At 37.4% G+C, this 136,455-nt stretch overlaps 22 protein-coding genes and 2 long non-coding RNA genes across 35 annotated transcripts in view; 14 read left to right on the forward strand and 10 right to left on the reverse strand.

Moving 5' to 3' along the window:
• Positions 1–881: 881 nt before the first annotated feature.
• LOC149733043 (uncharacterized) lies at positions 882–5,133 on the reverse strand. Its single transcript, XM_089883199.1, has 3 exons — positions 4,116–5,133; positions 1,565–1,752; positions 882–1,290 (listed from the first exon to the last, which is right to left on the reverse strand). The coding sequence occupies exons 1-3, from the start codon at positions 5,062–5,064 to the stop codon at positions 1,051–1,053; spliced, it is 1,377 nt and encodes a 458-aa protein (XP_089739325.1). The 5' UTR covers positions 5,065–5,133; the 3' UTR covers positions 882–1,050.
• Positions 5,134–11,481: 6,348 nt separating this feature from the next.
• LOC149733044 (signal recognition particle subunit SRP72-like) lies at positions 11,482–19,944 on the forward strand. Its single transcript, XM_089883197.1, has 16 exons — positions 11,482–11,690; positions 11,923–12,046; positions 12,513–12,633; positions 12,870–13,010; positions 13,377–13,564; positions 14,088–14,226; positions 14,519–14,650; positions 15,134–15,262; positions 15,476–15,574; positions 16,080–16,238; positions 16,818–16,921; positions 17,307–17,384; positions 18,552–18,713; positions 18,998–19,114; positions 19,300–19,392; positions 19,685–19,944. The coding sequence occupies exons 1-16, from the start codon at positions 11,588–11,590 to the stop codon at positions 19,866–19,868; spliced, it is 2,073 nt and encodes a 690-aa protein (XP_089739323.1). The 5' UTR covers positions 11,482–11,587; the 3' UTR covers positions 19,869–19,944.
• Positions 19,945–21,151: 1,207 nt separating this feature from the next.
• LOC149733045 (uncharacterized) lies at positions 21,152–23,947 on the forward strand. Its single transcript, XM_089883209.1, has 4 exons — positions 21,152–21,388; positions 21,729–21,818; positions 22,689–22,798; positions 23,438–23,947. The coding sequence occupies exons 1-4, from the start codon at positions 21,334–21,336 to the stop codon at positions 23,633–23,635; spliced, it is 453 nt and encodes a 150-aa protein (XP_089739335.1). The 5' UTR covers positions 21,152–21,333; the 3' UTR covers positions 23,636–23,947.
• A 1-nt stretch (position 23,948) lies between these two features.
• On the reverse strand, positions 23,949–26,029 carry LOC149733046 (uncharacterized). Its single transcript, XM_089883202.1, has 4 exons — positions 25,913–26,029; positions 25,470–25,556; positions 25,153–25,271; positions 23,949–24,744 (listed from the first exon to the last, which is right to left on the reverse strand). Exons 1-4 carry the CDS (start codon positions 25,965–25,967, stop codon positions 24,547–24,549), a joined length of 459 nt encoding a protein of 152 aa, XP_089739328.1. The 5' UTR covers positions 25,968–26,029; the 3' UTR covers positions 23,949–24,546.
• Positions 26,030–26,510: 481 nt separating this feature from the next.
• Positions 26,511–28,342, reverse strand: LOC149733047 (uncharacterized). Its single transcript, XM_089883204.1, has 4 exons — positions 28,202–28,342; positions 27,618–27,704; positions 27,201–27,319; positions 26,511–26,870 (listed from the first exon to the last, which is right to left on the reverse strand). Exons 1-4 carry the CDS (start codon positions 28,254–28,256, stop codon positions 26,673–26,675), a joined length of 459 nt encoding a protein of 152 aa, XP_089739330.1. The 5' UTR covers positions 28,257–28,342; the 3' UTR covers positions 26,511–26,672.
• A 210-nt stretch (positions 28,343–28,552) lies between these two features.
• On the forward strand, positions 28,553–42,052 carry LOC149733048 (ADP-ribosylation factor-like protein 9). The gene is made up of 6 exons (XM_089883201.1): positions 28,553–28,714; positions 29,160–29,263; positions 29,633–30,005; positions 30,299–30,477; positions 30,736–34,339; positions 41,083–42,052. Exons 1-5 carry the CDS (start codon positions 28,654–28,656, stop codon positions 30,922–30,924), a joined length of 906 nt encoding a protein of 301 aa, XP_089739327.1. The 5' UTR covers positions 28,553–28,653; the 3' UTR covers positions 30,925–34,339; positions 41,083–42,052.
• Positions 31,577–34,245, reverse strand: LOC149733049 (uncharacterized). Of its 2 annotated transcripts, none has more exons than XM_089883208.1 (4): positions 34,106–34,245; positions 33,253–33,342; positions 32,848–32,957; positions 31,577–32,419 (listed from the first exon to the last, which is right to left on the reverse strand). In XM_089883208.1, the coding sequence occupies exons 1-4, from the start codon at positions 34,158–34,160 to the stop codon at positions 32,222–32,224; spliced, it is 453 nt and encodes a 150-aa protein (XP_089739334.1). In that variant the 5' UTR covers positions 34,161–34,245; the 3' UTR covers positions 31,577–32,221. The 2 variants fall into 2 exon arrangements, with proteins under 2 accessions (XP_089739334.1, XP_089739333.1); XM_089883207.1 differs by having other exon boundaries at positions 32,848–32,960.
• Positions 34,280–40,630, forward strand: LOC149733050 (uncharacterized). Of its 2 annotated transcripts, XM_089883205.1 has the most exons (5): positions 34,280–34,339; positions 38,595–38,703; positions 38,901–38,990; positions 39,393–39,505; positions 39,642–40,630. In XM_089883205.1, the coding sequence occupies exons 2-5, from the start codon at positions 38,649–38,651 to the stop codon at positions 39,837–39,839; spliced, it is 456 nt and encodes a 151-aa protein (XP_089739331.1). In that variant the 5' UTR covers positions 34,280–34,339; positions 38,595–38,648; the 3' UTR covers positions 39,840–40,630. The 2 variants fall into 2 exon arrangements, with proteins under 2 accessions (XP_089739331.1, XP_089739332.1); XM_089883206.1 differs by lacking the exon at positions 34,280–34,339 and having other exon boundaries at positions 38,589–38,703; positions 39,396–39,505.
• Positions 36,378–38,283, reverse strand: LOC149733051 (uncharacterized). The gene is made up of 4 exons (XM_089883210.1): positions 37,948–38,283; positions 37,653–37,742; positions 37,346–37,449; positions 36,378–37,222 (listed from the first exon to the last, which is right to left on the reverse strand). The coding sequence occupies exons 1-4, from the start codon at positions 38,000–38,002 to the stop codon at positions 37,031–37,033; spliced, it is 441 nt and encodes a 146-aa protein (XP_089739336.1). The 5' UTR covers positions 38,003–38,283; the 3' UTR covers positions 36,378–37,030.
• LOC149733052 (uncharacterized) lies at positions 41,033–41,683 on the reverse strand. The gene is made up of 2 exons (XR_016385570.1): positions 41,477–41,683; positions 41,033–41,287 (listed from the first exon to the last, which is right to left on the reverse strand). It is a non-coding gene; the product is annotated as an uncharacterized LOC149733052 (long non-coding RNA).
• Positions 42,053–43,011: 959 nt separating the features above from the next.
• Positions 43,012–48,860, reverse strand: LOC149733053 (mini-chromosome maintenance complex-binding protein-like). Its single transcript, XM_089883198.1, has 16 exons — positions 48,700–48,860; positions 48,385–48,470; positions 48,137–48,277; positions 47,892–47,933; positions 47,484–47,585; positions 47,142–47,235; positions 46,704–46,748; positions 46,546–46,649; positions 46,107–46,188; positions 45,737–45,871; positions 45,416–45,524; positions 44,974–45,094; positions 44,538–44,720; positions 44,176–44,304; positions 43,720–43,869; positions 43,012–43,395 (listed from the first exon to the last, which is right to left on the reverse strand). Exons 1-16 carry the CDS (start codon positions 48,755–48,757, stop codon positions 43,207–43,209), a joined length of 1,770 nt encoding a protein of 589 aa, XP_089739324.1. The 5' UTR covers positions 48,758–48,860; the 3' UTR covers positions 43,012–43,206.
• An 18-nt stretch (positions 48,861–48,878) lies between these two features.
• LOC149733054 (protein FMC1 homolog) lies at positions 48,879–49,554 on the forward strand. Its single transcript, XM_089883212.1, has 2 exons — positions 48,879–49,054; positions 49,282–49,554. Exons 1-2 carry the CDS (start codon positions 48,932–48,934, stop codon positions 49,480–49,482), a joined length of 324 nt encoding a protein of 107 aa, XP_089739338.1. The 5' UTR covers positions 48,879–48,931; the 3' UTR covers positions 49,483–49,554.
• Positions 49,555–49,769: 215 nt separating this feature from the next.
• Positions 49,770–50,845, reverse strand: LOC149733055 (uncharacterized). Its single transcript, XM_089883211.1, has 2 exons — positions 50,434–50,845; positions 49,770–50,183 (listed from the first exon to the last, which is right to left on the reverse strand). Exons 1-2 carry the CDS (start codon positions 50,683–50,685, stop codon positions 50,022–50,024), a joined length of 414 nt encoding a protein of 137 aa, XP_089739337.1. The 5' UTR covers positions 50,686–50,845; the 3' UTR covers positions 49,770–50,021.
• Positions 50,846–51,134: 289 nt separating this feature from the next.
• LOC149733056 (methylmalonic aciduria type A protein, mitochondrial-like) lies at positions 51,135–53,073 on the forward strand. The gene has a single exon (XM_089883200.1). It carries the CDS (start codon positions 51,410–51,412, stop codon positions 52,613–52,615), a length of 1,206 nt encoding a protein of 401 aa, XP_089739326.1. The 5' UTR covers positions 51,135–51,409; the 3' UTR covers positions 52,616–53,073.
• A 568-nt stretch (positions 53,074–53,641) lies between these two features.
• On the forward strand, positions 53,642–70,072 carry LOC149733057 (transient receptor potential cation channel subfamily A member 1 homolog). 6 transcript variants are annotated; one of them, XM_089883185.1, is made up of 29 exons: positions 53,642–53,802; positions 55,293–55,348; positions 55,852–55,946; positions 56,042–56,089; positions 56,744–56,834; positions 57,119–57,290; positions 57,688–57,779; positions 57,984–58,184; positions 58,697–58,855; positions 59,236–59,398; positions 59,544–59,745; positions 59,989–60,172; positions 60,336–60,443; positions 60,671–60,906; positions 61,285–61,458; positions 61,773–61,924; positions 62,226–62,344; positions 63,775–63,885; positions 64,170–64,220; positions 66,180–66,272; positions 66,384–66,555; positions 66,716–66,867; positions 67,224–67,358; positions 67,695–67,895; positions 68,161–68,259; positions 68,544–68,690; positions 68,882–69,061; positions 69,465–69,649; positions 69,897–70,072. In XM_089883185.1, the coding sequence occupies exons 1-28, from the start codon at positions 53,718–53,720 to the stop codon at positions 69,633–69,635; spliced, it is 3,849 nt and encodes a 1,282-aa protein (XP_089739311.1). In that variant the 5' UTR covers positions 53,642–53,717; the 3' UTR covers positions 69,636–69,649; positions 69,897–70,072. The 6 variants fall into 6 exon arrangements, with proteins under 6 accessions (XP_089739311.1, XP_089739309.1, XP_089739310.1 ...); XM_089883183.1 differs by having other exon boundaries at positions 69,465–69,643; XM_089883184.1 differs by having other exon boundaries at positions 69,465–69,635.
• Positions 70,073–71,412: 1,340 nt separating this feature from the next.
• Positions 71,413–84,043, reverse strand: LOC149733058 (uncharacterized). Its single transcript, XM_089883189.1, has 20 exons — positions 83,684–84,043; positions 83,236–83,429; positions 82,854–83,037; positions 81,782–82,024; positions 81,188–81,505; positions 80,985–81,098; positions 80,423–80,553; positions 79,929–80,132; positions 76,806–76,994; positions 76,223–76,444; positions 75,801–75,890; positions 75,371–75,505; positions 74,772–74,881; positions 74,233–74,427; positions 73,869–74,032; positions 73,396–73,547; positions 72,834–73,007; positions 72,312–72,447; positions 71,936–72,061; positions 71,413–71,625 (listed from the first exon to the last, which is right to left on the reverse strand). Exons 1-20 carry the CDS (start codon positions 83,937–83,939, stop codon positions 71,606–71,608), a joined length of 3,357 nt encoding a protein of 1,118 aa, XP_089739315.1. The 5' UTR covers positions 83,940–84,043; the 3' UTR covers positions 71,413–71,605.
• Positions 76,993–79,923, forward strand: LOC149733059 (uncharacterized). The gene is made up of 4 exons (XR_016385572.1): positions 76,993–78,202; positions 78,271–78,329; positions 78,384–78,421; positions 78,526–79,923. It is a non-coding gene; the product is annotated as an uncharacterized LOC149733059 (long non-coding RNA).
• Positions 84,044–92,165: 8,122 nt separating the features above from the next.
• On the forward strand, positions 92,166–100,082 carry LOC149733060 (uncharacterized). 4 transcript variants are annotated; one of them, XM_089883193.1, is made up of 15 exons: positions 92,166–92,478; positions 94,193–94,251; positions 94,427–94,519; positions 94,736–94,837; positions 95,073–95,137; positions 95,423–97,053; positions 97,220–97,321; positions 97,575–97,689; positions 97,872–98,113; positions 98,245–98,397; positions 98,630–98,738; positions 98,966–99,099; positions 99,395–99,456; positions 99,727–99,816; positions 100,034–100,082. In XM_089883193.1, the coding sequence occupies exons 1-13, from the start codon at positions 92,412–92,414 to the stop codon at positions 99,439–99,441; spliced, it is 2,919 nt and encodes a 972-aa protein (XP_089739319.1). In that variant the 5' UTR covers positions 92,166–92,411; the 3' UTR covers positions 99,442–99,456; positions 99,727–99,816; positions 100,034–100,082. The 4 variants fall into 4 exon arrangements, with proteins under 4 accessions (XP_089739319.1, XP_089739316.1, XP_089739318.1 ...); XM_089883190.1 differs by having other exon boundaries at positions 92,168–92,478; positions 94,733–94,837; XM_089883192.1 differs by having other exon boundaries at positions 92,168–92,478; positions 94,733–94,837; positions 100,031–100,049.
• LOC149733061 (lysine-specific demethylase 3A-like) lies at positions 99,443–103,638 on the forward strand. The gene is made up of 11 exons (XM_089883122.1): positions 99,443–99,456; positions 99,727–99,816; positions 100,034–100,098; positions 100,317–100,432; positions 100,710–100,887; positions 101,190–101,290; positions 101,700–101,823; positions 101,988–102,121; positions 102,448–102,570; positions 102,956–103,132; positions 103,426–103,638. The coding sequence occupies exons 1-11, from the start codon at positions 99,443–99,445 to the stop codon at positions 103,636–103,638; spliced, it is 1,335 nt and encodes a 444-aa protein (XP_089739248.1).
• Positions 103,636–113,421, forward strand: LOC149733062 (uncharacterized). Of its 2 annotated transcripts, XM_089883195.1 has the most exons (22): positions 103,636–104,231; positions 104,336–104,446; positions 104,884–104,958; positions 105,271–105,443; positions 105,797–105,917; positions 106,206–106,338; positions 106,749–106,918; positions 107,434–107,503; positions 107,563–107,726; positions 108,075–108,318; positions 108,678–108,943; positions 109,350–109,425; positions 109,605–109,705; positions 109,999–110,180; positions 110,444–110,541; positions 110,768–110,838; positions 111,087–111,253; positions 111,591–111,664; positions 111,917–112,002; positions 112,318–112,429; positions 112,826–112,978; positions 113,120–113,421. In XM_089883195.1, exons 1-22 carry the CDS (start codon positions 104,171–104,173, stop codon positions 113,301–113,303), a joined length of 2,892 nt encoding a protein of 963 aa, XP_089739321.1. In that variant the 5' UTR covers positions 103,636–104,170; the 3' UTR covers positions 113,304–113,421. The 2 variants fall into 2 exon arrangements, 1 of the variants encoding a protein (XP_089739321.1); XR_016385569.1 differs by lacking the exons at positions 111,591–111,664; positions 111,917–112,002; positions 112,318–112,429 and having other exon boundaries at positions 113,120–113,281.
• Positions 113,422–113,677: 256 nt separating this feature from the next.
• On the reverse strand, positions 113,678–119,547 carry LOC149733063 (uncharacterized). The gene is made up of 9 exons (XM_089883196.1): positions 119,322–119,547; positions 118,887–119,073; positions 118,339–118,532; positions 117,889–118,060; positions 116,070–117,458; positions 115,463–115,603; positions 114,944–115,002; positions 114,662–114,745; positions 113,678–114,490 (listed from the first exon to the last, which is right to left on the reverse strand). The coding sequence occupies exons 2-9, from the start codon at positions 119,066–119,068 to the stop codon at positions 114,354–114,356; spliced, it is 2,358 nt and encodes a 785-aa protein (XP_089739322.1). The 5' UTR covers positions 119,069–119,073; positions 119,322–119,547; the 3' UTR covers positions 113,678–114,353.
• Positions 119,548–124,205: 4,658 nt separating this feature from the next.
• Positions 124,206–125,035, forward strand: LOC149733064 (neo-calmodulin-like). The gene is made up of 2 exons (XM_089882729.1): positions 124,206–124,537; positions 124,742–125,035. Exons 1-2 carry the CDS (start codon positions 124,286–124,288, stop codon positions 124,898–124,900), a joined length of 411 nt encoding a protein of 136 aa, XP_089738855.1. The 5' UTR covers positions 124,206–124,285; the 3' UTR covers positions 124,901–125,035.
• An 816-nt stretch (positions 125,036–125,851) lies between these two features.
• On the forward strand, positions 125,852–133,670 carry LOC149733065 (solute carrier organic anion transporter family member 5A1-like). Its single transcript, XM_089882702.1, has 16 exons — positions 125,852–126,009; positions 126,550–126,718; positions 127,050–127,195; positions 127,700–127,833; positions 128,324–128,459; positions 129,026–129,152; positions 129,296–129,388; positions 129,634–129,755; positions 129,960–130,124; positions 130,361–130,571; positions 130,868–131,012; positions 131,346–131,477; positions 131,798–131,906; positions 132,116–132,219; positions 132,531–132,774; positions 133,025–133,670. The coding sequence occupies exons 1-16, from the start codon at positions 125,934–125,936 to the stop codon at positions 133,240–133,242; spliced, it is 2,331 nt and encodes a 776-aa protein (XP_089738828.1). The 5' UTR covers positions 125,852–125,933; the 3' UTR covers positions 133,243–133,670.
• Positions 133,671–134,984: 1,314 nt separating this feature from the next.
• Positions 134,985–136,455, forward strand: part of LOC149733066 (cytoplasmic polyadenylation element-binding protein 3-like) — a 10,216-nt gene continuing 8,745 nt past the window's right edge. Inside the window, exons 1-2 of the mRNA XM_089882705.1 lie at positions 134,985–135,947; positions 136,132–136,261. Of these exons, the coding sequence (XP_089738831.1) occupies positions 135,062–135,947; positions 136,132–136,261 (1,016 nt within the window). The 5' untranslated portion in view covers positions 134,985–135,061. The remainder of the gene's footprint in view (positions 135,948–136,131; positions 136,262–136,455) is intronic.

The raw sequence follows: 136,455 nt of genomic DNA on the forward strand, positions 1-136,455 counted from the left end.
ATTGTTCCAAAACTGTCTTTCCCACGAAATTAAACACTTGAGCACATTATATAGGTTGTCTATGTTGGTAAGCATTATTTGAATGTTTGAAAATATTTTTCAATTGTTTTGTATTATGACGTGACAAACAACTGGTGATGTAATAATTGGCAGACAAATGATATTGTTCTGTAATAGCTGCTTTAATATTTAATGTGAAAACGAAGCGATTATTTGCATTTCAAATGTGAAATAATAGACTATTATTACGTAATATATGCAATACTATTCCATCTTAAAACCAATTGTTGTCTCATAATGCAATACGATATCTCAATTGTTCACTTTAATTCTAGAAGCTGCTGTTCTAGAAATAAATTCAAGAATATAAAACAAATGAAAAATGTTTGACACGCTATAGCATGCGCTGAACAACGCTGGGTGTAGATATTTCTTTGTTTGTTCTTTTTACACCGAGACGAGCTACGCTGTAGTGTAAACTTCGCTTAAAATATCGAAGAAATATTGGACAGTGTGAAAGAGCATAAACAAAGAAATATCTACACCCAGCGTTGTTCAGTGCAGGTCAGCGTAGATATTTCTTTGTTTGTTCTTTTAAGCTGCGTTTACACCACAGCGTAGATATATATTACACCTAAGAAACAAATATAATTCATGACATTTCTAAACCCACACTTTCCCATAATAAACATATTAATCTGCCATGGAAATCCCCCCACGATTGCTAATTATTCCACATATAAAGTACAATTACCACTTCGCGTCCAACCGCGAATCGCGTCCAGGTCTTTTAACAGAAATAGCACTGTGACGTCACAGTGCCATCTATTAATCGCAATGGTGAATTTCTTTCTATTTCCAGAATAATTAATTAAAGAAACTTTTATAGAAATCTTATTTTTATTCAAATCTCGAAACAAAAGTTACGACAATGACGTCATTGTTTGTGACGTCATACAACGACGCATTTCGCAGTTTATGACGTAACGATGACGTATGGAACGAACTACTACAGCAACATGCATCTCGATACAAACAATGATCGTATTATTACGTCATAGACGCTTGCGTTACGTCACAATCGTTCGACGCTTTAAACCCGGGTTCCTGAATGTCATTTTGATTGATTGACGCTTGATTGACAGGTGGATACGTCACTTCCTCTTCGTCGTCGAATTCTTCGTCCTCGGATATGACGTAATCCTGGGGGACTTCCCCTTTCCCGCTACCTTTCTCTTCGATTCGTTGTCGCTTGAACTTCGTTCGACGATTCTGGAACCAAACTTTCACCTGTAAAAGCAAAGTAAGGGGTTAACTTTTATAAAGAGCACGGTGGGGTACAATGGATGCCGTTAGCACATAATATCCGATATTTTCCAGTTGAGGCGATAAAGTCAATTTGGTAACTTTTGTATGATTGTATAAATGTAACTTATTTATCCTCGCAGAACAAGGCAACGACAATCGTTATAACAGAAGTGTTCTGTTCCATACACCTCGTACTTGCTTATAAGCACATAAAAACATTCTAAACCACCACAAACATAGAAATCGCATAAATTACCTGAGTTTCCGTCAACTTGAGGTTATTTGCAAGTTGTTTACGTTCAGCTCCAACCACGTAATGGTTTTTATCAAACTCGTGTTCAAGTCTTAACAGTTGACCCGGTGTAAACGCGGTTCGAATCCGCTTCGGTTTTCGTTGAAATGGATTCGCCATCAATAAGCCGAACCTCGCGCGTAGTAGAGGGTCTGTGAGACAATGGGGTTAGTTTAGGTCGTTTATGACGTAACATAGGGTGTTAGAATTTACATTTTAAATATGTTTAAATTTTCAAAAAATGATCGTAGTTTGGTGTAAAATGGATGCGGTTATATATCCCTATAAATAATCTTTGTTTGCTACCAAATGGGATGAAAAATGTTATGAAAACATGTCCCATCTTGCCCCACCCGATTATACATACGTAATAATGGTAGAAACCAACGTCACAATGCTAGCATTGATAAACTTGTTTCATTGTTAATTTACCCAACAATTAAACAGTTTTAATTAATTAATTAAACATATGGAACATGGTGTCGTGTATTGTAGAACATTTCCTTTGTGTCGGAAACCATGGGTATTGTGACGTCACATACGCGATTTGTTCTCTCACACCGGACAGCCTAAGGGTTTGTTGATTGTCGCCGCAACAAATGTGTTTATGACGCGATAATGCGTTTTGTGACGCAATAATATAGATAGAGGAAATGATATTTTCTCCCGGTGTTAATCTTCAAACGATCGCGATTTTAACCTTGAACGTTTGCGGAATTAAAATGATTCATTGTGACGTCACATCCGCTTTGAAACGGCGCTTCACGCTTTTTTCGCAGTTTACTTCTTTATTTATTGTAAATATTATTTGCAAAGAAATATCTCCATCGTTACACTCTAACATAGAAACATTATAAAACGAACAAAATATAACGTTTTTATTGTTAAGAAAACAAAATTATTTATTTTAACGTTTTATAAATTATGATCAATTACTGTAATTTATGGGCGGGCGTTATGTCGGTTGTGATTCTTATCAGCAGTTCGTATTACCAAGGATTCGGTGCCGTGTTATAGGGCAGGGGGTGATTAATGGATCGTTACATACGAGGTTATGTTTGTTTTTAAGTTTATCTCAGGGTCGATTATCGTTAATTTGCAGACGAAGATCAAAGGGTTAGATCTGTGTTTAGAAGTTAACGGTTGCGGCATTTAGTTGAAGTGTTTTGCCACGGACATTATAATACTGTGCATACTGTTACTTTGTTAGAACATAATATCCCATATTCTGATCCCGTGCTTGTTTTGTTTTTTGAACATTTCGAACTGGTGATTTTAAAGTAAATGCTTCTAAAAAGATTAAAGTTATGAAATATCACAATACACAGTGTATGTATACATAACTCACTATTAAAATAAAGTACTTTGCGGTAAAGTGTACAGATAGACCGGTACCAACGTTCTTTTAAGTTCGCGAGGATACGGTTTATAAAGAGGACGATAAAATAAAATGAAAACCTGGACCATCTTATCCTGATAAGATATTTATATACCAAGTCGCGCTACAATTATATACATCAAGCTTTAGAAACATTTGTCTTTATGTATATTTAACCGCGCTGATCGACATTGAAGATTTTGAAACGCTGACCAACGACCGAAGTTGGTGGGAACCGAACTTCAACTGGCCGTTTATCAACCATTTTCACCATAATTCTAAAGAAGTTTCCGTCGTACGGCAGACGAAATGTTGGTTTTAATGAAATCTAGTTCAAGTTTTTTATCGAAAGATAAATTCTTGTAAATATTTAGGTGAAATATATCTATTATAGGAAAATATTTGTTGGGCTTGACTTTTGTTTGCTAAGTATTTCGTAGCGCTTGATTCTAACTTTAACTGGTTACGGGAATCGTCCAACTTCATTAACATTATAGATCAGGGCCTAATTCACCGGATTTATTACAGTTTAAAGCCTGCTTTGCAACGTTAGATAATAGTTTAACGTTTTATCGTAATGTAGTTTTAGCACTCATGTCATGGTACATAAAACTTGTATTTATTTCATTCATGGATTAACAGTCACTATAGCGAGTTAATGTGGCGTTTCAAGTTCCCTGGTTCGTGGGAATGAAGTTTAGAATAGTTGAACTATACCTACTTATTAACAAGTGCATTAAATACGTGGATCCTGGGCTGTCAGACATTGGGGGAAATTAGAAACCCAACGCGGGGGCTGAGGCGTTTAATTCCCGCCGATTTTCCCGATGTAAATTTAAAAATGGCGGCTGATGTTTTGACAAAAACATCGGAAACTTTTAGGCGAAACATTTTAGCAGCGATATTATAAAAACGGTTAATGTAGATTTAGGTTTCAAAAAAAATATATTTTAAACAAGATATTAAAGGTTAAAAGGTATGTTTTGGCAGTTTTCGTGAATGTGATTTCGAGCGGCCAAAAACCACACGAAGAAATCTTCAGCAACAGCATGTTTAAGGAGTATATAAACAAATGTTATGATCTAAGTTTAATAAAGTTTGCGCCAAAATTAATATTGTTACGTCACAATCACTCACCAGCGAAGTGTGGCGGGAACGGTCTTGATGACGTAGCAGATGCGTGACGTAATAACCACGGGTTGTAGGGGGCCGTGGGGGGCAAAGGAGGGTGGGGGGCTCCGAACGCCCCACGTAGAGCTAACCCAGCAACTTGGTCGAATTGGTGGTTTGGGGGCGAACCAGGGTATCTCTGAAGACAAGTTTGTTGGAATCCTGGTGGGATCGAAAATGGCGGAGGGTTGAGGGATGACGCGGCAGCTTGGATGAAAGCTTGGCGGGAAATTCGTTCAAGCGTGACGGGGTCGGTGGGCGGGGAGGGTAGGGGATTAGGGGGGTGGGGTTTCGGGGTTGTCTGTCGAGTCGGGGTAGGGGAGGTGTGGTAGGGTGGGGTAACGGTTGGTGATGGGGGGACTGTAGTTGGAGGTAGTTGCCCCCCGAATGGGGTAAGAGGGAATGGGAGCACCCCTGCCGCCATTGCAGCTGCAAACGGGGTGTTATGCATGTAAGATGGAAGGTTAGACCCGCTGAAGGGACGGTAGGGGTCCCTTGGGGATTTGCGTTCATTATGCGGCGAAGTTGGGGCATCGGGGGTTAATCGCTCGTTCCTAGTGGTTGTGGGGTCTTGGGTGGAATCCGGGGACCTTGGGTTCGAATCCCGGTGTCGCCGATACTTTTTATGCCTGTGGTAATCGTCGGAACCGCTGTCGGGGCTTGATGAAGTCAGGTTCGCTCTTGACATCGACTTCTGGGGTGATGTACTGTACGGGTGGAACCTACCAGAGTTGAAATTCCCGCTTTTATAAAGTTTTTCCAAAATCTCGCTGTGGGATGACGTCACAGATAGCTTTGGTGACGTCTTTGGGTCCGATGACACCAGTGACGCGATGTCGAATCCGGTTTTATGCTGGGTGAGATACGAACCGCGGTCACCCACTTGATTAGGGGGGTGGGATTGGTTAAGAATCATTCTGTTCTGTTTGATCAGAAACGCGAAACGGCTATTCAGATTCTAAAAATAAGTAAATGTTAGAATATTTTATATAATTGTTTAATTCAATTCGTATATACGCTAAACTGCCGTATCTGTTTTAAGTCTATAAAAACAGCGACTCGTTGTGTTTTTGGTAAAATAGCTAAAAATAGTTTTTAAAACTGAAATAGCATTGATCTAACAATTGTAACGACTGAATCCGCAACGAAATATCCTTGTTTCTACTATTACGACTGATGATATAAAAATGCAAACAATTGTCGAAAAAAATATTCAAATCTATTTTTAAAAACTAAAATATCTCGAACGCAACAGCAACTTTTGTAATTAGTAAATTAGTTAAACTGCAAACAATATTCTTAACTACTGCGAATGTAATACTCGAGTTATGCGACCTGTTCGCTTCACACCGACCAAGTGTTATAGAATACAACACCTGTGTCTCAACGATATCTTTCGCCTTCTTCCTTTTTTCCGCCGGCGAGAAATGTCTTAAATTACCACTTTCAGTTATTCCATAAATTGAAATGCATTACAGCTTATTAGAATGGTAAGTATGAACACGTGGTATTATTGCTAAACGTATATTTTAAAAACACTTAAGATTTTCTAATGTCTTAGTTTGGAATATATTCGTTTTAGTTCAATATTGAAATATGTGGATAGAACGCGTTCTAACGTCGGTTTTAAAGCATTTTATTTTTTAAAATGTCCGTTTTGCATGTGTAACCTGTAGTTAAGTATCCGGACAGTAACTTGGTCCACCATCAGTGTAAAAGAGGTTACTATCCACCAAGTTACCGTCCGAAACATCTGCTGATCATGAATTTAAATCAGCCAAAAATTCTAAAATCACCCTTACTATGACGTCATAACAGCATTACAAACGTGTAATGTCCCGTCATACAAGGCCTTTGTTTACGTCATTAACCTCATAGTACGGATACTGCGTAGCATGTTTGTAATTATGTCATATCATGGGGTAGGGGGCTGTGTAAAGATTAATAAACGCCAAGATGCCTAAGCACAACATGTATGGTGTGATACTGTATATGCATGTCACCTCTACATAACTACATGGCGTTTATATCGGCGGGGAATCGTTTATTTGACACCGAAAGAGAGATATGTCATATGCTACAACATATAGTGCACATTAGTTATTCTGCGCATGCGCATTGTGCACAACGATAGTGCGCCTGCGCAGAAATATGCATGTTAGGTGCATGTTGTCAAATTAATTAAAACAATGAAGAGAAAGGAATAAGTAGCAAAACCACAGTCGTTAAAACACGCTATGGGTAAAAATTAAGTAAAGGCGTCAAATAAAAGCGTGGCTGCTAAATAACACTTAATACCTGCGCAGAACCACACTACACATGCGCAGTAGCAGTCATGCGCAGTAGCACGCCTTGGGTGGCAGACAGCAGACATAATTACAGATTGATGCTCGGCTTAAGTTAAGAGCTGAAGCTCTGCTGTCTCCTACGCTTGTTTATTACCAAGCTAAGATATTTTAATCCACTCGAAAACTCGCAATAAATTATCCCAGTCAGCCATTTTGTAACAAATCGTGTAATTTTAAAATGAATCAGAAAAATGCGGTTTCTATTTTAGTTTAAATGTACTGTTGAGTAAGATGACTACCGTTAGCATACAAGATCCCTTGTTTCCTAATCGCGTTTTTAACAATTACCAATGCTTTTTTAGAGTTGTGAGGATATATAGTTTTATAATTCTGTAAATATTTTCTGTTTACTACCAATTTGAATGGAAAAAGTGAATGAAACATAAACCATCTTACCCCACCAGTAATATATTTTTTAACAAATTTTTGCTTTTTTTAAAAACATTTTTTTCGGTTTTCCGGTTTGCTCTTTACCGCTCCCGTGTGTTCGGTCACGTGGGCCATAAATATATTTTACAACTCGAAATGGCGTCGGTCGCGTTGTGTTTATTACGTCACACGTGGAAGGGTCATCGAAAAGTGAACAATTAGCACCTTTCAGCCCTACATTATGACGTAACAAACGCGTTTCAAGACCGCGCTTCTCGCGGTTTTGCGTTTTAATTGTCCGTCGTAAATTTCGCGAAACTAATTGACCAATAAGCGACGCTCATTTTACAACTTTCCCGAAATCGCTGCGAACTATTGTTGCAACAGTGTTCATTGTTACGTCATCATGATATAATCGAAAGTAGCAATCGTCTGTTCGCATTGTGACGTCACAATAGGAACGCCATTCACACTCTTGTAACCATTATTTGCAAACAAGTGAAACAATGCATGATTGTTATCTTACATAGCAAACAATTAGAACAACATTGAGCAAACAAATAGCACTGTGACGTAACTATAATTATTATCAAAATATTTTCGTTGTTTTCGCGACAGATACAAACTAACTCTTAGTTGCTGGTCGTGTATGTGAAAACGCATTATATTACTGGGTGCATAGCATAGTATATCCCATTCTTCCTAGTATGGTGTTTTTAACAATCAACAACGCTGTTTTACAGTCGTGAGCATACGGGTTATATAATTCTGTAAATATTCTTTGTTTAATACCATATGGGGCGATAGAAGATAATGAAAGTATGTCCCATCTTACCCCACCTACTACAATGTACGTCTAACTTTATTTTTCGGAGCCGCATTTGAAACATTACTTTTACATTAATATTACTTGGTTATTCTTAACCTGTTACACCACTCAATATAACGTTAATCTAATTCAACAAAAGTTTTCAGCCGATTATCAAACGTTATTCATAGTTATAGTGCGATGTTCATTCATTCACGTCTCAATATTTTACATAAAGTCGTAATACACAGAGATGTGTTGTGTTGTTATCAAAATAATAGCTTTGGTTTACCTACAACATATTGTACGTTGATTAAAATTTTATTCAAACTTAACAGTTTAACTACAGTTACAAACATTAACATCCCAGCTCTCTTGTTACCAAAATATTTTTGTCGCAAATTTCCCTTACGTCATCACCCGATGACGTCATTAAGTGACCGCCTAACGATAATGGGTCGAATTTGAAAAGATATTTATAAATTGACGCCCATGAGTTACGATTTGGCTTTTCCCGATTCAACGGGGGCAAGATGGGCGTTATACAAACACAATAATGTCAAGATAAAATCGCGGCGTTCGCGTTAACGCTCTTTTTGCTTCGGTAATGGTTGGTGTCACTTGTTTGATGAGGGGACGTAATAATGGTAATTGTTAAAACGCGCTTTCGGGCGTTATAAAAACTTTCGAATGTAAGATGAGACGGCACCGCGTTTAGAATAACTGGGATTGTTACGTCACAGAACGATTGACAATTTAAATTGCATCAATTTAAAGTTACAACAATAGAGATGCAGAATCATTTATTTTCGTTGATTTGAAAAGTTTTATTTGATCGCCGGAATTCGTTGGATAATTTGTGAAGTGTCTTTAACAGCCCCGAAGTAATAAAAGCTACAAAAATCTCGTTCGTTTTGTCGCAACCGTTAAATTGTTCCACAATTAGTATGACATAGATTGTGCTTATATCTCTTCGAGTACGATAGCGAAGATCGAATTAATTAAAACAACGAAGAGAATGAAATTAGCAGCAAAAAGAATAATTAATTGCGGTTTTCACTCACTTTTTGTAAAATTTAAACAATTTATTTCTATTTCATATAAAATATAATTTAAAATCTACAAAACTTTTAAAAAATTCGTTAAATCTCATTTCACGGTGACGTCATAATCATAGAAATCCAATAGGCATCTCGCGTTGCGTTCTAATCCGGGTTTCGAGTGATTGTTGGATAATTGTGACGTTTCATTTGTAATCCTGTGTATTACATTCTACATCGGGGATTAACAAATCGAGATTTAAAATTTTCGAGTTTATAAGATTTCTATCCGACCGCAGTGTCATTGCACTTCAGCTCATGGGTTTTAGTCGCAAAAATCAAACGCAGATAAAACGTCGTGGATTAAATGGAATTAATAAGTTTTAGTGATGTCGCCTACTGGTCCACTGTTTGTCGTTTATCCCACAAACAGGTACACTGTTTCTGGTTCGCCCAATACAAAACAACGAAAAGAATGGAATTAGCGGCGAAACGATAATCGTTAAAACTCGCTACGAATAAAACTACTTGCGTAAAAGTGGGAAATAAAAACGTAGCTGCTAAAATAAACTCACAGTGCGAGTTGTAGTTATTTAAAACAAATCCAGATATAATTCGAAAATTTTTCGCAAGTTACGTCATTTTGTAATCTTTGCGTTTTTACACCAAAGTATGCTGAAGTGACTTCATTATGCTATGATTGCACGCCATGGTACAAATGCCAGAGACATTTCTGGTTGGTGTCTTTAGCAAAATTCCCTGCAATGCAAACATGGCTAAGATTGATAAGCCAAGTTATGATCTACATTGGACAACATATTAAGAAGGTTTCGGGCTTGGAACCGGATAAGTTGTGTGTTGGTTTCAACTAATATTGTTTCTCAGAACTAAAGTATTTGCTGCGGTCAAGAATATCCAAGTTTAACTTGAACCTCATTGTTGGTTATCATTTGGCATTAGATAAATATTTTAATCGCCATGTTTTGTATGTGTTGCTTTTCTAACATAACACTTTCAATCTTCGCTGCCATATTCGAAGCGACAAACAAAAGTTCGGGGTGTTAGTTAGGTGTATAACATTGTGGGGTAAGAGGGACGGCGTAAGCATATTCCTGGAAAAAAAATACTTAAAATTGTCAAATAAAAGCTTGGCTGCTAAACCCAACATACAAAACTCTCAGTGACTTGTAGTTGATTAATTAACAAGCGAATTGCGATGTATAGAATGTTAATTTTTGCGATGTTATGTTACGTCACACCGTATTGTATATTTTCGTGACGTATCCGCATGTGACGTCATCACTATAATTTTTTGTGGAAAATGTTAGAATGAGATTCCAACAATCTTCCCTTGTATTAAGTCAAGTAAACGTTCTGTTAGAAGTTGCGCTGTTATAATAATCAACTACTTAGTCGGTAATTACCGCGTTCGTTGTTTCCATTTTCCCCCAACCAACAACAAACACCCGACTGTAATGTTTTGATAAATTATTACCACTCTGTCGCTGGGTCCCGACATTACTTCACTAATTGCAGGCAAAATAAATGAGCAGAGCTAATGTTTCAAACAGGGAGAAACATGATACGGGACGATTGCAAATCCGAGATAATACGCGAAACTAAATCTTTAATTTGTTTACAAACATAGGGATTAGCTTTAGTCGCACCAACGTCGGCTCGTGTCGTTTCTAAGCGAAGCAAATCGAATTAAAACCCCGAATAAATCACCGATCAAACGGGGTGTTATGAATGTATTATACCCACGGTGAATTAAACTCGTTGTAACGTAGATGTACAGTCGGATTACAACACAGTTGTCGTTTGGATGGCTTTCTAAAAATAAGATTACGTTTGTTACTCGGTGGATGAAATAACATAATGTCAAAACATTAGTAAATACATGTCTTCTTATACTGTTGATTGGGGTAAGATGGCCCATATTTTCATTCACTTTTATCGTCCCATTTACAGTAAACAAAGAAGAGATATTATATGCTAACGGTATCCGTTTTACCCCATAGTTGTATACCGCATACATTCATACTCACTGTTAAAGCATAACATGCACCACACGCTCAAAACACGCGATTTATTTGCTTGTATGCGCACTCTTGTGGAAGCAACATATTCTTACATCGTGCCACTTTTGGCGTACGTGAGCTATTTGTTTTTTGGTCACGTAAGTGTTCATGTTTTTTTTTATTGAAGTGTAAGCGCAAGGTGTCGCTACCGAGCATGTAGATCGTTACAAAGGGAGGACTTAACTTAAGTCGTTTAATATTGAGTGATTATAATAAAGAAACGAAAAGGCATTAGATTAAATTTAAAACTGGTTGACCGAAATCGTAAAAAATATCCAGGCCTAATCGACCGATTAAATTTAACGCTAGATTATACAAATTTGTTGAAATAATGACAACAAAGTCTAAACCGACTGATCCCCAAATGATTTTATATCAGCCACCACAATGCGTCATCTATCGGATTGTAAAATAGTTTAGTAAAGCGTCAGATGCCGTTAGCGAGCATGTAGTTTGCTACAGAATGGGGAGTAAACACCGGTGTATTCCAGCAATAAGTCGCGTTATAAAAACTGTTTATAGCAAAGACACACACAGAAAAAAAACATTGGTTTTAAAGTTTATTGACAGAAATCATAAAAAAATAATATTGAAATTTTTACAACATTTTATGCGAAACCAATCATGCGTGTTAACAGTCACGTGTCATCGGCTTGTGCAGATTTTGCAAAAAGCTGGAAAATTAACAAATTTAATTAAGAAACAATTAATTACTTCGTAAATATTGTGTTATCTAGTAAATTATAGGTATATAAAGCTTACAATACTACGTTTGTAGCAGAATATCGTTAACATGGCAAACGCCAACCCAACCAACTTGGTTCAGCTCTACACGGAGTTAAATAAGTTTATTAATATCTCTGATTATAAGCAAGCGTTGAAAGCTGCGAATAAAAGTAAGTGGAAAATTACAACTTGTTTAAAATATATTTTTTGTATTCGGTTTTGTTTTTGCTGTTATGCTGTTTGTTCTTAGCATGGCGGGGCAACTACAGTCATCATAACACGGGTGTTCTGTTTCATGCACCTCGTGCCCGCTTACAAGTCACCACCAATGTAAGTTTGTGGGTGGATTGTTGTGTAGTGGGCAGGTATGCTAGTGTATAATTAATGTTCATTTGTCCCCAGTCATCCACAGCAAGGAAGGGAAAGAAGATGTTGAAGCCATGCATTGCAAAGTGGTTTGTATGATGCAAATGAACCAGTTCAGTGAAGCTACTAAGTTCATTGACGCAACTGCCGAGATTAAAGAGTAAGTGGGGGTTGGAAAAGCAGGCACGCCATGGTAGCCTTGATTTGGACCAGAGTTGGCCCATTACCCCAACGTTGTATATGCACATTCTATTCTATATGGGTGGGGTCCTACAGTGAGGCACGCCATGGGGCCTGGGATTTAGACCAGAGTTGGCCCATTACCCCAACATTGTATATGGACATTCTATTCTATATGGGTGAGGTCCTAGAGTAAGGCACGCCATGGAACCTGAGATTTAGGCTAGAGTTGGTTTATTACCCCCAACATTGTATAAGTACATTCTATTCTATATGGGTGTGGTTCTACAAGAAGGCACGCCATGAGATCTAGGATTTTAGGTCCAATTTGCCCGTTACTGTAACACCAGACTGCTTATGTATATCTAAATGTAACATGCTCCATATGCGGCGAGACCCATGGTTGCCACTCCCATGCCCGATATTAACTTCATATTCACCCACAGTGTGCTCGTATTTGAGAAAGCATATTGCCAGTATCGGTTGCTACATACAGAAGAAGCTTTGGAAACAATCAGTCAAGTGAAAGATCCAGACCCGAGGCTGTTGGAACTCAAAGCACAAGTTGTAAGTGGAAAATATTATTTATGATTGTTTTAAATAAGATGTAAATATAGGCACGGAGATATATACATGGGAAGCAGGGGTAGTTGAAATACATTCCTATAAAATACGCCTTGCGGGGTATATGTATCTCGAGCAAGACACTTAACACTAACCTACAACAATCCCAATCATTGTATATTTTGTATTCTGCTACCAAGCACAATATTGTTTTTAATTTTTACCCCCATACATTCAAGTTGTACAAGCTGGGTCAGTACAGCGAAGCGTTGATTGTTTACAAGAACTTGATCAAGGAATGTTCGGACGATTATGAAGAGGAACGGATGACGAATATATCGGCCGTGCATGCTGCGCTGTCCGCGTTTGATGGAGTGAAGGTGGGGGTGGGTGGGGTGTGTCATGGGGTGTAGTGGGGGTCATATGTGTACGTGTGGTTTAGATAGGGAATGTTGTATTTGAGTGGTATAGAGTGTGGGATTTAGTATTGGTGGTTAAAGCATAGGCAGCGTACTTATAACCATAGGGGAGGCAGGGATAGTTGGAAACACAATCCTGTGAAACAAATCCAACTTATTGGTTGTAATGTTTGGTCATTAATGTAGTGTAGAATCCCAGACCTGCATAGCTTGCAACCCCAAAAACCACAGTAAAACCTCATACCATTCATAAAAATAAATATATTAGAACATACAGTAGATATTTCATTTGAGAATGTAACCTTAATAACATTAATTGACCAACAGACAGAGATGGGCTTCCCGATCGAAACGTACGAACAGCTTTACAACAAGGGTTGTTGGTTATTGGGGCAAGATAGAGTGGAAGAAGCGAGGGTTACGTTGGTTGAAGCCGAGAGGGTTTGTCGAGAGATGTTCGAAGATGATCCGGATGTGGCTGAAGATGAGGTCGATGCCGAGGTGTCTGTTATAAGGTGGGGGTTTGTATTGTGTGGGGGTGTGGTGTGCAGGGGTGCAGACTTTAGGGGTTGTCCCCTATTCTATAACTTTAATTTTTTGAATTTTTTTTCTTACTTTAATTTCTGTCTGCGTCACAAGTGTAAAGGGCACAGTGGTTTAGCTCGTAACTTGGAATGTTCAACGCAACGTGTTGGGAGCTTGGTGTGGCATGACAACTCAACTTTAAAACTTTGCATATTTTAGCCCAGTTTTAATGTTAAAGTTGTTTACCCTGCTGTTAGGTGTCTATACAAACAAGCAGATCCAAAGTATATTGCATTCACCACATTAATCAATGAGGTTCCCTATGTTTGACAACCATAAGTGTAACTGTATTTTGACAATGTCATCCCAGATTTTAGGTGTCTATACAAAAAAGCAGAGCCAAAGTATATTAATATTGCATTCACCACATTAATCAATGTGGTTCACTGTGTTTGACAACTATGAGTGCATTTTTACAACGTCACCAGAAATTGATTTCTTCTGCCCTTACAGAGTACAACTCGCATACGCGTTACAACTCCAGGGAAAAACGGACGAAGCGTTGACGATTTACAACCAAGTGATTCGGTTACGACCAACTGACATCGCATTGGTTGCTGTTGCATCAAACAATATCATCAGCATTAATAGGGTAAGTCACTACCGTAGGTGGTCGGTAGCTGGTGGATATTGTCACCAAATGTAGTCTTATCTGAATGTACGAAACGACGGAAATCGAATTTATATTTTTATCCCAGTGGGAACGAAATGTTTCTATATGTTGTTTTTTCTTGCATTTAATTTCCACAAACTTAACTTTTTATAAATAACGATACTTTTGTAAAAATGTTCCTCTTCAACTTTGTTCTTTCTATTGAACGAGCCAAAGTAGGTCAATTACCCCAACATTATATTCTTGATAAAAATTCCCATTTTCACTCCAGGAACAAAATGTTTTTGACTCTCGCAAGAAAATGAAAGCAACCGTTGCTCCGGGGCTCGATAACAAGTTGGTTCCGTTCCAGAAGAAGAAAATCAATTTCAACCGAGCATTGCTGTTTATGTATTCAAACCAGGTTCGTTGGACCTAGATATTCACGGTGGCGTTTGGCAAATGCCACAGTGCTGGCAATAATGCTACCAAGTTTATAAACTGTTTTGGTCGGTGGCATTTGCCACGGGCCTCTTTAAAGATAAGCAAATGCAACCCATATAAAACTGTGGGGTAAGATAGATATCATATAATATTTCTAATCGTGTTTTTAACGATTGTTTACTCTTTTTAGTAACGTGAGGATACGGTTTTATAATTCTGTGAATGTTCTTTATTTATTATCGAGACGATTAAAGAAAATAAAACATGTCCCATCTTGCCCCAGCCTACTATACATGAACCACCATATATGCTACACGCAGTAACATGCATGTATTACCGTAGTGTATACAATCAAACATAGTGTATACAATCAAACATAGTGTATACAATCAAACATAGTGTATACAATCAAACATAGTGTATACATTATACCACGTAACCAACACTCTACTTGCCCCCTCAGTGGGAGGCGTGTCGCAAACTACTAAAGTCTCTCCACCGCGAACACACGGACACCAACATCCCGTGTTTGATTCAAACGGCTCAGATTGGTCGAGAGAAAGGAGCAAATAAAGCTGTGGATTATTTAAAGGTATGATGTCATAACAAGTAGCATGATGTCATAATAACTATTGTGATGTCACCACCCATGATTGGGTTAGACACAAATATGCAACATGAGAATTGTTGAGAAAGTTTTTTAAAAGATTTTTTTTGTAAAAAATAACGACTAATTTATTGAAATGTATCTTCTGCTGTTTGTGACCAACCAAGTCACAATTATAATATTTCTATGTTATATTAGACATACATCAGCGAACACAGTGACCCTGACCTTTCACCCGAAGTTGACCTCACCGATGTAAAGTTGTGTCTTGTACAACTGCTGATGGGGTCGGGAAATGTAAGTGTATGGCTGATAATATAAAGGATTGCATTGTAACCAACGGGTACAGGGTTCGAGGCTTGACACCGACACTGTGTGTGTTCTTGTACAACTTATGGGGTTAGGAAGGTTCTGAAGGTCCCATGGCCTCACTGTAGGACCTCACCCATATAGAATAGAATGTGCATATACAATGTTGGGGTAATGGGCCAAATCTGGTCCAAATCCCAGGTCCCATGACATGTCTCACTGTAGGACCTCATCCATATAGAATAGAATGTGCATATACAATGTTGGGGTAATGGGCCAACTCTGGCCTAAATCCCAGGTCCCATGGCATGCCTCACTGTAGGACCTCACCCATATAGAATAGAATGTGCATATACAATGTTGGGGTAATGGGCCAACTCTGGCCTAAATCCCAGGTCCCATGGCGTGCCTCACTGTAGGACCTCACACATATAGAATATAAATGATTGTTGGAAATTATATTATTTTTAACATTTGCTTTTATTCCCTACAGTTAAGTGAAGCATGCAAGGTCCTTGAAAGTTTGGGTTCGTTAAGTTACACGCCAGCATTAGTGTCGTGCCTGGTTTCATTGTATGGTGCCCAACATGAAGGGGAGGGGAAAGCGACGAAGCTGATGCAACGTGCCATGCAGTGGCATAAGAAGAATAAGGTGAAATATATTGTGTTACATTTAGGATGCACATTACAGAATAATTAGGTATTCTAGGATATCCTAGAATACTTTATTTCGAATCTAGAATTCCGAATGTAGAATTTCGAATCTTTTTATGTTTATAGGAAAAAATAATTTTACCCGCATAAGCCAGTTTATTGACTCTTTCATAGCAGCCTTGTTGGTTCATGCCGTGGATTCAATGTATTATCCCATGTGGATATTCTGGCCATACATAAATTACAAAATAACAGATTAATTATTAAAAATTCTCCAACTAATAGCAACAACATGAGGTATAATCTGAATTTCCCCATATTTCCATAAAAGTGTTGACCTACCTACCACAGATTTGCTGCCTATTAATGTACATATATATTACTGACTTGTAAAACCCATGGTTTAAATAAAAACAAGTAACCTCTAATCTAAAGTAATTTTAAACGAAAACATGTTTACAAATTTAAAAAAAATTATATTGTAGAAAAAATGTGGTATTTTTATACTGTAATGTAAAATGTAATTTTAATTTGAAACAAAAAATGAATCCCCAAATTCCCCCCCCCCCACTTTTAGAGCCCGCCATCGATTATGACATCACTGATGTGGGAGGCATCGGAATATTCGCTCAAGCATAACGATCCGAAATCAGCAGCGAGCGTTCTGGAGGAACTTCTAAGGTTTGTTGGTTCAACTGAACGTTAATTTGCGCTTTAATCAATTTAACAAATTCAAGAAATCACTAATTATTATCATTCTAGTATTTGACAGTAAAAATAGCGCATATTTATTGGAATTTTAATATTCAAACATTAGAGTGACAGAATAATTGGTAAAAATGTTGTAAAACCAAAAGTTAAATTTTGTCTAATTGTTAACATTGGACTATATTCTGTTTAACACGCTACAGGTAAAAACTACGAAAAATGTCAAATAAAAACGTGGCTGCTAAACCCACAATTGACTAACTCTGATCTGAATCCCAGGTCCCATCACCCCACACTTCACCCATATAGAATTATTATTGAAGTTTGTTGTTTTTTTAACTCTTGTTATTTTATACAGTTTGGATCCAAAGAACGTGAAAGTTTTGGCGAAACTAATTTTCGCATATTCGCGATTCAACCCAAGCAAGGCTCATCAGTATCCTTTATGTTTGTGGTTGGGGTTGTGTAGGGGGGGGGGCAATGATGTAGTGAATGAATGTAAGTTTATTTATCGTATGTTGGGGCAACGTTAGCGGTTATAAATGGGGTTCGAGGAATTGCTGTTAAGTGTCTTGCCCAAAGACTCATACGCCCACAATGGTGGCAGCGACAAGCTTTGAACCCGTAACCTCTGGGCTATATGCGAACACTAACCAGGATCGCAGTTTAATCACCGAGGATAGTTAAAGTTGATTAACTAAAACTGCATCCATATAGAATTAAACATTTTGAGATTTAATCATTTTTTGGGTTTTCTTTTGTAAAATATTAATTTAGTTGGTTATAAGGCTAGAAATACCCACAAGTTCCAGCGTATCCACTAAAAAAATCAAAAACACGCCCATTCTCCATCATCCTCAGTGTTAGATGAGACAAGAGTGGGTGTTACAAGTACCAAGCTGGTCTTTATATAACACTTACTCGTGTCTCATCTAACACTGAGGATGGTTAAAGTTGATTAACTGAAACTGCACCATCCTCAGTGTTAGATGAGACAAGAGTGAGTGTTATATAAAGACCAGCTTGGTACTTGTAATATTCACATAAACAACTTCCAAACATCCTGTTTCACACAGTATGGTTGATTAACATATGCTGGGGATTGAATAATGATACGACATGTGCTTCAGTATCGCATGCAATATTGATTATAATTTATATTTATATACGGAGAATATTGGAAAACTTGGTGAAACATCTGATATTGAATATTAATATTTAACTTTTTATAGTGGCCAAAGTAATATCGTAGTTTAACAACAACGTAGCTTTTGTTTTTGCTGCATGGATAACTAACAGCAGGAGAAATTAGGCTAAAGTCGAAATATATGTTATTCAAAAGTTGTTGTGCCAACTGCCTAGTATATTACTATGATAAAAACATCGGCTACAATATAACTTATGCGTTCCCATGTTGCTGCCATTTCTCCACAAAAAAACTAAATGTTCAAAAAAACTGCAGAACATAATTGAATCTCAAAATGTGTAGCCCGGAACGTTTTAACCACGGTTTATATCAAATACACAAACAACCATTTCGCCCCATAACCATTTCGCCCCATAACCATTTCGCCCCATATCTTCCTTAACCGCACACCACTAGAGCAAGCGAGGATCTCCCATCGTTGTCCGATCTGTCCGTGCATGTTGACGTTGATGACCTGGAACGAAACGCGTCGCGTATTACACCTCGGTACGTGAAGAAACAGAAAGAGAAAGATGTTGTTGAGGTTAATGTGGCGACCTCGCTTGTTTCGGAAGGAACGTGAGTTATTGTTTGGTTAATTTGAGTGCCTTGTATTTTTCCTCTGATTTAAAAGTAATGTTGGATAGATAAAAATTGTTTATTTCGCATGGCAGGGCAATGACAGTCAATATACCTCAGGTGTTCTGTTTCCTAAACCTTCTGTAACTTTAAGACCGCTAACGAGTTACCACATTTGTAACTTTAAGGGTGAACTTTTTTTGAATTACCTAATTTTCAGATAAATACGCTAAACTGTTCAGGGTTTCTCAAAAAAACAACCTGTCAATCAAATTTTGTTGCAGATCAAACATAGAAATAATAAAAACAAAGAAAAGAAAGAAGAAGAAGAATCCGAAGCCACAGAATTTTCGTGAGAATTACACCCCAGATGACGAGAGATGGTTGCCCCTTCGTGAAAGGTGGGGGGGGGGTATTTGGGTTCAACGACAGTTCATATAAATGCCAATATACCAGTTACTATTTTTTATCGTTTAGTAAAACACTCCAGACTGAACGTTTTAAGATTCAATTGTTTTGCAGTTTTTTTTGTAAAATATTTATCTAATACAAAACCCCTATTATGATGTATTAAACCCATTGTTAGATCATACTACAAGGGACGAAGGAAAGATCGCAAGAAAGGAGGGGTGGGTAAAGGAACACAAGGTGGCGCCAACACGGGGGTCGCGGATGTTTAGTAAGTATTTATTATAATATAAAGAACAAACAAAGAAACAATATAGACATATATATATGTGTGGGATTAAAACAGTAATGTTTGCATGGTTTAGGTCAATGTTAAAATAAAGTATAAATGGAACAATCATTGTTTCTTGTTAAATAAAACTATGGTATAAAAATAATGTACAGCTACTGAAACCACTTCTTTTATTTAATAATTTTACTTAGAAAAACATTTAAACCGTTATTAAAATTCTAAAATCTAAAAATGTATGAATTTATTTTTTACAAATATTTCGTTTTTCCAGCGATATGTCGCACAAGACTTCAGCAGCCGTTGCCCCAAACTCACCCAAACCTGGGTCTACTGGGTCCGGTAGTCACGGCAACACCCCTATAAATTCCCCCAAGCCCACCCAGGTTAAAGGGGTGAAGGGCAAGAAATCCGGGGGCGGGGGTAAGAAGAAGAAGAAGGGTAAAGGGGGCTGGTAGTTCCCCCTGAGCAGAAATCATATTTGACGTTTTATTTGCAATGGAAATAAGGAATAAATATTTGCGGAGATTCGGATTCGGTTGAGTGATTACTGATTGTGACGTCATAGTGGTCATGACGTTATAATAACATTTGTTTTTAAAACATTCATGAGCGACCGCGAACTCGTTGAACAAAAAGTTAATCATGAAACGTCATAATGAGCTGTCACGTTGACAATTGAAGTTGATTGTTAGCGAACAATCAAGATTGTGACGTCACACACGGGAATTGTGAAAAAGTCCCACGAGTTTGGTTTATTGGAATCGCCGCGCGTCGGCGTGACTTCATTATTGGGCGCGTGGTTCGTATTGATCGGGGTTGGTTTATAAAGTTGCTACGTGTAGTTGGTTGGCAGTTAGTTGGAAGGAGTCTGTATAGCGTGTAGTATGGCTGATGTTGAATGCATGTAGTTGTTTAGTTTAGGTTCAAGATGGAGGATATGAGTGAGTGATCGTGTGTATAAGGTTTATATGAAGTTAATGTAGGGTGTGTAGGCACGTATGTACAAGTATACAATATTGCTAGGTTTGTATATTAGGTATTCGCACACTTAGACTACGTGTGTGAATGTTTAGTGCAGTAGAAGGACAAAGTGCAAAATATTACGTGTTGCAGTTTTAGAATATTGAAATAAATTTAGGTAAATACGTTTATATAAAATTGCATTAGCTGTGCATGTAGTGTTCACTATAGTTTGTATATTGCAACTCGTGCAGTTATTTATATTGGGAGTTGAATTACACGCCTTGTTCCCAGGGAAATATGAGGCGCCGGTTTCGTAAATCTAATTTAATCTAATTTAAGCAAGAATGTTAGTTGGGGTAGTTAGCGTAGGGCTGTGTAGATGAATTTACACCGTTTGTTGGTGTTTAGGGGATGTTTAAGTTAATGTACAAACTATTTCGTCATTGAGATTATTAACTTGCAGTTAAAGAATAAACGCCGCGACGAAAGTAGTTATGTTTGAAAAATGGTGTTTTTGGTAAAATACATTAATTTTATTTTATGAACGTTTCTTATGCTTTCCCGGCGGGAAGACGTCATCAGGGTAGAATGCGACAAACCAAACATTTAGGTAACGGTTTAAAAATTGGCGATTAATAGGATTTATTGCCTTTTAAATACGATAGCGAAGATCAGATTAACTAAAACAACGAAGAGAAGCGAATTAGCAGCAAAAACGAAAGTCGTTATAAATAAGCATCCTAATATATAAACTACCTAGTAACAAGTGACAGGGCGGTTGGTTGGATGTCCATGTATTGGTCGTATCTATGTTAAAACTGACTTACAAGAGGTGACCCCATGTAACAGTAGCCTGGATACCAATGTCTTGTATTTAGTAAATTATTGATGGCTTTCCTTCTATGACTTTGGTTAGTGGTTAGGGGTTGTGTTTCATATCTCTTGTATTCGCACGCCATGAAGGTCCTTATTGCCGTTGACGAAAGCGACATCGCGGAAAAGACGTTTGAATGTAAGTGCATTGTTCAACTGTTGTGACGTAGGAATACGGTTTTGAAATAACTATTGTGTCTTTAAATTAAAACAAAGTGTTTTTATTTTAATTTAAGAAAAAAAGTTTTTTTTTAATTGATAATTCGCTTTGTTATTTTAAGCGGCGTTTACACTACAGCGTAACTCGCCTCGGTGTAAAAAGAACAAACAAAGAAATATCTGCACTCAGCGTTGTTCAGCGCAGGCCAGTGTATATACTTCTTTGTTTATTCTTTTTCACAATAGCTGTTATGTACAAACTATCTGAGACCTAAATTATTTTCATGAAATATTAATATCTTGTTGTTATCCTTATTCAGGGTATTTGAACCAAATCCATAAACCTGACAATGATATAGTGGTCAGCCATGCTGGGGAACCTCCGCATTTGCCTACACTTAAGTTTATGAGTAAGTATAATATATAGTAGGGTGGGGTAAGATGGGACACTTTTAGCACATAACATCCAAATATCCTGATCGTGTTTTAAACAATTAACAACGGTTTATAGAAGTCGTGAGAATACGGTTTTATAATTCTTGGATGTTCTTTTTATACTATCAAATCAGACAAAAAATGGAATGAAAAGGTGTCTCATCTTCCCCCATCCTAATATAAATGTTTTCATCTTTTCGAATTCGATAACGAAGACCAAATTAATTAAAACAACAAAGAGAAGGAAATTAGCACAGTCGTTATAACACGGCTGTTCTGTTTCATACACCTCGTGCTTGCTTACAAGTTACCCCGTATGTAACTTTGTGGTTATATTTACTCGGTAACAAAGCTTTGCATTGCTGGGAAACCTGTGTTTCATAGAAACTCTTTATCAGCGGTTTAATGTTTCTATGTACACGTCATGTAAACACGTCACAATGGTGTGTGTGTGCGCATATAATGAACTAAAGTTCTAGTTTTATTTAAAATAATAAATATTGAAATAATTGCTATAAATCATATGAAGTATTTTGATAATGTTATTCGTGTTTAGTTTTCAACGCTTATTTACAGAATACGAATTAATTATGTATATCGTAGGTTACACGATAGGATTGTTTATTATTTTATTTTATCAACCATATTTACAAAATCATATAACCGTATCCTCACTAAAAGAACTATGTTAAAAATATGATCGAAAAGATGAGATATTATGCGCCAACGGTATCCATCTTACCCCACAGTTTTACATTTATTTATTAAAATTTAGTTTAAAATATTTATTTCAATCTTTCGCAATTCCATCTTCGATTTTAACGATTTAAATTATGACGTCACAGGCGAAGGTGCGGTTTTCCCCAGTGACGAAATAAAGAACATTATGACGCAGAGCAACAAAAAGTTGGAGGAATTCAAAAATGAATATTCCTTAAAATGCGCCGAAAAAAAAGTAAGTCAATTGTTGCATTATTACTAAATAAATATAAAATGACGTCACAATCGGTACGCTGAGCGACACTAAATTAATTTTAGAATTCCGAATAATAATAATAATGTCGCTATCTTTTAGACAGAGTGTTTATATACGGAGTCATCTGCTTTTAGAATGGTCGTTGTGGGTATTTTGTCGACAATAAGTTTCTAATTATTTAAAGCAAACGAATTGATTGATTTTGGTTGATTATTGATACGACAACTTTATTAATTAACCTTCGACCTGTTGTATGGAGTTCACAGTGTGTGGTCATAAGGGGTTGTTCAGGAGGGAATTAGGGGGTGTGTAATATCGGAGCTTTTTAATTAAAATAACAAAGCAACTCAACTTATTACAACGTTGGTTTAAAGTGTCTTTGTATTGAAACTATTGGTACGCCGTAAAAATAGTTGCATCCTTATATGGATAAGATTTTAATTCGAACGAGCTAACTTGGTTATGACAAACTGTTCCGGGTTATGGGCCAACTCTGGCTTAAATCCCAGGTCCCATGGTATGTTTTGGCGCTGAAGTATATAACTCATTCATATATAAAATAAAAAATCGTGCAACTTAAAAAACAACAATGAACTTATAAAACCATTTTCATCGCAGATAAAATGCAAACTGGTGTTCCAGCTTAGCGATAAATCGCCCGGCGAAACAATTGTTAAAATCGCAAATGAGGAGGCGTGTGACGTAATAGTGATGGGCACGCGGGGACTCGGCGCAGTTCGCCGAACAATCCTCGGTTCGGTCAGCGATTACGTCATCCATCATGCCAGGATTCCCGTCATCATTTGCCCGAAGTAAAAATATGGGGAACATTGTTTATTTAGTGTTTTAGAGTAAAATTTGTTCTAAAGGTTTAATTTAAATTAGTATTTGTTGCTTTAAAGTAATGTGTGTGTTTTGGTCAAGTATATAAAAAACGTAACAAACAAAATCAAGTCCAACCAGCAGGAAGTTATTCGCCTAAAATAACATCGGTTTCTTACACAAATATTATCCAGCGTGTTTTAAATTTTTCGTTTAAATTGGTTGTTGTTGTTTTGAAACTGTATATTTGGTTTATAATGTAACAAATAACAAATTAATAAACTTCCAACATAAGAAAACACAAAAGTTTGATTTCAATTTTATTGACATAATATCTAATATTTCCTAATTTACTTTGAACAATTAACAACGCTCTTAAAGAGTCGTGTAAATACGGTTATAAAGTTCTGTGAATATTCTTTGTTTACTACTAAATGGAATGACGAAAAAAAATGAAAACTTAAACCATTTTACCACAACGTGAGATAAATTGAATTAACATTTGGCGTACAGTCGTTATATTATACATACGCTAATAAATGCCAGTGGAGCTATTTCAGAAACATTTTTATGGTGGAAACATGAACTAGTTGATCCCAACATATGCTTATACTATAAATTAAACTGGGTTTACACGTATATGATGCACGATGTACATTGTATAGTAGGTTGGTATACATTATATGTACAGTGATGTGGGGGAATACGGGACATCTTTAGCGCATAATATCCAAATATCCTGATCGTGTTTTAAACAATTAACAACGGTCTATGGGAGTCGTGAGGATACGCTTGTTATAATTCTTTGAATATTCTTTGTTTACTACCAAAATGGTCGAAAAAATAGAATATAAAGGTGTCCCATCTCCCCCCACCCTACTATACAATGAATTATACATGGTTATTTACTTATGGCACACCAGCACAGGAACACGAGCATGGTGTACAATGTATCCGCTCACTGATCCTAATATTGTACGTCGTACAACACCAAGACCACGTGACCCTGTGATTATGATGTCACACTTCTCTTTATCGGCCAATCGAACCAACGCCTCGCCTGTTGCGTCATTGATGACGTCAAACACGAACCGGTGGTGCACCTAAACCGAAAATAATTTTACCCGGTTGATAAAATCTAATACACGTTCGTCTCCGTTTATAATCAATTAAATCGCTCGGCTGTTGGTTCAAGGTCCGATGCTGCCTTTAATTAAGATGGAAGACATAAAACAGCAATTGCTCCAAACCAGTGGTCATTTATGGGTTGACCGAACAGCCATACATAACACTGAAGGATCTCATTAAGAACCCCGTATATAGGCCACACAATAAACCAGATGCCACGCCAAGCACACCACCTACACGCCACACACCACACACACGCCACACCACGTGCACACACGCCACACCACACACACACACGCCACACCACACACACACGCCACACCACACACACACGCCACACCACGCACACACGCCACACCACACACACACGCCACACCACCCACCTTTCCTTCCATCTGATGCAACTTCGTTTCAAACTTCGTCATCAACTGGTGAACTTCACGTTTAGTTTTGCGAATCATTTCCTCCAGTTCATTAACAGGAAACGGGGCAACCACGCCACCTAGGGATGATTTAGTACTTTGATGACGTCATTATTCATATGACGTCACTGGTTCATATTACGTTTAAAATAAAGTGCTACAAATATGGTCCAACTAATAGTTTACTAAAGGGATATTTCACCAACAACTAGCATAACCAGTCTCTTGTTTAAATAGGGTATATGACGTCATTAGTTATTATGACGTCATCAACTCACCGAAATATGGCTGGTAAATAGAAGGTTGCTCAGCAACATGGCCGATTATGACCTCATTTTCGTCTTTGTGGATATTCTCGAAATACCCTGAATATAGATAGTTACGTCATGAATAAGGATAGTTACGTCATGAACATTTAAGAATCATATGTTTATGACGTCATATAAAGCTTTATGAAACCGTAAGCGATAATCAAACCCAAGAGTATAAAAATATTGAGCAATAACAAGCAGAATATATTGGTGTTGACGCCATCAGGCATAAAGTGGAATTTGAAATTGAATTTCGAGTAAAAACGATTGTATTTCGCCAACGTTTCATCTGCCATAAAAAGTGTAGCTGTAAAACAAAATTTACGTTTTTACCAAAACAGCAATTTCAAGTTAAGTATTGTAATATGCAATAACGGTATGATATATAATAACAATATATATGAACTTACAATTAAACGCATGCTCAGCGATGTCGCTTCCATCAACTGCTATTAATACTCGCATCTTGGTCTTACATTAAGTCCTGTCGCGCAACTATACTGCGTTGAGTGGAAGTAAAATCCATAATACAGTAAGCACTCATGCGTGAGGAGGAACTGTGCGCATAATAAAGAAACAAAGGAGGAAATGGAGTTGAACCACCATGTTAGTGTACCATGGTTAAATATTAATATTGGAGGGTGAAGCTGATGCTGACACGGTGTATATGTGTGTTGTGGTGTAATATATGGTTTGCGTGTGAGATCATATACCTTTGTGTAGGGTTAGGGTTAATTGTACTGTTGGATAATGGATACCGTTAGCAAATTATATCCCATATTTCCAGATCGTGTTTGATGTATATTATGGTGGGGCAAGATGGGTCTCTTTAACTCACAATATTCCATGTTTCCACATCTTTTCTACGGCCCAATGGACCGATAAATAAAGAATGAAAACATGGCCCATTTTACCCCCAACCTATTGGACCATCTTACCCCAACCTTCAATATCTTGGCTGTAAAGGCACGCGCGTAATCTACCCGGATGTTAAAAGACTAAGGGACTCATTACCCGCGCTCATTAAAACACAAAGTATTTATTACTCAAAACAATTGCAAATAATTAAAAGTTAAAACGGCAAAACGCGTTTAGTAAGCGAAACACTTTGTTGACGGTAATTTTACTCAAAAATTATTTTATGCAATTTACACATGAACAAGTATATCATTAAGCATGGTATATAAGCACTGGCACTTTCGAATTATGCATTACATAATCACTAACAGATCCGAGGATTGCTCTCTTGATCATTCCCATACCACGTGACCCGGTCACTATTGCGCCACAATGCTCTTTGTCCACCATTTTAACAATGGCTTCACCAAGTTTATCTTGTGTTGCTTCGAACACGAGCTTGTATTTTATCTTTAAAGCAAAATATGGGTTCATTTTTAATGAATTACTGCAATATTGCATTGATTAAATGAATTGGGCACGCGAGGCCAAATTTAATAACCCACAACTAAAGCGTAACAGAGCGATTTGATTGGCTATGAACGGGAATGACTGCGTGCCAGCTTTAGATATTGTCCGAAATAACCGTTATACCTTTGCGGGTGATTGTTTTTAATGTATGGCTGACAGTCTAGACAACCCATTAGTGACCACTGGTTTGAAGCAATTGCCGTTAAAAAAGTCTTGCCCAAGGATACATACGACCGCAATGTTAGCAGCGGCGAGATTTGAACCACCTACCGCTCGGTTCTTTAACTTTGCGTCATATTTTTTCTTCAACAATTCGAATTCTCGTTGAATTTCCTCAGGAATTTCTTCTGCCAAGTAATCTTTGGGGATTGACGAGACTGCCCCGCCGGCTGTAATAATGTGGTATTGGTTGCAGTACAATAATATATTGGTATCATATCCACACACTGCAATAGCTTCAGCAACTCGACTGTGAACATGGGAGTGGCAACCATGGATGAGTCACTCAAGTTTCCACCCATGAGAATATAAATGACCAAACCAACCAAAAGTCATGCCTGCTTATCCACACACTGCAATAGCTTTAGTAACTCGACTGTGGGCATGGGAGTGGCAACCATGGATAAACCACAAACATACACCTATAGTCAATAATATGCATTAGATACAACTACAAAAGCTACAAACCAAAATGCGCGTGATACGCCGATGGTTTCTCAACCACGTGACCAACAACGATCTCGTTTTGTGACTTGTGAAAGTTTTCCAAATACCCTGAAACGACACACCGTTATACAGTAAGGTGGGGGAAGATGGAACACCTTTTCCATCTATTTTCTCGTCCAATTCGGTGGGAAGCATTCAAGCATATAAAATTTAAAGAATTATGAAACCTTATCCCCACGACTCCCTTATACCGATGTTTATTATATAAAACACGATCAGGATGTTTGGATATCATGTGCTAAAGGTGTCCCATCTCCCCCCACCCTACTGCATATAGTTACTAGAAATACAATAACGGTTTAAAAAGGCTAGTTATAATGTAGGGTTGGATACCGTTAGAACACAATATCTAATATTTCCTGATCGTGTTTTTAACAATTAAACAGTGCCCTTTTAGAGTTGTGAAGATACGGCTGTACAATTCTGTGTAAATATTATTAGTTTTCTAGAAAATGGGACAATAAAACAAAACGAAATGTCCCATCTTACCCCACACATGTCCCATCTTACCCCACTCTACAATATTAGAAATCCGCAATACTTACATTCGAAAGCTTTTTCTGCGATCTCGCTTCCGTCTACTGAGATTAAAACCTTCATGATTCCAAGTTGCAATGTGCTGTGTGAACTGTGAAGGACCTCCGTGAGCAACTACGATATCAAATACAAATATTTAATTTGTGCGATAATATTTGTTTGAAATATGTCGAAAGAGCCGTTAATAATTTTGACAGGCATTAATTAAAAATTTAGCTTAAAACGTTAGAACAACATTTTTGTTGGTAACAGTCTTTTTGAACTATTGCAAAAATATAGAAAATATAAAATTGAATGAGAAAAGAGTTTTAGATACTTTTATTGTATTTCTATGGGAGTCATATTTGTGACAGTATTTATTCGGCACCACTGGCATGTGATGTCACCGGCAAAGATTCTGCCAGAATGACGGTGTGTTTTATTTGAACGGATAGGAATATTGTTGTTGTTGTTGGGAAATATGCCGCTGCCAAAGTTAAAACCAACTGTGGTAGCTGCAGGAGTCGCTGGCGTGGCTATTGGTAAGTTCTTAACTTAATTCATGAATTATTTTGTGTAAGCTGTTTTAAATGAATGTTGTAAGTTACAACTTGTAACTTATTTATCCTCGCATGGCGGGGTGTGTGTTCTGTTTCATACACCTCGTGCCCTCTTACGAGTTACCATGTATGTTACTTTAGAGATAATTGTTTAGTGCATGTTTTTTCTTTGTGAATTTAAAAAAGCATGTTTTTTTTGCTTTAATTTTCACAAACCAATGGCGTCCAGTTGCTTTTACCTCCCGAATATATGCCACTGGTCCAAGCACTCCAGGTGATGTGGCCATGTCTATATTATTTAACTAAATATAAATTGTTTTTTGCTACATCCTGTATTTTTGTTTAAGCTATTATTTAATCTTCGCTACTGTAATCGAAGAGACAAATGCAAAAAAATGTAATCTATGTTTTATGATGCTAAACACAGGAGCTGCTGTCGGATATTTCTTGTTCCAGCGTCGAAAGTCGAGGATATTTGAGGAAACTGATGAAGGGATTGGGGATGTGGATTCCATTGTCTCGGAGGAGGAGGTGAGAGGAGTGGGAGCATTGGGAGGGTGCGGGCACCCTGGATAACTGAATGTAACTGGTGTTCTGTTTCATACACCTTGTACCCGCCTATGAGCAACCGCGTATGTAGCTTAGCGGCTGATTTTTTTATAGCTGATAGTTTGGACAACCCATTAGTGACCACTGGGTTGGAGCAATCGCCGTTAAAAGTGTCTTGCCCAAAAACACATTTGCTCATATTGGTAGCAGCATCAAGTCTAACCTGTGGCCATGGGTTAGAAGCAGGTCACTAGTGGCTAGCCACTGTACCATTGCCATGCCACCCTGGGTGTTGTGGTGTAAGACCTACATTTTAAATTTTTAAGGTTGATAAATAATGTTGATTTCTAGATGGAACGACAAATTCTTCCAATGCGTGAGATCACATGTTCGAAAGTAGTAAAGAATATGACATCACAACCTGTGACATCACCACCTGTGACATCACCACCTGTGGCATCACCGTCTATAACATCACCAAAAACCCCGAAACAGACAACAAACATGTTTGAATCGACGCCAAACAAGCTGGATGATGTTAAAATCACGGACGCTGAAATTAAACCTCGTTTGGCGAAGATAGTGGTGTTAGGGTTGGAGGGTTGTGGGAAGTCCACACTACTTAATGTGTTGGCTAAGAGGCCCGAGGAGGGGTATTCCCCCACACAGGGATTCAATGTGGTTCAAATACAAAGTGGGGAGTGTTCACTAAGTGTGATGGAAGGTAGGTGTTTAATCTGCTGTGTGTAATGTGTGGGTTTATAGTAAAGTTGATTTCTTGGTATTTTCTAAACATACCATTGTTGTCTATTCTATATGGGTGAGGTCCTACAGTGAGGCACGCCAGGGGACCTGGGATTCAAGCCAGAGTTGGCCCATTACCCCAACATTGTATATGCACATTTTATTCTATATGGGTGAGGTTCTACATTGAGGCATGCCATGGGACCTGGGATTTAGACCAGAGTTGGCCCATTACCCCTTAATGTTATTACATTAATATTCCTCCACCCTTAGTTGGAGGTGGTCCTTCAACGCGAAGGTATTGGTCGCACTTCACCTCTGACATGGATTTGTTGATCTACGTCGTCGATGGCTCCGATAAAAATAATTTCAACGAATCAAAGTCTGAGTTGATGAAAGTGCTCGCTGAATCGACCAATCAAGTTCCTTGCTTGTTGATTTCAAATAAACAGGTATTGAATGGGTGTATATGTGTGTTGTTAGTTTTAAGCCAACTCAACCTATCGAAAAAAGTAGTTAAGTACACTAAGTTACTACTACTAGTTTAGACTTACTTTATTACAGCGTAAGTTGGAGCTGTTAGTAAGGTTTATAATTTGCATGTAAAATGATACGTGAGTAGAAATTATTGCCATTCAATATTATGCAGAACTTTCCAGTGTAAAAGTCAAAATAACAAGATTTTTGTTCCAATTCATAAACTTTTCCAGGATTTGGAGAATGCTGAAAAATGTTCGTCGATATTTAACAGCAAAGACTTGAAGGAGATCGGTCGTAAAACAAGCGGAAACATCACAATATTGGACGCTACATGTTGTGCTAATGGTGGGGAGGGGGTATCGTTCCGTGAAACTGTGATATCTATTATATTAAGTCTGTTGAACGAACAACAAACATGAATATGCAATACTGATAACACAGGGACGTATTCAGGGGGGTTAAAGGGGGCAAGGAAACCCCTTTTGTGGTAATGGAGCACAGCATATCTATGCTTTATTACCAAACATCTGGTTTCAAGCATGTCGCAAAAAAAATTATCTTTGAGTTAGTTGGTTCCGCCCCCATCTAAAATTCCTGAGTATTGTTGTGTTAACTTTAAATTTGGTTGCAGTGAAAACCCTCATTCCCTTTCCCTGTCAACTACTTGATTCGAATATTCTTGTAATTTGATAACCGTATCAATGTAACATGAGATTAACTTTATCAGGGTAAAAGTAGCATATATATATTGTAAAAGTTGGGCAGTTTTTTTATTACAACTATTGTTGTAACACAACAACTTGAATATGATGTCATAATGTTAATTCTAGCATAAAAATGTTGTTGCGTTTTTTTTTTAAATCCGATTTTTGCTGACGATGATTCTTGATGTTTATTATATTTGCCATGAGTGTATGTGTAAAAGTGATCATTTCTCTGGAATAGTTTAAAAATTCCAATTAGTTAATGCTTTATAAAACTTTTTTGCAGTTTTTTTTGTAAAACATAATATATCCAAGTATTTCAAAAGAACCCCCCCTATTAAAAACTCGTGTTTTCAAACACAACACATTATGAGTACAAAGTGTATTGCAATACAGATGTCTTACAATTATATTCCAGTAACACACAAAGCATAAACATAAGTAACTAAAGCACAATTAATCTTGGATTGGAAACACCGCTAAGTTCAGTGTACAAGTCATATGGTGTAATTAATAAGTGTACAATATATTATCATTATGTGATAAATGATATTACACTTTTATTTCTAGAACAACACTTCTGGCATATCTGGCTTATATACCAATGTTTCATCGTCCGATACAGGTTGTTCAACAGCGTGAATATTTTGCGCTGTTGAGTTTCATTCACTCAGACGAATATGACCGATATAGGACGTTTAAGCTTTGGTATGAAAATAAATGCAGGAAGAGCTGTTTTAGAAACAATTCTATATGAATTTAAATGTAGACCATGTTACCCCAAACTACAATTCAATGGAATGAATTAACACGGTGTCCTTACATTTTACATCATTGGGTAAAACACAAATTTACCCCAACCTATTATATTTTAACATTGGTGTAAAATCCTTGCATATACATTGTATAATATGTTAATTAATATGGGGTTTACAATATAGTTGCATCTTACAATATACATTGTATAGTAGTATGCTATATATTGTATACACAATGAATTATACATGGTTATTTACTTATGGCACACCAGCACAGGAACACGAGCATGATGTACAATGTATCCGCTCACTGACCCTAATATTGTACGTCGTACAACACCAAGACCACGTGACCCTGTGATTATGATGTCACACTTCTCTTTATCGGCCATCTTTACAACGGCTTCACCGGGTGAAAGGTCGTTAACGTGGAAGTCAAGTTTGTAGGAAACCTGGGAATTGTTTTAAAATAACTTACATAGCATAATTTTGTAAAATGGCTTACATAGCATAGTTTTGTATTTATCTCTCTAAATAAAATAGCGAAGATCAAACTGATTATATTATGTAGCTTAATTATTAATTAAAAAATTGTTTTTAACAAGAGCAGTCTTATTACAATTCATTCAAAGGTATTTATAAATGTGAGATTGATAGAGTTTAACTTGTTTATCCTCTCATGGCGGGGCAACTACAGTCGTTATACCAAGTGTGTTTTGTTTCATACACCTCGTGCCCGCTTACAAGTTACCGTTACCATGTAACTTTCTAGGTGATTATTTACTCTGGGTTTGAGCAATTGGCACCATTCGGTGTCTTGCCCGAGGACACCAAATGCAAATTTTGCACCCTCTGTTATCTAAACATTAAATGTTCTTACATCTTTATGGTTTGCCATCATGTTCGTATACTTTTTTTTAAGTTCGTGAATCTTTGCTTTAGCTTTCGCCGCTTCAGCTTTCATTTCTTCAACTGGGTACGCCACCTCTCCTGCTGCAAGGGTTGGGGGTTAAGTTGTATAGATGTAACTTATTTATCTATCGCATGGCAGGGCAATGATAGTTGTTAAAACAAGGGTGTTCTGTTTCATACACCTCGTGCTCGCTTACAGGTTACCAAGTATGTCATTTATTTATCCTCGCATGGTGGAATATGACAGTTGTTATAACACGACTGTTCTGTTCGACACACCTTCTGTCTGGTTGGCAAAACTTAACTATTGGTTTATAATTAATGTTAAGGTTGCAGTAAAAATATTGTGAAGCACTGATAAGCTGAAACTTACCCAAGAAAACATAGGTTGGTAAATGTGGGGGTTCCGCTGCGTGCCCGATGATCACTTCATTCCCTTCTTTGTGTATGTTGGTGAAATACCCTGCGTGTATGGGGTGTTAAATAAACATTTAGCCTATTATGTATAATACCATGTGTGTATGTATTATAGCAGGGTAGGACGCATTAGGTGTTTGTAATTATAGGTAAGCGCCATGCATGTACAACTATGTTAATTCCTGCATCTCATTCTGCAGAATATAGCGATTCCTAACGACGTCTCGCGGGGCAAGACGTTAATTTTCGCGTGCTTATTAACCGACTTAATACAGATTTGGTTCTTATTTTAATTAATTAGCGTGCATGGGCAAAATAGTGACTTGCATAACCAAAATTTGTGAACAAAATCGCGCGTGCACATGCCTCTTTGCAGAGTGTGCAATGGTACGCGTGTTGCGGTTAATGTTTAACTTGGGTGGTGGCCCGTTAATGTCGTAATGTCGTTAAGTTCGATTTTGTGCTGACTGTGCATACGTGGCATAACGATTTTGTGATGACCATGCATTCGTGTCATAACAGTGGCGTTTACACTAAAGCGTAGCACGCCTCGGTGTAAAAAGAACAAACAAAGTAATATCTACACCCAGCGTTGTTCAGCGCAGGTTAGCGTAGATATTTCTTTGTTTGTTCTTTTAAGCGACGTTTACGCGTTCCGGGGTTCAATGTACTACATTTATTATTACTAATTAGTAATAATGATTAGATAATGACATCATGAATTAGAGACAATCGACACAATAAATACTAGAATACGACCCAACATAGGTCAATTGACAATTCGAACACACACACGTCACAATACTTACATTCGAAAGCTTTTTCTGCAATCGTGCTGTTGTCTACTGCAATAAAGACCTTCATTGTTACGTATGAATATGCTGGCTGACGAAATAAATATGTTTGCAACGAATTCTAGAAGCTCTCTTTTATCGCGTCTGTCGCGGTCGGAAGGGAAAAAATAAATTTGCGGTTTGTGTTCCTGGTCACGTAGTCTGGTATAGTATGACGTCATATACCGGTTGAAATCAACATGTTATGAGGTTAGTGGTGTGACATAATATAATGCATTCCATTGGGTTTAAACACCTTAAATTACCCAATGTGTTACACGGCCTACTAGAGATACGGCCTGATAATTCACATTTTACGTTTGAAATTAGAAGGCCTATTGTATGTCACAAACACCATTATTTTCAATTGTTACGTCATGTATTTTGCTTAAAAAAGGTACCAGTAATGGGAAAAACGCATTGAAAAACATACGAATTTAGCAATGAGGTCAATTATTTACACAAGTATAGCTACATGCAGCGTTAGAAGCGACCGGACAGCAACATAATGTTATAAATAAACACTTGTAAACATAATAAAGGCGTAAACAAAGTTTACAGCACCAAAACGGGATTAAACAAGAAAGAAATAAAGCTTTCATTGAGAAACTCAAACCAATGCTGCTTGTGAGGGCAGGGTTATCCTCAAAAGGCATTGGATGTTTGATTTGGCAAAACATATAAGTGTCCAACCAACCAGCAAATAACGTTAAATTATTCACCTAATCATCATTTATATAAAAATGGCTGAATCAAGTGGATTTGAATAGAATCTTGTTTTTGGATTGACCACTGTCCACCAAAGCATGTATTGAAAAGTTAAACTACAAAAGTTGGGGTTACCAGAATACATGGTTGTAAGCAAATTGGCTTTAACGGAATAGTTGGAACTAGATTCAGTTTTAAGGGTTTTTCGCTTTCCATGCTTTACCAAGTGAGCTTCATAATCATTCTCGTAAATTCCACCGTGTGGACCAAGCTGCCAGTTGGTCGTATATAAGCAACTTTGCCGTCAAGTCCGTTTGTCCAGGAGCCAAATAACGAAGGTTTCTTCGGACAGGACTGATAACAAGACCAATTTAAACATGCAGCGCACTTGTAGACCATGGTAAACTGTAGTTGAATGTATATAATATAATTTGAATGAACTGTATCAGTACCAAGTAAGTTCAGACCCGCAAGTGGTTCACGTTAAAAATAAAACATCTATACACTGACACAAATAATCATTGAACCTGCAAACCAAACGACAATTACTAAAACTGTCTTGTTTACTAACTTAATGTGCGCTAGTTTAGTTTAGACACAATCACTGGTTTAGAAACAAATGTTGTTTCAGTAGCGAAATGGATATAGAGAGCTATACTGAATATACTGTCTCGTAATTTTCTTCGACTGAGTGCGAACGGGACTACGTAATCTGTTCTAACCTAAAAGACTACCTGTAGATTATCTTACAGTTAATTTTAAACACTTTATTAATACAAAACAACCCTAATACTCTCTTTGCAACTAGCATACACCTTCTATTTTAAATGAAAATTTGAATTAAACTGTATACTATGCTGATATGTTTACACCCAAACAATGAATAACAATGGGATAATAATGTTGGTTGTGACGTACAATAGGCCTTCTAATTTCAAACGTAAAATGTGAATTATCAGGCCGTATCTCTAGTAGGCCGTGTGTGTTACTGTAATACACTCACAGTTTTTGTAATACACTCACAAGTTTTTGCTGTTTTTTAAAAAAATTTATTATTAGTTTTAACTGTAATAAATTCCGCGAATCTGACCCTGATCTGGTGCTCATAAAGTTAAACGATTCTTGCGTAAAAAATATAGTACGAATGTGCTTTGAAAACAGGACAAAAATTAAGTCCAGCCAATTGTACAATAAAATATATATATTTTCCCCATAAATAGTTTTGTTGGTATATAAATACTATAAAATGTTGTGTTTAGAGCAGAGCTTTTTGTGATAACACAACTTTAAACATCTTTAGTAATAGAAAATGTTTTTTGTGAAATCATGTGACGTAGACATTATCAGATAAATATAACTATTTGTATGTTTTTGATAACTAACAAAGAATTGTTCTTCATCGGGCGATTGGGGTAATGGGCCTACTCTGGCTTAAATCCCAGGTTCCATGGCATGCCTCACTGTAGAACCTCACCCATATAAAATTAAGATTTGCGATAGCTTTAGTTTCTAGGTACCCTAAATTTTTACTCGACAAAAATTAACAAATCCAAGTTTATTGCATCCTTCACACACACTCACGCATGAATGTACATAGCACCAATAAGTTCGTATCAACAGTTGTGAAATTTAAGACACTTGGCTTTTTTATCAGATTATGCAATTAACAACAGGTGAATATAGGTTGAAATTAACGAAAATGTTAGGATGATATTTCCATGTTATAATCAATCAGCTACATACTACTACAACGAATAAAACACAAACAGGGAATTTAAAATTTGCAATAGATACAACAAAAACGAAGTGAAATTTAGAAAATTTTGTTGAAAAACAAAAGTTGTTTTCCCACAACATCAAAGTTTAACAACTGAAACGAGAAACAAGTTTCACAAAAACGAAAAGGTTTATGGCAACTGCACTAATCAATTATTATTTTTTTCCTAATCAAACTGATACAAAACAACTTTTTTAATAAAAAACATTTGAAACTTTCGAACATCTGGTTGTTATTAAATGAATATCATTTTTAATTAAGTTCTACCTATTCATAAAATGTTATTCTTGTTTATTTTTGGAAACATGCAAAATTTAACGTACGTATCCAGTAATACAGAATGAAAACTTTACGAATGTGTGGCTTTTTTAGTGAGATATATTTATGACCCAAAGTTACCAACGACGGGGTAATGTTTATTTATGGAACACCATAACGGGCACCTTAGCATGATGCATCACATAATCACTGATGGAACCTAGTATCGTACGACGGACTGCCCCAAGACCCCTCGACCCGATAACTATGAAGTCACAATGAGACTTTTCGGCCATCTTAACGAGGCCCTCTGCTGGCTTTTCATGAACTTCGAAAAAGATTTTCGCAGACTGTAGAAAAACAATTTTTTAAATCATTTTAAAAAATTATATTTTTAAAATAAAAATATATCATAACTTTTTAGCGGGTTCTTGTAAACTAACATGTTTTGTATTTAACACAATTGTAATCACCTGTTGGTCTTCTATTTTCTTGAGATATTTTTCTTTCAAAGCTTCGTATTTCCTGGTAGCTTCAGCGCTAGCTGCATGAATTTCTTCGACTGGCAGTTGGCCCCCTGTGGGTATATGGGTGAATTGAGTAAAGTGGGGTAATAGGGGGGTATGGTGGGGTAAAGGGCAAACTCCTAAATTACTGGGTGTTGGGGTAATCGGCCAACTCTGGCCTTAACCCCAGGTCCCATGGCATGACACGCTGTAGGACCTCACCCATATACAATATTGGTTAATAGTTTATACCATTGTTAGCATTACAGCATACCCAAGAACGCATAGCTCCCAATGTGCGGATATTCAGCAGAATGAGCAACAAGAACGTCATTTCCATCTTTGTGCAATTCACGATAATACCCTGGAATAAATGGGAACAAAGTTTTATATGAAATATATATGTATATTAATCATTTTTATTTATCATTTAAAATACGATAGCGAAGATAAAACTTATTAAAACGTAGAAGAGAAGGGAATTAGCAGCAAAACTACAGTCATTAAAAAAATAAAATAAATTACCAAATATTTCATAAATTTATTGCTAGATTTACGGTAAAACTTACAGTCAAAAGCTTTTTCCGCTAGTTCACTGTTATCAACTGCTATAAAGACCTTCATGTTTGCTCAGAATTGTTCCCTACGTCTTGTATTACTGTACTTATATGTGTGGACCGTTAAATGGGAAAGCGCAACGAATAGGAAACGTGAGAAAAACGCTGAGCCAGCCAGTCACGTAGGCACCGGTTGTTTTGCAAGCAAAGTTCGTCTAGGTTCGCTGTTGTTTTATTGCTCGATAAGAATTGAAGGAATGCCTGTTAACAAACGATGGCGGCCATATAACCCATACTATTGCTAACTATAATTGCATTTTGTGTTTTAGAAGTTTTTACGCGAATTTTGCTGCAAAACGAAATTTATTTTTCAATTTCATATTGTCGGCCACATTGTTGTAGCAGCTTTGAAATCAAGATACTTTGTAATGTGTTTTATTTGTGCCAATATAATTTGTTTTTACAAATCAACAACACAAGCGACCACGAGTAAAACCGCACGTCCGCAGTCTATTGTTGACAATTGTTTTGAACAATCACGTGTTCGTCTAGAACACTCGTTTTATTATGACACGTGATATGCCTACGTGATGTCATAAACGTGTTTGTCGGCGGTTCTTTTTTCGCGCGTTCTCACATATTTAACATCGATCGCACAGAACCTAAGCTGACCAGACAAGTTAGAAACGATCGAGGTTTACTTGAAGTTTAAAATGAAGGTCTTAATTTCTGTGGACGCCAGTGAAAACGCAAGCAGGGCATTTGAATGTAAGTAATAAATATGCAACCTAAACAATCACCCATAAAGTTACATACGTGGTAACTTGTAAGCGGGCACGAGGTGTATGAAACAGAACACCCGTGTTATAACGACTGTCGTTGCCCCGCCATGTGAGGATAAATAAGTTGCATTTAATTATTCAACTTAATGTATTGTGATAATAAAGATTAATTTGTTGTTCCAGGGTACTTTGAGCACATCCACAAGCCGGAAAATGAGATTTTGCTTTGCCATGTAGCTGAACAACCTCTTATTCCAACCTATATATTTCTTGGTAAACACATGTTTTATGTTTATATATTATTGATTATCACATCGATTGTGAAGTTAAATGTTTAAAAACTATTTAGTCTCCAATAATTTATGTTTTTCTATTATTGTGGTATATTTTGTATGGCTGATAATTTAGACAACTCATTAGTGGCCACTGGGTTGGAGTAATTGTCGTTAAGTGTCTTTCCCAAGGATACATACGTCCATAAAGGTAAATGGTAGCAGCGATGAGTCTTGAACCTGTTTCCTCTGGCCTATAACGAAGTGCTATTATTACTGCCATGGCACCAGACTATAATAGGCTTATGGTAAACACATTATAATAAACTAATACAATAGTAGTAAAGGCTCTGGTTTACCAATAACAGTGATCACTGGGTTGGATAATTTTATTTCTTGACAGAAGATGAAGTATTGGTGAGTTACACTGAGGATATTGAGAAACTGCGGCAAGAAACAACCAAGAAACTGAATGAATTGAAAAAGAAATACGAGACAAAACTGGAGGGACATAATGTAAGTATGAGGGATCCTGGGTTCGAATCCAGGCCATGGTTGAAGAACCAGGGGTCCTGGGTTATTTTTACTATATATATAGTAAATTGCTTTGTATATTTAGTAAATTCATATAATAATGATTTCATTATCACAGGCCAAAGCGCAAATGTTGTTCAAGTATTGCGAATGTCCTGTGGGTGAGGCTATTGTACAAATATCAACCAAAGAGAATTGTGATGCGATAGTCACAGGTTCACGTGGTATGGGGGCTTTCAGACGTACGATCCTGGGCTCCGTGAGCGATTATGTGATGCATCATTCCAAAGCAACTGTCATGGTTTGCCATCAGTGAACATGTGTATAATATATAGTACGGTGGGGGTAGATGGGACACCTTTTCATTCCATTTTCTCATCTTATTTACTAGTAAACAAAGAACATTAAAAGAATTATAAAACCGTATCCTCACAACTCCTATAGACCGTCGTTAATTGTTTAAAACACGATTTAAGATGCTTTGATATTATGTGCTAGAGGTGTTCCATCTTTACCCACCCTGCTATATACACGGTTGCTTGGTTGGCATATTAAGCTTGTTTTCAAAACAGGTCTTAAACCAATTATAGCATGTATATTGTATATATTAGTATTGTGCTACTGATGTTGCCGGACATTGTAACTTTACTTTAATTGTAATGTCAGAAAATCGGTTGTTAAAATAATATTATGTTTTAAATAGATGTTTTAGTTCAGGCATATTAATCTGTGACAAATTAATCAATAAAGTTTCCTATGTTTCTTGCTTTAATGTCATCTCAGATTTTGTGCAAAATTAAAAAGTGACACCGATAGTTAAGTGTATGATGTTTGATGTTTATATTGTAGCCACCAGGAATGATTATAAGAGCCCACCTTCTGGCTGATTATATATTTGCAAAAATAATAAAACATTGACTTCGGTAAATTTGTTGTCAATATTATGCCAGGATGTCCGTTGTTAAAACCATGTTGTAAGTAGCCATGTTGTAATTATTAGGTTCATGGGGTGCCGGTTCAAATCTCACTGCAGTAGTAGTAATGAAGCTTTGTATATATTTATAGTGCAATGTTATTCTGTCGCATGGAATAAAAGTTCACATATGATTGCTGAAGTTTAAATTAAAGCAAGTTAAGTTGAGATATTATATTCAATATATCTTATGTTAAACTATTTATAGGACTTTATTTTTTCGGTTACGTATTTCATAGCATTTAAGCCTGATGTTATTTGGTTATGAGAATCGTTCAAGTACATAAGCACTAGATCAGGGGCAATTTTACGGAATTCATAACAGTTACAATTACACATTGTCCATTAGTTTTAACATGTTTCCTAATCGTGTTTTTAACAATTCACAACGCTCTTTTTGAGTTGTGAGGATACTATTTGGTAAATATTCTTCGTTTACTACCGAATAGTATAATAAAAACACCGAACTCACTATATTTTTGTAATTGTTACTTGACTACCTAGCTTGTGAAATTACAACTATTAAAACAAACAAATTATTACTTCATATTTTATTCTGTATATTTAAATAATATTCCATCAACAGATTCAAATCTAGGAGGTTGCAGGTTCAAGTCCCAGCTAAGGTAGGAAGATTGTTGCGGTATTTTAAATATTCACATTGAAAAATATTTTTTAACAAATATTACGATATTGTAAAATATGTCAAACAATTATTCTGATGTTTAAAATTGTGCTTTTTTAAAATTCCGCACATTTTCCATCTTCTCAATTCAATGATGCCAGTTGTTCTGTTAGAATATTTTAATAAATGAAAAAAATGTTTTCAATTAGGAAAAAATAGCTAAAAATTGACATTTGACGCCTTGACGGCAAAACTTATAAAAAAATTGTAATTATTATTTAAAAAAAATAAATTTAATTATGATAAAAATTTTAATTATTATTTTTTACATTCAGTTTTATAAAATATTACTTACATGTCCATGACCTCCGTGACCCCATTTTCCATGACCTCCGTGACCCCAGTAACCTTTGCCACCCCAATGGCCATGACCCCCATGTCCATCGCCATGACCTCTCTCATTCCCATGCCCCCAATGGTTGTTGTTGTTTTTGGCTTGCACTGTAGCTTCCACGTGCATAACAAACAGCGCCACCAGCAGAAGGATCGCAATACAACGCATAATGAAGTGTTTAAGCAATTAATCAGCTGAAAAATCTGGTAAAAAAAATTTAAGCATTATCTTCAGTGTAAAAAAATATCTACACCCAGGACCCAGCATTGTTAAGCACAGATATTTCTTTGTTTGTTCTTTTTACGCCACAGCGAGCTACGTTGCAGTGTAAACACCGCTTAAAAAACAAACAAAGAAATATCCACTCCCAGCGTTGTTAAGCGCAGATATTTCTTCGATTGTTCTTCTTGACAAATCTTCACTGCTTCACTTGCTTACTTGATCCCCTGTTGTGACTTCCATGGTTTAGGTTGTGATATTTATACCTTAGTTTGCAATCCATCATGTATATAACACAATACAAACATGTTTAACACTAATAGGAAGTTTGTTTCAAGTTAGAAACAAACGCCAACAATTAATAGTTGTTGATCAACGTTGTGTTCGAGGGAATGAACAATTGAATAGATATGAACAATGTATATTGTGGTGATAGTGGGGGAAGCGTTAGTTATTATTGTATTGTTGTTAAACAATGGAAACTAAGGATAAAGGGGAAAGTGTGATAATGATGTATAGCACTGTTATATAGCAGGTTATTCATTATAATGTACTTGAAACATGTTTATTGTATTAGGTTTACATTAATATTATAGTTTGTAATAGTTTCATATTGTAATGGATGATGTATAACACTATTATACACGTGGGGTATAATTATCAAGTTGTAATTAATTAAGATATTGTTCTATTATGATTTAGTTCTTGTTAAAACAACTTCATTATCATAACTTAGTAATAGTTCCACGGTAACAATGTATGATAAGGTCATTAATTAAATATGGTTGGTACATTGTATTATAAACACAATGATACCTTCAATCATCATTTGAAAGCCAGGGAAGTAGGAATATAGATGGGTTTATTCGCCAAAATTGTTTTAACAATGTATTGGTTGTTGTGGGTCTTGAAATTGGATAATTCTTGGTTGCATTTTTAATTATCGAACCTAATGAACATTGTTTCCTTTATACGCTAAAACATGTCCCATCTTCCCCCAACCTATTATATTATCTCTACTGCGAATAAAACTATAAAAATAGTACTGTGGGGTGAAATGGAATGAAAGAAAACATGGACCATCTTTGGTGGTTTAAATGAATTTACTTATCTCAGTGAATACGATAGCGAAGATCAGATTAACCAAAACAACGAAGAGAAAGAAATTAGCACCAACACACACATGGACCATCTTACCCCACCCTACTATGGTACAAATCCACACTATACTTTTTATAATTAATTAACCTGTGACTTTTATGACAAACAAAGTTCCATTGTTAACACACAAAGAAAATTTATTAACAACAACAAACATTATAAGATGTCCATGATTCACTAAATTTAACGACGTCGAAATGTCGGTTTTTAAACATAAACTGAACAGTTTTATAATAGCAGTGGTAGCATATTAATCATTTTCTGCCTGTTGGTCCTCAATTTAATATTGTTTTAATCTTTCAAGATAGAAATCATATTTTCATTCTTTCTTTTCTTTTTTCATCAAACTTTTTCACGACCCCCCAATCCCCCGACGAACATTTACTCCTCCCCATACTTGCGCACTGAACCCTCGCTAACACTAGGAGGCGATGGAGATCGTCAGCGCTCACGTTATCGCGGTCGTCTCGTCTCCATGAAACAAAATCATTTTCAATTTCCTGAAATATAAAATTTAAAAATAACTTATTGTTAAAAATGTTTAAAACATTTTTTTTGTTTTTGAAAAGATTTTATTTTAATTTGTATTCGATTTTGTGAAAACAAGTTGTTTAAATAAAACTTGCATGTTTTTAAAGTTTGATATTTCTTAAAGGTTTCCAAAACATTGATTTTGTTATAAATTGTGTATTTGCTCTACAACAAATATATTTCATTCCAGGTCAAACACTGAGGAACATCATAAGACATTAAAAACTAGAGTATTTCCTTTATTTACAATAAAATAAATTATATAAACAGATTCCTATTATGACATCACAAACCTGCATTACGTGAGATTCCATGTCATAATTGACCATTCTTCCTCTCGTTAAATAAATACGGAACTTGTTCAAAACTTCCACCGGGGGCAGGAAAGAGGAGAAATATTCGACGAGGTTCTCGGGTACGGGGAATCCCGGGGTAAGCTTGATCTGTTTATGATGTCATAATAATAATACACAACTGGATTGTTTAATATGTGGTGTAATAATGGGTGTTGTTATTAATGCTACCATTGTGTTCGTATGTGTCCTAATGGGTTGTCTAAATTATCGGACATGCAGAAAACCAATCACCCACAAAGTTACATATGTGGTAACTTGTAAGTGGACACGAGGTGTATGAAACAGAACACCCGTGTTATAACGACTGTAGTTGCCCCGCCATGCACAACAAATCACACAAAATGATATTAAGGCAACTGGAGTAAAATGTAAACTTAATAATACGACACTCACATGTAGATCACAAGGAAGCATGGATTTGGCTTCCGATAAAACGACACAATTCACATCGTGGTAAAATGGTGTTTGGTAAAACTGGAAATCGTAATCAACCTTCTGGGTGGTGACCAAAGTGGATATCGCCTGCATGGTGAAGTGATTAAAATACGGTGGGCAGATTATTGGTATTTTCATGTATCATAAACATGAGAAAAAATGGAAAAATCTTGCGCATCCAGATACACGATAAGAAATGAAAACTCTTGTGTAAACGTATACATAAGAACATTGGAATTCATGTTAAATATATATATTTTATGAGGGTTTCACTTATAAGCGCCCATCTCAATATATACGGTTACATTATTTCAATTTACCCGAATATTTTTGACACCGTTTGAATCCAAACTCCCAGGTTTTAAACTTGTTTCATCAAGTAGCAAGTAACTTCCATCGGACAATTGTAGAACACCGGGCTCCAGTTTGTTCTTCGTGTAATTCTTGTTTGGAACGAAACGTAACTTGTTCATGTTGTCGAGTGTCATCGGTAGGTAACAACACTGTGGGGGTGGGTATGTAACTTATTTATCCTCGCATAGCGGGACAACAATAATCATTAAAACATGGGTGTTCTGTATCATACACCTCGTGCCCGCTTACAAGTTACCACGTATGTAACTTTGTGGGTGATTGTATTTTTGTATAGCTGTTAATTTAGCCAACCCATTAGTGACCACTGGGTTACGCAATTGCTGGTATCCTCTAGTTCTGACGATTTTTATATATTTCCGCAAAGGTATTTTGCTGACTTACCTTCGTCACAAGTTGTTTGATGACATCAGCAAAAAGTTTCGGATACGAAGAGTTTGGTGGAATGCCAGAAATATTAAGGGTAAGTTTTCCGACTGCCATGGTCCCACTGCGCGTGTATACTCTGTTGGATAACTTATTATTAAACATACTTTGAAATAAAATACATCTCTAGCTATTTTGTTCAAGATTCGGCAATGAGAATTATTTTAATGAATCTCTCGTTCAATGTTTGGCTTTAACTTTGCAAAGTTTACCAAATTTTGAGTAAAGAATTTACCAAAAAATTTAAAAACATATGAAAATAGATCTAATAAGGTGTGAGCCAACTCTGTCCTAAATCCCAGGTCCCATGTCAACCTCACTGTAGGACCTCACCCATACCCATATAAACATAGCACACCCAGTAAACCCCCCCCCCTCAATTACAAAACAAACCACTAACCTCGATAAAAGATGAAACAAAATACTTTGAGCAGCGAGTTGATCACCAAAAGTTACTTTCCGTAAAAAATCAAGAATTTCATCGTTGGTTGTTGATGGGGGGTCTGGAACTGTAGGGGGGTTGGGGTTGTAATGTACAAACGACAATGTTTGAGGTGCTACCATTAATATGTATGTGTTCTTGGACAAGACAATTAACGAAAATTGTTCTAACCCAGTGGTTACTAATGGGTTGTCTAAATTGTCGTAACTCAAAAGCAGGCACGAATGAAACAGAACACGCGTCTTATAACGAGTGCCGTTGCCCGCCACCCAAACCCACCCGATGAAACATTGTTTGGCAACAATGGATTATTATGTGACAACTTTTCCATAGAAATAACATGAATCCTCGGAACCAATGACGCTGGTGGTGATCGGCTCTTTAGCTCCTCCATGTGGCCACAATCCCCGTTAACTGAAAATTAGAAGAAAAAAATTTGTTAATCTGGTTTGGACAGTTTTAAAACAGTTTTAAAAATAAGAGGTAAAAAAATCTTTAAAGTTGTGTTGGGGAGTTAGAAAGGATAATATCAAACTTTAAAAAAGTAGAGCTGTATTGGAATTTTTCTGCAACTTTTTCAAATTGGGAATAATTTGATTTAAATTCAGTAAGAACGCACTGAGCAGATAAACAACATTGAAGTTCTTACCTTGGTCACTGTTTGTATCATGGATGGCTGACAATGATGGATCCACCGAAAGTATTCCGATGAATTCATAAACTTCGTTTACCTTGTAAGGGGGTTAAAAAGTGGTGAGTAAGTATACAAGTTGCCTGAAAGTGGGGGGGGGGAAACCTGTAAGTGCTGTTCATGTAATTAAGGGGTGATTAAAAAGGCCCAATTAGTCAACATATAAACCAATATCTAAAATAAGTTTTACTTAAAGACTTTTACGCAGCCCTCCCTGTTAACCAATCAAATCACTCTGTTACGCTTCGGTGACAACGTGTATCGCTTAACCGAAGCATAAAAGAGCGATTTGATTAGTTACAAAATAGCTGTGTACCAGTCTGAATTTCCCAGACGCGCTAACTGTACATCATATCCTACCTTTTAAATAAAAATTGCTACAATTGAAACAAAATACCTTAAAGTCCATTGTTTCATCATAAACTTTAACAATGGCTGCTTGTCCTTTCTCCCAAGGTAATGGATGGCTGACCTCGAGGTTTGGAGAAGTCACACAAGGTTCTGGAAGAACCAAACTTTACGAATTGATAATTTAAACAAACAAAGATATTTTACCTCGTTCCGACAACTTGCGCCGTTTGTTCGAGTCGTCTTCTGTTTCTAAAGTGGAGGGTGTTTGTTAGAATAGGTGGATTGTGACGGCGCAATGACAACACGGGTGTTCTGTATTAAACACTTCATGCCTGCTTATAAGTTACCACATATGTAACTCATTTCTGTTTCATACACCTCGTGGCCGCTTACGAGTCACCGCGTATGTAACTTATTTATCCTTTCATGGCGGGGCAACAACAGTCGTTTTAACACGAGGGTTCTGTTTCATACTTCCTGTGCACGCTTAGGGGTCACCACGTATGTAACATGGGTGGTTGTTTTTGTGTATGGCTGACAATTTAGACATAATTTGAACAACTCATTAGTGTTCACTGGGTTGGAGCAATTGCCGTTAAGTGTCTTATCGTGATAATAAATTAAACAAGAAAGGTTGTAAACCTTCTGTGGCTTCCATAGGTTCGTCATGGTGACTTCTCTTGGTTGACAAGTTAGAAGTTACGACTCCTTGCACCGGGGGTGAGGGTGAGGTGAACTGGAACAAAAAGTTGGAATTCAAAAGTTCACCCTGGTTGGTTATTGATGGTTTAAATGAATTTACTTATCTCAGTGAATACGATAGCGAAGATCAAATTAACCAAAACAACGAAGAGAAAGAAATTAGCAGCAACATGAAAGTCTTTGAAACACAGTAGAGATAAAATTACGTGGTTGCTAAAACCATATTTCTTTTCAGTAAAACATAGAAATAACAAATATATTTCACATAGAAATCAAATAAACCTGTTTGACCCATTCCGTTTCCCCGGGTATCGAGACACAAAATAAAACTTGTCGACACCCTGTTTCGTTTTGACGGGATTCCGTTATGACATCATAACCATCCTGTGAATAAACAATTAACATTATTTTAAGGAAACCTGTTTTTCAAAGTTTTTTTTTAATCGATTTTACATAGAATATAAGTTTGGTGAAAAACTTACATTAAACCAAATCAGTGAAGGAAATCCTGGTTAAGAGGAATAAATATTTATTTTACACAAAAACTTTGTACTCGAGTAAAAGTGATTGCGCAATACAGCATGTGGAATTGAATGTAACAATGGTGTCTGTGGTGTTAACAACAACAAAAATACCATGGTTATTTTCGTCTAATTATGACATCACATATACAAACAATGGTCAACTCACAGGAGAATCGATGACGTCTTTGTAACAACTCGTTCCAACAACCTGCGTTAAAACATAATGATAAAGATAGATGTGCGTTAATGTATATATATTACAAACTCAACAAAAACTAACAAAACATATATGAAACATATATCTTTACTTTTAAAAACTGAGTAACCAGGGTTGATTTCTCTCTGGGTATCGGGGTCACTGAACCCCTGGCCCCATAACGAGCCGTGCAACATCGGCCGTATAGCACAAACCTTTTCTCCTGTCGTCTTGTTGACAACTTCGTAAGTTTCTAGGAAATATTCGGGTTCGAAGGAATCCTGGATCATGCAGCGAAACCTCACGAGGGAGGTAGAGGGCACCAAGTGAAGGGGAGTGGAGTTTAATGACGGGATCTATAAAAAAATGAAATAATTGAAATAAAAAAACAAATATATATGCTTATAATAAATTATTGAAAATGCTTAATTTATGTTACAAGAAGGAGTACAAACTAAATTACCAACGAACAAAGCTTTTCATCAGAAATTTTGTTTTTGAAAAATTCCTCGATTTTTTGTTTCCATTCCTTGGAGTTTTGGCGATTTTCTAAAAATAATGAAATATTTTGAGTTAAAATAATTTTTGTGGTAAAATTAACCAAAAAAGTTATGATTTTGCATAAAATTTATGTTGTTTTGGTTAATTTATAAAATGTGGGTAGTTTTACAAATAATGTACAAGTTTTAATTTAATTATGAAGCAAGCCAAATAGTAACGTCATAAAAGTTCATTCATAAAAATACGAGTCACGTGCGTAACCATACCAACCACTCACCGAAAGCTTCGGCCACAATATCGAGTGGATTGCTCAACCAATCTTCTATACTGGGCATTCTATATGATATCTAACTTTCGCGAAATATCGTATTTTCTTTGATAAATAACTACGAGTTTGTTTACTAGATTTGGCGCGAAGTGTTGGATTTAGCGGGAAAAACTGCGCCACTTTGCGGCAAGGTATTTAGTCATAGAAATCCTAATGATCGCATTGAGTTTGAAGTTCTGTGATGGCTTCTGTTGGAAAATTAAATCGTTTGTCGACTTTACGTGGAATATTAAAAGAATTGAAAACAACTGGAAGCAAAAATGAAGCAACGACGTTTCTTTTGAATAAATATAAATCAAATCAGGTATGACGTCATGTAATAAGTTACTTTGTTTTGTAATAATATTTGGTTTTGTATTTTTAAACTTTATATATTCATTATAAAAATTACTTAACATTTGCCTAAAATTTATTTTGTGACTTCTGCATGTTTCAACAACTGTAGTTTTTCTGCCCTTTCCCTTTGATATTTTAATTAATTTGATCTTCGCTATCGTATTTGATAAGAAAACTAAAATTGATTACCTGCAGATAACAGATGGAAAACATTGTCGCGAGGCTGATGCACTGAACCACGACGCATCAAGTTATTATTGTTTATTACGAAGTACACGAGAATACAAGGAATTGTGCGATAGATATCATAGTGGGGAGGGAAGTACTGAAGGGGCTGCTAAGAGGGTTGGGTTAAAGTTGCCCAACTTGTATAAAGAAGAAGGTGCTAAAGAATGATCCTTTGGGAATATTGTTTATTTAACTGATGAGACGAATAAAAATATTTGAATGAATAACCTTCGTTATTTATCCTTGCGTGGTGGGACATTCGTAATTTTAGACAACCCATTAGTGACTATTGGGTCGGAGAGAATACTGTTAATTGTCTTGCCCAAGGTACAGACGCCCACAAGGGTGGCAACGTCGAGCCTTGAACCGGTAACCTCTGTGTTATGCAGGTGTGCTAACAATATTGCCAAACAAAATCCATTTGTGAAAAACCCTGCTAGCAAATAAAAACGCTGTTTTTGCACATTAATTGTATTAAAAGCAATTTAAAAGACGAGCGTAGTATAAATTCCATTGTTACAAAACAATAAAATGAAAATGCAATTCGAGTCCGACAAACACAGTCATATTTCTTTGTTCCATACAGTGAGTACATTATGTGTAACCGTGTCTTAACAATGTCACCCCAAGACAAATGTGTTGCCTAAGGTCCCCTGCCACCGCAGGATTGACTCTTATTAACTGGGAGTCTTTTTGGTTTTTATTCGTCATCTTTTTGATTTCTTTTTAGATTTTTTCGAACGTTTCTTTTTCTTCTTCCCTTCCTCCTTACTTTCATCCGACGATTGGATAAATCTTCCCGATATTAAGTCTTCGGGGTAAAGTTCGTTGAACCCTGAGTGACCCCAGCGCTCCGTGGGTTGAGGGGGCTGTATGACATCATAAACAATATAAGATTACTAAACCATGGTCATTAAACATCTACAAAAAATATCTAAATCTATATTTTACATAAGAAACTGCAAAACATGATTATAATCGCAATGTACAGTGTTTAACTATGATGTACTTTATGCAGTTAGTCAGTTACTATGTCTGGGTGTACCTACATTATTCACAGGGGGGATCATAATAGATTTCAATACCTGCCCATGTTAGACACATACAAACATAACATACCGTTTTGCTTTCATCTTTTTTCGACTTTTTTCTTTCTTTTGACTTCTTCCTTTTTTTCTTCTTTGGCTCCCCCGGTGATCTGCTTCTCTTCCTCGGGTGTTGATCCTTGCTCCTCTTCAACCACATCTCCTGCTCCTCCTGCATCCTGTTGTGAACCTCCACATGCTGAACCACGTTAATGAATGCTACTTTATTTATTCGACTTTTTTTTGGTGGATTCGAGGAACCGTCCATCCCTGTGTGTAAAAACATTAAATATTTTCGGCACTAAATAATGAAGAATCCTCCGGTTTGTTACAGATTAGGCTGGTGGAAAGTGTTAGAGGTTGGTGGTTAGCACTTAACGTAGGAGGGTTCTTTACTAGCAACTTTGCTTTTATTGACTGTGGCCTCCTGGCGAGTTAATTAAATTTATTAAAAAAATAAACAAAGAAGCGGGAAATTCCCCGTTTTAGAAATATAAATTAGTTATAACACTATAGAAATCAAACACGCAATTTGATCGAAATTCCAATTTTTGATCGGTGTTCCTGTCGGAATTTTTTAATACATTTTGGTCGCGACTTTTTGACAAATAAAATTAAAAACTAATATTTTTAGCATCTAAGTATGATTTCTATGATCGCCCGGCAACCGTTACGTCATTAAGCGGGGATTCCCCACCAAAGTTTCGATTTCTTGTTTGTTTATTTTATCTTAGATTAGTTTTTCAGGCATAATTACAAATACAGTATATATGGAAAATACATCAACGTAATTATGTCTCTAATATGTGCTAAGGGTTAGAGTGGGTGTAAGTTTATAAATAAAAGCTGTAATAATTAAATAATATTCTCATTAATATCTGGGTTATTTGTCCTGTTACGTGGTTTACGGTTGTTACTATAATAAACAAACAAAATCGTTACATCACCAGGAACATGTGATTGGTTTGGAAAATTTTAATCCCAATTTTAATGTTTATCATTAGGTTAGAATGTTAAAAGTGACGTCATTTAGATATTTGTCTGTTATTCATACCAGGCATTGTTATTCATTGTTACTTAACAATGGATTTAATTTGCAACAAATGAATAATTCTTCGAGTTTTAAAACCGAACAATTTTCGGAGTATTTGAAAAATAGTTTTGAAACTAGTTCCTACGAAAATAGAACCATTGAAAAACTTTTCAACGGAATTTGTTCGAAGCAAAGATCATCGCTTGCGGAAGCGATCACCCTCGTCGAATCAAACCATGAAGTTAAGAAGAAAATGAGCCAAGTTTTGCTGCAGTTGGTGCTGCAGAAGGTAAAGACCGATGGAAGTAATGAGAAATTAAAACGTTTGGTTCCAAGTTGTGTTTCAAGCTCACTAAGGATTGGTATAACTGGCCCCCCGGGTGCTGGGAAGTCGATGTTTATAGAGAAGTTTGGGATGTACCTCACGCGCGACGTCGGGCTGAAAGTTGCCGTGCTTGCCGTTGACCCTTCGTCGAAACGGACAGGGGGTTCGCTACTTGGGGATAAAACTAGGATGTCTATGTTGTCCGTGGAGCGGAACGCTTACGTGCGTCCTTCACCCTCTAGTGGTGAACTTGGTGGAGTAGCGAGGAACACAATGGAAGCGATCCAGCTTTGCGAGGGGGCTGGTTATGATGTCATAATCGTGGAAACTGTCGGTGTCGGGCAAAGTGAGGTTGCCGTCGGCGACATGACCGATATATTTACTCTGATAATCCCACCAGCGGGTGGCGACGAGTTGCAGGGTTTAAAACGAGGAATAATCGAAAATTGTGACATCATAATGGTGAATAAGTCAGATGGTGACCTCATAATACCTGCAAGAAAGATACAAACAGAATACACGAGCGCGCTTAAGTTTATACCAAGGAAACATAAAGTGTGGCGACCACGAGTCACCAGAATATCAGCGCTCACAAACACAGGAATAGCTGAGTCATGGAAAACGATGATGTCATTATTTGAGGTTCTAAACTCTTCCGGAATTTTCCTTCAGCAAAGACGAGATCAAACTCGCGCGTGGATGTGGAGTCACTTGCGTAACTCACTCGAAGAAAGGTTTAAAAATAACCCGCTTGTACAAACGAACCTTCCCGATATAATGGACGGTATCGAAAAGGGGGAAATCCCACCTGGGCTGGCTTCCGATATTTTGGTCGATTTAACTTTTAATAAAGATTAGTGTGATGTCATAAATAGGCGTCTAACCTGGGTATGCAGAGATGCATGGAACCCACCATGATACCGATGTGAATCTGGGCACACATAGTAGCATGTCCTTAATAATGCACCAACTAAAGGTAACATGGGATATCGCCTAAATAACACCCTTCGTATTCCTAAAAATAGGTGCCCGTTGCCATAAACCTCATTGTGTGCAATAATTGAGTTGTTTTTATTATTTTAAATATATTAGGAAAATATTTATTGTCCCGTGTAAGTTGTCGATGAGAAACAAAAATTTACTTAAACTTACTTGCCACAAATATTTCAATCAAAATATTTACAATCCGTGTTATTAACTGGTAAATGGGATTTGGGGTTTGTTTATTAAAGTTGCAAAAGTAATACAGTAAGATTGTTGGAATATCATAACTATTGGAAAGCTTATTTTATTTTATTCTTAACTTTATCTTGCAGGGGTAAGTGTTTAAGCTAATATATAGACATTAGTTTCAACGTATGTAACTTTGCCTGTGATTGTTTTTCTGTATATGGCTGATAATCTAAAGAACACATCGGTGGCCACTGGGTTGGAGCAATTGTTGTTAGTTGCCCAAGAACTCATACACCCACGTTGGTAGCAGCGTGTGGCTACAAACAGACTAACCACTGAGGCAAGACTCCAGACAAGTTAAAGGAATATCTTTTGTTATTCCTAATAATAGTCGTCAAACATTGCTTTAATACCATGTTTACCGACCCACCCCATGTATGTGTTTGTATAAGCCAATGCACAATCAGTTCAACCAAACACCTTATGTTTGCTTTAACAATCTTCATTGTTAGTTTGTGCAAATATAAACCACCCATAATTGAGTTACCATGGGGAAAAATAATATTTTATTTATTCAGTTGATAGCTAGGTTAGAAAACGACTTTTTAAATGCTATTTAAAAAACACATTTAGGTGTTTTTTTGTTTTAAATGATGTATTATAATGAAGTTAATTTTAACTATATATGGCTTAACTATTTTAGAAGCTAATAAATATATTTTTTTGGTAAATATATTTTTATGTTGAGTTAGTGTTATTGTTCCACCCAGCCTAGCCAAGCCATGTGATGTCTTCGTCATCATCGAGCCATTCCCGTTCATCCAGTGGGGTTCTACTCCCTGGGAAAGTGGATGAAACGACCAACGTTACTGGTGGGTGTAGTTGTGTAAAAGATGTTGTGTTCGTGTTGACTAACCATTTTTGAACTTTTGTTTTCTAATTTTAGATTTTGATTTAAAATTTGCCCTTTTTTATTTTTGCAAAAATAGTTGCCAATACTTTGTTGGTATTTAGCTGTTAGCAGCACATTGTGGCAATTTAGGGCTGCATTCGAAAGTTTAAGTTTTGCCAATTTTTGGTTTTCCCCCAATTTTTTGGCATTACTTCTAACCAGTAATTGTTGAAGTAAATTCTGCCGCCGTTGTCACCATAGTTAAATACACGGGTGGTTGGGTGGCTTTTAACTCATGTGTAAAACATTGAACACTCAGCGGAACACTCAGTGCAAAGCTATTAACCTAATGCTCTTGCTACCAAGCTGAGTTTAACGTATAATAAGAATTGTCTACAACTCAGTATCATGTTTAACTCCTGCCTCAGGGCAAATGAAATGTTAAAATAAAGCTTTAATGAAGGTGCAATTTTATAAATTAAATTTAAATTATTTGAATCACATATAAACACATAACTGCTGATAATTAAAAGTGAGTTTTGGGTTAAAACTTTTTTTTAAATACTTTATGAAAATAATTTTATTTAAAATTTTTCAATATTTAATTTATCCCACATTATATTGTGGTGTCTTGGCCAAACATTGCCATTGTTTCTTTACAATTTGTGTGATTGTTTAAGGTTCGTTGATGTAACAGTAACCCATTGTTTGCTTTGATGATTCATTAAATCCTTTGTTTGGTCATAGTTACTTCATTGTAAGTTGTGGTGGTTGGATTTATGTGTTTCGTTTCGATTTAAGATTTTTGGACAGTAACTTGGTCCACCATCAGTGTAAAAGAGGTTACTATCCACCAAGTTACTGTCCGAAACATCTGCTGATCATGAGTTTAGTATCCAGACAGTAACTTGGTCCACCATCAGTGTAAAAGACGTTACTATCCACCAAGTTACTGTCCGAAACATCTGCTGATCATGAGTTTAGTATCCAGACAGTAACTTGGTCCATCATCAGTGTAAAAGAGGTTACTATCCACCAAGTTACAGACTACAATATTGATTGAATTAAATTAACTCCACTTCTCCCCTAGGATTGAAACTCGATAGGAAATCCATGAGATTAGTCATCCAGAAACATTCCACCACTTTGTTGATAGTTAATATACTTCCCAATAGTAACACAGCGAATTGTTGTACATGAACAGGCAGTGCACGCTGTTTCAGTATTGTATCACAGAAATAAGTTTGAATGTATTTTAAAAACTTTGTAATTGTAAAGGTGAAGTTGTATTTAACCAACATAGTATTTTTGACAGCTAGTTTTTCAAATTGTCAACAAAACAATAACCTTGAATTGGTTGCACCACTTTTCGCAGGTGTTTATATAAGTTAAGTTGTATTTAACAAGACTTTAATATTTTTCAGAGATGTTTCTAAAACTTATATTAAACATTCACCCCATGCTTTGTAGAACAAATGACAAAGGTCGTTCCTTCTGATGCAAACGGACATAATAATCAATTCAAGGTAAATATATTAGTTAATTAAACTAATTAACAATTACATGTAATTAATCTGATTTATGACATCATAATATGTTTGTTTTGTCACACTTTCGATGTGAAAATTGTCATTTAATTAATATTTGATGAAACAGAATTATAATTTGTTTATATGTAAGCTGCACGAGATGTATGAAACAGAACACTCGTGTTATAACGACTGTCGTTGCCCCGCCATGCGAGGATAAATTACATTCATTATGTCTAGATACTGTTACATCTTATATTGATGAATGTTAATTGCACGTAACGTCTTATTTGTTTACATTAGTATATTGTGGCTACCATATTAATGTACACTGTATGTCATTTCTACAACACACTACATTTTGTGTGTGAAGATTTTGATACCTTTTCCTCAAGAAGTCATCCGAGCATGTTTTTAACCACCGTCTTTTGTTTTAAATTTATTTATTTAAATATTTTTTCACCAAACCTAAACAAATTTATTACCTTCCTTCCCCCCAGGAGAGAATGGAACAAACCTCGTTTTCGCACATCAACGAGTCCCACGTCAACCCCATGTTACAAGGGGATGCGCCAGATAACCCCAAACTCCATGGGTAAGTCAATAAAAAAACGTCCGTCTTTTCTTATGCTTTCAAATGTTTTTGTTTAATTTTTTATCTACTAACTTACAATTATTGTATTAATACAGAGAGCTTAATCCACAAAAAGCTAGAGAGGTGTTAGATTCATTTAAAAAGTAATTTTCTAATATATTATGACATTATTATTTGTTAAAAACGCTAAATAAATAAATTGAAACATTTGATCAATTAAAAATATTTGTGAAATTTTGTTTTAAAATTTGTTTTAAAAATTTAAAATAAAAACATGAGACATATACCACTGAGTTACAATTACAGCTAGAGCCGCATGTATGTTTCATGCCCACCCATACACAATGTACATAACACCCCTATTGTACTTGCCCACCCAACCATGAACAACCTATTTATCTTCGTCCCAAATATTTCATGAAAATATCAGTTAAGTTACGTGGTGTCGGTTTCTATGGAGAGAATAAGAAGGGCTTTGGGTTCAATTCAGGAGTTAGTTTTGATATGTTTTCAAATTAACACATAAAGTTGAAACAGGATTGTTTTGAGTTGTATGTAACTTATTTATCCTCGCATGGCGGGCAACGACAGTTGTTATAACAGGAGTGTTCTGTTTCATACACCTCATGCCCGCTTACAAGTTACCACGTATGTAACTTTGTGGTTCATTGTTTTATATATGGCTGATAATTTGGACAACCCATTAGTGACCACTGGGTTGTGGCAATTGCCGTTAGTTGTTTTGGGCGGGGATAAATAAATTGCAATAACACTTACACATCAACCCCCCCCCACAGCCTCCACCATGGTCCAACTCGTGTGGATTCGTTGCAACAACCTTTAGAACGACTCGAAAACGTTGATCCCGATGAACATAGTTTGCACCAGGTTAATATGATATCTATGTTTATTTATATGATATCTATGTTGTTTATATGATATCTATGTTGTTTTAATATGAAGTCTATGTTGTTTATATGATATCTGTGTTATATTCTGCTTGTTGTCGGGAATATAATGTTATTTTTCATCCAAACTTTATTTTGTTTTTTTTGTGTAAGGTTATTTTTTGTTGTATATAGTTTCTATAATTTTATATATTGTCTATGTTAAATAATATGATATCTATGTTGTATTAATATGATATCTATGTTAAATAATGATATCTATAGATTGCGCGGGACGGGGACGTTGACTTGATGGTAAAGTTGTTGGACCGTCTTACCCCGTCGCGTGCCGCTAAAAGATTGAACAAGAAAGATGGGGATCGGTTCACCCCCCTCCATTACGCTGCGCGATACAACCATCTGCAAATGTGTCGCTTGTTGGTGTCCCGAGGAGCAGGTGAGTTGGGGGTTATGCATCTTCTGGAATATTGTTTTTATACTAAAACTGTATCATTAGTATTTAAAAGACTGAGTAGACTTGGTAAAATATCTACTGTAGTGTAATTTGGGGTTTTTGTGCTTTTTTATTTAAAATTCTTGCTGTAATGTCACTTTTGTGCCAATTGAGTGTATACTTGATAATTGTAACTTTATATTCATAATTAAATGCAACTAAATACACAACATAAATATCTCAAGTTATTGCAATTAACTTTATGAGAACTAGATCAGGATACCATCATCATAATTAATTATATTTAAAATTAAGATTTCTATGTTTATTGCAATAATTAATATGATTTTCATGTTTATTATACCATTTAATATGATTTCTATGTCCCTTATTCTCACAGACATCCACGCACCGGGAGAGGACGACGTCACAGCACTCCACCTTGTGGCCAAATATAAACCAAAGAAAGAAAGAATTGACGCCCCTGATTATGTAAGATTTCTATGTTTTCTAAGATAAGGTTGGGTCAAATTCGAGGTTCTTGACGAAGACCTCGCCCATGTACGATATCATGTATTTTAACAATCTTATTTAAAGAAAAGATTTCAGTTAAAAATTTTTGTTTAAAAATGAAAAAGTGATTTTTGTTAAAAAGCCTAAAAAGAGATTTCTATTCTTCTGTTCATTCTTAAACAGGATTCATCGGATGGGTCGAGCGAAGACGACGGACGTGAGGCTCAAGAAGCGAATCTTAAAGTGCTCGACTTCCTAATAGCGGCAGGTGTTCGGGTTAATGGTAAAGATTTCTATGGTTTAACGGCGTTACACCACGCGTCGGTGAGAGGGAACTTATGTTGTGTGAAGAAGTTGATGGGTTGTAAGGGGATCGCTATTGAGGTGGGTTGGTTCATGTATATGTATGTAACTTATTTATCGACGCATGGCCGGAAAACGACAGTGGTTATAACACGGGTGTTCTGTTTCATACACCTCATGCCTACTTACAAGTTACCATGTATGTAACTTATTTATCCTTGCATGACGTGGCAACAACAGTCGTTATAACACGGGTGTTCTGTTCCATACACCTTATGCTCACTTACAAGTTACCATGTATGTAACTTTGTTAGTGATTATTATTTATTTTTTTTTTTAGGGTGCGGAACCCTTGCATGTGACACAATATAATACTTATTTTCCTAATTATATATTATTTATATTTCATTAATGCATAAAGTCAACAAGATTATCAGTCACAAACGGTAGTATAATTTACTCTTCACATTTATAACATTGTTTAAATCTAAATTGAAAGTAATTTAAGATGAATTCCACGTTAAAACACTCCGAATACATATGTCTCCCATGTTATTGGCTAAACTGCAATATAATTTAATCCCCCCCCCCAGGCAACGGACAAACAACAGATGACACCCCTCCACATCGCGGCCATATATGGGCATGTAGACATCGCTCGATCGCTTATAGATAGTGGGGCGAACATTCGTTGTCGTGACGGAGATGATGGGACGCCACTACAGTTCGCGGCAGCTGAGGGGAATCTACAGGTTGGTATAGAGATCTTATACACGTGATATATCCTAACATAGAAACCCCTTATGTCCATATAGTCCGCAAAATATGGCACTTTCTGATGAGATCTTGTGGGTGTTTTTTTTTCAGTTGCGCGTGTAATACCCTGGTTTGTAGCAAACCAAATATTACAGATAGGTTGCACTGAGTAAACGCTGCCTGGTGTATGTAATGTAAATGGAAAGGAAATCTTTCGAAAGTATTTGTTTTGTGGTTTAAAGTTAAGTAACTTCACTTTAACATAGTATGTTTAGATTACAAAACAAGCATTACCAGAAGATCCATTTTATGCGAGAGTTTTCCATCACCCCAACATCAACAAAACAAAGAGAAAATTTTCCACTTTTTTCCACAGATCGTGAAGTTAATACTTGAGCACGCCAAGAGTGAATCGCGAGGTAAACTGTCGGATATGTTAGATGAGAGAGATAACGACGGGAACACCGCATTGCATCTTAGCGTGGATAGTGGTCACCTACCGGTCACCGAGTATATCATAAACTGCTCATTGATTAACAGTAAGTAGAACACTGGGTGTATTTCTTAAATATTTTGTTCGTTACCCGCCAAAACTTATTTACAGCATATAAATATGCATAAAAACTCTCATTTTTTGGAGGTTTTGACTTTTTTCCAAATATATATTATCTCTTTCCTTTCCAGGGAACACAGCGGCACTAAACGCTCGTCGCAACAACCACGAGACACCCGTGCACCTCGCGGCACGGCACGGACATCTAGATATTGTTCAACTACTTATAAGGAAAGGTGCGAAGATAAACACACGTGACAACAACGGGTCGACGCCTCTGATATTAGCCGCTCAATACAATCAAGATGCGGTGGTGGAGTTCCTCATAACTTGGTGAAGATATAACTTTGGTTGATTATTTATTGTTACAATTGTTTAATATATTTGATTATAATGAAACAAGAGAGTTTGTCTTTAAGGTCACAAAATATCTCGGATTAATTAATTATCTTTTTGCTGCCAATTTCCTTCTCTTTGTTGTTTTAATTCATTTGATCTTCGCTATCGTATTCGAAGAGATAAATAATATAAAGTTAATTAACTACGACATCACTAATGTTTATTATGACATCACAGTGGGTCGAAGATAGAACTTTACGACGTCGACAAATTCACTCCGTTATTAATCGCTTGCAACTACGGGCACACGGAGACAATACGACGGTTATTACATCATAAAGCAAATATTACGGCAGTCGATAAGAACGATCGTGGTGTAATTTACCAATGTGCGGAGGAAGATCGGGTCGACGCTTTGCAGGTTACTAAATGTTTGGCTGCATACTGTGAATCATGAACTCATGGTTTGACTTATTTTGTGTTGGTAAAAAATTTACAAAAATTAAAATATTAAAATTACAAAAAAATGATTATCAGTCAGTTAATTACTAAATAACTAAGAAATTAATTAATCAACTTTCCAGGAATTGTTAAAACACAAGAAAGCAAAGACACTACTTGAAGTGACGGACCGGTACGACAATACACCCCTACATACTGCCGCGATGAAGGGGCATTTCGCTATTTTAAAGGTGGGGGTTATAATGGGGTGGGGTTGGGGGTTACCAGGTTACATACGTGGTACCTTGTAAGCGAGTTATAACGACTGTAGTTGCCCCACCATGCGAGGATAAATAAGTTACATACATGGAAACTCGTAAGCAGGCACGAGCTGTATGAAACAGAACACCCGTGTTATAACAACTGTCATTGCCCGCCATGCGAGGATATTCTTCTTCCATCCATATCTTCCTCCCAGATCCTTCTGGATGCGGGAGCTGTGGTCGACTCTAAGAACGAGGATGAGCAAACTCCTCTTCACCTCGCTGCGGATGGTGGGAAACTGAGGATCATCCAGGAGCTGGTGGGGAGGAAACGGGAGATCGTCCACGACGACGATGAAAACGGGAACACCGCGCTTCATCTCGCTGCGTTGAGTGGAAGAGTGCAGTGTGTGCGGGAGTTGGTGAGGTTGGGGGCCAGTATTGAGGCAAGGTGGGTGGTGGGGGTGGGGGGATAATATGGTAGGGTGGGGGAAGGTGGGACACCTTCGGTACATAATATATAAATATTCTGATCGTGTTTTGAACAATTAATAGCGGTCTATGGAAGTCGTCAGGATACGGTTTTATAATTCTTTAAATGTTCTTTGTTCACTACCAAATGGGACAAGGAAATAGAATAAAAACGTGTCCCATCTTTACCCCCAACATATATATGATTTTACAGTGACCTGTACACAGCATATTAAGACATCTTCAGTGATATTTGAAACTAAACATTTTATCATACAATAAAATAGGTTGCTTACTTTGGTTTAAAATAAATTATAGAAACATCAATATGTTAATATTACAAACCACACACCACCAGGAACGCCAAGCAATGGACTCCATTAGATTGTTGCGCCTCCGCTGGTATGTATAAGTCAGCCACCGTATTGTTGGAAGCTGACTCACCCGTTGACCCCAAGGACAAACGGAAGATAACTCCCCTTCATCTGGCGTGTCAACAGGGACACCAAGTGATGGTGGATGTGCTCATTAAGTAAGTGGGGGGTTATTTATAATGTATTTATATCATTCTAGGTGGGGGCTGGCATGGTATGAGTTTGAGTGGTTTCCTACAACCAGTAGCGCAGCCAGGGGGGTGTTTAGGGGTTCGTGCCCCACCTCCTTTTAAATCAAAAAAAATAATTTGAAAAATAATTTTTAAAAATAATAATAAAACAATTTTTTGATTGAAACCCCCCCCCCCCCCCCCCTTATTTTTTTTCTGGTCAGTTCTAATTTTTTCTGTTCCTTTTTTTCTAAAGTTTGTACACCACAACGGCAGTATATGTTATATTTATACCATTGCAGGTGGGGGGCGGACATGGGGCACCGATCGGTGGACGGTAGAAATGCTTTAGACTTCGCGATCGATTACGGACGACAGAATTGTGCGATGTCGATCGTTGAAAGCGATAAATGGGAAGATGCGTTGAGGAATAGAACGGGGGATTATTTAACAGGTGGGTGGGGGTTATATTTGGGTGTGGGGTTTATATTTGGGGGGTGAGGGGTATATTAGGGCTTCTTCTGTTCTGTATGGGTGATGTTTTATGGCGGGGCGCTGGGATTTAAGTTGGTGATATTCAAATACCATCGCAAAACTGTTGAAAAAATATCTAAAATATTGCTGAATTACTCTCAAATACAACTAAGTGACTTAAGGTTTGTGTTCGGTATAACGAACCCACGCTACCAAGCGTTATTGACTTAAACATTGTAAACGACATGGGAACCTAAGTATTTATATTATTCACACCGCAGACCACAAGACCCATACACCAATGCGTAAACTGATCCGACGGATGCCCGAGGTGGCTGAAGTCGTGTTTCGAAGATGTTTGGGGGATAATGGGAAACATAAAGATCATAAAAACTACCAGGTGATGGCTCTGCTTGTTTGTATAGACACCTAACAACAGGGTAAAATCTGGGGTGACATTGTTAAAATACAGTTACACTCATAGTTGTCAAACATAGGAAACCTCATTGATTAATGTGGTGAATGCAATATACTTTGGCTCTGCTTGTTTGTATAGACACCTAACAACAGGGTCAAATCTGGAGTGACATTGTTAAAATACAGTTACACTCATAGTTGTCAAACATAGGGAACCTCATTGATTAATGTGGTGAATGCAATATACTTTGGCTCTGCTTGTTTGTATAGACACCTAACAACAGGGTAAAATCTGGGGTGACATTGTTAAAATACAGTTACACTCATAGTTGTCAAACATAGGAAACCTCATTGATTAATGTGGTGAATGCAATATACTTTGGCTCTGCTTGTTTGTATAGACACCTAACAACAGGGTCAAATCTGGAGTGACATTGTTAAAATACAGTTACACTCATAGTTGTCAAACATAGGGAACCTCATTGATTAATGTGGTGAATGCAATATACTTTGGCTCTGCTTGTTTGTATAGACACCTAACAACAGGGTCAAATCTGGAGTGACATTGTTAAAATACAGTTACACTCATAGTTGTCAAACATAGGGAACCTCATTGATTAATGTGGTGAATGCAATATACTTTGGCTCTGCTTGTTTGCATAGACACCTAACAACAGGGTAAAATCTGGGGTGACGTTGTTAAAATACAGTTACACTCATAGTTGTCAAACATAGGAAACCTCATTGATTAATGTGGTGAATGCAATATACTTTGGCTCTGCTTGTTTGTATAGACACCTAACAACAGGGTCAAATCTGGAGTGACATTGTTAAAATACAGTTACACTCATAGTTGTCAAACATAGGGAACCTCATTGATTAATGTGGTGAATGCAATATACTTTGGCTCTGCTTGTTTGTATAGACACCTAACAACAGGGTCAAATCTGGAGTGACATTGTTAAAATACAGTTACACTCATAGTTGTCAAACATAGGGAACCTCATTGATTAATGTGGTGAATGCAATATACTTTGGCTCTGCTTGTTTGTATAGACACCTAACAACAGGGTCAAATCTGGAGTGACATTGTTAAAATACAGTTACATTTATAGTTGTCAAACATAGGGAACTTCATTGATTAATGTGACAAATGCAATATACTTTGGCTCTGCTTGTTTGCATAGACACCTAACAGCAGGGTAAAAACTGGGGTGACATTGTTAAAATACAGTTACACTCATAGTTGTCAAACATAGGGGACCTCATTGATTAATGCGGTAAATGCAATATACTTTGGCTCTGCTTGTTTGTACAGACACCTAACAGCAGGGTAAACTCTGGGGTGACATTGTTAAAATAAAAAAATTAAAAAAAATTATAGTTTGCAATGTAAACCATATTTAATTCCAGATCACGTTTAATTATGAATTTCTTGACGATGAGTTTACGTGCACCAACTGGTTGGAAGTTGAAGACAACGTATCGGAGTCGAGCGTTTCTATGAATGAGGGTGTACAGAGGGTAAGTTGGGGTTATAGGGGGGTTGCAGATTTGTGGTTTGGTTTAAATAAAAAATGGATTTTGTCCGAACAATTTTTGACATTGTTTTAGAAAGTTAAAATTTGTTTACATTTTTTATAAAAGTTTTTAACAAATCACCATCATTTTTTAAAAGTTAAAACAAATTAACCTAATTTTTTTCAAACAAATTAATGTGTGTATTTCACCTTTTTTGATTAATTTTTTTTGTGGTTTTCCAACTAATTAATTTTAATCGTTTGATCTCCGTTAATTACCAAACGAAGACTTGGCGCGTTGCTGCGTCGATATTCGATAAAGATGACGAAGAAATTGTGGTAGATTTGGTATTTCTATGTTGGTGCATATTGTTTCTATGTTGGGTGCATCATGTTGTCATACATAGGCGCCTAACATGGGTGTGCAGGGGTGCATGAATGCCCCGAAATCAATCATGATACTTTGTGAATAAACTGGGTCACAAAGTAACAATTAGTGATACTACAACGATTAAAGATAATAACATGAAATAAACCTAAAGATCACCCTGGTTTCCTAAGATCGGCGCCTATGTTCATATATTGGTATAATGTTTCTATGTTTCTATATTTATATCATTGCTTTGTTGTTTCTATGTCGCATGTTACGTTGGGCATGGGAATTGTTTTGTTTGTTTATTTTAAAGTTTTAAACAATCGTCATGCTTTGTTTGAAACAATGTTGATTGTTACATATTATCTTGCATTATGACATCATACTATTAATCTTATTCCATTTATATTTTATCCAATCAGAACTTGGCATTTATGTTTAATTTGGATGAAATTTAATGAAAAACATTTTAGTTAAGTTTGCACATCTAGGTAATATATAAATATATTCATATTTAAATAATGCCATCAGTTAATTTATATCTAATAGTCAACTCTGGCTTAAATCCCAGGTCCCATGGCGTGCCTCACTGTAGGACCTCACCCATATAGAATATAACGTGCATATACAATGTTGGGGTAATGGGCCAACTCTGGCTTGAATCCCAGGTCCCATGGCGTGCCTCACTGTAGGACCTCACCCATATAGAATAGAATGTGCATATACAATGTTGGGGTAATGGGTCAACTCTGGCCTAAATCCCAGGTCCCATGGCGTGCCTCACTGTAGGACCTCACCCATATAGAATAGAATCAATTCAATATTTATTTGCCAACAAAAATATGCCAGATGAAACGTTGGTTATTTATGATCACAAAATGATCTCTTTTACAACATATACCAACAATTGCCAGAAGATCTCTTTCACATTTACAACACACCTGGCAGAAACAACATATACCAACAATTGCCAGAAGATCTCTTTCACACTTGTAATACACCTGGCAGCAACAACATATACCAACAATTGCCAGAAGATCTCTTTCACACTTGTAATACACCTGGCAGCAACAACATATACCAACAATTGCCAGAAGATCTCTTTCACACTTGTAATACACCTGGCAGCAACAACATATACCAACAATTGCCAGAAGATCTCTTTCACACTTGTAATACACCTGGCAGCAACAACATATACCAACAATTGCCAGAAGATCTCTTTCACATTTACAACACACCTGGCAGAAACAACATATACCAACAATTGCCAGAAGATCTCTTTCACACTTATAATACACCTGGCACCAACAACATATACCAACAATTGCCAGAAGATCTCTTTCACACTTGTAATACACCTGGCAGCAACAACATATACCAACAATTGCCAGAAGATCTCTTTCACACTTGTAATACACCTGGCAGCAACAACATATACCAACAATTGCCAGAAGATCTCTTTCACTCTTATAATACACCTGGCACCAACAACATATACCAACAATTGCCAGAAGATCTCTTTTACACTTATAATACACCTGGCACCAACAACATATACCAACAATTGCCAGAAGATCTCTTTCACACTTGTAATACACCTGGCAGCAACAACATATACCAACAATTGCCAGAAGATCTCTTTCACACTTATAATACACCTGGCACCAACAACATATACCTACAATTGCCAGAAGATCTCTTTCACATTTACAACACACCTGGCAGAAACAACACATACCTACAATTGCCAGAAGATCTCTTTCACACTTATAATACACCTGGCACCAACAACACATACCTACAATTGCCAGAAGATCTCTTTCACACTTATAATACACCTGGCACCAACAACACATACCTACAATTGCCAGAAGATCTCTTTCACTCTTATTAAACCCACTAATTGCTTAATACCCACACAGGTATACGACCATGAGGGAAAAGTAAACAGGGATATTCAGCCTTACACCGATGACTCGGGTTTATTGATGGAGAATCATCCTCTTTATGTCATGGTGGGTGGGTTGTGTTGAACACATATGCTTATGTCTGTTGGAAAATAATTAATCTTTTCATTGAAGTATAATAATATTTTAATTTATTAACAATTAATATTCTCTTTCCAGGTCAAATCGAAGCGCGAGTCTCTCTTACGCCACCCACTGGTGATAAGTTTACTCAACCATAAATGGAAATCTTACGGCCGAACTTTCTACTACACCAACCTATCAATATATATCATCTTTATGGCTTTCCTAAACTCTTACATGCTAACCGTCCCCCCGCCATTCGTTTACAGTGAGTAGCGTCAAACATAAATTTAAATACGATGTTCGAATACGATAACGAAGATTAAATTAATTAAAACAACGAAGAGAATTGAATTGACAACAAACAACTATTATTTTAAAATAATTAATATTATTATAAATTATTAACTATTTAAATAAACCCACAGACACGACGGCAACCATACCAAACGTTTGCACCTCAATATTACCCGTCGCGCAAGATAAATGGGGGTCAACATGTCGACCAAACTACTCGGGGTGGCAACCGGTAGCTGCCGTTATTATACTTGTGCTGGCCGGGTTGAATCTCGTTAAGGAGGTAAGTACTTAAGGTTGTATAAAACAAAGTAATTGGTGATTTAGCTGTTGTTTTATCGTTTTAGCCGCAACTAAACCTTGTTAGCGTCTGTGTTTAATGTAATTAAGTAATAAATAATCACTGCAGCAATATACAGAAACCATCAATGAATAATTAGTGATTATTTATAATTAAAGGAGGATCTTTTTAATTGGTGTTAACATAATCAAAATTTTACTTTGTAGAAACAAGAGCATTTAATTAGTAATTGAGGTCGTTAGTAATTATATTTTAACATTTTCCTACTTGCAAGTTTAATTCTTGTTAGCCAGGTCTAAAGTTTTGAAAAAAAAGTAAAATGTTTTTATTTTTTTAAGGCGTTTCAATTATTCAGCCAACGGTTAAGTTACTTCCGTAGCACGACGAATATTATTGAGATGGCCCTTTATATTCTGTCTATTTTGGTTGTTATTAACGTGAACGACTTCTCGAGGGGAACTGGGATGAGAGAGGTGAGGTGTGGGTTGTATGTGTTGTCGTAACGCATGATACCGGGGTATCATGTGTTTGTCCCAAAACTCAATTGCCAAATTCAAAAAAATGCAATTTTACCCCTGTTTGTCCCAAAACTCAATTGCCAAATTCAAAAAAATGCAATTTTACCCCAACGCATGATACCGGTATAAAAACATTTTTTTTTTGAATTTCAATTCCAAACTCATGAGTTTGTTTAATAACAAGTAAATAAACTGATTATTTTTATGGGTATGCAAAACTTATTTAAACAAATTTATTTTATAGACGTATTTAACATATATACACCACAATAACAACCCCCCCCCCAACAGCCATGGCAGTGGCAGTGCGGGGCCGCCGCTCTATTTTTCTCATGGCTTGGACTTCTACTTTTCATTCAAAACTTTCCTCGATTTGGAATTTTTGTTCTCATGTTTAACGACGTATTGTGGACGTTTGCGTCGTTCTTCGCTGTGTTTGTTCTTTTCATTCTCGGGTTCGCGCTGAGTTTCTATGTCTTGCTCATGAACCAGGTACCTCGTGTGTGGATTACATATAAATATAGTGTGTTGCATGAAAAAGTTTGATTTAAACAAGCTGTGGGCGTATGTGTCCTTGGGCAAGAATATCAGCCACACATAAAAAATATGAAAAATCATTCAAAAAAAAACACCCACAAAGTAACATGCTTAACTCGTAAGCTGGCACGAGGTGAACACCCGTGTTATAACGACTGTCGTTTTCCACACGAGGATGAACAAGAAGTCAACAAATTATGATTTATATCCAAACATCCAGGTAGCATTTAGTCAATGGTGGAAATCGATAATCAAAACAAGCGTCATGATGATCGGAGAATTTGAATACGACGGAATATTTAATTCTGTTCCAACAATGGTATTTGTGATGTCATAATGTAGTCATGTTAAAATAATTTTATTTTTGCAAACTTTTTTCCAGTATTGTAATATTTTAAAACAATTAAATAGTTTGTAATAACAATTTTTTTCCTTTTAATTTAAATTTTTGGATTTAATTTAATATACATAATATACATAATTGTTCTTTAATACTAGTTTTAACTTTATAACATTGTAATGAGTATTTATTCTATTCTTTCAACTTTATTTCCTAAATATTACTTTTTCTTTAGCTTTTAAAAATGAAAAGTTATTCCTCAGGTTTCGTACCAAGCGGTGACTTACACGTTATTTGTCGTTTTCATGATTATTATGAGCATAATTATCATGAACTTGCTCGTGGGGTTGGCTGTTGATGATATTAAGGGGGTGCAAGACAACGCAGAGTTGGAAAGATTGGCTATGCAGGTTTGCGTTTATTTATTCTTGTTATAATTGTTTTTTTCTGCAGCAAAATTTTTGGGATTTTCCTCTTTTCCTGGATATCTGGATATTATGTGCTAAAGATGTCCCATTCCCCTTTCCCTACTCTATTAATTCCCATACTTTCCAGTAACCTTTTCCCACATCGTATAAAACACCCCCCCATCCCCCTTCAGGTGAAACTTGCCCTTGAAGTAGAGTTCACCCTCCCCCAAATATTCCGTCGTCGTTTCATTCGACAATCTCGTTCTTTCTTTCCGAACCTCCATCGTCGTAAACATTGGATCGTACGTTGGTTTCACAGCGAGGAACATTTGAACCATCGCACGATACACGACGCGCTTAACCCTGAGAAGGTAAAATATTTATCCTCGCAACTTATTAGTGACCACTGGGTTGGAACAATTGCTGTTACTGTCCAAGAACACATACGCCCGCAAAGCTAGCAGCATAAACACAGAGCCTGTTTTTAGTTAATGAACATAGCGTACAAGAAGCCACAGTGAGCCATGTATTCTTTATCATTATACAAGGATGACCCAGGAATGCTTATTAATACCCTCCCCCCAAACTCCCCATCCAGTTGTTTACATCTTAATACAGTTCCCAAAAGTAGTTTTTACCCGTAGCGTGTTTCAACGACTGTTGTTTTGCTGCTAATTCCTTTTCTTCGTTGTTTTAATTAATTTCGCTATCGTACTCGAAGAGATAAATGATGAATTGTGTTAATCAATAATTTCATGTTTGACCCCCCCACAGACAGACCTCCAATTAATCGACACCAAAGTAGAAACGATGGGGAGGAAACTCGGTGATCTTCGATCCATGGTTCATGATATGCAGGAAAGGAACAAAGGATTGGAATCCATGTTGAAAGCCATTGCTACGAACCTTAATGTGAAGTGGGAGGAAAACAATGACGACGATTAAGTTGGTTGGTGGGTGTAAGTTGTTTAGATTGGTTGTGTTTCATTTAATAATGTTTGTTACAAAGTGCAACAACTCTGTGTTTTTGCATTATCTGGCGAGGCATTCTCGGCTGCGACTAAACTAGTCGCCGACTAAATTCCATTTTGCTTTTTTAGTTGTCGACTAAAATTTAGTCGATGCATGTTGACTGACTAACTTCTGTATTAAGTAATGCACGGAAAATAACACAGTTTGTTTCATCTCATATTTGTTTCATCACAGATTCTCAGCATTTCTTGGTGCTCTACCTCACTCTGGTGGTTACTTTTTTACTCCCCGTTTTCTAATAGTTTCACCATAGATATCTATGATTAGTATATTGCACTAGCATGTAGCATAATCGTGGCATAAAATGTGTTTTTTATGATTTGTGTCAATACATTTTATAATTTGTTGTGTTTTGTTTGTACTGATCATATCTGAATAGTAAGTTGCAACAGTGAACATTTTGTAGCAGGGGTTAGCGTAGCTGACACGTTGTTACAGTCATACGGAAAGTTTACAAAGTAATTAATCAGTTTTTAAATAATTCGTTAATTTTCCCCCTTTACATTAAATCTGCACAAGCCGATGACACGTGACTGTTAACACGCATGATTAGTTTCCTATAAACTAGGGTCAATATGTCAAAGTTGTTTTTTTATAATTTCTGTTAATAAATTTAGAAAAGTATTGATTTTTTCTATGTGTGTTTCTTTCATAAACACTTAAAAAACGCGACTTTTTATTTGGAATAAACCGGTGTTTACTCCCCATTCTGTTGCAAACTACATGCTCGCTAGCAGCACCTGGCGCTTTTCTTAACTATTTTACAATCCAAAAGATGTCGCATTGTGATGGTTAATATAAAAATTATTTGGGGAGCAGTGAGTTAAATGCTCGGATGTCAATATTTTAGCAAATTAAATAGAAATGTTGGGTCTGTAATTTAGCGTCGAATTTAAAACGTCGATTGTTTTATGTTTTGACGCTGGTTAATAGCAAAAATTAAAAGTGTGTAATTTTAGATCTAGATATTTTTTATGGACTTTGTCAATCAATATTTAAATTAATGTTATGCCTGCTCGCTTTCCTGTCATATTTACCCAATATTGGGCAACTTTAGTTTACTCCCCACTTTGTAGCGATCTACATGCTCGGTAGCGCCACCTTCTACTTTTACTTAAATAAATAAAATTCCGCAAGTTGTCGCATAGTCGCGGTAAAATTAAAATCATTTGGGGGGGCGACATGTTTTCTTTTTTAGTTGGTAATCTTTTACCAAATATAAGAGACATAATGAACTTAAAATTCAGCATTTTACTTAATGAGTAGGTTTTACTTTATTTGTAGGTCAGTATAGATTTTACATTTTGAATATGTTTAAATTAGTGCTCTTTAGCGCACCTGCTGTAAACTTTGATAAATAACCTATCCGTTAGTTGGAGCTAGATATCTAATTTTAAATATTTTGGCAAAATCCGACGATAGACGATGTTTTGGTTGAAGCATTGCTGTGTAATTTAATGTTAAATTTGTTTTATTTTAACTGCAGAATAATTTAAACTAGAATATGCTAAAGTTTCAAAATATTATGGCTGACAATTTGGAAACCCCATTAGTGACCACTGGGTTAGAGCAATTAAGAGGGTAAGGCCCAAGGACGCATACGGTATCTCTACAATGGTAGCAGCAGAACTAGCGATCTAACTACAGCAGACAACTTCAGCAACTCGACTGCGGCCATGGGGCAACCATATTGACAAAGTAATCTCATTTATTTAATAGTCTATTTATGCTGTTTTTCATTTGCAACGATACAATTTTCAAGCAAAAGTAGTGACATATTATTAAACAAATGCAAATTGATGATTTCTTGAGATAGCATGATGATAATTAAACACAGAATAAATAATGACGTAATATACAATGAATGACTTTTGGTTGTTGTCTCACATTACTTCTTCTTCTTCTGTAAATAATTATTCCAAGTTAAATAGGAGAGAACTTTATATAAACATCTTTTCAAATATTGCAAATTTGCGTTTTTGCTACCAGACGTAACAACATAGTAATGTTGGAAATCAATTTTCTGGTAAAATCCTTAATTTTATTATTGAATAAAATGTTTCGAAATATGTATTTATGCTTATGTATATAATATACATAGATAGAGTTTTTGAGCCCATGTATAACATTAATAAATGTTATTTTATCAGAATTGAAATTTCAAGCATGACAAATATTTTCTATTTTTTGCGACCAACTGTTATATTACCGACCATTGGTTCTCTTGGGGTGAAAGGTTGACGACCTAATCCCTGTCACGTCCACCTCATGCTCGCTCGACGGAATAACCCGTTGGTCGAAACTTTTCGTGGACTCCATTTGATCGCTTCCTGCTGTACCTGCGTGGTGTGGACACATGTAATGTGGATTGGGTGAGATGCAAATAATGCGCCTTCTCTGTTGCGATACACATAGACTAATATTCCATGTTTCCAAGTTTTTAACAATTAACAACAGCGTTCTTTTTAAGTCATGAGGACTCGGTTATATAATTCTGTAAATATTCAAACATTAAAATATTTCCAGTTAAAATACTTTGGCATTTATGGTTTACTTTAAAGATGTATATTTGTGCATATTTGATCTTACTTTTCATGTTGCTACCAGTGAATATTGTTGAATCTTTAGTTTTTGAAGTTTTATTGAATAACTGTTTAATCGATCCGGTCCACAACTTAAACACGTCCTCTCTGCGTACACAGAATAGAAAGAACATACCAACCCCCTGTGTAGATTGTGATGTTTATTATGGTGGTGGCAATGGATAAATATGAAAGGTATGTTTGTTCATTAAACATAGTTTATTCTATATGGGTGAGGTTCTATACTAAGGCATGTCAGTTGACGACAATCTTAATATAACACAGGGATAGTTAGACACAGTTCTGTGAAGCAAATCTAACTTATTGGTTGTAATGTTTACTGAATAATGCAGTGTTGAGAATTCCAGGGTTGGCCTGCCCACCCTGCCACTTGTTCACAGCAATATTGTTGTGCAATTGGAGACAAGGTTTACAACCAAGCTATGTCCCACTAACTAAAAATTAGCAATATCATCTTGTTTCAACCCCGCCAACCACATATATCTAGTATAACTCATATAACACCCACCTGTGCAGTGTTAGCGATTGTAAATATCCAGCTAAACACGTTCACCACATATTGATCGGTTGATACAGTTATGGGGATCGCGAAGAACCAAGTTAGACCAAGAAGGAAAGTAATCGTAACAATTCGTATCAAATGTTGTTTCCCCTCCCTTCGTTTGCTTTGTGTGGATGCAATCTATTGTATGAGGTCATTATTGGGATATTGTGATGTCATATACAGTTGATAAAAGAATCAGAGACACAGCCCGGGTCAGTCTTTTTTTTGTAAAAATAATTTAAAATAATTGTTAATTTAAAATTCTTTGAAATAAAACCGCAATTGCACTAATCTAATTCTTTAATATAGGGAAAATTTATACTTTACCAAAGTTCATCAATCCAAGTTTAAAAACAAAGTTTTAGGCAAAAAGGGGTTTCAAAAAATATGATTTAATGCTGTTATAAATATAGTGCTTTTAATTCCTTTCATTTCTATTCTGCCAATGAATATGGTTTTGTGTTTTAGCCTCGTATGAAATTTATATTAAAAGTAATGGACTACATATTTTATGACACCCCCCCACCTTAGTTCCCCCCCACGTTATAGCTCGTGTAACGAAGAAGAATCCGATGCAATTGGTGAGGAAACAAAGCGCGATGGGGAGCATGAAACCGAACCTTAGTGCTGAACCATGAAGCCAGCATATCTGAGGGCTTATGTAGTAGGACGGGTTCTCTGTATATTGTGTGTGATTATTAATTATCTATTAATAATCATTATTATCTATTATTATCTATTAATAAAATGTAGTGATTATTAATTATCTATTCGAATATGGTGGAAAGAACTTAATTTAAATGTTATATCCAATATTACAACCAAAAGTTAGATTTGCTTCATGGAATTGTGTCTAACTTTCCCTGCCTTCAAAAAGCCACGTATGAGCTGCTCCTACAACGCCATGTATCATGTCAAACCTATTGTTAAATATTGGCTCCTAATATAAACAGATATCATTTACCCCCCCACACCCGTACCCATATACATCATACGCACCATCAAGTTTCTCAGGCAACCAACCCCCGTAGTCCTTGTTGTCAAAATAACCCCTAGTCACCCCGATAGTGACCCCGAACACCAACCCCGATGTTACGTAAACAGCCAACCCTGACTTGAGGACGTAGTTGGACCCGATGGCGTGAAACACTCGTACAAACATTCTGGGAGATTTAATATTATCACGTATAAATCTAATATAGGTATTTTTACAAAATAAATATAATTTATGGTTCTTTAAAGATCTGCCATTTTTTGTGATCTTAATTGACTAATGTTTCATCATATGACTGGTTTTATAACAATTGTACAGAGATTGCATTGATAATAACAATAATACCTACTTAAACCCCCAGCCCCTCACCTGTACATAGTAACGCATTCCACCACCATCCACCCCCAAGCGCTCAACATGAAGTAATGGATCAACCCGGCAACTACAACACAATCGAAGAAAGATCGTGGTCGTTGTACGAACGCGAGGAACACGATGTCCCCGACCATCAAACACAAGGTAAGGTTAGTGTGGATCTGAATCACTTTGTTGCGACGTAGACTCCTGGGGGAGATTAAATTTTTTGGGGGTTCAGTTTTAAAAATTCTTGGTCATTTTTAAAAAAAATGTTTTTTCTTGTAAAGTTAAAAAAATGTTTAAACAGTTTAAAATTTTTTGTATAGCCGCAAAACTCCTGTGTTGTTATATGGGGCTGCAGCTTGAGCGAATGTGTCATAATGGACACAAACGTTGGTATCGACACCTAACATCAGGTAAAAGCTGTTTTAGACCAAAAACTTGGGTATTAAAGCGCATGATATCACCACTGTTTCAAAAGCTGGGTAACCTGTCACAACCGCCCCCCTAAGTTACGCCTATGCTTGCTTTCCACCGTATATGTGACTTACTCATATTTGAGGTGTATGATGATAATCAACCCAAAACACACAATAGATATTGAGAGACAAACCTTCCCAAATATTTGCAATGAAAAGTTGGGAGGACTTGGGATCGTTTGCTGGAAAATACTTTGGTTTAAAATCATGGATTAAAGATTCAATATGAATATAAGTGATGTTGCTGAAATGGCATGTTATGCTTGTTTTGTAAACAGATCTTCTGTTCTTTATTTGCGACTGACGTTTCAATGTCCTTTAGAGTTGTCCTTATTAAAGTGAAACAACAACAGCACAAAGCCTATACATGACGTTGAAACGTCGGTTCGCAAACAAATAACAAAACATCTGTTTACATATTTGGCATAACATACGGTACATGCCCGCCAGCAACAATATATGAAAAGATTTCTCTTTTTTTCCGCAAATTAACATAATACATAACAGCCTAAACGTATATATAGGCCCTTTTTTTTATATAACTGAAATCATATACAGTATAATATTATAATCGTTTTAGAAATATTTTCAATAACATAGAATTCTTAAATAATGTAAAACAAATCTTCTATATCATCCATATTAAAAGTCATAGAAATCTTATAACTCACGACAAGAAGTCCGAAGTTGGTCATGTGATCGCACAAACACTCGGGGTCGCCGGGGGTTCCCGTTGCTTGGCAACCATCGAACATCCAATCCTGCGCTTCCACGTTCCAGTAACCACAACGATATATACGTTTCGTCTGCGAGTGAGTTTGTATTGAGAGTGGGGATAGCAATTATAGGGGTAAGTGTTGCAGTTGTTGTACAAAGTATAATTTAGTACAAAATATCCCAATATTTGATACATGGCAAAATATTTGTAGGTTATTAGTGAAGGTTTACGAATTCATGAAGTTGGTTGATGTTGCCGGGATTATTACATCTCTATTGTTCATTACACTCATATGTACATTTTGTTTTTCAGTCATTAAACAATCTTTTTATTAAATTTTTATAATTGTAGTAATTATGGCTGTTCTATTTGTTGTTGTTTACATTGATTTGTTCATCAGGGAGTGGAAGATTGTATTGGAACGGCTGTTGAAGTCGCTTCACCGATGTCAAGTTGATTTGTGCGGATAATACCTGAGGTAAGTAGACAACATTGTATTATGGTAGGTGTTGTGCTATAACTTAAAGCTGGCATCATATACGACAATTGCTCCAACCCAGTGGTCACTAATGGGTTGTTTATATTGTCAGCCATACAGAAAAACAATCACCCATAAAGTTACATACGTGGTAACTCGTAAGCGGGCACGAGGTGTATGAAACAGAACACCTCATGTTATAACGATTGTTGTTGCCCGCCATGCGAGGATAAAATAAGTTGCATTGATTCTTGTTCCAACAAGTTAGGTATAAACATAAAAACAATCATAAAGATAGAAATAGAAACATATGTTGTAACATTTCACCTGGGTAGGTTTGTACGGCACGTTACTCGACGGGGGGAAAAGAGAATTATCGCGGTGAAGAAAAAAGGCAACATTGAACACCGGGTGGGGGTCATGTGACTTGTTGGCAACCATCGCCATTGTAGCGCTCGGTACAAGCGCTCTGATTGGTTTGTTTGAATTTGAATCCACGAATACAACGTCGGCGTATTGACCATGGTTGGTTGGTACGCTGCGTTGGACCTGGGGTGGAAGGTTGTGATATTGTAATATGCAATATAACGAAAAGGTTTACAGATTACAGTTGGTGATATGCTAACAGCCACGGGTATGCATTGCAGCGAGAGGTTACCGGGTTCAAAGCTTAAAGCTGCCACCGTTGCGGGCGTATGTGTCCTTGGGCAGGATACTTAACGGCAATTCCTCCAACCCAGTGGTCACTAATGGGTTGTCCAAATTGTCAGCCATACAGATAAAAACAATCACTTTCAAAGTTACATACGTGGCAACTTGTAAGCAAGCACGAGGTGTATGAAACAGAACACCCATATTATAACGACTGTCGTTTCTCCGTCACACAAGTCCCTCCCACCCACATACTTACCATGGCTTTAATACTTGGCGTGCTGTATTCAAACTTGCCGCTTCTCCCAAGATCCAGATGAGCGGCGAACACACTTAGTGATTGTAGTAATACATCTTGTTGAGGTGGGGGGGACGATGCTGCCGGTGGTTCACTGGTGGGGAGGTTGCTTATCGATACCATCAAGCATATCATTGTGGAGGGTTTAATCTGTGGTAACATTAACAAGTTTAATCTGTAGCATTTTCTTCGTTGTTTTAATTAAAAACTAATTCGTTCGAAGAAACAAATAAAATAATTTTTCATTCAAATGTCAGTGTTGATTTTGTGAAACGTTGTCAGTTGGAAATAAAACAGATTTTGTGTGAAAAATAATTGGTCGTTATTGCAATGGGTTGTTATTTTTCTAAAAGTCAACATCAAATTAGTGTCAATATGAGGATTTATTTTCGTGTTGCAAAGCAGTAGGAATAGGTGTTACATTTGTTTGGTGTGCAAAATTAGATAAACCCCTTGCTTTCCCAGCCCGAGGATAAACATGAAAGTATCGTAACTCGGCAGTGAGCATAAGGTGCATAGCTTGCTAAGATAATGATAAAATATTGTATTACATACAATTTAACAAACGTAACTAGTTTTAATCGTAAATACGAAAACAACTTTTGGCGGGACATTCCAGAAAATTTTGATTTTCGCGCTAAATATACCACGTGACCGACGCCCCGCACCAGCTGATTATTCGTCCCCGCTTTTCGATGATTGGTTCGCTTACAATGCGTGGCATTCACACCACGTTTCAGTTTAGATGAAGTTGGTTTCACACCAGGTTACAAGTTGGAAGGTTTCAACAAGTTTTCTTGCAAGACTTGAGTTAAGTATTGTTTCATTATAACCAAATATAGCGTTGTATTACTACAGCACATCTCAATGGTATAAATAGCATACCGTATCACTAATATTGATTGTATTAAACTATATTTTATTTTGCTTTGTTTGATACATTGTTTATTCCAACAAAGTTTTGCGCCTTGTTTACTGTTATTCATTAGTGCTTTAATATTCGCAACGATTTTTTATTACGTCATAATACACTTCACTTGCGACGTTACACATAATCGCTACATTCGTTACGTCACAATCGCTTAAGATCTCGCGTAGTGTTACGTCATAATACGGTTTGTTCTATGCGTGCGTTTCGCGATTTTTTTCCATGGGGCCCCATGCGCGTTCTACGTCGACGCAAGGCACATTACTTGTATATTCTAATTATATTTGCGCTATGAGCGCGAAGCAAGAAGATCAAAGAATTGGTAAAGTATAAATCACAATTGGCATTATTACGTACATAAGCTCTTTTCTAGAAACATCGATGATGTGACGTCACGAAGTGGTGATGACGTAACAGAAGAACCCACTTCGTAAGTTTATTGTTTCGTCACAAACTTCATTAAATATAATTAACTTTTGTCATTATAATATATTTTAGAACATGGTATGTGACGTCACAGAGGATCAAGCGGACCATGGCGCAAAGATGGAATGAAGGTAATTATGACGTAATAATATACAAACCGATATTAAACGATCATATTGTTGCAGAAAAGTCAGCGAATAAAGCTGCCGAAGAAAAGCGCAAGGTATTGTATATTATCATTGTTTATTAGAAGTAACTCTGCATTCTTAAATCTCATTGTTAACTTTGAATTTGTAACAAGTGACGTAACTATTCTGTATTTTACAGACGAAGAACAAAGACGAAGACGCCAATGGATGCTGGTTTGAGGTGTTTGTAGGCTTAAGTGTGTATAGGCCTAATATAGGTGTGTACGCGCGAAGAAAGAAGATCGAAGACGCCGATAAAGGATGTCGGTTTCAGGTGGTTTAGGCTTAGTGTTTAAGTATGAATGTTTGCGTGTTTAGCTGGTGCACTCTTACAGTGTTGCCAGCTATTTTTTGCTGGGCCTAATGTTGCCAGCTATGTCCCCCAAGCACTTTTCAGTGCTTCTACATGTATTTGAAACAAATGTAAAGGAATTGTTGCAACAATCTTACTTGATAAAGATTAGCATCTACTGTAGTGTTCATTCCTTCCGAGTGTTTTATCTGTCGGGACTTGAATCTTACAGCGGTTTTGTATTGTTTCGGTTTGCTTTGCGAGAACTCTTGTCTTGGTACACATATACTCGAGTAATATCAACGCGCAGTATAATATTGACCTATTTAACTTTAAAATTCCCCACCATGTTTTAAATTAATTCCATGATAACTGATAATGTCCCACGCTGTTAAAGTTAATATATCCCAATGACGTCACGTTGCGTAATTGTGATGATGGCCACGTCACAGTTTCTCTACGTCACGTCGATACGATGGGTCAGCAACGTCATGACCCTGCGTTCGGTGCGGTTACGTCACGGTCGGCTTAGTTACGTTACAGCTGCGGGTTTGTTACGTGGACGTCGCCGCTTAGCGGTTCGTAACAGCCACAGTATGTCGTAACGGTCGATGCGGTGCGTAACAGCCGGACGATATTATATTGTGTGAAAATACGACGAGAGTATCGCGGTACCAAGATGTTTTCTCAATAAGCGGTCGGGTGATGCAGGGCCGTTGTTGGCTTTGACTCCTTGCAGGTGGGCGCTCGGTGGCGTGCGCACTGCGGGGCTTTTCTGTACGATTTTGTAACTTTTCGTTTGTTGATGTTTCAATGATCATGTTGCGCTTTTTATATGCTTGTTGGTGTGATTGTTTATTGTTGCGTTGTATTATTTTTTTCAATGGGTTTCTTTTCCTTGCTTTGGGTAAGGTCTATCCAGCAAAGGGTTTCTCACCAGAGTAGAAACCCACTACCATTGGCTGGGGGCTTGTCGTGCCGTAGTGGCTTTCCACCAACGCCAGCCACATAAACTATGAAGGTATTTTAATCTTGTTTTTATTTTTCAGATATACACAACTGCTAGACGATTAAATTGTGTTTTAAATGAAAAATAAATAGGACCCAAGTTGTTGCGCAAAACCGCCTCAATTAACACGATTGTGGAATATGGGATATTATGTGCTATAAACGTGGTGTCCATCTTACAAGAATATTTAACCGAACATTCGTAAGGATTAAAACAAGCATTGTTGGTCACAATCACTCACTGTTACGTTGTACTTTATTACGTCATCCGTTAGTTGACCAATGATAGTAGATGTGGGTTGCGATGACGCAGGTGGTGATGACGTAGGCAGTGGTGACGCAGGTTGGGATGACGTAGGTGGCCACGTTGAATTTAGCCGACTTAGTGCAGCAATGAGTTGTAACGTTTGGTCGACTCTGGTTGTCACGGCTTTCTTGCCAACCGACTGCAATTGGGGGGTTTTGTGTTTGATGTGTTTGTAATTTATTGTTGTGTTTCATACACCTCGTGCTCACTTACAAGTTACCACGTATGTAACTTGTTTATCCTCGCGGGGCAACGAGAGTCGTTATAACACGGGTGTTCTTACCATGTATGTAACTTTGTGGGTTTACACCCAAATTGTGGCAGCGTCAAGCCTCGAACCTGAAACTGCGGTATATAAAAGCAGACGCGCAAACCACATTAATTTATTGAACAGTAGGCAAGTACATGCATAACTAAACATAAACACACCTCGTTAGGGGCCATAACTGGGACCACACCCCCCTGACCGCATGGTCGTCGCATTAGTGTGTGTCGGTCAAAGTAGGGCGAATGACCAATAGTTGTTGGACGTCTGCATTGTATAAGCGCGTACCAATCCTCTGAGATAAAAATAATAATAACTTTTTATTTCCATAAATAAATGAGTTTATTTGCGGTCACGTTAACGAAGGTCGGGGTATTTGTTTTGTTGCGGATTTTCGTAATTTAAATAACATGATCGCTATCATATTTGAAGAGATAAATACATATTTATGGTATAGTGAGTGGGGTAAGATGGGACACCTTTAACACATAATATCCGAATATACTGATCGTGTTTTAAACAATGAACAACGATCTATAGAAGTCGTTGGAATACAGTTTTATAACTTTTTGAATGTTCTTGTTTACTATCAAATGGGACAAGATAATAGAAAATTCATAAATGAAAAGGTGTCCCATCTGCCCCCACCCTACTATATGTTGTATATTACACAAAAGCAAAAAGACTTATAAATAAACAAAGGTACAAACTACGTATCACACTTACCTGTGACGCACGCGCCAATATTGAATGACGTCACATCCGCTGGAGTGGCGGGAAATTCTAAAGTTCGATTTTCCCACGTAGATTTGACAAACCCTCGGTAGCAGATGGGAGGCGCTGTAAAGTAGCGTAATTTACGTCACAACTTCATGACGTCATAACGTCACAACCTTATGACGTCACTAATTGACGACGTCACGACTCACCTTGGCTGGGTAGGTCAGCATTGTATAATAGAAACAACGGCCCGTTTCTTCGTTTCGATTCTTTAAAAAACTCAAGGACTGTCGATGACGTCACACTCTTATACGTAGTATATACGTCATAGATGATTGTCGTAGAGTTCCCGGTCCTTAACATCTCGACAAGCTCAAGTCCACGAATCGATAAAATATACTTCTTTGCAGTTCGCTTTAGTGATTTTATTATATTGTGTGCGTTTGTTTTATACGTGGAGGAACTCTGGTTTGACATTAGTGGTTTGTAGATAAGTCCCTTGAGGAGTTGTTGCATTGTTATTTTGTCTGTGGGGAAGATAGCAATGTAACTGTAATGTTAATATAGGTACAAATATTAATGGTATATTATAACAAGGGTTATATGCGTGAGGGATTACACTATATAATTGACGAATAAGGTTGTACGATTGTTCGCCCATGTTCGGCTTAATGCTACTACCATTGTCGGCGTATGTGTCTTTGGGCAAGACACTTAACGGCAATTGCTCCAACCCAATGGTTAGTAATAGGTTGTTTAAATTTTCAGCCATCTACGGAAAATAAGATATATAAACAACTTACATCCGCATACAACCCCCACCAACCCAGTGGGGCAAACGCATGTGTAGCCACCCTCGTAATTTCGACAAGTTGAACGCCTATGAGAGCACGGTCGTGGTCTTGTACGGCATTCGTTGATATCCCTACAACTAGATGCTGGGGTCTTGGTGTAACCTTGATTGCACGCGCAACCAGCAGAGCCGTTCAAGTGAACCACACATCTTTGATTGACGTCACAGGCTTCGCCCATCTCGGGGTAACAATCTGAAACGAAATGTATGTAACTTATTTATCCTTGCATGGCGGGGCAAAGACAGTCGTTAGAACACGGTTGTTCCGTTTCATAAACTTTGTGCACGCTTACAAGTTACCTCGTATGTAACTTTGTGGGTGGATTGTTTTATATATGCCTGACAATTTAGACAACTCATTAGTGACCATTGGAGCAATTATAATTGATCGTCTATCCCAAAGACTCATACGCCCTCAATGGTAGCAGTGTCCAATGAACGTTGGTCTTACTTAAGGCAAGAGTCATGGCGCAGGAACATATGACGTCACAAAGTTTATGAAACACGCAGGAACATATGAATGAGCACAAATAAGACACAATACACGATTATTGCGTCACTCAGCGACTTTTATTCTCATCGATTCTAATATTGAAGATAATGGTTTCGATGTCTGTGAACATTGTCACGTGTATTGTGTATAAATAAGCTGTAAGGGTTAGTTACTGGGTTCGAGGCTCGGTGCTGCCACCATTATGTGTGTATATATGTGTCTTTGGGAAAAACCCTTAACAGCAATTGCTCCAACCAAGTCACCCATTTTACTAATGGAAAACAATCACCCAAAGTAACATACGTGGTAACTCGTAAGCGGGCACAAGGTGCATGAAACAGAACACCCGTGCTATAACGCCCCGCAATGCGAGGATATATAAGCTACATACGTGGTAACTTGTAAGCGGGCACGAGATGTATGAAACAGAACACCCGTGTTATAACGCCCCGCCATACGAGGGTATATAAGCTACATACGTGGTAACTCGTACGCTAGATTAAACATCTCTCATTCATATTAACTGTACCTGGTATTTTTCTCATGCAGAAATAAGTTGCTGTGTGGTTGCATGGCCGATAGTTAAAACCCGAAACCCACATTTCGCAAGTACCATTATTATACTGCAATGCAGTTGTGTTGTACGCCCCGCTTATGTACCAGAACGTAGGTGGCCGTGGTGGGCTTGGGGTTGGTCGAACGGATCCTTGATCCTGTGGTGCAAATAACTAACTTGTTGTAAAAAACAAACAAAGACATACCTATACGTTGAACAACGCTGGGCGAACATATTTAATTGTTTTAAAGCATTACACCCCTATATGTTTAATAGGCTACATTTTAAAAGCTATATTCGACACGTATATGAACATAAGATTTACTTTATAATAAATACAACAGCAAGCACTTACATTTGTAAATGAACTGATTGGGAGGAAGAAAGCATGCGCGTAGTTGAAGTACAAAGAACTCAGTGTAGCGTTATGCAACAACCTTGCTTGGTGGGAAATACACGAGTTTTGAGCGGCGTGGAAGGTGAGGGTTTGGTTGAACCAAAGCAATGCTATCTTCCCGAACACTTTTAACACTGGCTTCACTGTGTGAACTGCCGGCGAATAACATAGATGAATGTAATATGATAACGAAGATTAGATTATAATTACAAAAAAACGAGGAGAATGCAAATTTGTTCAGAGATAAACAGTGTGACGTTTCGTTTTGTCTTCGTGTTTTAAATAACTTGATGTTCGCCATCTTATTCGAAGAGATAAATAATATTCACGTACTTTATTTTACCCAATACTCGCTGTAGATACTCTCACAACTTTAGTTAAACTTATGCAATCTAGGATCCCTCACCTGGTGGCGCTGTGTTGCTGCCTTGTGGTGGTGTCGTGGTCGTGGGGTAAGATGGTACAGGTGTCGGAACTGTTGTTGTAAACGGTCGGTAAGCCGTAGTTCTTGTAGTAAATGTAGCTGTTGTATTTCCAGCTATCATTATGGCCGCTGCTGAAGTTGTTCCTCCTGTAGGCATAGTTGTATTGGATGCAACCCCGAAAGCGCTTTCCATCGCAAGCAAAACCAAGAACACCAAACTTGAATATTTTTCTGCCATCTCGTACAATGGCTTCTATTCTTGTGTAAACTAAAAATGAAACTGCAGTCCGAATAAAATGGATGAAACGGAAATGTCGTCACAATGCCCGTGAAGTGACTCGCCATACCAAGTCATAGGATAAGTTACAACTGCGTGTCCCAGTGATGGTCACTAATGTGTTGTCTAAATTGTCAGCTAAACATAAAAATTATCACCCATAAAGTTACATACGTGGTAACTTGTAAGCGGGCATGAGGTGTATGAAACAGAACACCCGTGTTATAACGACTGTCATTGCCCGCCATGCGAGGATAAATAAGTTACTTTCATTCACGGCATCACGTTGAACAGATTTTTTAACAACATAAACATTGTGTTTCGCTGGGAAATTTTAATGACGTAACATGTATATATTATGACGTGTCATTATTCTGCGAATATCGGGGATTTATGCTGACTCATAATTGAGGACGACGTTTATTTGGATGATATGACACAATAATCGTCATAAAGGAATAACAAATTAACGGCGGAAAGTTTTTGGAAGGCATGAATTTACTTTGAAAGATTGAGATAACCAGGTCGATTGATCACTTTTGTGTTCGGTGCCGTAACCAACCAGAGTTCTAGAAACAGCTTTCCATGACTTTGCAACCAACAAGTGTCATGCGTTACGATTGCAGTGAAAACGTGGCTACGTCACAACGATATGACGTCATCTAACCACCAAACTTCATACGTAACAACCTTTGACCTAATGTTACGTGTTACGTCATACCACCAAGTATTTCGATGGCGCATCCCAAAGTTGGCGCATCCCATCGCTGGGAAGTATCTGAATTTAGCAGCCACGCTTTATTTGACACTTTTACCAGCAGTTTTTATCTATAGCTTGTTTTACCAACTGTCGTTTTGCTGCCAATTTCCTTCTGTTTAATTTTTTTACTAATTTGATCTTCGCTGTCGTATTCGAAGAGATAAATAGCCATGAAATTTTACTTGTGCTTTGCGCTCATCCGTTTTAACCCTTATACTTTTTGCAATATAGTAATGTTGACTTGTATGTTATGAATACACCGTGTGTATGATGGATGTTATTGAACCTAGAGAAGAATTCGTTGGGAAGAGAGTAATTTCCAAGCAACATGACGTCGATATAAACGAGTGGGAATCTGGTGTAATACGATGCAGTTGTACTGACGATGGTGGTTTGATGGTATGCACTGTGTAGTCTATATTATCCGCTGTATTTGTATGACTATAGGAATATGGTCTATACATTATCAATGTGTGTATGTTATGTAGTAGACTATAGTTTCAATATGTGTACGTTATATCTTCTATTGTATATGAATGAGGTCTTTGTCAAGCACATGGGTTTTAGACCAGAGTTGGCCATTACCCCAACATTTTATATGTACATTCTATTCTATATGGGTGAGGTCTTACAGAGAGGCATGCCATGGGATCTGGGTTTTAGACCAGAGTTGGCCATTACCCCAACATTTTATATGTACATTCTATTCTATATGGGTGAGGTCTTACAGAGAGGCATGCCATGGGACCTGGGAATTAGACCAGAGTTGGCTCATTACCCCAACATTTTATATGTACATTCTATTCTATATGGGTGAGGTCTTACAGAGAGGCATGCCATGGGATCTGGGATTTAGGCCAGAGTTGGTCATTACCCCAACACCCAGGATTCTTATGTTTGTTGTTTATGTAACCAGTGTGACACCCTTTTGACTAAATCCTTTCCTCCCCCCTTGTTTGTAACAGACTTTAGATCACTTGGATCGAGTTAGTGTTTAAACATTCTCTCCTTTACTCCCAATATCGCAACTAAGTCTCGACATTCTTACAGCTTCGTTCTATCCTGCTGATAAAACTTTTCTTCTTATAGCGAGGAAGGAAACCTGAGAAACCTGATAAATATATTAAAAAACGATAATAAAATATATTGTGATTTTGTTTACAAACATTTGGTCATGCACACCCCTTTTTCCACCAACTAATTAAACAATAACTTAAATCTGTTAAATAATTGGCGTGATGCGACAAATTAGATGTCACAGTCCTTTAACATATAATAAAGAAATAGTGTCTTTAGTAAGAATAGCCTTTAAAAATATTTTTTCCTTCAATAACTTTTGCATTGTGTATATACTGTGTAAGAGTGAAAGATTTTATTACAGTGTGTGGATACGTGACTTAACAACTCCTTAATGCTATTAGTTGTCACAGTTTTTACGACCTCCAGTTAATGGGCCATAAACCATCCACCCAACATTTGTATTGAGTGGGTTGTTTATATTGTTGACACAATACAAATAAAACCTTTCACCTCATTAGTATTTTGCTCCATTTTAATAATTGTTTTCGGGCGAAATAATATTAATGTTCTAACAGAACAGAATTTGTTGGGCTTAATTTTGTGATACACAAATGTTTAAAAATCCATCATCGATCTGTATTCTATTCAAATAAAAGACATTAGTTGCATTGTTGGTTGCTGCGACATTTTTTTAAAAGGATTAAGTATAAGTTAAATTATGATCCTTGCCAAAATAATTAAACAACTAACAGTAGTCCTAGTTATTTATTTTAAACTAATTTGCATTATTGTACATGGTAGTAAAGAAGCATAAACATTTTATTGCCTATAATATATTTGTTTGTTAATACAGCAATTCCATTCCCATACATTGTAAAAACACAAACTTGGCAATTATAAATTACAAATATATTAAAGCACGCAGCATATGTTTCCTGTCTGTGCCATTACGTGCAACGGTCACGCTTATTAATTGACGTTCTTTCCTCACCTTTCCCCATATTGTTTTAACAATTGTCGTTTTGCTGCTAATTCCTTCTCTTTGTTGTTTTAATTCATTTAATCTTAGTTATCATATTTAAAGTGGAAAATAAATAGTTATGGCATGTTATGTATGCATTACAACCAATGTAATTGTAATGTGTTGCCAATTATCATGTGTTAATATGGTGGGAGTCACACAGTGTGTAAACATTCTAGATATTGTTTGTAATAAAAGATAATTTCACTTATTGTGAGTAATTATTATTTATTCAAATATATATATTATATACATGTAATGTTATATAAAATCATGATTAACGCCATGGAATTTAAGCCAAAGTTGGCCAATTATCCCAACATTGTATGAACTTAAATATATATTTTCAAATATTTTGTAAATATATTTGAATCCTTTCTTTGTTTAACGTAAGTAATTATAATACAGTCTGCGTAATTATTTAATTCTGTGTTTGTTTTTATATTAATTTATATTAGGCCATCTAATTCTTTGTTTATTTTTTAGGCTCTAATTATTTATAATCTTCGTTGATTTAATATAATTATTTACAAATTGTTTAGTTCCTGATTGAATGGGATCATTTAAATTGGGAGGAGCGAGACTGGTCGCGGTTGGATGATTATGAACAATTGTATTTGGAATGTTTTGTTTGTTTGCGTAAGTTACATCACAATGGGAAGGACAAAGTTGCCCTGGTGAGTCAAGTCATTTGTGGTTTGTGGTTTGTGGGTACAGAAGGTACTGGGTTTGAAGCTTGATGCTGCTACCATCGTGGTGTTCTTGAGCAAGACACTTAGTAGCAATTGCTTCAACCAAGTTTACACTAATGGGCTATCCAAATTGTCAGCCATACTTAAACCCAATGGTAACATATGTGGGTGGTTAAAAGTAAGATGCAATAATAGAAAATACAATTAATGTTTAATTATTTATCCCAATACCCACCCATGTTAATCCACACACCAAGTACTGCATAGACTTAAATATTAATTACCTTAAATCACTCTCAGGCATTTTCCCCGATGAAAGAAACGAACGACATGATTGTTTTACTCGAATATTTTCACAACAAGTTCAGGTACATACACGAACGCTTACTTCAGCAGATGATGAAGTTTCTCATTTGATGAATAAACATAGATTACCTTACCTACATTGATAATTACCACACTGTACCCTATGCTCTGTCTAACTGGTTATGTTGATATTAAAAAACTAAATTTTTACTACTACATGTGAGATAACTCGGAAACGTTAAAGTTTTTAATGGAAAATCGAAATATTTTACACCAACCATAAATTTTGACTTTAGTTCCCTTTTAAGTAAGAAGATATATATTGATCCATGTCATCCATATGGTAGCACTTTGGGTGTTCGGTCAACTTGAGCTAAATTCTTGGCTCCACAGCAGGCTACACTGTAGGACCTCGTTCATATAGATTAAATGTGTCTATGTATTTATTCGGTTAGAATGTTAATTTGTAATTATACAGTTGATTTGTTTTCCAGGATATTTATAGACAAAGATAAGATAACCCAAGTGAACAATGTAAGTTGTTTATATTTGGTAAACATAGATAAGTGTGGGCATGAATAGGTTTATATAATTTATGTTTCATCTATTTTATGAACCGTATCATCTTTCGATAGTTTGTAAATATCACAGATTAAACAAAACCACAACAAATATCATTAATTATAAATGTTAAATTAATAAACAAAAGAAAATATTCCTTTTAACATGTTCAGAATATTTGATAAATCTACATTTTAATTGACTGTTAATAGTTAAATATCCCATCACACAACATGGAATAGTTCTTCTGGTAAAAACATTAATTTAATTTAACTGAGTATTAGTTTGTCATAAAGCAAGACATTCAAGTTATACCTGGTGGCAACAGCAGTAGAGTATTTTAATATTCAACATTTTATTTTATTTATCTCAATAAAATTGTACATTGCCACCGCAGGTTCATGAAATCACCCAAGTTTTGGATAAAAATGAAAACAAAGAAATAATGGATTGGATAAATTTACAACGAACGCAAAAAGCATTATTACACTGTAAGTATATTAGTTTAGCAATAGCATACACAAACGAAATAAGATAAAAGCATAAACTGAATATTGGAAATTAAAAGGGGTATCCAGTCCGATAAAAATCGAATATGAGGAAATTTTTTTTATTTGAATTGTGTCTGATAAAAATCAAGTCCAAGATATTGTGTTAGAAACATTAAGTTAGTTATATATTTCGCCCCCCAGACACCCACAACCTCCCAGGGACCAGGGTGTTGGTTTATGGATCAAACACGACAATGCATTGGATTAATGGAATGGTAACCGGACAGGATAAAAAGGGGAAACTAACAATCCTAAATGAACAGGTTAGTTATCTATTCCATAAAACAACATATGTTGTATTTATTTGACAATAGAAATGTCACCCCTATGTATTTTAGAAATGTTTATATTATCTATATATTTATTTATTTCAGACGGTACATTTTAAGATTCAATCATGTTTTGCAGTTTTTTAACTGCAAAAAAAGCTGCAAAACAGGATGGATCTCAAAATGTACCATCGGGAGAAATTTCACCCCAAACCAACTCCAACTTATTATACATTTTTAAGGTTATTATTTATATGCCACCCAGCCACCCAGCCACCCAGGTATACACCCTCTAACCCAACCTTTAACCCCTAGATAATATGTTACCCCAATCTTATCTATAGCATCCCGTTCTAACCCATAACCCCCACTATATTATCCAACTTCACCCCCAATATACCGTGGTTAACCCCCAATACATTAACCCAGGTCCTCACCCCTATAACGATTGACCCCCGCACCACGCAAACCATGTTCTTGAACCCCCACAACATACTTGATGTCATCCATAATAACAAGGGAAGAAGTTGTAGATCATCCGCGTCAACTACAGTGAGTCATACTTGCTATTGTAGTGTAATACCTAGAATTGTGATGTCATAACTTTGGTATTGTAACAATATGTTTGTTATTGTGATGTCATATACTCCTATACACTTTAAAACAGGGCCCCTAAACCTTGTGGTGGAATTATTTATCTAAAACAACAATCAAAATTTTAATATAATTAAAATTTACATATTTAATAAATTATATTGAATATAACCGTGGTTCATGACCGAAGAAACTAAATAAAGTCATTCAATCGATGTTTATGACATCATATGTTATGACATCATAACCTTCTATATAGACATCAACCAATGAGAGAAGCCAACGCACTCGAAGATTAACGAAACGTAAATCATGTCCTGAGATTTCCACTTCCACATGTAAAAGTAAGCTGCATTTAGTTGTATATCTAAATAAATAAAAATATCCTTTACAAAAAAAACAAAACTTACAGTCCCAAGCGTTTAACTAAATGATGAAATGTGAATAGTTAGTAAACATCATGCCACTATCGTGCAGTTGTTAGCATGCATGTCGTAGCCCGGTGGCGGTGGGTACAGGTTCAAGGCTTAATGCCGCCACCATTGTAGTTTTTTCATGATTACAAAATAAAATATGGTTGGAAGGTTTTTTCAGGTTTATATTTATTTTGTTTCAGATAAACATGGCAAATATTCTTTGGGTGAAAACGATCAAACGAACGGGTTCGGACACCCCCAAACTACCCCAGTTTCACCCCTACAGCCCCAAACTACCCCAGTTTCACCCCTACCCCCCCAAACTACCCCAGTTTTACCCCTACACCCCCAAACTACCCCAGTTTTACCCCTACACCCCCAAACTACCCCAGTTTCACCCCTACACCCCCAAACTACCCCAGTTTCACCCCTATACCCCCAAACTACCCCAGTTTCACCCCTACACCCCAAACTACCCCAGTTTCACCCCTACACCCCCAAACCACCCCAGTTTCACCCCTACACCCCCAAACCACCCCAGTTTCACCCATACACCCCCAAACTACCCCAGTTTCACCCCTACACCCCCAAACTACCCCAGTTTCACCCCTACTACCTCATGTACCGTTATCTTCACACAACGATGATAAAAGTCACAAAACATCACGCTCGCTTACTTTTTCTTCAAACACCAAACTGTGCAATACCTCACCCATAACTCCGAACCCCCCATCACCCTCAAACAAAAGGGACTCCCCCTACATTGAGAATGGTAAGCAATATTTTATATGATATCTATCCACCACAACTAACAACAATTAATACATGAGCCTTTTACACTTTGTGTTTTTTTAACATTGTTTATCCGCAACAAGCCACCTTTTCTAACAAACTAATCTACCACACAATGTGTTACCATGGATACAATGTGGGGGGTGTTTAGAGTGGCAGGTCAACTTTTGAAACAAGGGTGACATCATATGTTTTAAATATTAATTTAGTTTTAATTACACGATTATATCTTGTATACACACTAGGAGATCACTTAATAATTTCTACACTGTATTATGAATGAACATTACAACCAATAAGTTAGATTTGTTTCATAGGATTGTGTGTCGAACTATCCCTGCCCCCCCACATTTTAAAACTGTTTTATTGTGAATATTGATTATGATGTCATAAGCCTAGTATTGTCTAGTCACAGTTGGTTTCCCACAATGCCCTCGAATAACCTTAGCTAGGATGTGACTAATATGGTAAGTCGTGCTCCTAATATATCAATAGCACGATATGTTTGTTACTGGATGTTTGGGCTGGGAGTATTATGTATGTTGTTGCAGCTTTACTATGGTTTATGATCCAATTTAAAGCAGTCAGTGTTGCTTGCTATGTTATTGTGTTGTTGATATATGCTGGAAAAAGTTGGTAGTCCGAAACATCTGCTGATCATGAGTTTAGTATCCAGACAGTAACTTGGTCCATCATCAGTGTAAAAGAGGTTACTATCCACCAAGTTACTGTCCGAAACATCTGCTGATCATGAGTTTAGTATCCAGACAGTAACTTGGTCTATCATCAGTGTAAAAGAGGTTACTATCCACCAAGTTACTGTCCGAAACATCTGCTGATCATGAGTTTAGTATCCAGGCAGTAACTTGGTCCATCATCAGTGTAAAAAAGGTTACTATCCACCAAGTTACCGTCCGAAACATCTGTTGATCATGAGTTTAGCATAGTACTGTGGGGTAAGATGGGATAGTATTGTGGGGTAAGATGGGATACTGCTGGTACCTAACTCATATTTCCTAAGCGTGTTTTTAACAATTAACAACATTCTATGGAAGTCATGAGAATACGGTTTTATAAATCTGTAAATATTTTTTGTTTACTACCAAATGGGACGATAAAAGGGAATGAAAACAAAACATGGACCATCTTACCCCAACCTACTATAATCAGTTTATTTTAAACACTGGTATTATATACGTTGTAGAATTTCTCATACCGTGTACACACCCCCACTCTTATAAGCACACCCGCGGTATCGTCTTTGTTTATTTTTCGCTACTCACTCCAAACGAAGGTGACAATTGACGTCACAAACGCTCGAAGCGCTCCCATTATGACGTCACAGTCTACACACAATGAAAGAGAGAAGGAACGATCGCTTCGATCTCTCTTTTCGTAACCACTCGTCCTGCTGCGGTGCGGAACGAAGGCGGATTTAAAATCGGTTGTTCATGGATGTTTATCGACCCGGGTTTTTACGCGAGTGTTTCTACTATATTGTGTATTTGCTACGTTTGGGTTAGTTGGTTGTATATTAATTGCAAGGTTAGGTAATGTTGGATGAAGGAATGTAGTTTATTTATTTTCGCATGGCAGGAAACGACCGTCGTTATAACACGGGTGTTCTGTTACATACATCGTGCCCGCTTACAAGTTACCACGTATGTAACTTTGTGTAGAAATAAATAAATATTCCATATTTTATTATTAGCATGCTACAAGGCGGGGCGTAGAATTTCATCGATCGTGGTTTTGGTTAATTAAAATTTATTGCAGACGTCATAAGCGTGTGTGTTCTGGTATCCAATATTCGATTGCTCGTCACAAACGTGTGTGTGACGTCACAGTGCGTCATTATGTATTCAAATTGCGTCATTGTTAATTCGTGTCAATGAAATTGGTGGCGACTGTAGGGTCGACTATGTTAAGATCATTATTGTGACTTTGGATATATTATACGTGCGATTCGTTCGGTTAATATTTCTACTTTTGATCGGGCGATGTCTGTCGTTGCCCCGGGGCGTTCAAGCTCGATCTCCCGCAGATATCCGGTCAAAACACCCGATCTATATTTACCGTGACATTTACGTGTTATCTGAATATGAACTTTAGGAATAAATAGTTCGATATGTGAGGTATAGCTGCAGATGTAGGACCTTCTTATACAACTTGTGCAGAAATAGTTGAAGTATTTATTTTTATACATTTTAAATATTTAATGTTATTTTCGCACCCTGTGTTTATTTTCATACCCTGCACTGTGGTTGTACATTAACTTTGTAAATGCAGGTTTGTGTGTATGAGGATTGCGCAATGTTAGTTACCATAGATTTAGTTATTAAACCAGTATATATGTATTAGTATTCCCCTAACTATATAATAGCTAATATTAGACATTTGAACAAATACCAGAAGTTCTGTTTTACAAAACAAGTATAATAGAACTGGTAGAAACATTATATTACAATTACATAAGTTTGTGTCAAAACATTTGTAGCAATTTATTATAGAATGTTAAACATTTGTGTTTTATGGTTTGTCAGAATAAATGTAATAGAACATATGCGTGGTAACAATAGACTATATGTTCATGTATTTGTGTTTAAACATCTATCTATATTGGATATTATTAAGTTTGTTTGATTTCATAAGTTTAGTTTATACTTGAGTTATAGCTTTTGTTGAATATTTGAAATATTTATTATAACATGCTTGGTGGTAATAACTTTATATGTTTAAATTTATATACTGGGTAATATAATCGAGTGTAGATAACAGCTACCAGTGTTGCAAGTTTGAAATGTTTGTCCCATGGTTGGACTGGTATAACGTATATTTCCCCGATGCTCTGCTGTGTGGGTTTTCCTCGTAACTTGATACTTGTCGATACGCTTCAATGCCTCTCTCTTATGCGTCTCCTGAGTAATGTCTACAACGTTGTGTTTGTGTAAACTAAGTTTGGCTGAAGGTTTTAAAGTTTCAGAAATACTAAGGTCAATAAACATTGGTGCAACTAAGTTGAAAGTTTTGTAAAATTAGCTTTTAAAGTACTGGAGCGTCGGTCAAATACATTTAACTTATCTTAGCATTTGTGGAAAGTGGTTTAACCAATTTGTTTTGTTGATATGATAAAGTTTACAGTTCTTATACGTATTGTTAATCTTTTATACACATGTTGTAACTACACAGAGTATAAGGGGTTATGTTTTCAATAAGTTAATATTTACTCCAGGCACGATGGAACCGACACCGCATTCGATAACATTGAATGCCCTTGCTGCCCAACAACAGGTGAAATATGAAATGTATGAAATACAGTATATTACTTTATTATAGCATGTGTTATAATGTAGACTTGGTGTAACATCTGCTATGTTATATTCAAACCTGGTTTTAACTTCTATTATTACAAAGCATGACATAACACAATATCTGTTGTAACTTAATTATTTCTTTTAATCCCAAGGCAATACAACAACAACATCTGAACCAACTATCCAATCCCCAACAAACCATGGCCTACCCCAACCCATATAGTTTGCAATTATATGGAAACCAGGTATTTTTACTTTAACGACTTTTTATGTTAAAATGTTGTTTATAATGTGCGTGAAACCGTATTCATGGTTAATTTAAACACAAACATAGCAGCATATAATGTGACTGTGCGACACAAATGTAACTTCCAGTTACCTTGGCTTTTACAAATATTTCAGTTTAAACATCTGTGGTACATAAGCCGTTATGAAAATTGAAACTCCTTTTACACCAGCAGGCGATGTTGAACTCCTTATACTTCGCCCACCCCTTTATAAATGGGGTTCACCCACAAGTTATATCCCCGTGGGTGACTTTGGAGAAGGGTTTGCAAGAACAGGTTTGTTATTATGTGTTTGGTGGGCGTGATCAGGTTGTAGACACGGCAGCTCTTGACAGAACCTCATTGTGCAAGACTAATATTTTTGACGTAAATGCGTACAATCCTTAAATAAAGGAAAACCAACTTAAATTAGTAGACATTTAGTTCTTTATTAATTGACGTGCATGAGACGAATCATGATGTACAGACTGCAGTGTAATGGGTGACTTATCGATATCCTTTATATTTACAGATGCGTGTCGGGTCACACATGAGACGGGGAACCCCCATATACCCCACTAACCCCACCCAACGCAGGTTAATATTGTTTCTATGTTTTGTAGAGACGCTATTACTATTACAGACATACGTGTCCTCGGGCAAGGCACTTAACAGCAATTGCTCCAACCCAGTGGTAACTAATGGGTTGTCTAAATTGTCATTCATACAAAAAAAATCACTCCCAAAGTTAAATAAGTGGAAACTCATAAAAGGGCACGAGGTGTATGAAACAGAACACCCGTGTTATAACGACTATACTTGTTACAATAATTGTTTGCAGCCAACATTGCATCAAAACCTTGTTAACAAATATAATTACAGCAAATCATCAGAAGCTAACGAGGTCGGCGAAAGTTCATCTCTAAGTGCCCAAAAACCCCATGTGCCTGGGAAATCCCCTGAATCAAGACTAAACTTGAAAGAACGAAACAAAAATCGTCGCGAAAATTTAATGATCGAAAAAAGTAAAGAAATTGCGAAAGAATCGGCCAATCAGGACGCAAAGAAAGATTGGTCATGGTTCAGCGCACATCGTGACATCAGCGACACTCGGTTACGCATGATCGACCCGGCAACGTACGTAGCAACTCACGCAGCCGAATACATCAACAACGCTACTTCTACTTTCATTGACTCCCAACTTAACCCAAACAAAGATAAACAATCCACCAAGCCAAGCAGCGTGGTTTGCATCAACTCGCTCAAGTATAGCCCGTCAACCAACCCCCATAAAACCCCCCCAACCCCTCAAAGCCCCGAACTTGGCCCCCTAATGCCAGATGGGGGCCGAGCTAAGATACTACCCCCGTCGTTACTCAACAACCTTCACCATTTCCCCTCCCCCAATAGAACCCCTAACCCCCCATCTACAAGAACCCCCAACCAAACCCCTAACCCTCAAAACCATGTTACCCCTATTATGTCCCATAACCCGCCACCCCCCAAGACCCCTAACTCCCAAAATAGTACACCCCCTAATATAACCCCCAACCCTAAAAACCTTACCCCACCCCCCAGGACCACTAACCTCCCACCCAACCCCCACAGCTCTGTGATAATCAACGGGGGTCACTACAAGGTCACCGAAGTTCGCCCCCCATGCTCCCCGCCGAGCCATGTTTACTCAAAACACCCGAGCCACCCCGAAGCAAAACACCCGAGTCATCCCGAAGAACAAAAATCGCCGAATCATCAGAACAACCCCCAAAACCATAACAGGGAGCCAACACCCCAGGAATCAACGCAACGATTTCTGGTTTCACCGCAAATAACACGAAGGGTGGCGCCCAAGGTTTCAGCGGACCCGTATGTGAATGGACTTAATGCAACAGGGTTGTTAAGTATGTCTGGTATGAATGTGGTGTGGCCGACTTCATCCGATAATTGCTACCCTGGTGCTCCTAGCAAACATGTGTTGAAGAATGCATTGCTTGGTCTGAGTAATGGGATATCCATCACTTACCCCACTAGTGGGAAATACCACAATGGTGGCATATCATCCACACAACAAGCACCCAAGCTAATCGAGTCTCCTGAAATTAAAGGTGAAGAGACAAAGGTCCCGGGTTCAGGCCCCGCTGGCAGCCCTGAGTCGGACGTGTCAAGTTTGTCGGATTTTTCGTGCGGTTCGAACAAAGTTATCGACGTGAGGAAAGTAAAGAAGGCGTGGCTACAACGTCATTCCGATGAATCCGATGACTCGGCTAAAGTTGCCATAAAACGAAAGAACGACGATAATGAGTTGCCATTGAAAGCTACAACCCCCCCGCATGCCAAGGTGGCAGAGGATGGATTGTGCCCGCCGAGTAAAAAGCCAAAGAAGAAAAATAAGAAGAAAGAAAAAAGTGACGATTTCGGGAAAAAGAAGAAAAAGTTTTTGACGAAAAGTAAAAAATATTTACTGCAAATTGAAGAGGAGAGTGTTTGTGATGTCATAATGGGAGACAATGAAGGTGAGCAATGGTGATTGTTATGTAATATAGTGTAATTGTGGTAGAACGCTGGAAGCGTAACCAGAAGATACTGGTACGAGGCTCGATGGTGCCATGTTACATACATAACTTGGTCATATAAAACCCCACCGTGTGGTTAATGTAACAGCATTATTCCAACCACCAGATGGCCTCCCAGAGTCACTGTTGACTTCCAATGTTGAAAGAGATCGATTGAAAACATCGGGAGAAGCTTTCATACAAGATGCTGCTTGCCATGAGTTGTCAAGTAAACATGTGGTTTATATTGAGGGGTGAAGCTGTATTTGTGGGTTAATTTTAAACAAGCCAAACCCAAAATTGTGGGTTTAGCAGCCAAACTTTTATTTAACGCTGTACTCAAGTTGTTTTTCACCCATAGCATGTTTCAACGACTGTTGTTTTGTTGCTAATTGCTTAGCTGTTCAAATAATCTGATTTTCGCTATCGTATTTGAAAAGATAAATTATGATATTCCATGTGTTAATGTTCTGTAACCCCAGGTTATGAAGAAGTTACTTTGTGCAACTCTCTACCTCCACCTAGATGTAGGGAATGCAAGGGAGGAAAAAAGAAGGAAAATTCTGCCGTGTTTTGTAGATTTTATGGATTCAGAAAGTGAGTAGAATAGAATCTATTATTGAGTATCTATAAACTGCTTCAGTGGGGTCTAGATGGTAGCACCCTGGGTGTTGGGGTAATATACCTACATCCCAGGGCTCAGGTGTGCCTCACTGAAGACCTCACCCTTTTAAGACAAAATCCATTATTACAACTAAATATCCATTATGACATCATAGACTTGCCTTTGTTGATGAACAATTACAAAGCGCCGGCTTCTGCAATCCTGAGGATTCTAAACCATCAGACCTTCGGCTGTGGCTTCCTGCCAACCCCGGCCCCACCTCACCCACCAAGGGGTCAACACCCCACAACAAACTATCGTTACAATCATGCGAATATATTCTATCACGTATTGGGGTTCGTTTCTGTGAGTTGGTGGAAAGTGAAAAGGAAGCCATGAAACTTGCCGAGTCATCGGGTGAGTTGGCCTGAATTAGAACCCAGGATCTCTGGTTCTCCAACCCTGGTTTGGATTCGAACCCAGGACCCCTGGTTCTCTAACCCTGGTTTAGATTTGAACCCCACACCCTCTAATCTTCTCCATTTCAGTGAATCCACATTGGAAGCGTCCAATATCTGGTGTACGTGAGATGTGTGACGCATGTGAAACCACGTTGTTCAACATACACTGGGTTTGTCACCACTGTGGGTTCGGGGTTTGCACCGATTGTTATAAAAGTCGACAATCAATGTCTAGAGAAGGTGATGTGATGTATCTTACACCGCATACATATACTTTAAACCAGCTTTCCGGTTATATTTGTTTAATCACTGTTGATCAATATAAATTGTATAAAAAGTTTCAATATTAGAAATGACTCATCCGGTAAAAATGTGCTGTTGCATTAAAGTTACCATTATTAAAAAGCTCAAGATTCAGCCCCCCATTACCCCACCATTGTAAAATTTGTAACCCCGTTATTACAATCGACAGAAATGGAGGAATGCGACGTTGACAAGCGCAACCCCACCCGGTGGTTGAAATGTACGAGGGGAAAGTCACATGACACAATGAGTCTTATTCCTACGCAGATAATACCAAGGTTTGTGATGTCATAATGTGTGATGTCATAATGGCATATAACTGTGTTGGATTTCTTGGATCTGGTCTGATCTAGTGCTCATGAAGTTGGAAGATTCTCGTAACAAAATAACATTCAGTAAAAAAATAAAATACTGATGATGCCGGTTATTTACCAAATATATCTTTTATAATTAGTTGAATATTTTTGTTTATATTCCGTTGTATTTGTTCCTTTATACATTACAGCTCCTGTTTATTCGATCTCCATGAATTATCCCACCAAGCTTCCAACAAACTTGGTTTGCCGGTTGATGGGAGTTGTTCCGTGGGTGACGTTCGTAAACCAACGTTAAACACGATGTTGATAAATAAACAACTTGGTGAGTTGGGTGTACCAACATGTAATGTGAACATAATTGTTTATTTATCTTTTGGAAAACGATGGCAAAGATTAAATTAATTAAAACAACGAAGAGAACAAAGTTAGCAGCAAAACAACAATCGATAAACATGTTATGGGAAAATACGTCATATAAAAAACGTGGTTGTTTAAACTCAATTGTCGCTCCTTAAGATCACTAAACAAACAATTTGCCAGAAGATATTTTTTCCACTTAAAATACACCTACGGCAACAACATAAATAACTGTGAACATATGAAAACTTATTTAACAGGCGATCCCAAAATGGAGGTCCATCACCCCCAACCCCCCACTTCCTAATATGGATAAAGAAAGGTGACGTCATAATTATATTTGCTGGTTATTGGCGAAATATCTCTTATAGCAAACTATCTGTTGGTCTTATATGTACATGTGTGTCATATATTACACATTTCTATATTAAAACATTGAATGTATCATACATTTAAAAATTGCATAACCATACACGACCAAATATAGAGGGCATATAGGCGTTTGTCTTAACTAAGGTGTCATATACCGACCACACAAATATTAGATATATCGCAGATTCAACAACAAATATTCACATTGATATATTTATAGATTCAAGATGTTTAATCAAGACAATCTATCTCCATTAGATGTGTTGGCCAGTGTGGCTGCTGTGAGGGGAGTGGCTGGCTGTAATACAAGGTTGGTATACATGTGTGTATACATGTGCGTGCGTGCGTGCGTGCGTGCGTGCGTGCGTGCGTGCGTGCGTGCGTGCGTGCGTGCGTGCGTGGTTGTCACTTTGTTTGTTTGTAATTTTTTTAACATTTTCTGATAGTAATGTAAAGTTGGTTTGTTTGTTATGTTTTTGTGTCGATAACTTAACCATTATTGACGTCAACAATATTTATTTTAACAGCGCTGGAAAAGTTGAAAACACGACAGAAAGTTTATGTGAACGATCACCAGGTGTGTTGGACGTTGGTGACTTATTTTGTATCTTGGGTTTAGCAGCCTTGCTTTTATTAGACACTTTCCCACTTATTGTAGTAGTACGGTGGTATGGCCCACATCTAGGTTGTGATGTTGTTTGTATAATATGACGCAGTGGTTAGCTCAATGCTGCTACCATTGTCGGCGCGAGGTGTATGAACACGAAATATTTACAATCATTACCACACAGTTACATTCCTACATTACAGCCCCCCAACCCCCACCCACCAACAAATGGTTATGCAATCGTCAATTATTACAACTCACCGATGGGAGCGACCATGTGAATGTTGAGAGCTTCCAAACGCAGTGGGGATATGGTTTGGTGAGTTTTCTTTATTTAATGGCTTTAAAAAATTCTCTCTTGTTGTTTAAATAAATTTGACTTTACCATTATATTCAAACAGATATATAAAAATTATATTATATTATGTAAAAACCAAGTGCCAACTACTAAAGTAACTGCTCTTATTTGAAAATTTTCCAGTAGTTTTGACTCTGCCTTGTTTTAACAATCGTTATTCTGCTGCTAATTCCCTGATATTTATTGTGTGATTTTGACGCATACTTGAGAATAAACAATATTAATTCATTTATTACAGCCGGTTGTAGCCTCAGGAGCCGAGAAGAAACTGACCCCGGAGTTATGGAAGCCGTCCAATATAAGTGATGAACACGGGGAGGAACCAACAGGGAACGCGCTCGTTAACTGTAGATTGGGGTCAATTATCACCAACGCTCATATCAAGGACTTCTGGAACGGATTCGAATGTATCGCAAGTATGTAGGGGGGTTTGTATGGGGCAACGACAGTTGTTATAACTCAGGTGTTCTGTTTCATACACCTCGTTCCCACTTATGAATTACCACGTATATAACTTATTTATCCTCGCATGGCGGGGCAACGACAGTCGTTATAACATGGGTGTTCTGTTTCATACACCTCGTGCCCGCTTATGAATTACCACAAATGTAACTTTGTGGCCGAACATATTTTAGGTCTTTTTTTCTATTGTTTTTGAAAATCATTGGTTACTATATCCACACACTGGTTGATGCATCATAGATATCATATATCACAGATCGAATGACGGACGACAAAACAGGGGAACGAATGATATTAAAGTTAAAAGATTGGCCGACGACGGATGATTTCCTCGATACGATGCCGCATAGGTTTAAGGTTGGTTCGGTGAAATACTAAGTGTTCGCTTCAATAACTTCGATAACACAATCAATTATACCTTGTGTACATTTTATATCAAAGTTGGTGTAGTGGGCCAATCCTGGCCTAAAATTGGGACAATGGGCCAATTCTGGCTTAAAGTTGGCATAATAGGCCATTTTTGGCCCCAAAATTGGGGTAGTGGGCCAATTCTGGCCTAAAGTTGGAATAATAGGCCATTTTTGGCCCAAAATTGGGGTAATGGGCCACACATGGACATGGGATAATGGGCCAATTCTGGCCCAAAGTTGGCATAATAGGCCATTTTTGGTCCAAATTTGGAGTAATGGGCCAATTCTGGCCTAAAATTGTGGTAGTGGCATATAGAATACAGCCCACTAACCCCACTAACCCCCTTATATCACAGGACCTGATGTCGGCCCTCCCCCTCCCCGAATATACCGCACGTGACGGCCAATACAACATCGCTGGTTATCTGCCTGATTTCTTTGTTCGACCGGACCTTGGACCTAAGATGTACATCGCATATGGTGGGTGAGCATATATATATATGTGATCATGGTGGATGTTCTATATTGGATTACCATGCATGTAACTAAGTGGGGGATTGTACATACAATCATATTATAACATCTATTACATGAAAAAACTCCAAGGTAAACATGAATTACACCCAGTATTATACAATGCACAGGTTGGGTGACTGAGAAGGATTGGAACCAAGGAACCACCAACTTGCATTTGGATATATCGGACGCTTGTAACTTGATGGTTTATGTGGGGGTTCCTACGGACCAGCCTCCTGGTTCATTAAATACGATGTTGGAGGTTGGTGGGGTTATACTTGTGTACATTGTACATGATGAAAATATATACTAGTTGTCACTTTGTAATGAATCATTAACTACCGTGTTATAGGTTGGCGTGTATAAGAAGTAATATATTTACATCTGTGGTATATCGTGTGTATATTGCCACAACATTACTCACATGCTGGAGTCAATTATTTATTATATTAGAAATCTCTTCACTCGTAATAGTCCCAGTTTAAATCATTTGAAAACGTAGAATTGTGTCACTTGGAGTAAGGCTGTTTTGTTTGTGTTGGATTATTCTTAAATCCAACTTATGACATCATAACCACCCATTATTAGATAATAAAGGAAGGAGATGTTGATGAGTTTCAGTTGGAACGTTCCAAGACGAGCAAACCTGGTGCGTTGTGGCACATATTCAAAGCTTCCGATACCGATAAGATACGACAACTTATATTAAAGGTAGGAACTTGTATGTTGGTTTTAATCAACTACAACTCACTGTGAGTTCATTGTATGTTGGGTTTAGCAGTCACACTTGTATTAAAATGGAGTAGTTTTTCAATAAATAAATAAATTGTATTTATTAATAGATAAATAAAGTTTATGTTTTGTTGGTGTTATATGATTGTTTCTATTCTATATGGGTGAGGTCTACCATGCCACGGGCGGTAACTTGTACAGAAGCCAGAGTTTGCACATTACCTCAACGGTATATATTGTATAAGTTAAAAGAGGTTCATGGTACTTCAGGATCATGCAGAAAATCTCTTTTGCAATTTCACACGGACAACACATATATACACGCATCTACTGTGTATTAAGTTAACATCCAAAGTGTTTGTAGGTGAAAGCTGAGGAGGGCGTTGAAGTTCCGCACGACCACGATCCAATACATGATCAACAAATATATCTCGATAAAACGTTAAGGAAAAGATTGAAGGACGAATATGATGTCAGCGGTTATGCCATCGTGCAATGCGAGGGTGACAGCGTGTTTATACCAGCGGGGGCTCCGCATCAGGTATTGTTGTGTTCGTATTAAAGTTGTCTATCGTTGATTTATGCCAGATATGTCCCTTACCAATAACTACTTTGTTTTTAATAAAAACCTCAGAAAATTATGTTAAAATATTGAAAAATGACTGCATTTCAAACTTGTTTCTTAAGTACAATGTTGTGTAAAGTTAGCCATAGAAAATGGGTAAATGGTTTTTATAAATATGATTAAAATCCCAGTTCTTTAACAAAGACCTCACCCATATAGAGTATGTGCTAATATTTAACTTAAACAAACTAACAATTATTCTGCCCCAGGTTTTCAACTTACACAGTTGCATCAAAGTTGCCGAAGATTTCGTTTCACCCGACCACGTTGATAAATGTTTCAAACTTACCGAGGAGTTTCGACGACTCTCATCCTCCCATTCTAACCATGAGGATAAATTACAACTTAAAAATATCGTGTACCACGCTATAAAGGAGGTCCTAACTTCCATTGCATGGCACGAGGCCAATAATTGTCAGTAAAATGTTACACCCCGCAGTTGTATTGTAACATTCCGTTTATTTTTTTACCTCCCTCCGTTTTTAACTTTTATGTTATTGTTTTCAACAAAGCAAATTCTTTCTGTGATGTTTGTATATATCAACACTGAACAACCCTGGGTTTTAAAATATACATTTTATCACCAATTTCCTTCGTGTCTCCTATCTGACCTCACTCTTATACAATCAGACAGATTAAGTTGTATTATAAATATATAGTACAATATTACATTGCATTATAATAAACTAATGTAACAAATACATTCATAAATATGTTTATAGAAATTTAGATAATGTATGTGCTGTTGAAGTGTTCGTTTGCTTAGGTCAGATAAATCGGGGATGAATTAAATGCACATGAATGAACCGGTGTGAAAATAAGCAATTGCCGCGCTTTTTAATTTCGCAGAAAATTGTTTTTAAATTAATATAAGTAATTAAACTAAATAGTTTTTAGAGTTTAAAAGCTCGACAGTAAGCATGAGGTATATATAGTTTTCTTAGATTGGAAAAAATGGAAAAGCCGAGAAAAAAGAAGCAAACAGCTGCAAGCGTTGGGGCGGGAACGGTTAAAGGTGGGAAATTAAAATTTTGGAAATAAAAAAATGTAAAAATTATTTGTATATATATATATTTTAGACTTTGTTAAATATAAATAACAAATTTTGTTTCTTTTCAGAAAAACCTAAACCCAAACCCCCACCAGGCATTAACTTGAAGAAATTGTTGGCGGTTGCTTTTATCATGTTGATTCTTTGTGGAGGGGTGGCTTGTTTGATTGTTTTCTATGGTGAGTTGTGGTGGTAGTAGCTAGTAGAGGTCAATTTAAACATTGGAAATACAGACTACTTTATACATATTTCCCCCATTTGATCTTATGGTTTTCGTCAACAGCTGATTGTATATTAGTACGTACAGACTACAGACCCAAACATTTGTGCTTGCTTACAAATTACCATGTATGTAACTTATTTATCCTCACATGGCGGGCAACGACAGTCGTTGTAACACGGGTGTTCTGTTTCATAAACCTCGTGTCCGCTTACAAGTTACTAAGTATGTAACTTATCTATCCTTGCATGGCGGAGCAACGACAATCGTTATAACACGGGTGTTCTGTTTTATACACCTCGTGCCAGCTTACAAGTTACCATGTATATAACTTTATTAGTAACCCATTATTAAGTACAACCGCAATAAACCGCCCACCATGTTTTCCCTCCCCAGTTCTCCCGATGTTCGATGATCCTTGTGCGACACCTAGTGACAGCCAATCAGAATACGATATTTTACTTTGCGAACGTGAGTATGTTGTTTGGGCCAGTGTATCTTGTTTCGTCCAAACTTCTTGTTGTTGGGATGAATGGGTCACTGTACCCCCCCGCCCCATATCACCTTATGTCAAAACGCAAGTGTTCTGTTTCATACACCTTGTGCCCGCTTACGAGTTACCACATATGTCAATTTGTGGGTGACTGTTTTTTTGTATGGTAGCATATATATACATACTGTTCACTACTCTTACTGAAAACGACAATGCTGGGGCGGGAACCACCACAACACATTCAATACACACATGTAAATAGTTTTATCAACTATATTGTTGTTACACAGGCATCCACGCAGGAGTGACATGTAGCTTTGATGTCGCCACATGTACTACACCTTGTATACTCGGGTACGAACAGGACGAGTATGAATGTCCTATTAGTTGTAAGTGTGCGGGGGATGGAACGTTTGAGACAGATGTTTCGTTTAATGAAGTCAACATTAAATCTGTGTTAACTGTAAGTGGGTGGGATTGTATCTACATTCTGTTTTTTATAAGTGAGGTTCTTGTTGAGGACATGAGATTTAGGTCAGAGTTGTCCATTACCCAAACGCCCAGGATGCTACCACTCATAGTGACCACTGGGTTGAAGCAATTGCCGTTAAGTGTCTTGTCCAAGAACACATGTGTTCACAATGGTAGCAGCATCGAGCCTCAAACCTGTACCTTCTGGTTATGAAAACAATACCTAAATAATAAGTTTACAAAATTCCATCTTTCGTATATTTCTAAAGTTACAGTGCTATTTTGTTTATTATAATCATTGAATAATACCCATAAATAAACGTATATTAAACATTTAACCCACAGTCGTACATACCTGAGGAAGATGCCTCGTTTGACACAAGTAGTTCAGTTAGTGCCCATGCCAAGTTATGGGACATTGTTGATGGGAGGGCCGTTGTACCATATGTGTTCGCTAATGACGTTTGTAAGTATTTGGTTGTTTTGGTTGTAATGTCGCAATCTGTTTTCAATAAAACACAACTTAAAATGGGTTTACTGTATGTTGGGTTTAGCAGCCACGCTTTTAACTAACACTTTTTCCTCAAGTTGTTTTTACCCATAGCGTGTTTTTAACGACTGTTGTTTTTTGCTAATTCCTTTTCTTCTTTTTTTTAATTAATTTAATCTTTGTCATCGTATTTGAAGAGATAAATAAAATCATGTTTTAATGATTTACTTCACACTAACGCTCCAAGTTCATATTCCCACCAAGACAAAAACCTGCGAGCTAAGACTGCGATCGAAGAAGCCATCGAAGGTTACGCGAACCTCACATGTATTGACTTTAGGGTAAGAAGCGATGAAGATGATTTCCTCGAGTTTGTTGCAAGGGAGAAGGGCTGTAGGTGAGTGGGTTCATTTGCTCATGAACGCTTACTCTTACGAGAATAGTTACACACATTAACACATTTCTATGAAACAAATCTTAACCCTGTGCACTGATTCATTCTACTTTATGTTTATATTTTGCTGAGAATGGTCAACAATCCATTAGTAATCACTAGGTTGGGACAATAGTAGCAGCAATGAGCCTTGATCCCAAAACCTTCGTTCTAAGAGACCGTAACCACTTTGTCACGGTACGCACATCACCCAACCCTCTTTTTAATAATGTTGTGTAGAAAATTCCAGGAATAGTTTGCCCACCTTACAACACCATAATAATAGTAACCTTAAGCGTCAAACCCTGTGGTAGAATGTGGTGACCACACCCCCACATCTCAGGTCCCATGGCTTGTCTTACTGTCTCACACAGGTCATTCATCGGTCGCATGGGCGGCAGACAAATTGTGTCGATAGGCGCAGGTTGCGCACGAGCAGGTGTCGTGCAACACGAGTTGTTACACGCATTAGGTTTCTGGCACGAACAATCGAGACCAGATCGCGATGCTTACGTCACAGTGAAGCTGGATAATGTGGCGCAAAGTTAGTGGGAACTTGTTGTATTTGAATGTTGGGTAACTGCAATCCTGGCCTAAATCCCTGGTTCCATAACTTCACCCATATAGAATAGAATGTGCATACACAATGTTGGGGTAATGGACAACTCTGGTCTAAATCCCAGGTCCCATGGCGTGCCTCACTGTAGGACCTCACCCATATAGAATAGAATGTGCATATACAATGTTGGGTTAATGGACCAACTCTGGCCTAAATCCCAGGTCCCATGGCGTGCCTCACTGTAGGACCTCACCCATATAGAATAGAATGTGCATATACAATGTTGGGTTAATGGACCAACTCTGGCCTAAATCCCAGGTCCCATGTCATGCCTCACTGTAGTACCTCACCCATATAGAATAGAATGTGCATATACAATGTTTGATGTACTGACTACTTACAGAAAACCTTGTTTTACCACAAATAAAGGTTAATGTTCTGCTGTAAAGATCTGTTGATAAAGTTATATAAAAGCTACAATCACATTGATGTTATCGCAGGTTTCGTTCATAACTTTAAAGTTCGTGGGCGCTCAAGCGTTAAGGACCTCAAATCAGAATACGACATCAAGTACGTACCACAAGTCGTCTCTCGTTGCCCCGTAATAAATAAGTTCCTTCCACACCCAGGTCGGTGATGCATTACGGGGGGTTCTCGTTCTCGAAGAACCGGCAACCCACCATTGTTGACAAGGTAACAGGGAAGGTTGTGAAGTCACAAAGGAAGGGATTGTCCTCGAAAGACATCAAGGAAGCGAGGGTGTTGTATAATTGTGCTGACGGGCCTGGGATTGGTGGGTATGGGGTCAATATTATACCTTTATATTTCCAACCATTGATTTTATGTTATCGGGTGACAACTCTTCATGTTTACCAGAATAACTTGTGTGTTCTGTAATGCCTGATAGTAACAATGTGGGTAAAATATTTTTTGTATATAAAACATGACTGCAAGACTGATTTGCTCTTCGTATTTAAGTTTTTTTTAAGCAAGCAGCCCCGTGATGTACGTGTTAAAACTGACCAGAGCAATTTACCTTCATGGAACATGAAAAACTTATTTCTAATTAAATATTTGTTTTCTCGACTAAATATACATAAAAGTTGTATTTAAAGTGTTTTAATTCCTGTTGTTTGTTCAGTTCCACAACCGGGTGACGCCTGGGGCTCGTGGGGTGATTGGGGGGTGTGTAGCGCCTCGTGTGGCAAAGGTACCAAGGTGAGGGTACGTAGTTGTCGTAGCAACAACGACACCATCGTGCACGATCGTCGATGTGGGAGGGAATATTACGAAAGCGATGATTGTGAGGGGGGCGAGTGCGGGGAGGGAAAATGGGGGGAGTGGAGTCCGTGTTCGGTTACGTGTGGTGGGGGGAGCATGCACAGGTGGGTGGTGGGATACGTATTGTTTAGCTTTGTATGGTGGTACAACGAGGTTTGTGAAACAGCACAGATGTTCTCATGTTCTGTTTCATACACCTCGTGTCAACTTGTGGGTGATTGTTTTTTCTGTATGGCTGACAATTTAGACAACCTATTATTGACCACTGGGTAGGAGCAATTATCTTATATGTCTTGCCCAAGGGCACATACGCCCACAATGGTAGCAGAGTCAAGCTTATAGCAAACCTTTGGCTGGAGGCAAGCACACTAACATCCCTGTGTAGAAAACAACCTCCGTGTAACGACTGTCGTTGGCCCGCCATGTGAAAATAAATAAGTTACATTTGCAAATGAAACCGCAGGGAATCGTGTTGCGATCGTAACTCTAAGATCGAGAAGAAAGATTGTTCACCAGCTCCATGCATATCTAATGATGGGGGTGCCATGTGGGGTGTGTGGGGGGCGTGGTCGGGGTGTTCCGCTACATGTGGGGGTGGGTGGGTACGTAGGCGTCGCCCATGCATGGGTGAGTCAAACACTACGGTACCCGTGCAAGAGTGCCCGACTCAATTACCCTCGTTCAACGAACTACAAGCGTGCGCTACTGAGGACTGTGATGGAACAACCGGTAATGTGATGTCATAATATATAATAAAACTTTAAACAACTTATCTTGTATGAAAAACCCGGTGCATTTTCGATGGGACTCCTTTTCATTCTATTTTAACATCTCATTTGATAGTAAATAAAGAACATTCAAAGAACATTCAAACTGTAGAAAGCACGATCAGGATATTTGTATATTATGTGCTAAGATAGCCCGCTTTTCCCCAACCCACCACATATATACCGTTGCTACCAGGCATATTGTACTTAATTCTCCATGCAATGGTTGCTAACTGGTGTTTTTCACCACGATAAAAACGACCTTGTATACAACGTTGAAACATCGGCACACAAATAAAAGCTTGAAGATTCCAATATAGTATTCTAATGTCATATTGTGCTGTTGTGATGTAACAATGTTTATTCAGCTTCCAACATTAAATGGGGCGTGTGGGGGGAGTGGTCCAGTTGCTCAAGGTCATGTGACAAAGGGGTCAAACAAAGGTGAAAGGTTAACATACGATGGTTGTTGTGATTTTTTTATACAAAATATTTTAAACATATTTGGTTACTTTGTTTACATGTATTAACTTTTTATAAGATATTTATAGTTTACTTCAATTTCTATGTTTATTATGACCTCTATGTTAGCATTGTCTATAAATTATTTATTTTCAACTTAGGTATCGTGATTGTGAAGGAGGCTTCCCCGGAACAGGAAGCTGCGTTGGCGAACAAGAGGGTTTCATGCGATGCGTGGTCGTTGAATGTCCGCTGGTTGAGGGTGAGTTGGGGTGATGTGGGTATTCCGTAAAAATATTGACTTAATGACTTGGTTTGAGAATTATTAGGCGTAGCATTGTATGTTCAAGCACCGCAGGTTTAGGTCTCAAACTCATTATACTGTTAAACTATATTCTAACAATGTCACCCCTGATTTTACTAAATAAATGTCACCCTGTTTCAAAAGCTGGAGTGACATCTTAAGTTATTGAATAAATAAAAAAGCGACATTATAATAAAATACACCAGTATATAACAGCCATTGGAGCGATATGTAACAAATATATGAAACAGCGCAAGATGAGGTTAACTGGGGACCTTGGTGGGCGTGGTCGCACTGTAGTGCCTCGTGTGGTAGCGCTACACGAACTCGCACGAGGGTTTGTTACTCGTTGCATTATAAAGCGGCCACTAGGTGTGTGAGTGAGCGTGGGAATTCGGAAGTAGACACACAACTTCGGAAGTGTGACAATCAGGTATTATGATGTCATAGTGGGTGAATGAGTTACTATCATGACATCATTAGTGGCATGCCACAATTGAGCGCTTGCCTTTAGACCAAAGGTTATGGGATTGACGCTGCTACCATTGTGGGCGTATGTGTCTTTGAGCAAGACATTTAACGGCAATTGCTCCAACCCAGTGGTCACTAATGGGTTGTCTAAATTGTCAGCCATACATAAAAACAATCACTGATAAAGTTATACACGTGGTAACTTGACCACATTCATTCATACAGGTTTGTGTGGGAGTTTACACTGAGGAAGTGGGCATGTGGGAGGCATGGTTGGAGTGGGGGGCGTGTACCAAGTCCTGTGGGGGTGGGGCACATACAAGGTGGGTGGTAGGCAGTGAGCATGAGGTTTAGTATTGCCACACCACAAAATATGTAGAACATCATGGCATAGTGGGTATCGGTCCAACCTAGCAGTTTTGGATGTCGCCCCATTGTAGACGTATGTGTTCATGAGCCAATGTTCACTAAGAATCACCAACATGGCACAGTATTCAGCGCCTGCCTTTAAGTTCATGATGATATAATATAAGTTAACATACATTCCAGATACCGCGTATGTATGGGCGAGGGTTGCGAGGGAAACCCCGACCAAGTTCAACCTTGCAACACCAAGTCATGTAAGTTGAGTTGTTTTAAATACAACATTGTGTATCTTGGTCCAAGTAATGGTGGGCCAATGGATTAGGGGCAGATTTACAGTTGGTTAAAACTTAAATTCTGTTCCACATATTTCGTAACACTTTTATGACTGTTATATACGAGAATCATCCAACTTCATGAGCATTAGATCGCGACCAGATTCAAGATCCATCAGTTACAATAATACTTAAACTACGAAGGTAGTTATTCTGGCATGCCAACACAGGTTATCATGAGTTTACGACGAGCGAGTCCGTTGGGTGGGGGGGTTGGTCCGCTTGGTCGAGTTGCTATGGTAACAATACACAAACCAAATATCGGTCGTGCTTCAATGATTTGATGGACGTATCGGTTGGCTGCACAGGAGAGGACAGCCAATCAAAACCTTGCAGGGTAATTTGAATAATATACTTGACCAGGGGGTATGGGTTCGAGGCTCGACGCTGCTACCATTGTGGGATAAACATGTTTAGCATATGGTTGATATTTATCTCTTCGAATACAATGGTGAAGATCAAATTAATTAAAACAACAAAGAGAAGGAAATTGGCAGCAAAATAGCAGTTGTTAAAACACGCTATTGATAAAAAGCGTGGTAAAGACCGTTAGTTAAAAAGCGGGGGTGTTGTACCCAAGACACTTAACAGCAATTGCTTCAATCACTTTAGACAACCCATTAGTGACCGTTATAAATACATACAAGTAAGTAACATAGCTATCGTGCCAACAGACATGCAACTTATGGAAAGGTTGGGGAACGTGGGGTTCTTGTAGTCGATCGTGTGGACTTGGGATCCAACACAGGTTTGTGGTTTAGGTTGGTTGTTATAGTAGGTGGGGGGAGATAGGACACTTTTAGCGCATAATATCTAAATATCGGGATTGTGTTTTAAACAATTAGCAACAGTCTATGGGAGTTCTGAGGATATAGTTTATAATTCCTTGAATGTTCTTTGTTTACCACCAAATGGGACAAGGAAATAGAATCGAAAGGTGTCCCATTTTCCCCACCCTACTATATGATGTAATAATGGTTATTATGATGTCATACAACAGATCACGTGAATGTTCGTTCATGAGCGGTTGTGATGATGGATCTTATGAATCGCGTGAATGTTTCAATAATTGTTCATCCATACAAGGTATATTGTTGTGGTACGGGTGTGAAATACATGTGAGAGGACATATATGGTTAACCATGCATAAGGGTGTCCTTGTCTCAATATTTTACATTTTAATAATAGATATGTAAATTTAGGCAAGTCTTAATCTGGTTGTAGACAATTTGTCCTGTTGCAAGAACATATGTATATGCTGAGAACTTCCCTTCTTTTTTCCATAGCGTGTTTCAACGCCTGCCGTTTTACTGCTAATTCCCTTCTTGTTTTAATTAATTTAATCTTCGCTGTCGCATCCATAACCTCCCATATAAATACACGCCCCCAACACACCCCCAGACCTTCCATGGATCGTGCGCACCCATATATGCAGTGAAGGATGGACAACGTTAGCGCGTGTTAATAACGATCAATATCAAGATGTTGTTTGTGTTCAACAATACCAACAAATGTAAGTCTAATATGTTTTGTATCAACAATGGGTTGGAGCAACTACCGTCCAGGGACGCATGCGCACGCAATATTAGCGGCATCGTGCCTTGAACCCAATACCCTCTGGCTTAAAGGAGAGATCTATACCCAGCTAACCCATGTATGGTGCCAGCCCAATCCAACAATCATGATACCTGGAACCTAATCCACTACTTTAGTGAGACATATACGCCCATAATAGTGGCAGCACCAAGCCTTGAACCCGGTATTCCTTGGCCTATAGACCATTGCTCCAACCACCGTTGGCGTGTGTGTCCCGAACAGCTTTCTCTATGTTTGACCACTGCTAGTCCAACGTTGTCACTCAAAATTTTACCAATAATATAAAAACTCGTCGCATATACTTCACCCACAGCCGAATCTTGTTAAACAACAACTTAAACTTCGTCTTCTCCCAACCCTACAATATTAGTGTTTGCCCCAACACCCCCAATATTGATGGTGGTCGGTTGTTTGTTGCTGACTTTAATGGGGATCATCTCGATGATATTCTGTGCGTCTATAACGGGTAAGTTTGATTTATTATTTGTGGGCTCTATTAACCACATGGCTGAATAAACTGGATTCTATTTAAATAACAGACTTCTAAAGTCATTTTTTTTATACTATAGCAATGATACTTTACCTACTGACCCATAATAACCCCTAGGACCACAAAGATCACATTAAACAATGCTGGGGGTTACGTGGGGTCATTTCAGGTCACCACGGACATCGGTAACTTCTGTAACGCATCAACGATCGCCCCGGTCTACCTCGACAACGAGCATAAGGCTCATCTGCTGTGCATACATAAAAACGGGGTCATACAACTACTACCAAATGTGTTATGATGTCACACAGGTATACTATGATGTCATAGAAGGCATACACCATAGACAATCATGTTAGTTCCTAATGCCTTGGCGGGTAAAAGGTCAGATTTGCAAAAATAAATTTTGTACCGAGATATTTTAAAAGTTGGCGACTTCTTGTTATTTGCGATCCATCACTCGATTCTGCTGTTTTTCGATTCATAGAATAATATAGAAGTGTATAGAATTTCATGTTTGCCGGAAAATAACCTTGATAATGTATGGCAGATGAAACGTTGATGACTAAACCCCTCACATGGCTGGTATCCATTGTTTGTAACCCATAAACCACCATCTGCCCTACATGGTGATGGTGGTTGGTATAACCTGCCACACCAAGTTCCAACACAACGTACATTGCTGAAGTTTATTTTCAAATTTCACAAAAAAAACTTTTTTACATTCGCCAAATATTTACGAGAATAATAAACAAACAGCAAGGCCGAGAAGTTGAGGAAAAACCACAAAAACTTCACTGGTTTCACAGTGAAGATCAAATTATTCATTTACAGAATTCAATTTGAAATTGTGGTGAAATGTTTCGCTGTAATGCAACTTATGTGATGTAACAATGAACTAATTATCGGCTCATTGTTACATCACAATAAATATTAAGTTGAATTGCAAAACATACAAAGGTGCAGAAAGATTTTTTTTTAAATTTTTATAATTTTTAATTTTTTTTTAATGGAGTCATTTAAGCAGGAATTTCCCACAAAATTATTTCAACTCAAAATTTTAACATTTTTCCGCTGGGTGAAATTTTAACATTTTTTTGCTGAGTCAGATATTTTAAATTTATTTGATGACTTAAATAACCAATTTAAAATCCAGCATTGTTATGTAACAATGGATGCATTGATGCAACAATAGCATTGTCCGGCAACAAAGAACGTACCGGTATATTAGAAGAACAAGAATAAATAATATTTACAAAATAAATGTTTCTATACAAGGGGGGTTATTATTATTTACAAATTTCATGCGTGTTAATGGGTCACCTATATACAACATAGAAATAATATACAATTATCGAGAGTTAGCTTTTGGGGGTCGACCGTTTCCACTTGACCGCATTTGTTCCTCGAAAGTAGTTTGTAAACATTTGTCTTCACCAAGTTTACGGAATTTGGGTCGGAAAGATTTGGTGTCCCCGTGGTTTGTGCCTATGATGTTATAATGGGGTGTTTTACTTTTGTTACTAGTTAGGTGCGAAAGGATAAAGAATTATGTAAATAAACGTTAATTATATTTCAAACAACACTTTATCAGCCAAATGGCATTAGAAATAAATGTTGTTTACCCCAACATTGTAGAGCTCACTCGTATACAATTACCTGAAGTTTGTTGTTGTTTTTGTTGCGAAGGTTTTTGGGGGGAGGTCGCCGAGAATTCAAGGAAATTGTCGGAAAGTTCGTCGGCTGTGGGGGGTTGATAATTACCAGGTTGATTTAGGTGTTTATAAAAATTAGCAAAAAAATAATCAAAACGAAGAGGAAATCCGCAGCAGAACAAAAGAGCTCTGGATAGATAGAATACCAAAGAGCACAGTAGTATTCAACAACAAAGGTGTGAGGCAGATAGTTAAACAAATCTAACTTATTGTTTGCAATATTCACCTGGTGTGAATGAATCCACGACCCTCGTACTTGTTTCCTCCCCTTCATTGTTTATTGGCCTGTAACAATACTTACTGTTATCTAACAATTGAAATACGAGGTCATAGTCAATATTCACATCCTACTCTGAACAATGGACCTTTGTTACAAACAATGTGTTTTATGTTTGTATTATGACATCATATAGTGGGAAATCCCATTTCAACATATTTATTTGCTTGCACAAATAAGGTTTTTTACGCAGTGCGTCACAGGGCCCAAGTTTGCCCATTACCCCAACATTGTATTTGTACCCGAAGGTAGGCGACAAGGGCTTTTTAATAATGGATGAGATATCTTTCCTTGACATCTGGGCCAAGGTTAAAAACTCCATCTACTCCAGGTGTCACCAAGAGTTCACCAATTGGACACCAAGTACTTCATATAATATTCTATTAACTGTGAAAACTTGCAGAAAATACATTTCTGGAAGCTTTGTCATAGAACATAGGATCATATTCATGCAAACCCCACAATCACCTGAAGTGTGTGAGTGACGACGGTTGTAACATCGTTTCGCTCGAACTTTGTTTCTCGCTATACACAATATCAATCGGCCGAATACCCGAGATGTTCTGCCAAATGTTTCCGATACGTAGTGAGGTTTTCCACGCTTCGTTCCTGTGGGGGCAACTTATTACTAGATGTTACTTGTTTATGGGGGTGGTCGGGAAGTTACCTTGTATGTTTATTTATCCTCGCATGGTGGGGCAACTACAGTCGTTATAACACGGGTGTTCTGTTTCATACACCTTGTGCCCGCTTACAAGTTACCACGTATGTAACTTATTTATCCTCGCATGGTGGGGCAACTACAGTCGTTATAACACGGGTGTTCTGTTTCATACACCTTGTGCCCGCTTATGAGTTACCAAGTATGTAACTTATAAGACACGCCTTGAACCCGCACCCTCTGAATACAAGGAATCCCCACTGAGCTTCAGCAACATTACCAAGTTACGAACACAGACGTTAACATGATTCTGCCACTAATGTCACCGAACATAATGTAACAAACTTTCGACTTCAGGATGATAACTTCAATATTATTCCAACAATACACCTAATATTTATGAATAGACCTCACCTTGTCACACAATCATCCAGAGTGGGTTTATCGGCAACCCCCGGTAATTTATCATCATCCTCGTTTAGACTATCCACCACCACCTCCAACACACGATGTACGAGGGAAGCAACGTAAGCATCATCGTCGTTTCCCCCCCACCCGCACATCCAGCCCTCCACATCGAACAACGACGTCGATAACTCACAGAAGAATTGGTTGATGGAAAGCGACTCCCCCAACCCACCAACCCAGGGGTTGAAGTTGAGGTCAAACTCCCTCGCTACCCCGTACTCGTTATGTGGGGATAAATACCCAACATCTAAGATACTTTCCAAACAATCCACGTCGCACTTCGTGTTTTGAAGCCAAATCCTCCGTCGTGATTGGAGGGTTTCGTCGTCAGGAGGTGGTTTCCCCAATCCGATACCAAAGCATCCTCGCTCCGTGATAGAAAGTGCCGACTCATCGAAAATACTGCACGCGTCACAATTACCACTGTAGCAATTATTCCCCGCATTGCATTGTGGGGGAAGGTAGTTCCCGTTTAAATCCGTCTTGTTTTCGTTGATTTCTATGGAAAACACAGGTTCCTCGGAACTCTCGACACTAGGTGTCGCTAAATCGAAGAAACTGGATGAGTCATCAACCTCAGAATCCTTAGCGACGTCAGCAAAAATTGCGCGATACCCCTCCCATAGTTGGCCCGTCACTTTCTCGCTCGATGTCAACCGCGGTTTGTAGATTGTTTCCAACCTGCTCACTGATCCCCCTAGTGGACAACCATCGTCACCCTCCCACAACGAGGGTGACGGACACCACAACCAACTTTCCGATCCATCAACCACAGATTCAGGCGAATGTGGCGACTTGTGCGCCGGTTCAAACTCGAGAAACCCGGACTCGGGGTCGCGGAACCATTTACTTTGTGGTCGTTCGCTCACTGTGGGCAACTCATGGTTGGTATATAGATGGCAAATATCTTCTTCCAATAAATTCTGCTTCGAAGCAAGATATCCTGGATACATAAACCTATGTGTGACATCATCAATCGAAGCTTCAAAGCCAGGATCGACTTGTTTACGGAGTTTTCGCTGATTACGCTGACTCATTGTGATCTTGCGTTTATTTTGATTTTTAGTGTTGCCAGATATATTTTCCTTTCCCAGATGCAGGTTTGCGGGAACACTGCTGCTCCCTTTCCTTCCCCTTCTCCTGCCGCCATCTTTGATCCATCGTGGGTTGCCGCCATCTTTGATCCATCGTGGGTTGCTCCTCACAGGGTGCGTGGTTTTATCCGGGGGTAAATATTCAGGGGGGTGAGGTTTCTTTTTCCGAGGTCGACGAGGTTTTTGAAGGTTCCGAGTTCGAGGGGGATTCTTGGGGTCAGGGTTTGTTTCAGGCGTTGACCTGGAAGTTAAGGAGTTATTTTTACAAGAAATCAAATTTAACGATTATCCCATTATAGGATGTCTAAATAGTCGGTCTGATAAAACACATCGTATAAAAATATAACTCACTAAAACTTTTGAAAATTGTCAGTAAGTAACAATTAACAAGGTTAACATTTTGTAATGTCTTAAACACATTGTTGTTGGCAAGGTGATTGTTAAGTTGAGCAACATTAATATGTCGGGTAATTATTAACCTTGAGACAGTAAGCATATATTGGGATTAATATTGTGTTCATTTCTAAACTAGAGTTTGTGCTTAATGTCACCATTGTGGACGTATGTGTTCTTGGACAAGACAACAATTGCTCTAACCAAGTGGTCACCAATGGCTCATCTAAGCTGTCAGCCATACATAAAACCATCAGCCACAAAGTTCCAACACTCACACATCATGTTTCTTCCAACATTCGGGTAAATTGTTGGTTTGTGTTTCAGTTTCCCCGGGTTTTAAAGATGGAAATACATCGTGATAATTTTCCTTGAATTCTCGACGTTTCTTTTGTTTAACACTTGTTGCGACATTCTGTCCTTCATCCGAACTTGAACTGAGTTTGCCGTCTAAATATAAATATGTTGTGCGTCAAACTTGTGTGTTACTCATATTATTAGTCACATTTTCATAACACAATTATAAACCTGCGTCATATTTGTAAATTAGTCACGGTGTTAGACTTCTTATCGCCCACTTTTGTAATATTCTATATGGGTGAAGTCCTACAGTGAGGCAAAATTTGGGCCAATTTTTATAAATTTTTTTATTTATTCGAATCCGATAACAAAGATCAATTTCATCTTTTATTATGACATCACAACAAGTCACTGTGACATCATCATACCTGAAAACAGATGAACGGCTTTAAGTTTATTGTATAAGTTTTCTATGAGTGACTCAATGTCGCCCTCTAATGGAGGAGTGGTTGAATCGTCAACAGCCGAGCGCAAGCAGTTGACAGCCATTTGTTTCTTCATGAGAACTTCGTCAGGGAAAGTGAAAGAATTCGAACGTTTGTTGTATTTTGCTTTCGGTTTTCTGGAAATTCAACGGTAATTGACATAATAAAATTAAGGGTCATCAAAATACACTTTTCTGGAAATTTAAACAAAAACTTGAATTATTATAATATTTGCAAAATACTGTCACCAAAAACACTTTATAAAAAGACTTTCTCCGCAATTATGGATAAAGTACAAAAACTTTCACTATAAAAAAGGTTTGGTCAATACACCGAAACTACAGCTACGACATTGATTAAAACAACATCGATGTTTTATTTAAATTTAAAAAAAATTTGTGAAAAATTATTCACAAATGAGAATTCAGATTTACTGGTCAGTTTCAATACAAACATAACAGCACAAGTGTATAAACAAAACTGTATTTCACCTTTTCTTTGAGCCGGGCAAACTAGCGAATATTGTTTCTTCTTTATGAGCGAGATGAATGTCGTTTGTGTAATGCGAGTTGATCAGTAGATTAATCACATGACGAGAATAAATAATGGAATCTATTCCGTGTAGTTCAAGTTGAGAGGAAAGCCAAGAATATACAAAAGTCAAGTCCGACATAACGACTGTGGGGTAAAGTAAGTATATCAACAAATATTTGGAAAGAATAACTTTTGTGCTGATGTATGGGGTTTTAGACTTAACTGTAAACCATTTTTGTGAAAAGTTCGGCAAAAAACGACGCTGCACATATGTGGATAAGCTTCTAACCAAAACCCATATAACCTAACATGGTAATTTGGTCTAATTTTAAATATGGAAGATTGTGGACCAACTTTGAAAACAACAGTCGTTAAAACACGCTTTGACTTACTTTTATTAAAATACGAACAAATCAAAAGAGGTGGGCGAGAATTCGGTTAGGGAAGTCCCCCGCTTGAAAGCAGAAAACTTTGTTCGGTTTCCGATCCACAGAAAATATCATTGCAAACATTGTGGGGATGCAGGCAACTCTGGTTTGTTTATTTTATTCCATTATCTGGTTGCTTGTATAACTTTCGCTACCGTAAACAACCTGAAACAGAAGTTATTAATTTCCTGTAAATAATTTAAAAAAAACTATATTTTTATGAAACTTTCTTGGTAGCATAAATGTTATACGACACAATTTTCATCTCCAATGTTTCGGTTTAAAAACTAAAACCATTTTTGAAACCGAAATGCAAATATATAGATATAGCCCGTCATGTCCGAATTGAAACTGACCAGCAAAAGTTTTTTCTTTAAATAGACATAAAAAACATCTCAACCTAAAGTTTAGATGTTTTAAAAATTTTAGATGTTTTAAAAATTTAAACCTTTAAGTTAACGAAACCTTAAAATAACAGAGAATAGACATCCTATTATAATAACCATTTCAAACTAACACTGTGTATGTTTATACTACACCAACATATGTGTGTGTGTTTATTAATTAGGAGGAAGTGTCGACGGGATGTTATGTGTCATACTATAATATCTCAGACCTTACAATAAACATTAGATCTTCATTCACTTTCAATAAACTTTTGGAGGGTGAATAACAAAAAATTAATTTTAAATATTATAACAGCAACAAATATTTTATTAAAAACAAAATTAAATGATTTTGTTCTAATACTTTCAATTATTTCTTCAAAAACGTTTAACTATTCTAGAAATTTATAATAAACTGAATTAAATTAAATATTCTCTGTAATTCTAGAATTCCCCCCACTATAATCCTTTGTAAACAATAACAATTGTGACGTAAACAAAACAACAAAGCAATTTACGCCTCAAACGTCGATCAATAATTAACATTGCGCAACATTACACCAACACTGCCAGAGGCATATATATCAAAATGACGTCATCAACTCTTTGTTGCCCCCGTGACCATGACGTCATACCATATGACGTCGATTTCACACTTACGGGAGTTGTCGCTATAACTTCCAAGGTGTGCCAATGGCAAGCTATTTTAATTGGTTTAATCTATTTTAAAATCCATTAAAAAAGTAGATTCAAATATATAAGAACAATATATTTTTAAATAACTCAAAATACAGAATAACGATTTTCTCGATTCGTACATTTTTAAATTTATATTTAAATTATTTAAACTATATTTCTATAGCGGTGCTCTGTGCTGCCGCTTAGTGGGTACTTCGATAAATATGTTTTACCGCTTGGTGTAGCTTACAGAGAACAATTACACGAAATGGGGCATTTATCTTAAAATATTCTCCAAATTACCTGTGAAACAGAACACCCGTGTTATAGCGATGCCCCGTTGCCCCGTTGCCCCGCCCATGCGAGGATAAATAGGTTACATCACAGATCTCTAATAGGCCATGGTTCCATTCGTACATAACGTTGCGTTGAAACAATTATTCCCAAAACAGCACGTCAGTGGAAATCACATAATCGCGCTTATTTTAAATATAACCAAATCTTTTCACGCAATGCTTATCAATTATGCGCTGTGACGTCCTTGGAAGTGAGGGCGTTGGCCTCGTGCTGTTAAAAACTCAACGCATCTTTAACGTTTTAACTTTTCATGTCGAAACCTATTTTACGTGATTACAACATCGCTTGATAATCTTGGTGACGTTCGTCCCGTTTCTACCACAAGCAAATGTACGGCAGATTGGGGTAAGACGGTTGTTTTCATGCTATTTTCAAAGAATATTTACATAAAACATACACCCGTAGTTTCATGACTCTAAAGAGCGTTTTTAACTGTTAAAAACACAGGTATGCCTCTCACTATATGTCACGTGTTCTCCTAACCGGCCGGCCAAAGTTTGGATCATCCCACCGGGTGTTTGTTGAACCCGAGAAGCAAACCGTTAACGCATGCAGGTAACCAAGTAGCTGAAATGTTCGGCTCATTTATCTCAAGTGTTGGAACAAAATATTGTAATGTTTGGCCACCATATGGGTTAAGTTGGGTTGCCTGTATTGTCAGTCATTGTGGTTGTCGCGTCTGTTTAAAACCCAGAGGTTTGAGTTCGAGGCTTGACGCTGCTACCATTGTGGTCGTATGTTTCTTTGCCCCGCCATGCGAGGATAAACAAGTTCATTCATTCAATCAAATGACACCAATACACCGTAAATAAAGGTCAATCACATCAACGAAGCGTTAAAATTACGCTCGAATAACCTTAAGTACATTTGCCTAACAGGTAACGCATGCAAATATCACTCAAGCATTTGCATTTGAGCATAAAAAGAAGCCGTCCGTACTGTTTTAAACCTTTCGTTAAATAATAAAATTCATTTTTATGCTAAAATTCAACATTTATTTTATAGTTCGGTTATATCAACGTATTTCAGAGATTCCACCCACGTTGACGTGTTGCCGAGCATAACTGAAGGTTTGGGGCGAAGCTAAAGGTCACTTATAAAAAGGAAGGAGTCAAATTTAAACAGGTCCCATGAAATGAAATTAAAGTCTCAGAAAAAATTGTTAAAACTGAATTATTAAAATTTGTTAGAAAATATGTCTACTACAGTATCAGTTTATGTGTTATTTTTTTACGGGCTACCTTTATACAAGTAAAATACTAAATAAATTAAAAAAACGGAAAGTGATCAAAAGGTTATAGGCGGGTGTTTTGTCCATATATAGTTTTACCCGCAGTTTTAACGACTGTCGTTTTGCTGCCAATCCATCAACCATACGTTGTTTTAATTAAATTATTCTTCGATATAGTATTCCAAGTCATTAATATCAATTATGTCATGTTAAGCTAATAATAGAACAAAAAGCGCGGCTGTTTCATCTGGACCAACACTATAATATTAATATAATAACTTTTATTTGTCTCCTCGATTACAGTAACGAAGATTTAGAAATATTTTAAACGAAAAGACAGGATATAGCGACAAAACAACAGTTGTTAAAACACGCTTACGGTTAAAAACATATTTACATTTAGTTGGAAGAAAATAAGCGTGGTCGCTACACCTAACGGACAAACAAGCCATTTATTTTAATTGAGTTAAACTTCTAATAGAAACAAAAGTGTGCGTAAAGATATATGGATAATGTATTTGATTAAAACAACCATAATGTTTTTATTTAAATGAAAAAATAGCAACGTTGATTGATGACGTGGCATAAATTTTATGGTTTTTGCGAACCTTCTACGAAAACCACTGAACCGTTTCCCGACGTCATTAATTGTTACATCATAATTAAGTTTATTATTTAATTGTTTCCATTAAGCCACATCTGCAATATTTCTCGCAAACATGTTTTTCTTAAACATATATTTTTATGGTAGAATTTGTGCTTTATATATATCGTGGATGCGTGTTGTTGTATGCGTGTTGTTGTATGCGTGTTGTTGTATGCGTGTTGTTGTATGCGTGTTGTTGTATGCGTGTTGTTGTATGCGTGTTGTTGTATGCGTGTTGTTGTATGCGTGTTGTTGGATGCGTGTTGTTGCATGCGTGTTGTTGTATGCCTGTTGTTGTATGCGTGTTGTTGTATGCGTGTTGTTGTATGCGTGTTGTTGTATGCGTGTTGTTGTATGCGTGTAGTTGTATGCGTGTTGTTGTATGCGTGTTGTTGTATGCGTGTTGTTGTATGCGTGTTGTTGTATGCGTGTTGTTGTATGCGTGTAGTTGTATGCGTGTTGTTGTATGCGTGTAGTTGTATGCGCGTTGTTGTATGCGTGTTGTTGTATGCCTGTTGTTGTATGCGTGTTGTTGTATGCGTGTTGTTGTATGCGTGTTGTTGCATGCGTGTTGTTGTATGCCTGTTGTTGTATGCGTGTTGTTGTATGCGTGTTGTTGTATGCGTGTTGTTGTATGCGTGTTGTTGTATGCGTGTAGTTGTATGCGCGTTGTTGTATGCGTGTTGTTGTATGCGTGTTGTTGTATGCGTGTTGTTGTATGCGTGTTGTTGTATGCGTGTTGTTGTATGCGTGTTGTTGTATGCGTGTTGTTGTATGCGTGTAGTTGTATGCGTGTTGTTGTATGCGTGTTGTTGCATGCGTGTTGTTGGATGCGTGTTGTTGTATGCGTGTTGTTGTATGCGTGTTGTTGTATGCGTGTTGTTGTATGCGTGTTGTTGTATGCGTGTTGTTGTATGCGTGTTGTTGTATGCGTGTAGTTGTATGCGCGTTGTTGTATGCGTGTTGTTGTATGCGTGTTGTTGTATGCGTGTTGTTGTATGCGTGTTGTTGTATGCGTGTTGTTGTATGCGTGTTGTTGTATGCGTGTTGTTGTATGCGTGTTGTTGTATGCGTGTTGTTGTATGCGTGTTGTTGTATGCGTGTTGTTGTATGCGTGTTGTTGTATGCGTGTTGTTGTATGCGTGTTGTTGTATGCGTGTTGTTGTATGCGTGTTGTTGTATGCGTGTTGTTGTATGCGTGTTGTTGTATGCGTGTTGTTGTATGCGTGTTGTTGTATGCGTGTTGTTGTATGCGTGTAGTTGTATGCGTGTTGTTGTATGCGTGTAGTTGTATGCGTGTTGTTGTATGCGTGTAGTTGTATGCGTGTTGTTGTATATAAGTTACATTTGCATACAAGTTACATTTATCTCTCCGAATATGAAAGTGAAAATCAAACTCGTTGAAACATCAAAGAGAAGGAATTAGCACCACAACGACAGTTGTTTAAACACGCTCAGGGGTAAAACTACTGAGTAAAAACGTTAATTAATTAAAAATATTTGATCTCTAATTAAACTTAGATGAACCAGAGATAACCACATATTAACAACGGGATTTTCTATGAACATTTTTTATTTTTTTTAGGAAAGTATTTTTAAAGACAATTATAAGAACTAGAATTTTAGGACAATGGCAGTCAGTGAAGAAATAACGGTAATGTTTCAATTGTTTGATAAGAAAGGCGAGGGAAGCGTCAACCATGAACAGATGACGTCATTCTTGACGTCACTGGGTTATCACATGACGAAGAAGGAGATTGATGACGTCATATCTCGGTATGACGTCAACAAGTCAAATGCTTTGGAAATCGAAGAATTCGCGGAAATGACGAAAGATCTGATGACGTCGGTTGATGACATCACGATTAAGTTAGCATATGACGTAAGTAGATGCAATGGACCAATCAGAATCGAGTATTTTTATTATTTTCTTGTTTTTACTTTAAAGTAGTTTTTACCCATAGCGTGTTTTAACGATTGCTTGTTTTGCTGCTTTTTCTCTTCATTGTTTTAATTAATTTGATCTTTGCTATCGTCGAATAGATAAATAATAATTCTCCTGTTAGTTTATATTATTTCTATGCAGGTATTCGACCCTGACGGACATGGTTACGTCACAAAGCGCCAAGTCGAGCGAATTTTACAAAACCTTTCGATTCGAATTTCAAAATCCGACCTTGAAGAAATGATGGGTGACGTAGGTGATTACGTCACATATCAACAGTTCGTTGACATCATCAAATAACGTCATCTTGAAATGACGTCATGAACCATTTTGCTGTTGCCATTCTTCTTTAAACGCCATGAAAACTAAACTGTTAATAATTATAGTTTTTCAACTAACCCCTTCTCTTTGTCTTTGTGTAAATTGTGTTTGAGTAAGTTGGGGTAAGACGGGACGTGTTTTGGTCTCTTTGATCGTCCCATTTGGTAGCAAACAAACGAACGTCACATAATTATGTAACCGTATCCTCACGACTCCCGTAGGCCACATGATCAGAATATTTGGAAATATTCCGTGCTAAAGGTGTCCCGTCTTCCCCCACCCTACTATGACATTATATTAACGTGTTCCATTCTACTCGAATTTATGTTCTTTCTTTATTATGACATCACAATCCTTTGTTTGAGCCCGCGACATGTCAATTACTATGCATTATTACGTCATAGATTAAATTACTAATTCGAACCGGATTCATTATTATCCGATTATTTGATAATAAACGAAACGAAATACTCGTAACAGATGCGTTTGTCGGTTAATAATGGCAGCTTTATGGTTTCATTATGACGTCATAGTTACCGCAGAAAAGTTTTTGAATAAATCAATGAATCGATAAAGTGACGTCACAATTAACTTTAAACAAACAAAGCTTTTGTTTCAAAATTCGAGAAACGAGGTGAGAGGTCACGTGTCTTCGCGCTGACTATGACGACATAATATCAGCTGTTACGCGAGAGAAGGAGAGAAAAACATTTCGCGGAATCGTCGATGGAGCCGCGTGTTGCAACAAAGGGGATTGTTCTTTGTGAACGATTGTTAGCTAACAATGGTTGAGTAAACGGTTCCAGAATTTGTTGATTCTAAAATTATATGTTGGGTTTGTGACGTATAAGTAGTAAGAATACAAAACCGTAAGCGTGTTTTTTTGGTTTTGTCGCTGCATGTATATTATTACTAAGTAGATAGAATGTGGGTTTAGGTTTCTAATTGTTTGTGTTTTATTCAGGGGGTAGATAACTTTGCTGTATTGCTGACGTCATAGCGCTATTACGTCATGAGTAACAACCGTGACGTCACAGTGCGACCGGAAATTACGTTGCAACTACCTACGTCATCAGCTTTCGCAAAAGGTAAGTTGTGTTAATTTTGAATTAAACTTATTTATTCTGGCGTGTACAACCTATCAGTGACCACTGGGTTGAAGCAATTGTCGTTAAGTGTTTTGCCCAAGGACACATACGCCCACAACAACGGTAGCAGCAATGAGCCTTGAACCTGTAACCCTTTGGCTAGAATGCAAGCGCTCTTTTACACGGCGTTCCGCTTTGTCCACCATGGTTATGATGTCATCGATGATGTCATACTTTATCATCGCATCTGATCATATTAACCAAGGTTGAAACATGTGGCGCAGTGGTCACTGATGGGTTGTACAAATTGTCAGCCATGCATAATAAACAATCACCCACAAAGTTACATACGTGGTAACTTGTAAGCGGGCACGAGGTGTATGAAACAGAACACCCGTGTTATAACGATTGTCGTTACCCCGTCGTGAGGATAGATAAGTTACATACGTGGTAACTCCTAAGCTGGCATGTGGTGTTTAAAACCATACCGATAAACAAGTTACATCCTTACATATTAATATAACAATATTTCCATGTTAGCACCAGCGAAGATAGACACAGGATGTGGTGTATGGATCGTCCGACCTCGTTGGTTGGTGAGGTTTGCGACACCGAAGTGGTTCCTTGCAGCGATATCGTTTTTTATCTTGATCCAAAGTATGTTGGTGTCGGGAATCACAAGTTCGGTGATCACAACTATTGAAAAAAGGTGAGGGGTGGTGGATGTGGTGTAGCAAAAATACCAAAAACATATTTTTCTAAATACCAGCATCATTAGTCTGTTATTAAAATTTCTTTGGTTCGCCATTCGTTGAATGTTGGACTACATTTTTGTTTGCTCCGGGTTTAGCAAACGTTAATCATTAAACAATAGTTTAAACTACAAGACGGGTAAAACAACAGTTGTTAAACACGCTTAAAGTGAAACAGGTATTTTGATTTAATCGGAACAAAGAATCGTGTTCCCTTCAAGACTATTTTAACTTACATACCCATTTTAACTTACGTAACCAGTTTTACTTACATACCTAATTTTCCAGGTACGGGCTGAAAAGTGCTGAGTCAGGTCTCATTGTGTCCAGTTTCGACATCGGAAGTTTAATTGTCGTCGTTTTTATTTCGTATTTTGGCGGCAAAAGCCACCGTGCGAGAATCGTGGGAATCGGGGCCATTGTTGTGTCAATAGGTAAGTGTGATGTCATAATGAAACAGTGTTACGCATAACTTGTACTGCTGTTGACATATTATTATAAACAGCTCTTGTAAAATATTTCTAAAACCTGTGTTTCAATAGCATATTACAGCGAGGCATTATCATCATGGAGTTACTTAAGCATTAAAATGTTCATATTCTGCTCCTTTTGTTACCAAGCATAATATGGGATACAACCTGTTAATGTCTTGTCATATGGCAGAGGAAATGTTGGTATTATAAAACTAATGTCAGCTTATTTAGTAGGATGGGGGAAGATGGGACACTTTTTCATTGTGTTTCCCATCCAATTTGATAGTAAACAAAGAACATTCAAAGAAATATAAAACTGTATCCTCACGACTCGCACAGACCATTGTTAATTGTTTAAAACAAGATTATGATATTTAGATATTATCTGTTAAAGGTGTCCCATCTCCCCCCACCTTACTATATATTAGAAATATAAAGTTAAACAACCTCCACTTCCACCACCAGGTGCCGCCATGTTCGCCTTCCCTCAATTTATTTCCTCCCCGTACCAACCCCCTAACCACTTGCCACAAACATCTTATAAACTGATGTGTCGACCAAACGCAACGAACACATCCGATGTTTTGTGCCAAGCGCAGGTTAGTTAGAATACAACATATGTGTGTGTGTGTAATATATTAATATTTAAACTGACCAGGCAACCTGGATACAACACGGTTGTATTCCAGTATTAGGAGGCACGTTAATATTATTAGTTGGATATTTCTCCTTTATAAATATTGTAAGTATGATACATCAACAAACATAACAGTTCATGTATATAACAATTGTCTTTATTTTCAAACATTTTGTTTCAAACTAAAACCATCTTTCCAAGAAGTTTAGTTTAACGATATTTATTTGTGATGTCATACTTGGTTGATTGATGACATCATAATCTTGTAACACATGTCCATTGTCACTTCATAATCAACCTTGTCTGTGTGATGTGTGGTACAAAGTATGTTGGGGGTAAAGTATACCAAACACACAGTATATTCAATCCACAGTATATAAATTACAAAGTGAATAAATTATGAACATATTAAAACACAGTGTATTCAATTCCAAAGTATGTTTAATACACAGGAAGCAAACGCAGTTTACCTTTCATTATTCGTGGTCTCAAACATGATCATGGGAATTGGGAGCACACCGATATACACGCTCGGTACAACTTTTATTTACGATAATGTTGCAAGGGACGACGCTTCGTTTTATATCGGTAAGTATTTTCATGCTTGGCAAACTTTGTTTTCACAGATAATTTAATTAATTTGTATTTGCATATTAATGGCAATCCCGTACCTTAGCAAAGTCAGCAGGTGTCATTATCTATAAATAGATCTATAAGTGTTGTTAAAGTTCCAACCCCCCCAGGGTATATGTTGTTTATTGTAACTTGTCAATAAACGTAATTACTTTGTACAGGGTTGTTAGAATCTACATGATGATGCAATAAACAACTTTGTTTAAATAACAATACATATTGTTTGTAAATATATTTGTCCCTAAGGTGTTAATTCCCATTTCTTTGCTATATTAATTATAGACATGCAGTGAAAGTGAAAGTATAGATAGCCTTATATTTAAATATTTGCAACCCACTGTGAGTTGCTTCTTATAAGGTTTAACAGCCACCTTTTTAACCAAATTCTCTTTTATTTATTTTATCCGTTCGTGTTATAACAGCTGTTTTTTGATGTTAATTCACATATTTATAATGCTTCCTACACCCCCAGTATTTGTGAAACCTAACCACTAACCTAAAAAATTAATTGTTCCCCCCAGCGATTGTATACGCCATGGGAGCTGTAGGACCAGCGGTCGGTTACCTCCTCGGTGGGTTCTTTCTCACTTTTTACATCGACCTTGGAAACCTCATTTCATCCGATGACCCTCGGTTCCTGGGAGCTTGGTGCGTTGGTGTGGTTATATATTATATAAGTTTATAGTTTATAATATCCTCTGGCAAGTTTTTATTTGTAATCTTAATTGGATCTCTTTTAAACTTAAAATTAATAAACTAAATGAACATAACAACATTAACAACAACCCCAGGTGGTTGGGTTATCTCATCAGCGCTGGTTTGATCCTCGTGTCGTCTTTCTTCCTCATCTTGTTTCCAAGAAAGTTAAAGTTTAATCCTCCCCTGTAAGTATATGTGATGTCTATGTTATTGTTACCAACATTAGTTTATGTATTTTATATAATGTTAAATATATTATATAACCAGAGTAAAAAGATTAATTTTATCCTTATGTTTCATTTTTAGCATGAGCTCATACCGCATGGCAGACGTAACATTAGAATAAAATAAACCCACTGTTTCACGTGGTAGCACAAGTGACAGAATATTTAAATATTGCTTTAAATTTTATTTTTATTCCAACTTCCAGCGAAACGCCGATGGATAGCAGTTTAGGGGAAGTCCCGTCCACCCCCGTTACCGAGACGACCGTCGAGGAAAACTTTGAAAGTTTGGATTCTTCTGTTATTGGGTTTGGGGATAATTTAAAAGGTGGGTTTGAGTGTTTTGGCATTTTAAACCAAATTCACTTATAATTGGTTAAAACTCCACCAGTTGGTTTTGTTTAAATGTAACTTATAATATTTATCAAGTTATTGGCGTAATTTCCCAGCATTGGTTGGATTATGTTTACTTTTTACTTAGTAACACTCGTTCCATTTGTTGAAACACCTGCATCGTTATGTTTTCGCCCAGATTTACCGAAAGCGTTTCTGTCCCTCCTCACCAACCCCATATACCTTTGCGTCACAATCTCGGCAACTCTGGAATTTTCCACCGTCACCGCTTTTCTTACGTTCGTGCCAAAATATTTACAAAGTCACTTCAACAGTGATACTGTCAAGTCAAGCATTATGACTGGTAGGTTTCTATTTAAACTTTTGTTTGTGGGGTTTCTAAATAGCGGTGTTTATTTTATGAATTTCTGTTCTAATTGTTAATTCTCTATACATATTCGAAACCAGAATACATTTGCCTACAATGGTGTTATTCCCATAAATTGATTTTACAAAAACCCAGGGGTTGCTGCAACCCTTGCTAAATTTCAAGAATAAACTAAAATTAAATAAATTACACCAATATTTATTCACCCCCAGGAGCGATCCTCGTTCCCAGTGCAGGGACCGGCATCTTACTCGGGGGTTACGTCATAAAGAGGTTTCGTCTAAATATGACGGGATGCGCGCAAACCGCGTTGCTAAGCAACCTGTTGTCCCTTCTTCTCTTCATCTCAGTTTTTTTCATCAGCTGCGAAACCCCGTTCATAATCGGGGTTAACAAGTTCGTTGAGGACCCCATGTCTAATGTGTGAGTTGTGGGTTAGCTATGGGTGTCGGGGTAGTAGCCATGAATCAGTAAATTCAAGCTTTTTATTTATTTTAACGACATCACTTAAGAGTTTAGTTTTAAATCAAAAAATTTTGTTTTGCACATGTAGTCTATAAATAGAAAAGTGTCCTTCCAATATAACTTAATCTATGAATTAAAGTTAGCAATAACGCACCTTATGTTATAATTTGTTAAATACCTAAAACACAAAGTCTAAACACGTTTAATGTCTGTACCTACACCCCATGTTTTACCGATGACCTTTCTTCTCCCAGTTTAATGAAAGGTTTGCCATCTGCTTGTAACTCCGATTGTTCGTGCGAAACATCGACGTTTAGCCCGATATGTATAAGTGGACTTACATATTATAATCCATGTTATGCTGGATGTGGTGTTAAAGTGGATGGCAACGCAACGCAGGTTTGTTTGTTTTAAAATATTTTTAAACTTTCAAAACTATGTTGTTGTTGCTACCAGGTGAATTAGAAATTGCTTTTCTTATAAAAACATCAACTTTATTTCACCCCGGTTGCATTCGTCATACGACGGGACATTTTATAAAAATGTTTGACAAATATTAGTTGGTTCTACTTTTAGAAACAATTAAAAGCAAATTTTTTGTTGCTTAAAAGCTTCTTATCTGGTAAATACTGTTATGTATATATGATGCCAATAGTCTTGTTGTATTGAGGCAAAACGTTGGTGAGTGATCAACGTTTCCACCAGGAACGCTAAAATCTCTTATCTGTCCAGATGTTCAGTAATTGTTCGTGCCACACCCCGGTTGCCGGTAGCAACGATGACATCGGGGTGGCTGGGTCATGTGACCGGGATTGTTCCGCTTCGTTGATTCCGTTCTTGTTCTGTTTGTTCCTCGTAACCATGGTGGGTTGGGTGTTTATGGGGGGAGGGAGTTATAACACGGGTGTTCTGTTTCAAACACCTTAAGCTATCGTGTATGTAACTTTGTGGGTGATTGTTTTCCGTATGGCTGACAATTTAGACAACCCATTAGTGACCACTGGGTTGGAGCAATTACAGTTAAGTGCTTTGCCTAAAGACACATATATTCACAATGGTAGCAGCGTCGAGCCTTGAACCCATAACCTATAATATTTTCACTTTCTTTAAATTAATATGATTTCCCATAAAGTATTGATAAGTATGAAGGTCCTTCACGAACTCACACAAATAATGAACCCCAGGCCACGGTATGCGCGCACACACCTTCACTCATGGTAACTTATCGATGCGTCAGAAACGATGAACGTCCGTTTGCTGCCGGGTTGCAATTCGTGTTTCTACGAACTTTGGGTAAGTTAATAATTCCTTCTATGATATCATACACATGTATTGTTTTTATTCGACAAATTTTTCTTTTAGAGTTTTTTTTTGTAATGGTCGTTTGTTGTTAATTACCTTTTTTTGGTTTGTTTTGATTTATGCAATCCACATATCTCCCAGGCTATATAATGTCATGTTAATTAACCCCCGTTATCACACTAACGATTAGCCCCCCACAGCTTACATCCCGGCCCCAATATACTTTGGTTCAGCCATCGACCAAGCTTGTCTTTTATGGAAAGGATCCACGGATGAATGTGTGGGTTCCGATGGATCATGTTTGGTAAGTTGTTGTATCTCTGGTTTGGCTGACAAGGAAATTGTCCTTAAAGTGTCTTGTCCGAAAACACACATAAATATAACGGCATCTAACCCAAAACCTGTGTTTACAACCCATATTCATGAGACTTGAGCACAACACCAAATTAACCCCAAGAAGTGACTATGGTTTATGTTCGGGCATATGAAATACATTGAATATGAATTTAAATGTTGCCGAAGGACTGTCCCAATTAAAATGTGAAAAAACGAAGTCATCACTAGGTTGGAGTTGTTATACGTTTTAATTTTTATAACATAACCCTCCCCCCCCAGTTATACGACGCCGACAAGTTCCGCTCCATTTTCTTCGGGGTGGCGTTCGCTCTAAAGATCGTTGCGTTTTGTTTCGTATTTATGTCATGGGTGTTGTGTCGTCGTAAACATTCCGAGCACACGCACACCACCCGGTGGAGACGACACAGAAGAAGAAAGATGCGGGAGAAGAGAGAGGGGAAGATGGGACAAGAGGGGAAGATGGGACGGGCCAATAATCCAAATACAATATCAGGGATTACAGGTTTATAAGATGTTTATGTTGGCATAAATGTAAAAGCAAAAACACGTATTCGGGCGAGTTTCAATACAAACATAACTGCCCATATGTATTTGTGACAATTATCTTTATTTTGAAACAACAGTGCGACATGTTATACACTCTTCTTCGTTCAGGGCGAATGAAACTTAAGATCATATCAAGTTAAAATAAACCAGCCAGCAATAATTTATAAAACATTATCTTTATTTTTAACAAAATATTTTTTCCACAGATTCCAGCATCCCTGAGATATATGTTTCGAACCCCCAACCCTTGCCAGTGTTGCCAGATACAAATAATCAAGTGGTTTCCAGTGGAAGTGAAACATCGGTGTGCAGCACTGGAAGCAAATCAAGCAACAAACCTTTGATAAAAAACGAGCTCGAACTGAAAACTATTTCCACCAATCAGAAACCAGCCATGAATTCTAGAAGCGAAGATCCCTTGTAACAATCGAGAACAATTAGTTTTAAACAATCATTTATTGTTAACATAGGCAACAGACCTGGGGTGGCAGGGTGGGCGGGCCAACCCCTATATTATGTACTGCAATAATCAGTAAACATTACAACCAATAAGTTTGTGTGCCCGACTACCCCTGCCTCCCCTGTGTTATAAAAACTTTGGTACCCATGAATCGGTTATTTATTATTTTTATCATTCCTAAAACAATGAAATACGTTGCGTGCCTTGCCACCATAAAGGCCATAGGTGTAAATATATCTTTTGTTTTTATCAAGTGCAAATTGTGATTTTTACTAACTTTGATGTATCTTGTTTGCCAGTATTACGCACTAATGTCCAATACCTCTGGGTGAGTTCTATGCACTACAGAACGAACTTGAAGTTCCTACTTTAATACAGAATAGTGCAACAAACACGTCGTCATTTTGTTGTTTGTATCTTTGTGGGTGGGAATTTGAGTGACTTATTCATGGTTGCCACACCCATGCCCACAGTCGAGTTGCTGAAGCTAATGTAGTGTGTGAATAAGCAGACATGACTTTTGGTTTGAGCATTTATCAGTAAATATTCCAACTATGCAGACTATGTGTAAATGTTTGTAGTGCGAGAATAAGCCTTAAAACAACTTACACCTATAATAAGAGTAATAGTGCCAGCATACATTGATAATCGACTTTGATGTGCACATGAATTAACAGCTGTTTAAGAATTAGAATGTCTGGCACCAACAGTTTATTTAATAGAATATTATCTTTACATTAACTTAAAAATGAATAAAAATATATTTATTTCCACAAAAATTGGAATTGGTTAGAAAATGTTTAGGTTTCAAAATAATTAATACAGCAAGTGTAATAAATTCGTATCAAACATTGATCTGTTAATACTTTTTAATTACCTAGAAATCAGTCGTTGCCCTGATGCAGTTTATTTTTAGCCCATAGGGGGTTGTTTGACAGTCGGTTAATATAATGTTAATTAACCATCAGATGTTGTGTTGTGTGTCGTGGTTATGAAGATTATAACGTTGCCAGGAGATTAAATTTAAACACGGGTGTCATAAAACCAAAGACAGGCTCCGAACGTAGTGTACGTCTGTACATAACTTACATAATTGTATTTATCTCTTCGAATACGATGGCGAAGATTAGGTTAGATAAAACCTTATGGGGAAGGGAATTAACAACAAAACGGCGGTTGTTAAAACACTCTACGAGAAAAACTGAAATTGAAAGTGTCAAATAAAATCGTGGCAGCTAAACCCGCAATACCGTATGGCAACAGTTTTAACGAAAAACACAAAGTCATGATGATGTGGCATAAAAATAGTCATGTGTTTAAGTTACACAATTAGGAAAAGTTAAATATTTGTCATGGTTTACGCCAAGAAGTTTATGAAATGATGGTGTAAGCGTTTAGTTTAGTTTGGTTAGGCTTGTATGTTACTGCATATGTTGCAGTACTACGTAATCTGACCTTTAACCCCGGGAAAGAAAAAAGGAATTGCATGACGAAGGTGGCAGTCAGAACATTCGGTATCAACGCGATAGCAAGCTGCAGATTACGCCCTAATTTCACACGAATTTAGATAAATTCTTTTGGTTTGACATCATTTCCCACGAGCTTAGTTGAGTCAGATGTTATGTGTTTAGTTTTTTTGCTAAATTAAACGTAATAGGATGGGCAAGGTGAAAATATATTTTGTATAGATTTTTTTTGTGTTTTATTTTCTAAATTTTGTTTTATTTTTAGTTTACATGCGCTGTTAGTTGAACTAAATTATCCTTGAGTCGTGCTACACTACATGAGGACCATGAGTGCAGCAGATTTTAGCATCAACAGCAAAACCACCCCATCCACCTTACCCCCATATGATATATACCCCTGTCATGGGGGTGGGGAAATATCCGACCAACAATTGCTGCGACAACAAAAGCTATTGTTGCATCAACAAATGAGGTTCACAACATCAGAACAAACGAAGATTTCATCGTCGAGCCCGATCCCAACCCATGATAGTTTAGCTCCAACATTCAACCAAAACACAACCCCCGAAAAACCGACGTTGTCGCAATCGCCCCCCAGCCCTGCTGACAGTGGCGTGGTCGCTGATTCAAAGTCGGATTCGAATATTTCCCAAGACCTCCTGCAAGGGTTCGACCACGAGAGCCAAGATTACTTGATGAAACAACCGTTAACTTTCACGGCGTCCAACATCCCGACGACACTCAACGACGAGAAAGAAACCGCTGACTCATCATTCGCACAGAGCGACATGGCAGGTTTGAATTCCCTCGGTCTTGCTCCCTCATGTGGCTTCATGTCCGACATCGGCTTGCGCAATCTGGAAAACATCGAGACACCCGGGGTGCCACAGAGTCTCGCATCAATATGGGCGACCCCCGCACCCCCAAGGTCCGCTGCTTCACCCAACCTGGATGATGTGCTGCTACAATCGTTCAGCCAACACCCAACCCCCTCGTGGCCCCCACAACCCACCAACCCGCCCCCCACTAACCCCCCACCAGGTCTATACAACCACCCTTCTTTACAAAGCAAGCTACAACAGAACACCGCCGCCCAGATCCAAGCCATTCAACAACAACTTGTACTTCGAAGATCTCATTCTACATTCATGGGACAACCCGAGCAAATGAACCAAATCAACAGGTCCACTTCTCATCAACCCGGTAAATATATCACAAACATAGGCAACAAACCTATGGCGGCAGGGCGGGCCAAAACCCAACAACCAATAAGTTAGATTTGTTTCACAGGATTGTGTGTCTAACTATCCCTGCCTCCCTTGTGTTTAACTTTACCTCAATATCCCACCACATTCAATGCATCAATAATCATAACTCCTCTTCACAGCTTACCTTGGTATGAGTGGCAAACTTAGTGGCAAACCTCCGTACTCATCATGGAGCAACGGGCAGGTACACGGGGGTTGGCCACAGACACACAGGTCATCGTTGTTCAACTCATTGCAACACAACAATGGGTGAGTGCTTGGTCTTATTTATATGTTCAATTATAATTGCTAAGATTCAATTTATTAAAACAACGAAGAGAAGGCAATTAGCAGCAAAACGCTAATCGTTAAAACACGCTACGGATAAAAACTACTTGAGGAAAATAAAATTCTTTTTATTTATCTTTTTGAATACGATAGCAAACATTAAATTAATTAAAACA

This window comes from Ciona robusta, chromosome 8 (assembly GCF_009617815.1).
Source record: "Ciona robusta chromosome 8, ASM961781v2".
NCBI lineage: Eukaryota > Metazoa > Chordata > Ascidiacea > Phlebobranchia > Cionidae > Ciona > Ciona robusta.

Excerpts from the sequence above, each read along its gene's own strand:
- LOC149733046 (XM_089883202.1), bottom strand. The coding sequence starts at position 25,967 with ATGCGAGTATTAATAGCAGTTGATGGAAGCGACATCGCTGAGCATGCG. Across the intron at positions 25,272-25,469 it reads TATTTACCAGCCATATTTCG|GTGGCGTGGTTGCCCCGTTT; the intron begins GTGAGTTGATGA and ends AATCATCCCTAG. Across the intron at positions 24,745-25,152 it reads TGCATCAGATGGAAGGAAAG|GTGCACCACCGGTTCGTGTT; the intron begins GTGGGTGGTGTG and ends TTTTCGGTTTAG.
- LOC149733045 (XM_089883209.1), top strand. The coding sequence starts at position 21,334 with ATGAAGGTCCTTATTGCCGTTGACGAAAGCGACATCGCGGAAAAGACG. Across the intron at positions 21,389-21,728 it reads CGCGGAAAAGACGTTTGAAT|GGTATTTGAACCAAATCCAT; the intron begins GTAAGTGCATTG and ends ATCCTTATTCAG. Across the intron at positions 22,799-23,437 it reads TAAAATGCGCCGAAAAAAAA|ATAAAATGCAAACTGGTGTT; the intron begins GTAAGTCAATTG and ends TTTTCATCGCAG.
- LOC149733061 (XM_089883122.1), top strand. Across the intron at positions 99,817-100,033 it reads GTGGCTGGCTGTAATACAAG|CGCTGGAAAAGTTGAAAACA; the intron begins GTTGGTATACAT and ends TTATTTTAACAG. Across the intron at positions 102,122-102,447 it reads CATTAAATACGATGTTGGAG|ATAATAAAGGAAGGAGATGT; the intron begins GTTGGTGGGGTT and ends ACCCATTATTAG.
- LOC149733056 (XM_089883200.1), top strand. The coding sequence starts at position 51,410 with ATGTTAAAAGTGACGTCATTTAGATATTTGTCTGTTATTCATACCAGG.
- LOC149733047 (XM_089883204.1), bottom strand. The coding sequence starts at position 28,256 with ATGAAGGTTTTAATCTCAGTAGACGGAAGCGAGATCGCAGAAAAAGCT. Across the intron at positions 27,320-27,617 it reads GGCGTATCACGCGCATTTTG|CCGGCGGGGCAGTCTCGTCA; the intron begins GTTTGTAGCTTT and ends ACATTATTACAG. Across the intron at positions 26,871-27,200 it reads CAAAGTTAAAGAACCGAGCG|ATAAAATACAAGCTCGTGTT; the intron begins GTAGGTGGTTCA and ends TTTGCTTTAAAG.
- LOC149733060 (XM_089883190.1), top strand. The coding sequence starts at position 92,412 with ATGGATGTTTATCGACCCGGGTTTTTACGCGAGTGTTTCTACTATATT. Across the intron at positions 97,322-97,574 it reads TGCTTGCCATGAGTTGTCAA|GTTATGAAGAAGTTACTTTG; the intron begins GTAAACATGTGG and ends CTGTAACCCCAG. Across the intron at positions 98,739-98,965 it reads CCTACGCAGATAATACCAAG|CTCCTGTTTATTCGATCTCC; the intron begins GTTTGTGATGTC and ends TATACATTACAG.
- LOC149733043 (XM_089883199.1), bottom strand. The coding sequence starts at position 5,064 with ATGATTCTTAACCAATCCCACCCCCCTAATCAAGTGGGTGACCGCGGT. Across the intron at positions 1,753-4,115 it reads GTTCCCGCCACACTTCGCTG|ACCCTCTACTACGCGCGAGG; the intron begins GTGAGTGATTGT and ends ATTGTCTCACAG. Across the intron at positions 1,291-1,564 it reads TCAAGTTGACGGAAACTCAG|GTGAAAGTTTGGTTCCAGAA; the intron begins GTAATTTATGCG and ends TTGCTTTTACAG.
- LOC149733048 (XM_089883201.1), top strand. The coding sequence starts at position 28,654 with ATGCCGCTGCCAAAGTTAAAACCAACTGTGGTAGCTGCAGGAGTCGCT. Across the intron at positions 28,715-29,159 it reads AGTCGCTGGCGTGGCTATTG|GAGCTGCTGTCGGATATTTC; the intron begins GTAAGTTCTTAA and ends TGCTAAACACAG. Across the intron at positions 30,006-30,298 it reads TTCACTAAGTGTGATGGAAG|TTGGAGGTGGTCCTTCAACG; the intron begins GTAGGTGTTTAA and ends CTCCACCCTTAG.
- LOC149733055 (XM_089883211.1), bottom strand. The coding sequence starts at position 50,685 with ATGTTTTTACACACAGGGATGGACGGTTCCTCGAATCCACCAAAAAAA. Across the intron at positions 50,184-50,433 it reads AAAAAGATGAAAGCAAAACG|CCCCCTCAACCCACGGAGCG; the intron begins GTATGTTATGTT and ends GATGTCATACAG.
- LOC149733065 (XM_089882702.1), top strand. The coding sequence starts at position 125,934 with ATGAGTAACAACCGTGACGTCACAGTGCGACCGGAAATTACGTTGCAA. Across the intron at positions 126,719-127,049 it reads ATCACAACTATTGAAAAAAG|GTACGGGCTGAAAAGTGCTG; the intron begins GTGAGGGGTGGT and ends CTAATTTTCCAG. Across the intron at positions 129,756-129,959 it reads GTTTGGGGATAATTTAAAAG|ATTTACCGAAAGCGTTTCTG; the intron begins GTGGGTTTGAGT and ends GTTTTCGCCCAG.
- LOC149733058 (XM_089883189.1), bottom strand. The coding sequence starts at position 83,939 with ATGGCAGAAAAATATTCAAGTTTGGTGTTCTTGGTTTTGCTTGCGATG. Across the intron at positions 76,445-76,805 it reads CGCCAAGTATTAAAGCCATG|GTCCAACGCAGCGTACCAAC; the intron begins GTAAGTATGTGG and ends CTTCCACCCCAG. Across the intron at positions 73,548-73,868 it reads GTTGCCTGAGAAACTTGATG|AGAACCCGTCCTACTACATA; the intron begins GTGCGTATGATG and ends CACAATATACAG.
- LOC149733053 (XM_089883198.1), bottom strand. The coding sequence starts at position 48,757 with ATGCCCAGTATAGAAGATTGGTTGAGCAATCCACTCGATATTGTGGCC. Across the intron at positions 46,650-46,703 it reads GCGCAAGTTGTCGGAACGAG|AACCTTGTGTGACTTCTCCA; the intron begins GTAAAATATCTT and ends TGGTTCTTCCAG. Across the intron at positions 45,872-46,106 it reads TGATACAAACAGTGACCAAG|TTAACGGGGATTGTGGCCAC; the intron begins GTAAGAACTTCA and ends TCTAATTTTCAG.
- LOC149733044 (XM_089883197.1), top strand. The coding sequence starts at position 11,588 with ATGGCAAACGCCAACCCAACCAACTTGGTTCAGCTCTACACGGAGTTA. Across the intron at positions 12,047-12,512 it reads GCAACTGCCGAGATTAAAGA|TGTGCTCGTATTTGAGAAAG; the intron begins GTAAGTGGGGGT and ends ATTCACCCACAG. Across the intron at positions 19,115-19,299 it reads TGGTTGCCCCTTCGTGAAAG|ATCATACTACAAGGGACGAA; the intron begins GTGGGGGGGGGG and ends ACCCATTGTTAG.
- LOC149733063 (XM_089883196.1), bottom strand. The coding sequence starts at position 119,068 with ATGTCGGACTTGACTTTTGTATATTCTTGGCTTTCCTCTCAACTTGAA. Across the intron at positions 117,459-117,888 it reads TGTTGGAAGAAACATGATGT|GTCAACGCCTGAAACAAACC; the intron begins GTGAGTGTTGGA and ends CTTAACTTCCAG. Across the intron at positions 114,491-114,661 it reads AAAACAACAACAAACTTCAG|GCACAAACCACGGGGACACC; the intron begins GTAATTGTATAC and ends ATAACATCATAG.
- LOC149733054 (XM_089883212.1), top strand. The coding sequence starts at position 48,932 with ATGGCTTCTGTTGGAAAATTAAATCGTTTGTCGACTTTACGTGGAATA. Across the intron at positions 49,055-49,281 it reads ATAAATATAAATCAAATCAG|ATAACAGATGGAAAACATTG; the intron begins GTATGACGTCAT and ends GATTACCTGCAG.
- LOC149733051 (XM_089883210.1), bottom strand. The coding sequence starts at position 38,002 with ATGAAGGTCTTTATAGCAGTTGATAACAGTGAACTAGCGGAAAAAGCT. Across the intron at positions 37,743-37,947 it reads AGCGGAAAAAGCTTTTGACT|GGTATTATCGTGAATTGCAC; the intron begins GTAAGTTTTACC and ends CATTTATTCCAG. Across the intron at positions 37,223-37,345 it reads AGAAAATAGAAGACCAACAG|TCTGCGAAAATCTTTTTCGA; the intron begins GTGATTACAATT and ends GTTTTTCTACAG.
- LOC149733050 (XM_089883205.1), top strand. The coding sequence starts at position 38,649 with ATGAAGGTCTTAATTTCTGTGGACGCCAGTGAAAACGCAAGCAGGGCA. Across the intron at positions 38,704-38,900 it reads CGCAAGCAGGGCATTTGAAT|GGTACTTTGAGCACATCCAC; the intron begins GTAAGTAATAAA and ends TTGTTGTTCCAG. Across the intron at positions 39,506-39,641 it reads CAAAACTGGAGGGACATAAT|GCCAAAGCGCAAATGTTGTT; the intron begins GTAAGTATGAGG and ends TCATTATCACAG.
- LOC149733049 (XM_089883207.1), bottom strand. The coding sequence starts at position 34,160 with ATGAAGGTCTTTATTGCAGTAGACAACAGCACGATTGCAGAAAAAGCT. Across the intron at positions 32,961-33,252 it reads ACCAACCTATGTTTTCTTGG|CAGGAGAGGTGGCGTACCCA; the intron begins GTAAGTTTCAGC and ends CAACCCTTGCAG. Across the intron at positions 32,420-32,847 it reads TGATGGCAAACCATAAAGAT|GTTTCCTACAAACTTGACTT; the intron begins GTAAGAACATTT and ends AACAATTCCCAG.
- LOC149733057 (XM_089883185.1), top strand. The coding sequence starts at position 53,718 with ATGTCTTCGTCATCATCGAGCCATTCCCGTTCATCCAGTGGGGTTCTA. Across the intron at positions 60,907-61,284 it reads GGGGCCAGTATTGAGGCAAG|GAACGCCAAGCAATGGACTC; the intron begins GTGGGTGGTGGG and ends ACACACCACCAG. Across the intron at positions 66,273-66,383 it reads ATCATCCTCTTTATGTCATG|GTCAAATCGAAGCGCGAGTC; the intron begins GTGGGTGGGTTG and ends TTCTCTTTCCAG.
- LOC149733064 (XM_089882729.1), top strand. The coding sequence starts at position 124,286 with ATGGCAGTCAGTGAAGAAATAACGGTAATGTTTCAATTGTTTGATAAG. Across the intron at positions 124,538-124,741 it reads CGATTAAGTTAGCATATGAC|GTATTCGACCCTGACGGACA; the intron begins GTAAGTAGATGC and ends ATTTCTATGCAG.
- LOC149733062 (XM_089883195.1), top strand. The coding sequence starts at position 104,171 with ATGGAAAAGCCGAGAAAAAAGAAGCAAACAGCTGCAAGCGTTGGGGCG. Across the intron at positions 108,944-109,349 it reads GGACTGTGATGGAACAACCG|CTTCCAACATTAAATGGGGC; the intron begins GTAATGTGATGT and ends ATGTTTATTCAG. Across the intron at positions 109,426-109,604 it reads GACAAAGGGGTCAAACAAAG|GTATCGTGATTGTGAAGGAG; the intron begins GTGAAAGGTTAA and ends TTTTCAACTTAG.